Source organism: Oncorhynchus gorbuscha, unplaced genomic scaffold, assembly GCF_021184085.1.
Source record: "Oncorhynchus gorbuscha isolate QuinsamMale2020 ecotype Even-year unplaced genomic scaffold, OgorEven_v1.0 Un_scaffold_1578, whole genome shotgun sequence".
In the NCBI taxonomy this organism is placed as follows: domain Eukaryota; kingdom Metazoa; phylum Chordata; class Actinopteri; order Salmoniformes; family Salmonidae; genus Oncorhynchus; species Oncorhynchus gorbuscha.
In genome coordinates, this window is record NW_025746313.1 from 1 (window position 1) to 131351 (window position 131351).

The window sequence follows — 131351 nt, forward strand, 5'->3', positions numbered from 1 at the left end:
AATTACACACAGATGGAGCTTAGAAAATGTGATCATAGCCGATCATGCGTCCATGTTAGTAGTTTTCTATAACACTTGTATTGTTCTGTTTCCCAGGACGGCTGAATGCATTTACAATATAACTGTTGCGCATGCATATAAGGCTTTTATAGCAATGTGTAACAAGTCTCGAACATCTTATTAACCCTCATTATCCCAGGACGATGTCAGGGTTCAGAAAGTGACCAAACGCATCCACACTCTGGAAGAGGTGGGTATCAACGTCAAGCTGCTGAGTGAGATGCTGTCCCACTACGACAAGGACAGGTCCTCCCAGTCAGACAGAGAGATCATCAAGGTGTGTGTTCCATTCAGACTCCACACACATCACACTTAGCCATAGTTCAAACACCGCTCTATCGCCGCACCGAACTAAAGCATTTCACTTTCTCTTTGGGAGAGCAGGGATAGTGTGCCTCGTCTGTCTTTTGACAATAGTTGGTCAGCCTCTGCTGCTCTTTCGGCGCGGTGCGGGTGAGGCACGCCTCTGTTTCATGTAGTTCTGCCAGAGCAGTTCTTCCACTGTCAGGAAAAATGGGCATGCATATTAATATATGTTAATTGCGTGCAAATAAAGGTTGCTTGGCTACCACACCCACAACGGAAGCACAGTCATGGCTGATACGCAGGCGGAGGATGTCTGAGAGGTGACTGTTATACCTGAATTCAACCCAAAAGCAACGAGTATGTCTGCAGTGTTGAGAGAGCGGTTGTATGAAACCAATTGGTATGTCACCAGAGTTCTCAGCCATGCCTGCCCGTTCTTCAGGTCTATTCAGTTCTACTCGCCAAAAGTTTGGCGTCTGAACTGTGTGTTACTTAGATACTTGTCCTCTTTGCTTGCTGTGAGGCATTAAGGACCTTATGTATCACCTCAGGCTATAGCCATCCTTAAAACAATTTTACAGCTCGTCCCAATTTGTTCCTCTGGATAGGTATAAGCAGTTTAGTGGTGGAGCTTCTATCATATTGCTAACTCCTTACCTATCTGCAAACACCAAAGTGTTAGGACCAATGGGAAGGGGACGGAAAGGGTAGGAGCGAATTAGGAATGGCTGCTAGAATGATACGAGCGTGGTAGACTTTGATGTTATGTGAAATGAATTAGAATTGTAAATTGTCAGTGGCTGATTGAAGCATGTCGTCGTTCTGTAATACCAGGAACTATACGACCGCTGCGACAAGTTGAGACGCGCTGCTTTCAAAATGGCCACAGAGACTGAAGATAACGACACAAGTTTAGGTGAGGAAATACATTTGTTATTTGAATGTGTTTCAACCTCTTAGATTGTTATTTGTTGTTCCATCTCTTAACCTCTGACCTTTGCCCTCCAGGTGACATCCTGCAGGCCAGCGATGACCTCTCACGGGTCATCAACTCCTACAAGAAGATTGTCAAGGGACAGACCGTGAATGGAGACATCGAGGATGCTAGATCTGCAGCTGGTGAAGGTGAGTGATGGCACGTAATGTATACACACACACACACTTTCACATCTTTTCATATCACTTTCAGAGCAAACTGTTTCCTTTCTACCTCCTTCGATTTCAATTCCTCTCTCTGCTTCCTTCTACCTCTCTCTGCTTCCTTCTACCTCTATCTGCTTCCTTCTACCTCTCTCCACCTCTCCTTCTTTTCCTCTCTATTCTAGAGACCACAGGGAACAGTGACAACACAGAGACCTTGATTGACCTGGCTGGCATTGACGTTCCAGACTCCACCTCTGCTCCGCCTGCCCCTCTCCCATTGGTCTCCGATCCCACTTCAGCCAATCACCTGGGGTTCCCAATCCCTGTCTTGCCTCCTCCTCCAAAAAGGTTGGCCGGGTTGCATGCCAGTCAGAACAGCAGCCCCAGCCACCCAGCCACCGACAAGGCCCTCAACGCTCTCTCTCTCCTTGACGATGAGCTGCTATCCTTAGGTAGCTCACTGACCTTGCATTTTATGGATGTTATGTGTAAATGTATTCTTGTTAAATATAGGCCATATTTCCTATTTGATTTGTATTCTAAATGTATTCATCACCAATGTTCAGACAATGCCCCATGGTACTTAATTTCATTATGCCAGCAGCATCCCACTGCTGGCTTGCCTCTGAAGCTAAGCAGATCCTTGGATGGGAGACCAGATGCTGCTGGAAGGGGTGTTGGAGGGCCAATAGGGGGTACTCTTCCCTCTGGTATAAGGGGATCACAATGCCCCAGGGCAGTGAAGGGAACATTGCCCTGCATCTTGTGCAGTCTTTCGGGATGGGACGTTAAACTAAAGATCCCATAGCACTTATTGTAAGAGTAGAGGTGTTTACCCTAGTGTCCTGGCTAAATTCCCAATTTTAGGCCTCATACCATCATGGCCACCTAATGATCCCCAGCTTCCAATTGTCTCATTCATCCCGCTCCTCCCCCCTGTCACTATTCTCCAAGTCGTTGCTGTAAAAGATATGTTCTCAGTCAATTTACCTGGTAAAAGAAGGGTCACTACTCATGTCCCTTGTGTGTTTTTTCAGGCCTGAACGATCCAGTTCCTTCTCTGAACAGCCAATCAAAACCAACGCTGAATGAAATAGCGAATCCGTGGACCTCCTTACAGGTAGTTCTTCCTGATGAGGACCACAATGGTCAGAGCATTAAAAAGCATGACTTTTTTTCTACTGTCATTTCCTGTCTTTACCAGTGAGGAGTTTTGAACAACTCTTGTGATACATTGGGTAGATTTGTAAGTGTCTCCTCCCTTCTATCCATCTCCAGGCTCCTGACCCTGGCCTGGACTTGTTTGGCACTATAGCAGGGCCAGGCCCAGTATTTCCCCAGTCCAGCCAGCGCCAGCCCCGCCACGGCCCCTGCCACCCACAGCCTCCAGGACCTCCAAGACCTGGCCATGCTGGACTTTGGAGAGCCAAAGAGGTGCTCAACTAACCTTACTCTCTTCACTTCACTAGAAATATTGTAGATCACTTCAAGGTATTATATTACCCACATTGAATTAGATCAGGTGCTTCAGCGCATGGCTAAAGTGAAGCAACACTTCTGAGGTAATCCGAAGTCTCAGGGTTGTCATTAATAGTGTGTCACATCATTACATTACTAGATGCTACTCAACATTATCCTGAATATGGTACAAATCAACATGATCTTGATTGCACACTTGCTTGTTTGATTTAGTTATGTTTCCAGAGAGAGCTCATGTTGTTTTTCTGTCATTTTCAGTTTGCGTGTTGGCGGCGGATTCGGGATGGCAGCCTCTATGGGAGCCGTAGTACCACCCTCCTTGGGGGCCATGGTGCCCCCAGGTCCCCCTCTCCTCGACCTCCCTCCTCCCTGGCCCCATGCCTGGCTCCCCTGCGTTGTCCCACACCAAAGCCCAGACGCTGAGCTCTGCCCCAGGCAGCCCCCTGTTCAGCTCCCTCTCCCCCTTCCACCACTCCTCCTTCCAGGGGGGCAGCCCAGCCAGGGGGCTAGGACCGGAGACCTCCCTGGGCAACGTGCACGTCCCCCTGGAGGCCATCAGACCCAGTGAGTACTGGAGATAGGGGAGGGAGGTAGAGAGAGGGAAGTGTGTAAAGGGAAATGGGACATGCTATATATCCTCCTGTGAAATTGAACGTTGTTGGTCTTTTTGAACCATTTGATGTCCACAGTACAATGTCTGGATAACATTGATATAGCCTCTCACTGCCTCTGTCCCCTCCAGGTAAAGGGCTCCTGTAACTTGGCCTATGATAAGGATGGGGTGCGTGTGCTGTTGAACTTTGCCTCAGACTGTCCCCCTTGCAGACCAGACGTGCTGGTGTTAGTGGTGTCCATGCTGAACACTGCACCACTGCACGTTCAGAACGTGGTCCTTCAGGCCGCCGTGCCCAAGGTAACACACAGGTGCAATATACACATGGTACACACACACACACTTTGTTCACACTTGCTCTGTCTAGGTGCCATAGGAGCCTACAGCCATGTCTCAGGGCAATGTGTACACCTGCACTCGTATAATACTTACACATGTGTCCACTCCTGTATACTTACTCACTCAAACATATCATTTCATCCAAACAAAAGGTGATGGGGTCCTCACTCAAAAATATGTTGCATAAAGCTTCATTTTTGTATTTATTTGTATTTTCACTGCATCAGGGATCGAGTACGCCGGCTTTGCAGCCATCTTCAGTGTGTAACTTTCACACACTCCTTAACCCCTCCTCTCCTTGTCCTCCAGTCCATGAAGGTGAAGCTGCAGCCTCCGTCAGGAACAGAGCTGCCTCCCTTTAACCCCACCCTTCCCCGGCCTCCATCACACAGGTCATGCTGCTGGCCAATCCCCTGAAGGTAAGAGCAGGGCCACGAGTATTTCATGGTCACATGGTCAGGGAACAGTCATATGATCTTCCTAGGGCCCAGCGGTTTTCTGATTAAGGTCACATGGTTAGGGAGCAGCCCACTTCTCTAATACACAAGCCAGAGTCACTGTAGGACTAGGGCTCTATCTCCTTAACAGTATTGGAGGTTCAAGGTCCCTCCTCTCTGACTTTCTTATCCAATGCGGTTTGGGGACACGAAGAGGGAGGATTTGAGGAATTAAGGAAATATTCATTGAGAGAGGGGCTAGGTCTTTTTGGACCTGCTGGGCTTCCATCCTCTTTGTAGTCTTTGTGAAACCACTTGCTAACCCTCTTCCAACGTTTGCCTCTTGCAGGAGAAGGTGCGTCTGCGCTACAAGCTGGCGTTCACTCTCGGAAACAGGCAGTGCTCAGAGGTGGGCGAGGTGGACCAGTTCCCCCCGCCAGACAGATGGGGTCACCTATAGCCACCCCCATACACCACAGAGCTGAGCCAGGACGGGCCAAACCAACACTCCATGATGGGGTGTTAACCACACATACCCCAGAGAGAGATGAGCCAAGGAGAGGATAGGGTGGGAGAACTGCTGCAATGTTACAGTACCAACATAGTGCTACCTACCAGCCAACCATTCTGTTTCTTTTAGATTGTTTTGATATTTACCGTCTTTGTATTTGCCCAGTTGCTATTGAGACAATTGTAACTTTGTAAGCATAATATAGCATACATGGCACACACTGAAGTTCAAGCCAGTTTTACAATAGCTTCCAGAGCTTGTATTGAATATTATTGCAGGACAGCATCTCAACTGAAGGGATACAAGTGCTTTTTCCATGTTTCAGAAATTGATACAAAGATGTGAAGAAGTGTCACTCTTTATTTGTTATTAAGTGTGTTTATTAACTGAGAACATCTACAAGGTATTTTAGCAGGCCAGTCAGTCGTCCGTTATATACAGCACTGCAGGACATTTCCTAACAAACGTAGTCCCGCCCACAAGACATGCTGGCAAAGGAAATATAACTAACACTACATCCATTATTATGACGAGATGCATACATACAGTGTATATACTGTGTGTGTGTGTGTGTGTGTGTATATATATATATATATATATACATATATATATATATACACACAGTATATATATATATACACACAGTATATATGTCAATGTTTATACCCCAGCATTGTTGAATACTTGTTTCTAAGTGGCTAGAAGGGCATTCTAGAAATGACATTTATTGAGTTTATAACTAGGGGAAAATTATTGATTAATCCTATAACTGGAATATAATTTGGTGAAATGTGGTAATCTTATCCGGAGGACTTGCTAGTTAGTATGTTAGCTCAGAGTAGCTCATACTTAGCTTGAGTCAAGATACAGAAAGTTATGTTGATTAGATGTGGGTGCTAACTGGCTGTTGACAAAGGCCTTGAACATGATTCCATGAGGTGTTTCAATATTTCTTCAGTACATATCCAGTGATCATGCTTATTAGACATAATTGTGGCAATTATTATTATCACATTGTTTTAAAGTGATGTATATTGTATTTCTCAATTATATTAGTTAATGGGTTTTCTGGACCTTCTAGGTCTTACTACAGACTAATATACAGCTACTATTTTGATGACTGGGTTTCCTAGCAACACTGTAATCAATATTGTGGTTACTCCTGGCGTGCTTCTGTAAGTTATCATAAATGCATACCGTAGCTGGTTTTATTCTATGGTTTAACGTACGGGTTCTTCTTATGCTCCCTCTGATGCTCGCCATCTGGTTTAACTATGGTGTTTAAGCTTTCAAAGTGGTCTGTCAACCAGAGTTAAGATATCCATTAGTACTGAGTTTTAGGATGTGTATTATTTTCTCCATTGTCAGTATTGAAATTGTATTTTTTTTATTTATTTCAGTTGTATTTCAGTGCATCACTGAATTGACCAAGCTTAACACTGGCTGAAAGTGTCATCTGACACAAGTTGGAACTAACATGGAGGAAGGTGAAGAAACCATGAGGTCAAAATCATCCAGTAATATTGAGCCCACAATAGGACAGTGATTTCATACTTCATCGATGGTGAAAGGTTGATTCGCTAACCTTCATCCTAACATTCAAAGGAATGGACGGATATGAGAATATGGTGGAAACGTCTTACCCATGCTTGCACTAATACATTGCTTTTAAATCCACACTTCAGGGAGGTTAGAGAATTGGGAAAACAGTCAGTTTGCCCCTTTCCTCCCCATGTCCTCTCTCTGGTTGTCCCTGACTTGTAGCATTGTGAGGCACAATAGCTCTGTACATAGGTGTATTTATCGTCTGTAGTCAGGAGATGTGTAGAGGTCAATGTGATGTGTAAATGTCTTGAAAGATGTTTTACGATTGTACATAATGCTATTTGTTTGTTGCATGAGGAATTAAAGGATTTTTGATCTGGTGTAATTTAGCTTATTGTACTCTTTGGTCTTTGTTGTCAGTGCATTGCTTCTCTATACATAACTTAGGCTAGTAAATCAGGTTGACTTAAAGGTCATACTTATGCCGGCTTCCACAGCGTTGACTGTGAATTTGATTTGAGCGAATGTCAAGGAAATTGTTGCCAGTGCAGTTGTGCTTGTTGACAGTGCAGTGTGCTTGTCGACAGTGAGTGTGCTTGTCGACAGTGCAGTGTGCTTGTCGACAGTGCAGTGTGCTTGTCGACAGTGCAGTGTGCTTGTCGACAGTGCAGTGTGCTTGTCGACAGTGCAGTGTGCTTGTCGACAGTGCAGTGTGCTTGTGCGACAGTGCAGTGTGCTTGTTGACAGTGCACATTTGAATCCAGGCCAGTGTTCATGTCAAAACATTTCTTTATTATCAAATAGCACATTTTGATCAGACTTGATTTGTTTTATGTACAGTATAAAAAGACAAGTGCTCTTCTTTAAGTGTTGGTCAAACTTCCACTGTCCCCTCCTTAACTATGGCCATGGCCAGGTTACGAGCTAGCGCTAGCCGCAGGAGCTCAATCTTTGTCGTCTCGATGTCCTCATCCTGAAAACGCACAGGGAAACACATTTAATGGATCATCCTCATCAGAATGTTTTTAGTGATTCCATATTCAATATGATGTAATGGTGCAACTGGGCCTTCACGCTTCAGCAAACAGGAAAGGAGGGCTGCTAAACAACAATGACAAATCATGACAAGAGTTTACCAAGAAAAACTTCCAAAAGGACTAATTCGAAGTAGAAAGGAGCACTCAAGAGAAAAGTGAGCTAAAATAAATATCAGATTGTTTGTTGAGTGCTCCAACTATTACTTTCTACCTTGAATGAATCCTTTTGGAAAATGTTCTTGGTAAGCCCTTTTCATAATTATATAATACTTTATGTTAATGAAATCAACAGTCACTTTTCTGGAATACAATATTCAAATTAGGTGACAATGGAACTGTGCGATTGGCTAACTATGAAAAGTCTGTGCTAACCCCTCTCTGGAGCAGGGCCAGTTTAGCCCTGGGCTAAAGTTGATGTTAACCCATTTTAGAATGTGCAAGTGTGAATAGACTATTAGCCGTGGGCTAAGGAGGCTCTTAGTGCAGTGTGAACAGTTGCTTAACCCGGGCTAAGGAGGCTCTTAGTGCAGTGTGAACAGTTTCTTAACCCAGTTGCTTAACCCGGGCTAAGGAGGCTCTTAGTGCAGTGTGAACAGTTGCTTAACCCGGGCTAAGGAGGCTCTTAGTGCAGTGTGAACAGTTGCTTAACCCGGGCTAAGGAGGCTCTTAGTGCAGTGTGAACAGTTGCTTAACCCGGGCTAAGGAGGCTCTTAGTGCAGTGTGAACAGTTGCTTAACCCGGGCTAAGGAGGCTCTTAGTGCAGTGTGAACAGTTGCTTAACCCGGGCTAAGGAGGCTCTTAGTGCAGTGTGAACAGTTGCTTAACCCGGGCTAAGGAGGCTCTTAGTGCAGTGTGAACAGTTGCTTAACCCGGGCTAAGGAGGCTCTTAGTGCAGTGTGAACAGTTGCTAACCCCGGGCTAAGAAACTGTAGAGATTAGAGCATATTATTAAACAGTATTAGGAGATTGAAAGGGAAACAGACATTAGATAGAGGGTAAGGGGGTGTGTAACCCAGTACCTGCATGGGTCTGTCTGGGGTGGGAACACTCTTCCCTGAGGTCAGCTCCTCCAGACAGAACATCAGCTCATGAGTTTGATCAGCAGAGAAGATCACCTGCAAGAGGACAAGCCCAGAGATTAGCCAACTGACTGCAACAAAAGGCTATTAGCCTAAAGAGGCACCATCTACAAAACTACGAGCATATATTCAGACCTACAGATCTGATAGGAATCAATAAGGTAAGGAGATCTCTTAATTTAAATCATATTTATTATATAATATATTTTCTTTAAGATTACAAAGATGTTTCGCAGTTCATATTTAGTTAGTAAACCCCCCAAAAAAAGGTAAATTCAATCTATGGAATATGCTACACATTAGGTAAGTAGAAAGACGTTAATTTCAACGTTAAGTCAAGGATGGAAGTTAATGTTGTGGGCCAGTTGACCTCTTTCTGCTCCAGCAGGGGCAGGGCGTCGGTCAGCAGAGTCATCCAGAAGGAATGTGGGGCGATCTTGGCCGTCATCAGGGAGAGGAGGAGCTTGGCGGCATCCGAGAAACGCTTCTCGCCGTACAGCCGATGGAACTCACGGTACTTCCCTGCAGACAACAGGATCACATCCATCAAGGCAAAGCGTAGGAAAAACAGTTTCTCTACAGAAAGCGTTAACGCGCATTTCTTATTGGACATGTTCAGGTAGTCCATCCTGTTTCCTTCCGTAAATGGTGCCTAATGAATATGACCCAGGACAGGAGGGGAACAGAATGAACTAATGGATACAATCACATGATGCTCTCTCATTGGTATCATTGGTTACACTCATTCATATATCCTTATGTACATATTCCTTATCCCCTTACACTGTGTATAAGACAGTAGTTTTGGAATTGTTAGTTAGATTACTTGTTGGTTATCACTGCATTGTCGGAACTAGAAGCACAAGCATTTCGCTACACTCGCATTAACATCTGCTAACCATGTGTATGTGACAAATAAAATTTGATTTGATTTGATTTACACAGACACAGTATCAATGGCATAGTATGGTGTAAAATGTATTTGCCACAGTTTTAAGTATAGAACTGAGAATTGCACCGAATTCCCAGAAATGATGTGAGAACCATCTATCAGTCACACATGATGCCAGTTGGGACACCCAATATGGTCACTGTAGAATTGTTTAGAATTTGAATTCTCATTCTACTCGCTACAGCACTGGTAGAACTTGTATGGCCTAAATGTAAATACACCGTGGTTCCACTTGATTGGTTAAGAACAAGATAACATTATATACATCATAGTTCTGCCTTCATGAGTGACTAATTGTAAAGTGAGACATTACACTCACGTTACATTTCCCCAGCTGTAGGTTATCATCAGCTGTTACAACAGTATTAGGCCACAGACTGCAGCCTTATATGGACCACTTTTCTCCTACGTGAGAGAATCATTTAATAGAAAGGCCAAAATATAACATGGGTTTGATCCAGTGTGTGTGTGTGTGAGTGTGTGTGTGCGCATGTGAGTGATATGTGGCTGACTGAATGTCAAGTTAACATGCAAGACCAAGCAGGGCTCTACAATGCGACCATTTTACTGGCATATGCACCTAAATATGTTGCTGTGGGACCTGGATTTTTTATTGAAGAGCACCAGTGTGCCTAGAAAACATACAATTCTAACTTTATTACCTCAAATATATCTAGATTTGTGCTCCTGAATTTCTTTGTGTGCACCTATATTTTTCAACTTAACACACGGTGCTCCTTGTAAAACAGCTTAGAGCCCTGCCAAGGAGTGTTGGCTTGTTTGTGTGTTCACAGTCCTTCATGCCTGTGTATGTACATGTTTGCACTCCATACCTAGAAAAGTAAGCCTGTCACTGAGCAGCATGGCTGGACCCAGGTTGTCAATCAGGTCCAGATCAGAGAAGGTCCCTTTGGCACAGTAGTCCTGGAGAAACCTGAGATACAGACCATAGAGATACATCTATAGACCAGAGAGACGCCGTATATCTAGGATACAGACCATAGAGATAAATCTATAGACCAGAGAGACGCCGTATATCTAGGATACAGACCATAGAGATACATCTATAGACCACAGATACCGTATATCTAGGATACAGACCATAGAGATAAATCTATAGACCAGAGAGACACCGTATATCTAGGATACAGACGGGGTTAAACCCACGGAGGGTGGGGAGCGAGAGAGTGAGCGACTACAGGGTGGTCTGGTAGCTAGTGGTGTGGAAGCAGATGTCATGGGGGGACATCTTTGCTGCCCTTCTTGAAGTAATTCCAGATCTAACGTGGTGACTCCACTACGTAGCTTTCATCAACCCCTCATGTTAGATCAGTGGTTACATCAAGGAAAGGAGGAAGGAAGAAGGAATTTTCTAAGTATTGAAAACAGGCCGACGACTGTCCAGCAAATAAAAACAGCATTCCTGAACAGGTCACATGGTCAGGATCAGTAAAACCTCATGTAGACATACAGCACCTCTCTGATATGAGGGTGGCGAAGGCAGCATCTTTGGCTCTGATGCTCCAGGAGAGAGCAGAGCCCAGTCTGTTGTTCCTCAGGGCCTTCTTGGCCATGATCTTACAGATGCTCCTCACTGCAACACAGAGAGACACATTATACCAAAGAGTTAGGGGGTGATATACACAACAGGCATGACAGAAATCAGGGGGAGTTTGAATGTATTTTCCACGTGTGTTTTAGTAAGTGTCCATGTTGAAATTGAGGGAGTGAGACAGAATGTGGGTCTCAGTGAGAGCTTCATGCATGAGAGTAAGATGGACAACTGTTTTGGATAAGAGCGCGTGAGTATGCCTGCGTACGTACGTGTATACATCATATCTACCTTGTTCAGTCATCTGCCTCTGCTCACAGATCCTGATCACCTTCAGGGCCTTGCGCTCCGTGTCCAGAGGAACACGCTCTATCTGTAGCTCCAGGTACACACGGCCAAACTCTGGACAGTGGTCAAAGTAGTCCACAGCCAGCTGCCACAGGCTGAGGACCAGAGAGAAATAGCTGGTTAATCATGCACAGCTTAACCGATCATCCAATAGGAGCAGCACTGGAGCAGGTCAAACAGGGGAAGAGGCCTACACGCGTAGCCGACAACACTCTCTAGAAAAGATAACTACTGAACACAGTGGACCTCAGCATGTGTAGTTTTGCAGACGTGACTATATGTGTGACAGTTATCTATTAGAAAAACAGACATGTTGGCACTGGGAGTGATGCATATAGTCCAATCTATTACTAACCAGACTAGTGGGTCTGTCTCACCTGTGATGGGTGAAGAGTCCTGAGGCGTACTCCAGCAGTAGAAACTCTCTCAGGTTGGAGCCAAAACTACAACAACACAGAGAACACGTTATTATGGTCAACGGTGACGAAGGCTGCCACCGAAACACCTCAGTTTGTTCGGACCTCTGCTGCTAAAAAAACACTAAATATTTCATTGCGTGTGGGTTCTTTATTAAGTGTATGCCCTTTGAATCCGGCACCCAAATACTTCCTGTTATCACAAACATTTGAGCTGAGCACGCCAACTTCACTTTCTATGATTCTGATCAATGTTACCATGAGAACAATATTGGCAGTTAATGTCAACCCTTTCGTGGGACAGTAGTGTCCTTAACTTACTGTAGGTTGTGAGACTGGAGCAGTTTACAGTGGTCCAGTAGGTCAGTCAGATGCCCCACAAACCACCAGTTGTTGAGAGCAATGCTGGAAAGCACAAACAACATGTCATAAATATCACAACATAAGAAACTGAACAGTAGTTTACATGAGTGACAGAGGGGAAATCACATTGTGTGTCTAGCCCCCACATTTATTTCATCTTATCCACATTAACAGTTACTGTTACCTTAGCAACAACACAGCTACTCTCCCTGGGTTCTATACCATAGAAATATAATTCCTTTGGTTTCTGTATTTCTATGGTCGATAGACGCTCCTCCTCACCTGCAGTCTTTGATGACCTGGTGGATGTCAAACTCAAAGGCTGCCAGCAGGATGCTGTCCAGGGGCTCTGGGACACTCCTCGTGTCCAGGAACATGTGCATGCTAGACTGGAACACACACACATAGGACAGGACACTTAATCATAGTGTTGTGGTAAGTCCCAGGGCATACTAGTGCAACTCTGTATCATGTATAGTGTAGTAGTAAGTACCTGTGCGTAGTAGTGCAGCTCTGTGGGCTTGACAGTGGGGTGGGAGAACAGCAGTCTGGTGACCAGGAAGTGATACCAGGTACTCAGCAGCTCCTTGTACTCCAGGAGAACATCCTCATCACCAACCAGGATCTACATGGATAATTAGGAGGGTATAGATAAACCATGGATGGATACTTATTTAGGAGGGTATGGATAAACCATGGATGGATACTTATTTAGGAGGGTATGGATAATCCATGGATGGATACTTATTTAGGAGGGTATGGATAATCCATGGATGGATACTTATTTAGGAGGGTATGGATAATCCATGGATGGATACTTATTTAGGAGGGTATGGATAATCCATGGATGGATACTTATTTAGGAGGGTATGGATAATCCATGGATGGATACTTATTTAGGAGGGTATGGATAATCCATGGATGGATACTTATTTAGGAGGGTATGGATAATCCATGGATGGATACTTATATGGATGGTATTTGGAGGGTATGGATAAACCATGGATGGATGAATGTAACAACAGGTGGAACATATGGATAGTAGTTGGAAGAGACAGACAGCACCAACAAGAGATTATTTTAGCTCCTAAACAGTTCACGCTCACACAGATGCAGGTACAGAGCCAATGGACTCTACATGTACAGAGAGAGTTACTTTTGGCTAAGGTATACATCGTATACTACAGGTAGCTACACTGACGACAAAACATTTAGCTCTTTATATGACAGACTGACCAGGTGAAAGCTATGATCCCTTATTGAGGTCACCTGGTTTGCCAGCAGCATACCACCCTGCACACTACTGCTGGCTTGCTTCTGAAGCGAAGCAGGGTTGGTCCTGGTCAGTTCCTGGCTGGAAGACCAGATGCTACTGGAAGTGGTGTTGGAGGGCCAGTAGGAGGCACTCTTTCCTCTGGTATAAAAAAATATCCCAATGCCCCAGGGCAGCGATTGGGGACACTGCCCTGTGTAGGGTGCCATCTTTCGGATAGGACGTTAAACGGGTGTCCTTACTCTCTGAGGTCATTAAAGATCCCATGGCACTTATCGTAAGAGTAGGGGTGTTAACCCCGGTGTCCTGGCTAAATTCCCAACCTGGCCCTCAAAAAACCATCACGGTCACCTAATAGTCCCCAGTTTACAATTGGCTCATTCATCCCCATCCTCTCACCTGTAACTATTCCCCAGGTCGTTGCTGTAAATGAGAACGTGTTCTCAGTCAACTTACCTGGTAAAATAACGGATAAATAAAAAAAATAAAAAACCTTCAATCAGTGAAGATGAAGGGGAGGAGGTTAAAGAAGGATTTTTAAGCCTTGAAACAATTGAAACATGGATTGTGTATATGTGCCATTCAGAGGGTGAATGGGCAAGACAAAACATTTAAGTGACTTTGAACAGGGTATGGTAGTAGGTGCCAGGCGCACTGTGAGTGTGTCAAGAACAGCAACGCTGCTGAGTTTCACGCTCAACAGTTTCCTGTGTGTGTCAAGAATGGTCCACCACCCAAAGAACATCATGACAACTTGACAACTTGACAACTGTGGGACGCATTGGAGTCAACATGGGCCAGCATCGCTGTGGAATGTTTGACACCTTGTAGAGTCCATGCCCCGATTAATTTAGACTGTTCTGAGGGCAAAAGGGGTGCAACTCAATATTATGACAGTGTTCCTAATGTTTTGTACACTCTGTGGGTACCTGTCACCACACAGATGCAGGTAAAGTGTGCCAGGGCAGGTATTGGGCAGTTCCACTGACCTTACAGATGTCCTCCAGGTGGCGGTTGCTGGCAAAGGACTGGTCCTGGAGACAGTGGTCCACCTCCTCGCGCCAGTGTCTCCACTTTACATCAAACTCTGTCAGGGTCTGAGTCTCACCAGGCTACAGTAAGATGTCATAGAGGAGAGAGCGCTAGAGTTACAACCATAGAGATACATATAATATACGTCTTCTACTTGATTCTGTGGTTAAAACTGGTTGCTGTTCAGGAGGTTGAAACGTTCAGATAGAAATGCACTATGTACATTGAAGATGGGCATCTTCATGAGCAAGTTGTCCAGCAGCTTGAACATGACCCTGGCTGCAGGCTGCAAAGCTGCCTGTTTCACCAGAACCTGCCTGGCCTCGTCCATCCGGCCCTGCAGCACGTAGCTGATCACCTGGAGACACAGAGGGGGGTTCAATAGGGGACAAAGAATATCTGCATACAGACTAGTGCACAAATAAACATGAATAGCAGATTACACAGATATAAGTTAAAGGAGTTCAACTGGGCAAAGATAAAATACATAGTATATCAACGAGTTTATTTCAACCACATTGGAAGTAATCATGGAGAACCATTTAAAAAGGCAAATTCACTGGAGGTCTTGAGGATCCACTAAATTAGTTTTGATCAAACAGGGCTCTAAGCTGACAGTTTATTTTTTATAAGGAGCACATGTGCTCGTAAATTGAAAAATGTAGGAGCACACAAAGAAATTAAGGAGCACAATGAAAGTATTTGAGCAAGTGTTTTTATGATAAGAAATTAATAAAAGTTTAAGAATAAAAGTTTGTTGGAGTGTTCCATACTCAATCAATTACAATGTACGAGAGGTAGACCGATGAATCAGAATGGCCGATTAATTAGGGCTGATTTCAAGTTTTCATAACAATCGGAAATCGGTATTTTTGGACACCGATTTTGCCATTTCTTTTTTTTACACCTTTATTTAATCTTTATTTAACCAGGCAAGTCAGTTAAGAACACATTCTTATTTTCAATGATGGCCTAGGAACGGTGGGTTAACTGCCTTGTTCAGGGGCAGAACGACAGATTTTCACCTTGTCAGCTCAGGGATCCAATCTTGCAACCTTACAGTTAACTAGTCCAACGCTATAACCACCTGCCTCTCGTTGCACTCCACACGGAGACGGCATGTTACGCAAATGCCGTAAACCAAGGTAAGTTGCTAGCTAGCATTAAACTTAACTTATAAAAACAATCAATCATAATCACTAGTTAATTACACATAGTTGATGATATTACTAGATATTATCTAGCGTGTTCTGCATTGCATATAATCTGACTGAGCATACAAGCATCTGACTGAGCGGTGGTAGGCAGAAGCAGGCGCGTAAACATTCATTCAAACAGCACTTTCGTGCATTTTGCCAGCAGCTCTTCGTTGTGCGTAAAGCATTGCGCTGTTTATGAATTACTTCAAGCCTATCAACTCCCTAGATGAGGCTGGTGTAACCGAAGTGAAATGGCTAGCTAGTTAGTGCGCTCTAATAGCTTTTCAAACGTCACTCGCTCTGAGCCTGTGCTGGTTTCCCTTGCTCTGCATGGGTAACGCGGCTTCGAGGGTGGCTGTTGTCGTTGTGTTCCTGGTTCGAGCCCAGGGAGGAGCGAGTAGAGGGACGGAAGCTATACTGTTACACTGGCAATACTAAAGTTCCTAAGAACATCCAATAGTCAAAGGTTAATGTAATACAAGTGGTATAGAGGGAAATAGTCCTATAATAACTACAACCTAAAACTTCTTACCTTGGAATATTCAAGACTCATGTTAAAAGGAACCACCAGCTTTCATATGTTCTCATGTTCTGATCAAGGAACTTAAACATTAGCTTTCTCACTTAATTTCTTCTCCAACACTTAGTTTTGCATTATTTAAACCAAATTGAACATGTTTGATTATTTATTTGAGGCTAAATTGATTATCGATGTATTATATTAAGTTAATATAAGTGTTCATTCAGTATTGTTGTAATTGTCATTATTACAAAAAAATATATAAATATATATATATATATATATAAAAAAGTATTATTATTGGTCCTCCAATAATCAGTGCTGAAAAATCATAATCGGTCAACCTCTACAATGTACCCTCCAATATGAGTCATTTAGGCGAGACAATGTTCAGCTGCCCCTTTGAGTTCCACGACGTCTCTTTGCTAGCAGTTGAGCAAGCTCAAACTAACATTGAAAAACCACATAGCATGTGAACAAAACAATGTAAATAGCCAAGAAATATGAGAAGAAAGTCACACTTTAGTAGACTTTCAGGTGAAATCAACCAACTTCTACGCTGTGCGCTTCTAAAAATGTATTTTTCAGCACTTCACTCAGTGCTGCTCGAGGTGGGAAAGCTAAACTCAGCAAAAATAATACTCTGTCAACTGCGTTTATTTTCAGCAAACTTAACATGTGTAAATATTTGTATGAACACAACAAGATTCAAAAACAGACAAACTGAACAAGTTCCAAAGAAATGTGACTAACAGAAATGGAATAAATGTGTCCCTGAAAAAAGGGGAGGATCAAAAGTAACAGTCAGTATCTGGTGTGGCCACCAGCTGCATTAAGTACTGCAGTGCATCGCCTTCTCATGCTTCTCATGGACTGCACCAGATTTGCACGTTCTTGCTGTGAGATGATGTTACCCCACTCTTCCACCAAGACACCTGTAAGTTCCCGGACATTTCTGGGGGGGAATGGCCCTAGCCCTCACCCTCTGATCCAACAGGACTCAGGCGTGCTCAATGGGATTGAGATCCGGGCTCTTCGCTGGCCATGGCAGAACACTGACCGTCCTGTCTTGAAGGAAATCAGCCATACTGCTTGTTATGTGCGTGGTGGCATTGTCATGCTGGAGGGTCATGTCAGGAGGAGCCTGCAGGAAGGGTACCACATGAGGGAGCTGATGTCTTCCCTGTAACGCACAGCGATTCAACGATAAAGGCGAATCTGACCATTACTCCTGGTGAGACGAAACTGCGACTCGTCAGTGAAGAGCACTTTTTGCCAGTCCTGTCTGGGCCAACGACGGTGGGTTTGTGCCCATAGGTGACATTTATGCCGGTGATGTCTGGTGAGGACCTGCATTACAACAGGCCTACAAGCCCTCAGTCCAGCCTCTTTCAGCTTACTGTGAACAGTCTGAGCACTAATGGAGGGATTGTGCATTCCTGGTGTAACTCGGGCAGTTGTTGTTGCCATCCTGTACCGGTTCCGCAGGTGTGATGTTCGGATGTACCAATCCTGTGCAGGTGTTGTACACGTGGTCTGCCACTGCGAGGACGATCCACGGTTCGTCCTGTCTCCCTGTAGCGCTGTCTTAGGCATCTCACTGTATGGACATTGCAATTTATTGCCTTGACCACATCTGCAGTCCTCATGCCTCCTTGCAGCATGCCTAAGGCACGTTCACGCAGATGGGCAGGGACCCTGGGCATCTTTCTTTTGGTGTTTTTCAGAGTCAGTAGAAAGGCATCTTTAGTGTCCTAAGTTTTCATAACTGTGACCTTAATTGCCTACCGTCTGTAAGCTGTTAGTGTTTTAACGAACATCCCACAGGTGCATGTTCATTAATTGTTTATGGTTCATTGAACAAGCATGGGAAACAGAGATAAACCCCTTACAATTAAAATCTGTGAAGTTATTTGGATTTTTACGAATTATCTTTGAAAGACAGGGTCCTGGAAAAAGGGACGTTTCTTTTTTTGCTGAGTTTATATGGTATTTGTAGTGCTGTGTGTGATTAGCTACCAGCTATGAAACAAAAACAGAACGTTTACTTTGAAAATGGCTACGGCAGCATTTTTTGTGTTACTATGAATCACATGCTCGCTCATACATTACTTTTTCAGTTCGCACACATCTATTTTTAGGCACATTTGAGTAAAATGGTCACGCTGTAGAGCCAAAAATCAGCCTGACGTATCTACGCACTGGGCCAATAGCATTTAAAAAATGCAGAGAGAGACAGGAGAGGGGTGTATGTGTACGTACCACGTCCCAGTAGGCCTGGTGCTCTGCGGGGCTCTCACTCGCCAGCACCTCCCTGGCCTTCTCATCCACGTCAGCCTTGTGCAGCCTCACCCAGTCGAGCAGGTGGAGCACCAGGGAGCCAGCTAGAGGGTCACATACAACAAACAGGGTGCAGAAAATATTAAAGTTCTGTTCACACCATAGAGATAGATGACTCACCCCTTTTAGCATGGACAATGAGGGCTTCCACCATTTAATTTGTCAACTGGGTGGGGATTTATACGAGTTTGGACAGGGGTCGCGTTAGCTTTCAGAAATCAGCATTTTCAAAACTCAGACCATAATTTTTTTTGTTGCATTTTTAACCATTTAACCTGCGTTTCATATTGAAAGTCAACCGTGCTTTTTGGCTTCACTAGAGTGATCAGGGGCTTGCAACTATTGTTTCTTTACACAAAATACATTCGTGCAAAATCATTTTCATCAGCTGACAGAGGTGCAACGCTATTTGGCAAACAGCCAGACATAATTAATTAAATTAGCCTACAATAAAAAAGGTATTTTTGCAAAGACGATGCATGGCCATCATATTTCTAATGTTTCACTTGAAGTTAATACTGCATTTTAACTTGCTACTGGAGAAAAACTTAACTGGAAGAAAGTACCGGAGAAAAGTAGCCTACACATCAGCCAGGGCACTGATGATCCAATGACAAGAGCAAATATATTTCATCCAAGTGGAGAAGTGGAACTGAAGCACAAAATTAGTAATTTTACAAATCATGATTATTTGAGCAAACCTGAAGCCGAGCAGAATTTACAATAAGAAGCATTTTAAATCTGTGTGAAAAATGCAGAATCCTACGTTAACGCGACCCCTGTGGGAGCAATCGGCCAATGAAAAATAAGAAAATGGATTACGTTAAAATGGAGATAGCCTCAATGGTGCTGCCCATGCTATCACAGACACTGTAATGGCACAGATACAAATATTAGTCTTCTATCTAGCTCTATGGTTCATACCTAGATGATGCTTGTGTGTCCAATGCAACATCAAGGTTGACACACAAAATATAAACTCTACCTGGAGCTGCATCGATGAACAACACTTCACAAAGATTCCAGATCAGCTCTACTGCCAGCAGGATTGACACCTATCATGAAAAACAGGAGAGAAGAGTGTTGCCAAGGGAATCATTATGATACACTAAAACAGTCTGAGTTGTGTAACATTACAACGGTGTTCATCTTCATCATTGATGCAAGATCATTTTCTCACGTTTGCTGATTCAATGTTATATTACTTGGGTTATGTTTCCTTGACATAAGGGTAAGTGGTTAGTCAAACTGAATAGGCACAGACAGGTACTTTACCTGATTTCCATACTGTGTAGCCAATGCTGCATCTTGTGTAGAAACTGCAAAGTGAGAGGAAATAGCATGTTACTTAAGTCTTGTCTATGAACTGCATTGATAAACATACGATTGTTGAAATGTTGCCATACTATACCTGCGACTTGCTGGAGTTCCTCCATGCATGCTCGAATCACAGACCTGTAGTTCTTGCTAATACTGACAAACCTGAATAAATAAGTGAAATTGATAAACGAGCACACCCATTACAATGCAAAACATTTAGATTACTATGAGATTAAGTCACACACATCACCACTGTTTGGTTATATTTAGAACCAGGAGTTTTTCCTGACCTCATGACAAAGGAAAACTCAGAGCCCTAGTTTGAATTACAAGAGAAAGTAGTCTATCCCATCCTTACTGGGGTTTCTTGTTCTTGCTGGGCAGATCCTCTCTGATCCTCTGCAGACCAACAAAGATGTGATGGGACTCATTGAAGAGTTTACGCAAAATCGGGGGAATAGATGTCCTCATCTTTCCTGACCTCGTGGACAAAGGGACAACCCCCTGCAGATCCACCTGAAGAGACACACATGGAGAGTGGGTTAGAGAGGAGGATGCTTTGTACTTTGACATGATTTGAGTCATGACTTTACTACCAAGTTATACATTCAACTCTCCTATCTACCTGATGCTTTGTAAATGGTCTCATAAACCAGGATATCTCCAGGACCCCACACAAATCCCAAGTGTTTTTGGTTGCTGTCGAACCCAGGGATAGGCTGAAAGAGAGAAACGTCTCGTTAGTTTATTTATGTGGACATAGCTAGGTGATTAACCGTCTAGACATTATTCTGCCTTGCTGCCAGTATCTTTCAACCCACTGAAACGAGTCATCACAAATGACAAATAAACATTGTGCAGTGATGCCAGTATTATTGTGGACACTTGAGCTCAGAGACGTTTGAATGAAGTGTCAGCTAGTTAGCGAACTAACGTTAGCAAGTTGCATAGCCTGCCCTGGACACATTTTGATTCCACAACAACAGAGCACAAGCGGTACTTACAGTAGTTGTTGGCTCCACATCTACCTCCTCCATTACCACCCACTTTAATCAAATCAATAAGGTGAATCAATAAATATAACTTAATCCACGAGCGATACAAATACTGACATTTCAAATAATATAATACAGAAATTAGGCGCTTCAACCATTCAGCTGAAGGACCCCAAAGCGTGCGTGCGTATGTCTGATGTCATAGGAATTCTGTGTCGTGCCTGACTAGAAATGCAAGCTTGCACTAAAGGGAACACAATTACTCAGTTGTCAATTTGACAAGTAATGTCACCATGAGAATATATTATTCCAATTAATAAAATCGATTTATACCAATATCTACCAATTATAATGTTTTGGTACTAATTTGCTCAAAGTAGGAATAACTTATGGCCACCAGATGCAAACAGTTATTTATTTACCCTAATGTGCAGATTTTAGTCATAATTAATTGTCGAATGAAAGGCTCCTCATAACATTTAGGCTATTTTCAATGGCATACTAGGGAAATATGGCATTTTTACAATGTTGCACCATTCTGGACCTTATCAACATCCATCTAATACTGTGTGGGCAACATTAGTTTCTTGCTGGATCATGTCTATTTTGGTACAAGTACTGTACAACCAAATATTTCATTGTTCCATCTGTGGTACAACTGCATAATTTGTTGGCTGAATGTTATGGTCTATAAAAACAAGATGGCTACTGAGGATCAGTCCTCTCTTCCATGACAAAATTCCAGAATGGTTTAAATTCCCAAACATTGACCTTTTAGTACTCTTTCTTAAATAACCTGATTTTTATTGCGCAAATGTACAGCAATGGCACGGTTAACATCAAAGCATTAGGACGTTTTCGGTGAATATTTTCATAAAACAAAACAAAAGGGAACGTGTTATAAATGCGCGTGCACGTGTTACAGAAACGCGCATTACGACATTCCCGCCCTCTGCCAGCGCTCAACATCTTACCCTGTGACCAAGGTTGGCCAATGAATGTGAAGTACAGGGCACGAGCATGTGTTTGTGATCGCGCACGTAGGGCCGGTATTTTAATCGGGAGCGGGTACGTGCGCGTACACGTCTATTTCGTTGTGTGGCGGCGTAGAGAAGCGCAAATAGAGTAACCATGGCTGACGAGAAACCCAAGGTGAGTTGCTTGAAAATATGCTTACATCTCATCACATTTTTTTTACATACATAACTCAAATAGAACTAAGGAAAAATGTACATGTAATATTTCCTTACTTGAGATCTTAGTAGACTCAAGTTTTGAAAATGCAAGTACTCCATTGGAGACACCGGAAGACCTGTGCACGCGCCTGCATGGGCGCGTGGCTTGCTGCTTGAATCGCAGCCAACTAGCGTTTGCTAGCTGAACATGACAGTAAGCAATGCATGCACTCTCTTCAGTTCTTAATCTTTTGTATTTGCAAATGTAATCTGACAAACTCAGTTCAGATCCAAGTGGTTGTATCAGTCATCACTTTGTCAATTTCTTCAGTTGCAAACTTGTTACATTCATTCATGGCTACAGCAAGGGTCCCTCTCATCTGCTTATGGAGCCAGCTATCACAGCATGTTACAAATGAGTGAAATGGTGTGACTGAGACAGTGTTAAAAACCATGTTTATGTGTTTTCATGTGTAAAAGTATGATCAATATTTTGAAATGCATCGTGTGTGTGTGTGTGTGTGTGTGTGTGTGTGTGTGTGTGTGTGTGTGTGTGTGTGTGTGTGTGTGTGTGTGTGTGTGTGTGTGTGTGTGTGTGTGTGTGTGTGTGTGTGTGTTGACCAATGATCAGATGTTTGACACATACATGTTTAATATGTGTCCTCATATGGATGAATTCCAGAATGTGTAAAGCACCTATCCTGTAGTCAAGCATGATAAATTCCACTCTGTAGACTAAACATTGTCCAAAAACACTTCTTGTCTCATTACATTGCCACAGCGTCATAACTTTTAGAACAAGTAAATAATAGTCAAGACAGATTAACTTGCATGTCACTGCTGAACTATCCAATGCCCTTGTAAGTGTTCTATAAAACTTTAAATATTTGGTCTATTTTCACTGTTCAGAAACTGCTTATATTCAGACAGTACACTGCTGACAAATACTCTGTGTAAATGTTTCTGCTGGCCTAAAATCAATGATGGTCATATCATGGTTGCCATTAGCCTGGGACCTGACTAATAATTTGCTTTGCATCAACTGTATCAGCCAAGCAACAATTGTATCTGATCGTCCCAGGCAAGGTTAACATTAGCTGCTTTTATCAACGCTAGTATTCACACACTAGTATTCACACACTAGCGTTACTAGGAATTACCTTGCAAAAAATGGAATAGTCTGCAAGAATACAGAAGTTAAATAAAATTCAATTTCAACTTACTCTGTTGATTGTCTGTAGGGCTGGTATTTATGCAGAGGGGACATTGAGGAAAAAACATCTAATAGAACATTCAGAATTTCCAAACGTGGGTCTATTGTAGACCCAATTACTCTCCCCTTACCTCGTGTCAAAATAAAAGTCCTGCACGGCCCCATACCAGCACAAAAGATAGCAAGAACTTTTATTTTGACATGAGGTAAGCAGAGAGGAACTGACCTCGCTGAGGAACTGCATGGGTCGACAACAGATCCACGTTTGGAAAGTGTTTAATTATACGTTCCATTAGATGTTTGTTTTTTCTCAAATTCCCCCCAACATAAGGTCGAAGCCTACAGACAATCGGCAGAGTAAGATGAAGGTTCATTTTATTTAACTTCTGGCTTTTGGTGGACTATTCTGTTTTTTGCAAGCTAATTCCCATCAACCCTAGTGTGTAAATACTAGCGTTTCTAAAAGCAGCTAGGTTACCTTATATTGTATTCAGTGTTTGTCTATATGAGCTAGCCATGTTTAAAGCTGCAATATGTCACTTTTTGGGTGACCTGACAAAATTCACATAGAAATGTGAGTTATAGATATGTCATTTTCATTGAAAGCAAGTCTAAGAAGTGTTAAATATGTTATGTGTGCTATTTCTATGCTTCCCATTCTTCAGTTTACTTTTTAGTCTTTTACTTTTTTACTTTTGTACACCAGCTTCAAACAACTGAAAATACTATATTTTTGGTTATGGAAAAGATATTTCACAGCGGTTTAAATGGTACAATAATTCTCTACACTATTCTTGCTTTTGTTGTCACTTAAACTGAAATTAGGTGGACTATTTGACTTTTAACAGGCTTGATTATTTGTCACATGTAATAGTGGGTATCATGGTAATTCTAGACATTACATTTATACAGTATCTGCGTTTCATCTCACTGAATACACCCCCAATGTTTGTTGTGTCCATCAGGAGGGAGTGAAAACAGAAAACAATGACCACATAAACCTGAAGGTGGCGGGACAGGATGGGTCGGTGGTGCAGTTCAAGATCAAGAGACACACGCCGCTCAGCAAACTCATGAAGGCGTACTGTGAGAGACAGGTGAGTCTGACATGGCAACCATGATGATGCCACTGAGTGCACAACATCAGCAGCGGTATCAGAGGGCAAGGTTGAGCTACTACCATATTGGTTATACCTATCAAGGTTATACCTGATCAAGGATCAGGTCCCGCTCTGTCCTTGTCATTTATTCATTGTGATCTAAACGGGCCAAGTCAAAACTGGTCCTATGTCATCATTCTCCTCCAGAGAGGAAGAGGAATGACTAATATTCCTGCACAATGTCTATTTAGAATTTATTATCGCACACTGTATTGCACAATTCCCTGGCACATTTGTAAATATCCTACTTCAATTTGTTTGAGTGCCTCCTTGTATCTTAGTAACATTTTAATCCTCGTTTTTATTTATTGAGTTTTCTTTTTAGTAGTCTTTTATTTACTTAATTACTTTCCTATTGTCGAGAGGTGTACCTGTAATTAAGCATGTATTTGCACTGTGTACTCCACGTATGTCATGTGTACAGGTATATGACTAATAAACTTGAACTCTGAGATGCTTTATGACTATGGGCCCACAAACTTTTCCCTAATGACCTGACCTGAAAAAAGTCCTGACCCTAACTATGGGAATACAGGGGTTGATGAAAGATGACAGCTCATATTATCCATTGAGGACAAGGAAACTCATTGAAGAGAAAACACAATACATGCACCATTTTATACACTTGTATCTCTTTGATCTGTTCACTGTCAGATGTAGTCTACATTGTCTGTGACAGGAGACGAGCGCTATGGGCTGTGTTGTCTTCATCATATTATCATCTTCCTTTTCATCGTCCTCATTATTCCAGTGTCCAGCTCTATGTGTGGTTAAGACCGTTGGGCCACTAACTGGAAGGTCGCTGGTTCGAATCCCTGAGCTGAATAGGTGAAATATATTTTTGGTGTCTTTGAGCAAGGCTCTTAACCCTAATTGCTCCTGTAAGTCGCTCTGGATAAAGCGTCTGCTAAATGACTCAAACGTAATTTAGTAATGACTCTGTATTGTCCACTCTTCTGATTTTAGTTCTTGAAAGACTTTTTATTTGGTCAAATACCCTTTATTTTAATATGCACCAAATGTACTTGTCATATTCAATGCAATGTGCATTAGTAAGGCTTAAGCTTAACTTGCCTATCTCTCTGGCTGTAGGCTGATTAGTAAATACTAAGCCTTACTGCTGAATCATTATGGCCAATCTGATCTGTGCTATTTATGAGCTTACAGGCTAATTGAGGGGATTTACACTGCATTACCTAATAAGTACTTTTAAAATAGGGTTCTTGGCTTTGGATTCTCCCAACATATCAAATGTCTTTTTGTTCTCTTCCCTTGTGCTCTTGGAGCTGTTCTGTTTTACATGTCTTTTTGAATGATTGTGTTCATGCTGCTTGCACTGGCAAGTACAGAGATGTAGAGATGGAGGCAGAGATGTAGCAACTGAGCCTTTGCTCTCTAGTGCTAGGCCTGTCTTATCCAGGCTTGCCCAGGCCTAATCTCAATGCAGTGTGTGCGTGCCCACCCATAATGGATCTTGTGTGTCTCTTTAGACCAGTGAAGTCATGGAAGTAGGCCAGGCTCTACAGGCTTTGTTGAGTAGAAGCCACTTCCTCCCTATCCTGTTGTTTCTACCTTTATCTGATAAAAATGATGTCGGCCAACGTGGATATGGAGTGGCAATATAGTAACGCCCTTCCCTATCTCCTTATTCCTTCCTTTCTGCAGTGTTTTCATTCACAAAGTAGAGAAGCGACAGGAGTTGTTAAAGGAATGACTAACCTTGCTTCCTCAGTGCCGTACACTATTAATGGATTGCTTGGCAAGGGTTGGGGAAACGTTGTTTTCTTTGGACATTTTACTTGGAGAGATTGTTTTGTGTCAGACAGTTTAATGGAATTTAGTGTCTGTGTGTCTGTGTCTGTAGGGGTTGACAATTAGGCAAATCCGGTTCCGGTTCGATGGACAGCCTATAAACGAGACAGACACACCTGCACAGGTAATCCTGGAGTCTCATGGGAGGAACTGATTTGTTACATCAATTCACTCTACTTCGCTTGAACAACACCATTCCAGCAATAATACATTAGACGTTCCTCCCTGTTTTGAGAATACCAATGAACATTTGTGCATGTCAAAAGAATGTTAAATGCAAAATGTCTTCTAACGAAAGTTTTCCATTCACGGCTAATTTATGTACATTTTTGTCATGAATGACATGTCATCTAATGAAATTGGGTTTTTATATCAAATTGACTTAATTTCCTTCCTTTTTCGTGACAGTTGGAAATGGAGGATGAAGATACGATCGACGTTTTCCAGCAACAGACAGGAGGCCTCTACTAGCATGTCAAGTACTCCCCACATCTTCCTCCACCCCCAGACGGCTGCTTTGCAGCTTGTCCCATTTTCCACCACAGAACCAATACCATGTGGAAGACTTCCTGCTCACAGTTATACATAACTGTTGATGTATAGTGTTTTCATTCTTGCCTTTGTTTCCTTCCTGTTTTGTACATAAACAACCTCCTCTAAAACAACTCAGATTTGAGTAACATTCATACAAGGTGTGCTGCGAATAAACGCAACAAGATCCAGCTCTTAAAAAGTCCATTGTTTTGGTGACTTGTTGGTTCACTTATTCAGAGATCAAGAAAAGCTATTTTCCACCCATTCACTGTTTGAGAGTAAGACTGGTTTGTTATTCAACTTAATTTTCTGTTGTCGATTTCAGAAAATTGGTTTTATATCTTTTTTATAATAGTAGTGGTTGTGTAGAATGAAACACGTCTTGAACATAGTTTGACTAGGCCATGCTTGTAATAAGGAAACCCTGAAGAGATGTTTTAGTCCAGGTAAACATCTGTATTGTCTCATAAATGTCTTGTTAAAATAAAGTTATTCTCTCTTTTTAACCAAACTCAATTTATTTTGTCTCTGTTTCGTTGGTGACTGGGTCATTAAAACTGGTGAAAATATTTGTAATCATTCATTTTAAGAGTGTGTCCTTGTGCGTACAACAGCTCATGCTCACCAATCCCCTTTTCAGTATGAAAACATAATTATGGAGATTTTATCAGCGAAAAACCAACACAGTGATTGAACTGTAAAGCTTGATGATCTCCACTGACTGTGTATAAAATACAACGTAGCAATGTTGGCACTGTCAGTGTAAAGAGTCACTCAAAATGGGGAAAGAGGATGTTAGGACAGTGTTACTATTGTATGAAGACAAGCCAAACAAGTACAGTAACTTGAGTAACATTGTGTCCATACTCATCATCATTGGATAACATATTGATACTGTAAAGATACTGACAGCATTTTTATCTAAATCAAGTACTAATAGAAGATACAGAATGGGAATGAAAAGGGTAGTAAAATAGCACTTAATATGATTTAAGGTGACTTTTTGAGACAATTGCTTCGCACAGGGGGGAGAATGTTGCCTTTCAAAGAAAAACGATTGACGTCGACTGGTGGTATGTGCCACCAACCAGAAAGAGGGTCGGTAAGGGTCCGTCCAACCAGAGCGAGTGGAACTGAGGTGGGCTGGGACTTATGGGCTGGGATAACTTGTCGCTGCGCTCTTCCTTCTGGTCTCTCGGGCGCTCAGTCGGGTGGAGTCAGTATTTCAGTTTCTGTGTATCCTGCGGAGGATTTAGAAAATCACATTTTTGTAGTTTACCGTGTTACATATCGAAATACGAAAGTAGTGAATTAGACAGTCGACATGACGACGACAAAAACATTTCAAGGGATGGATCCCGGTGCGAAAAGCAGTTCCAGGTAAAAATGAAATCCGAAACATCTTCATGGACAAACAAAAGAAAATGGGATCCACTTACCAGCCAGTATTGGAAGCTAACCGTCCAGTTGTTGGGCGGGGATTTTTCCTGATTTAGCTAAATTGTATTAATGGCACAATTTGTCTTTGTAATTAGCTGATATGATGGAGTGAAGAGGGCATTTGGGCTAGTAGCGGCATCAGCGACCTGGTTACTACTGCTAGCGATTCCATCTACCACACCAGAGGCCCGTGGCGTTACTGGAAGTTGGGATTTAGCTTTGAAAATGAGCTGTTTAGTGTAAATGACTCGGCATCAGGACACATTTAAACAGAATGGACAATTTGAGGACAACTTCGCTAATCACATAGCTATCTATAGTAGTTGTCTGTCTGGACTGCAACTTGTTTTGTTAACTTCGCTAGCTAGTGACTGGTATGGATTGCTAGCTCACATTCTGGCTAGCAGCAAGCTCAGCTGTCGCTTAACACTTTTATTTGCAGAAACAAGCACTTGCTCTTCGTTTGCAAGCTCCAAACCCTATAGTCTGTAGGCCTCTGGTGCCCCCAAACTGGGTACTTGTTAGTTAGGTAGCTAGATTTGCCTACATGCCAAGTTTAGCTCCTTTTATGGATGTTTCTAAGAATACGGCTGACTCAAACAATTTATTAGGAGTTGATTAACTCCTTTAAAAATATGTATTGTCTACGTTTTGAGGACTTATTTGAGGCCAAGGGTCTGCACGCAATCAACTTTGTTTCACTGCCAGAAAAAACTGATGCACCGCGTGTATTCATGCTGTAGTATGGGACCTCCTGACTTTGCGGCGGCTGGATGTCATGGGGGAGGAAAATAGTCTGTTTTATCAACCCGTGTTGCGTTTCGGGCAGGCCGGACAATAGGCTATTTCGTTGTTAACCCAAAACGTGAGCTGTAACGCCGTTTTGGGCTGGATAGTTTTGCTACAAGTAGACCAACGGTGAAATCATAACCATTCTTTCCGGTATTTGTATTCCAGATAGCTACGTTGTCGACTAATTGGTGGCTAATGCGGGTTTTACTTGGGTGGGGGGCTTAGCTAAGCCTGCAAATCTTTGCTCGGTTCATCTTTGCTTTAGCCATCTTGGTCGGCCCTACTGCTGACCAGTCTAGAAATGCAGGCTTTCCCGACAGCAATCCAACTTTGGCAGCCTTTGGTAATAGCAGATAAGGTCATCAAAGGCTTTCAATATATGGGACAGCATCAGGCTCGCTATCTTTATAATCAATCTAACGTTACTGTTGAACAACTTGTCGAGTTGTCCCACTTTTCTAACCACAGTGCCTCTCACAGGAAATATTTGCCGTTTCATTGTTGGGTGGGGTCTCAAATAGCCTTTTCTCTTTTCAGCCTAGTGGAAAGCATGAGCTCATCTTAGCTATCACACAGGGTTAACAAGTCTGCTTTGGACATTACATGAACTAATCGTGGCATACATACAGCACCAGCAATAACCAAATCCAGTTCTTTCATCTCGCCACTGTCTTGTTTTTTTTTACCCCATGGTGGGAGGAAAGTTGAATTTTGTATCCCGTCTGCCTTTGGACAGCTGCCTGGTGTCAGCTGGTGCATTCAGCAGTCTGGAGCTGAATAGAGGGGAGGAGGGGTCGGGGAATGGCTCTGCAAACGCATCAATTCCTCCACCCGACTGTCCTTAGTCAAGGGGGAAAAAGGCTTTCCTTCTCATTCTTGTGACCCTTCTGTTTGCTAGGAGGAAAGAATGTCGGTTTGGAAGTGGGCTTTGTGGGCTGTGGTTATCCTCTCTTGCCCTTTTGCTATTCAGATCACATATTAAGTCTATCTGATGTTTTCTTTTACCTTGACAAATGGTCCATGTGCTTAAGGGCAGGCCATGTCCAGCCATGATCTAGCTTAGATTTCTCCAATCAAATGTTGGAACGGCTATGGAATGATAGCCATCCCATGTGTAACTGCTGCGGAATTTCTGCCGAGCTCAAATCAGCGACTGTCTAGCCTGGCAGATTGCAGGCGCGTGGAGTCAGCTGTAGTCAGGAGAGATTGTGAGTATCCCTCGGTCTGACAGCTGAGGCTTAGGGGAGTGGACCTTACTGTGAATGGAGAGAAAGAGGGGACTGGAGCAATTAGGTGTCTGTGTGGCCTCAGAGCAATATGTTTGTATTTGTCGTGTAATGATTTCAGCAGTGCTGCCGCTGATCACTAGTGTGTGACGTGGTCTTTGTGTATTTAGCATGTCCTGGGAGAGGGGGTGTCAGTTCAATAGTGTGTGTGTGGCAGTCAGTCAGATGACAGTCCTGACCCTCCTTTTGTTGTCCTGCAGGGTGCTGCGGCCGCCGGGCGGGGCCTCCAACATATCATTCGGCACAGACGAAACCCCCCCTGTACGCAAGAACAAAATGGGCTCCAACATTTTCCTAGAGCCCGACGATCCCCACGCCCATCGGAGGAGCAACCCACCCGGTACTTCCTAGCTACTCACATTGGTTCAGAACCAGTGTACACACACATCCAACAAACATCCACTGGGTCAGGGTACAAAAATGTGGCATGGCAAAAGAATACCCACACACATTGAGTGCTTGAACAATGGGCCCAAAATGGGAATCATGCTGACAAAGACCCTTTGGGATAAAACTATGTGGGCATTCATTCAATCAGTGTCCAGACTCCAGTCAATCACGTTGGATAATGTGCATAGTACTGTTTTTCCACCTGACCTACATAGACTGACTTGTAGTACAGCAGGGCCTTGATGGGGGAGCCACCTCTCTGTCAGGCTGGATCTGGCTGACCCTCCCTGGCTCTAGTAGTGTACACCTACACATGTAAAAGAAGGGTGTGGTAGGAACTGATCTCACATGTTTTAACAATCGCATCTCCTCTATGTAGAAATCTATTTACTGTTGTAGTGGTGTATCTGTGCCCACGTATGAAGGGTGGAGAATGTGGTGTGCATGTGTGTGTTAACTGTAACCTCTGACCTTCGGAGCCAACAGCTGCATGCAGTGTTCACACTCTGCCTTCCTGCTATTCCACATTGTCTCAGGCTAGGTTCAAGTTCAGTTCAGACAAACGACCGGTGTCATGGTATGCACATTTCAATGGATACACCTGGATTATTTGGTTTTGTTGGCTTCAGTGCCGTCTCGTCTGGAATTTGATTACTTGGTCTATGCTAGCCTATATTTAATTAAGATTGCATTAGTCGATATATTTCCATGAATATACATGGATTTTCTGGTGTGTTTAGGTCGGGATATTCTTGGATTGCATGCACTGTTTTCTCTGTTAGTAGGCTATAGGATGTCGTCTTAGGCTGCTGTTTGCCTAATGAAATCACAATCTGGAAATGTAGCCAAAGAGATTTCTCTAGGCTCTGTGAATGTAGAAGATAGCCAAAAATGTATCGTTGTTTCTTTGGTCTTCAACTTCAAGGATAGTCACGGGAGGTCACTAACCTTGAGGTTAGAATGCATGACCATGCATGAATATATACTTAAAGGAGTAGTTCACTATTTTACAACTTTGTTAGATGGTTCCTCACCCTGAATGTTGTCTGGGCCAAGACAAAAACATTAATCTGTTGTTCAGTTTTCTTTAAACAGCCACTACAAACTTCAGCTAACCTCAGCCACTGCAAAATGTCAAAATCACCTGAATTAAATTCAAATCAACTCCATATTTTCATATTTTGTTTGTTACCTAAAGGTGATTTGGCCTTTAAAAAAATAGAATTATAGAAACGTGCTCGCATGCCCCCATCACTTCCATTGCTTGTGTCTGTCTAAAGAACTGAACCATGAATTAGTTTCTCCTGGCTCATAGACTACTTTCAGTGAGGAACCATCTATTGTCAAGTTGTAAAATGGTGAACTAGTCCTCAACATGTATGATCATACTTACTTTACACAACCATAATGACATATTTGGTTGTGAAGTTCCACCCACTTGGTGTAGTAGAATATATGCTGCGATGTAGCATTGTGGTATTTAAATTCAGCCGTTGGCCTCTGCTTACATTGCTTTTGCCATAACCTTTTCTGGTGTTGCCCGGTTAAACTCACCACGGCCTTGAGATGATCCTTAGTGGGTTTTATTCAAGGGCCCACACAAGCCATTCTGCAGTCAGAGCAGTACCGTAGGCCATCATTGTAAATAAGAATTTGTTCTTAACTGACTTGCCTAGTTAAATAAATGTACTGAGCTTCATAACAAGCCACTGGACCAGTGTGACTTATCTCTGCCTGTTTATCTTTTAGCCTCAGAAATTGGAACTGTGACGCACATATTGGAATTACACTCCATAAAAAATAATCCAGGTGAAGATTTGGTCATGAAGTACCTCCTACATAATGGCCAACAATCCAGTTGTTTCAGCTTAACATTGTACAGCTTGATGTAGGTCTATATCAATCTCAATATTTAATTGAAATGTAATGGCACTATAGTCAATTAAGCATCACTTATTGGCCATGTCCACGGTTTATGTCCCATTACCAAGGCGAATGTAAAAGCAGTAAAGCAGTCATTCAGCAGGGCCTGATAAACAGATGCAGAGCCATAATAAAGGAAACCTTGTTGAGTCACTGTGCCATTACTTCACAATGCTTTCTCCTCTCACTTCATTAACAAGCAGTGATATATTGACCAAGAATCATCCCTTTGTCTGGCTTTGTTCCTTCTAGTCATAGATGTCAGGTAGACCAATCTGTTGACTTCCCATTGTTTCTGCTCTACAGTTGTTGCTCAGTGGGAGTTTGTATGGGACTGTAGCCTAGTTTAAATGTTGGCCAAAATGCCCTTTCGCTGAGTGGAGTATGTGGGTTAGCCTATGAGTTTTGGCTCAGCATTTGTCTGGATTAGCCTACATCCACTGGCTGCTTTGCTGCTTGGTCTGTTGGTATCTGTCTGAGACTGATAGGTAGGCCATCGGATTTGTTTGCATTAGTGGTTTTCTGCATTTTCTCATATCATCTTGGCAAATAGTTCCTAGCAGTATTATGCTCAGTAAAAACATTGCCATACTACATGTTAGTCACTCAGTTCCACTAAAACAGGAATGCACCACAAATCAAGAGGGTAAAGCAAACTGTTACCAGCCTTCCATACCAGTCTTTAATCCATTTAGACCCATTCAACCAAATTGTAAAATCCGGCCAGTGAATACGTTTGTTTTGATTAATGAAATATAAAGTGGAAACAAACCGTAAAGAAACTGTCATGTTTTTATTAGCACTTCTAGCATTGACACTCCATTAACTATCATTAGGCCTAACACTAGTCCCTATCACTGACCTAAACCCTTCTCTAAGAGAGCTACTGTGTATGCAGGCTATTACTCCAACCCTGTTGTTACTCACCCGAGTCAGTTCATCAAGGTCCTGGTCAGCAGCTAATTAGTAGAATCAGGTGTGCTGGAAAACCTACAGGAGGTAGTTCTCCCGGAGGAGGTCTGCTTTACAGAACTCTAGTAGTGAGGTCATCTGCTCTGACTCATTTGTGAAGTCTGAGTCATCACTTATTAACTAGGTGTTTCTCTCCGTAGGCGGGACGGCCAAGGGTACTCTGTGCGGAGAACCATCCGCCCCCCTTAGACGGTGCCAGCAGCCGCTCCTCTTCCCCAAAAACAATGAGACAGACGAGGTCATCACCTCCATCAACGTTCCTTTAGGGGTAAGGGTGAGGGGTCACTGTCATGTCGGCCATAGTTTTATTCATAGATGTAATGTGTGTGTTTTCCACTGGTAAGACACTTGACTTGGTTTCTACAAGTCTGCTGTCATGGATGGTTTTCAGTGATTCTCAGTCCTGTGTTTTTGAACTGACTTAAATGCCGTTGATGTAATAAAATGACTCAGCCAAAATAAAGTAAAATGCTGACTGTTATTATTCTCCATCTGACAGGTTGAGGAGTGCCAGCAGGCAAGCAATGGTAAGTATCTCTGGTTCCATTTCGAATGGCAGTATTTTAATATATGGTATTTATGTACAGTACCAGTCAAACGTTTGGACACCTACTCATTCAAGGGTTTTTCTTTATTTGTACTATTTTCTACATTGTAGAATAATAGGGAACACATCAAAACTGTGAAATAACACATATGGAATCATGTAGTAACCAAAAATGTGTTAAACAAATCAAAAAATATTTAATATTTGAGATTCTTCAAAGTAGCCACTCTTTGCCTTGACAGCTTTGCACACTCTTGGCATTCTCTCAACCAGCTTCATGAGGTAGTCACCTGGAATGCATTTCAATTAACAGGTGTATCTTTCTAAAAGTTATTTTGTGGAATTTCTTTCCTTAATGTGTTTGAGCCAATCAGTTGTGTTGTGACAATGTAGGGGTGGTATACAGAAGATGGCCCTATTTGTCCATATTATGACAAGAACAGCTCAAATAAGCAAAGAGAAATGACAGTTCATTACTTTGACTGACCTTCATGTGTTAATCTGGAAAATTACCCCCCCCTTCAAGATTTAGATGCACTATTGTAAAGTGACTGTTCCACTGGATGTCATAAGGTGAATGCACCAATTTGTAAGTCGCTCTGGATAAGAGCGTCTGCTAAATGACTTAAATGTTAAATGTTAATTAAGAGCTTTTAAAGTTTATTCAAGTGCAGTCGCAAAAACAATGAAGTGCTATGATGAAACTGTCTCATGAGAACCGCCACAGGAAAGGAAGGCCCAGAGTTACCTCTGCTGCAGAGGATAAGTTCATAAGAGTTACCAGCCTCAGAAAATGCAGCCGGAATAAATGCTTCGGAGTTCGAGTAACAGACACAGACTGCGTGAATAAGGCCCTCATGGTCGAATTGTTGACGGCAAGCTCAGTCCGAGGATGCTGTGACACACCATCCCAGACCATGACTGACTCTCCACCTCCAAATTGATCCCGCTCCAGAGTACAGGCTTCGGTGTTGTGCTCATTCCTTCGACGATAAATGCAAATCCGACCATCACCCCTGGTGAGACAAAACCGCAGCTCGTCAGTGAAGAGCGCTTTTTGCCAGTCCTGTCTGGTCCAGCAATGGTGGGTTTGTACCCATAGGTGACATTGTTGCCGGTGATGTCTGGTGAGGACCTGCCTTACTGCAGGCCTACAAGCGCTCAGTACAGCCTCTCTCAGCCTATTGCGGACAGTCTGAGCACTGATAGAGGGATTGTGCGTTCCTGGTTTAACTTGGGCAGTTGTTGTTGCCATCCTGTACCTGTCCTGCAAGTGTGATTTTCAGATTTACCGATCCTGTGCAGGTGTTGTCACACGTGGTCTGCCACTGTGTGGACGGTCAGCTGTCCGTCCGTCTCCCTGTAGCGCTGTCTTAGGCGTCACAGTACGAACATTGCAATTTATTGCCCTGGCCACATCTGCAGGCCACATGCCTCCTTGAAGCATGCCTACGGCACTATCACGCAGATGAGCAGTGACCCTGGCCATCTTTCTTTTGGTGTTTTTCCAGGATCAGTAGAAAGGCCTCTTTAGTGTCCTAAGCTTTCATAACTGTGACCTTAATTTTCTTCCGTCTGTAAGCTGTTAGTGTTTTAACAAACGTTCCACAGGTGCATGTTCATGAATTGTTAATGGTTAATTGAACAAGCATGTGTAACCCTTTACACTTAAGATCTGTGAAGTTATTTGGATTTTTGTGAATTATTTTTGAAAGACAGGGTCCTGAAAAATATACTTTTTAACTACATGATTTCATATGCCATTTAATAGTTTGTCTTTACCATTACTATTTACTATAGTGAAAATAAAGGAACCCCCTTGAATAAGTAGGTGTGTTCAAACCTTTGACTGCTACTAAAATAATTTAGTTTCCAATGATGAATCTCATTGAAGTCTTTTGAAGAGACACCACTTAAAAGAAGTCCCTACCAGACTGGAAGGGAAGATTCCACATTCCTCATTCTCTCAGCTGTCTGTAAACAGCAGTGCATGACTCCCATTAGTTACGAATGGCCACAATGAATAGCATCATGGTCGACCATGGCAGCTCTGATAATTCCAGCCTTTTTTAAACTGCGTAATTTCTCCTTTTGTTTTCAACAATGACATTTGTCATACCTGGGAAGTTTGTCCTGACCTTGTTGATCTAACCAGGAGAAACTCTGGTGTCCCAGTTATACAACACATGACTCAAAGAGTGCTTTTATTAAGGCTTTTTATTTGTAGGGAACACCTTGTAGTCAACTCATTCAGATTCTCTTTGATCCAGTTCGGCCCTTTCATAATGTCTGTGGTCAGTCATCTGTTCTGTAATGATAGAATGCTGTTCCTATGACGAGCAAGGCTATTTATTAACTTCCAGGTGCTGCAAACATTAGTGATAATGTGTTCTTGGATAATGGAGGGTTAAGGCATTCCACTGTTATGGTCTTGTCTAAGCACTGTAGACTGGGGCTTGAAGTGGTACTGGACTGGCAGTGGACCCTGGGAGGATCTTGTCTGGTCCCTCCAAGTGTTTGACTGACAGATGTTGCCTCATGGAGGATTGTTGAGTTCAATTTATTGCATCTGCTTTGATTTGAGGTATGCTAGTACATTTATGCACATTTTACCGAAACCAACACATTTTTCTGAATCTATCCCCTGCTATTGTTCATCTATCATTTGGAAAGTGGTAGCAGGACCCATCAGGTTGTCCTTGCTACTGTTATCAGATATCCTGTCAATTCAAGGTTTGGATGATATTTACACTGAACATAAATATAAATGCAACATGTCAACTGTTTGTTGAAATATAAAATCCCAGAAGTGTTCCATATGAAATATCTTACTTCTCTCATTGTGAACAAATTGGTTTACATCCCTTATTGTGAGCATTTCTCCTTTGATGAGAACCCATCCACCTGACAGGTGTAGCATATCAAGAAGCTGATTTAAACAGCATGCTCATTACACAGGTGCACCTTGTGCGGGGGACAGTAAAAGGCCAGTTTTGTCACTATGCCTCAGATGTCTCAAGTTGAGGCAGTTTGCAATTGGCATGCTGACTGCAGGAATTTCCACTAGAGCTGTAGCCAGATCATTTAATGGTAATTTCTATACCATAAGCCACCTCCAATGTTTTAGGGAATGTGGCAGTATGTCCAACCTCTGAGCATGTGTATGGTGTCTTGTGGGCAAGTGGTTTGCTATATGTCAAGGTTGTGAACAATGTGCCCCATTTGTGGCGTCGAGGTTGTTATAGGCAGATAAGCTAAGGACAACGAACACAATTGCATTTTACTGATGGTAATTGTAATGCTTCGATGGTACGATCCCAAGGCCCATTTCTTTTGAAGGTATCTGTGACCAACAGATGCATATCTGTATTCCCAGTTGTGAGATCCATAGATTAGGGCCTAAATAATAGATTTCAATTGACTGATTTTGGGTCATATGAAATTTAACTCAGTATATTCTTTACAATTATTTCATGCAGCATTTTATATTTTTGTTCAAGATATAGGTTTTTACATTTACATTACATTTAAGTCATTTAGCAGACGCTCTTATCCAGAGCGACTTACAAATTGGTGCATTCACCTTATGACATCCAGTGGGACAGTCACTTACAATAGTGCATCTAAAACTTAGGGGGGGGGGTGGGGTGAGAGGGATTACTTAACCTATCCTAGGTATTCCTTAAAGAGGTGGGGTTTCAGGTGTCTCCGGAAGGTGGTGATTGACTCCGCTGTCCTGGCGTCGTGAGGGAGTTTGTTCCACCATTGGGGGGGCCAGAGCAGCGAACAGTTTTGACTGGGCTGAGCGGGATCTGTACTTCCTCAGTGGTAGGGAGGCGAGCAGGCCAGAGGTGGATGAACGCAGTGCCCTTGTTTGGGTGTAGGGCCTGATCAGAGCCTGGAGGTACTGAGGTGCTGTTCCCCTCACAGCTCCGTAGGCAAGCACCATGGTCTTGTAGCGGATGCGAGCTTCAACTGGAAGCCAGTGGAGAGAACGGAGGAGCGGGGTGACGTGAGAGAACTTGGGAAGGTTGAACACCAGACGGGCTGCGGCGTTCTGGATGAGTTGAAGGGGTTTAATGGCACAGGCAGGGAGCCCAGCCAACAGCGAGTTGCAGTAATCCAGACGGGAGATGACAAGTGCCTGGATTAGGACCTGCGCCGCTTCCTGTGTGAGGCAGGGTCGTACTCTGCGGATGTTGTAGAGCATGAACCTACAGGAACGGGCCACCGCCTTGATGTTTGTTGAGAACGACAGGGTGTTGTCCAGGATCACGCCAAGGTTCTTGGCGCTCTGGGAGGAGGACACAATGGAGTTGTCAACCGTGATGGCGAGATCATGGAACGGGCAGTCCTTCCCCGGGAGGAAGAGCAGCTCCGTCTTGCCGAGGTTCAGCTTGAGGTGGTGATCCGTCATCCACACTGATATGTCTGCCAGACATGCAGAGATGCGATTCGCCACCTGGTCATCAGAAGGGGGAAAGGAGAAGATTAATTGTGTGTCGTCTGCATAGCAATGATAAGAGAGACCATGTGAGGTTATGACAGAGCCAAGTGACTTGGTGTATAGCGAGAATAGGAGAGGGCCAAGAACAGAGCCCTGGGGGACACCAGTGGTGAGAGCGCGTGGTGAGGAGACAGATTCTCGCCACGCCACCTGGTAGGAGCGACCTGTCAGGTAGGACGCAATCCAAGCGTGGGCCGCGCCGGAGATGCCCAACTCGGAGAGGGTGGAGAGGAGGATCTGATGGTTCACAGTATCGAAGGCAGCCGATAGATCTAGAAGGATGAGAGCAGAGGAGAGAGAGTTAGCTTTAGCAGTGCGGAGCGCCTCCGTGATACAGAGGAGAGCAGTCTCAGTTGAATGACTAGTCTTGAAACCTGACTGATTTGGATCAAGAAGGTCATTCAGAGAGAGATAGCGGGAGAGCTGGCCAAGGACGGCACGTTCAAGAGTTTTGGAGAGAAAAGAAAGAAGGGATACTGGTCTGTAATTGTTGACATCGGAGGGATCGAGTGTAGGTTTTTTCAGAAGGGGTGCAACTCTCGCTCTCTTGAAGACTGAAGGGACGTAGCCAACGGTCAGGGATGAGTTGATGAGCGAGGTGAGGTAAGGGAGAAGGTCTCCGGAAATGGTCTGGAGAAGAGAGGAGGGGATAGGGTCAAGCGGGCAGGTTGTTGGGCGGCCGGCCGTCACAAGACGAGAGATTTCATCTGGAGAGAGAGGGGAGAAAGAGGTCAGAGCACAGGGTAGGGCTGTGTGAGCAGAACCAGCGGTGTCGTTTGACTTAGCAAACGAGGATCGGATGTCGTCGACCTTCTTTTCAAAATGGTTGACGAAGTCATCTGCAGAGAGGGAGGAGGGGGGGAGGGGGCGGAGGATTCAGGAGGGAGGAGAAGGTGGCAAAGAGCTTCCTAGGGTTAGAGGCAGATGCTTGGAATTTAGCGTGGTAGAAAGTGGCTTTAGCAGCAGAGACAGAGGAGGAAAATGTAGAGAGGAGGGAGTGAAAGGATGCCAGGTCCGCAGGGAGGCGAGTTTTCCTCCATTTCCGCTCGGCTGCCCGGAGCCCTGTTCTGTGAGCTCGCAATGAGTCATCGAGCCACGGAGCGGGAGGGAGGACCGAGCCGGCCTGGAGGATAGGGGACATAGAGAGTCAAGGGATGCAGAGAGGGAGGAGAGGAGGGTTGAGGAGGCAGAATCAGGAGATAGGTGGGAGAAGGTTTGAGCGGAGGGAAGAGATGATAGGATGGAAGAGGAGAGAGTAGCGGGGGAGAGAGAGCGAAGGTTGGGACGGCGCGATACCATCCGAGTAGGGGCAGTGTGGGAGGTGTTGGATGAGAGCGAGAGGGAAAAGGATACAAGGCAGTGGTCGGAGACTTGGAGGGGATTTGCAATGAGGTTAGTGGAAGAACAGCATCTAGTAAAGATGAGGTCGAGCGTATTGCCTGCCTTGTGAGTAGGGGGAAGGTGAGAGGGTGAGGTCAAAAGAGGAGAGGAGTGGAAAGGAGGCAGAGAGGAAAGAGTCAAAGGTAGACGTGGGGAGGTTAAAGTCGCCCAGAACTGTGAGAGGTGAGCCGTCCTCAGGAAAGGAGCTTATCAAGGCATCAAGCTCATTGATGAACTCTCCGAGGGAACCTGGAGGGCGATAAATGATAAGGATGTTAAGCTTGAAAGGGCTAGTAACTGTGACAGCATGGAATTCAAAGGAGGCGATAGACAGATGGGTAAGGGGAGAAAGAGAGAATGACCACTTGGGAGAGATGAGGATCCCGGTGCCACCACCCCGCTGACCAGACGCTCTCGGGGTGTGCGAGAACACGTGGGCGGACGAAGAGAGAGCAGTAGGAGTAGCAGTGTTGTCTGTGGTGATCCATGTTTCCGTCAGTGCCAAGAAGTCGAGGGACTGGAGGGAGGCATAGGCTGAGATGAACTCTGCCTTGTTGACCGCAGATTGGCAGTTCCAGAGGCTACCGGAGACCTGGAACTCCACGTGGGTCGTGCGCGCTGGGACCACCAGAGTAGGGTGGCCGCGGCCACGCGGTGAGGAGCGTTTGTATGGTCTGTGCAGAGAGGAGAGAACAGGGATAAACAGACACATAGTTGACAGGCTACAGAAGAGGCTACGCTAATGCAAAGGAGATTGGAATGACAAGTGGACTACACGTCTCGAATGTTCAGAAAGTTAAGCTACGTAGCAAGAATCTTATTGACTAAAATGATTAAAATGATACAGTACTGCTGAAGTAGGCCAGCTGGCAGTGGGTGCGTTGTTGACACTACACTAATCAAGTCGTTCCGTTGAGTGTAATAGTTTCTGCAGTGTTGCTATTCGGGGGCTAGCTGGCTAGCTAGCAGTGTTGTTTACGTTACGTTGCGTTAAAAGAACGACAATAGATGGCTAGCGAACCTAGAAAATCGCTCTAGACTACACAATTATCTTTGATACAAAGACGGCTATGTAGCTAGCTAAGTAGCTAGCTACGATCAAACAAATCAAACCGTTGTACTGTAATGAAATGAAGTGAAAATGTGATACAACCTGTGAATGCGACCGGGTAGTTGAGTTCTATACAGAAGACGTTGGCTAGCGTTTGTAGTGAATAAGTGCTGTGCCTCCATTCTAGCATGGCTAGCATGGCAAGATCATAGGCTGTGTTTACACAGGCAGCCCAATACTGATTTTATTCATTTTTTTTATTACCACAATTGTCCTTCTTGAGCAATCAGAATCGCTCTCTTGCCAATAATTGGGCCAAAGATCAGTTCGGTTGCCTGTGTGAACGCAACCTAAGTCATATCAGATCTCTGATCAGTGGGCCAGGTAGTGATGACCCTGATAGTGTCGTCTCCTCTGTGTTGTGTGGTAAAGTAGACTGCCCCGAGGAACCTGAAGAGAAGGAGGAGGCACCACAGCCCTCTGCCCCCTCGGGAGCTGCCGCCAACGCAGCCGCCCCCTCCGGCCGAAGAAACCCCCCAGGGGGCATGTCCAGCCTCATCCTGGGTTGAGGTCTGGTTTTGTTGGAACGTTTTTATTTTTGAAAGAATTGCCCCCATTTCCCCCTTCCCCACCTCAGTCCCACTGTTCTTCCCCACTGTCTAATACAATCCACCACGTCCCCTCTGAGCCATGGAATTTGCCCCCCTACCTGCCAACCCCCTCATGTTTTTACTTTTTTTCTAATTAAAGAGAACCGTTGACAGAAGCACTTTATGTATCTCTTTTTCCCCTCCCCCCATGTCAGTCCATTCTGTAGTGTGCCTATATTGCGCCTGATGGAAAAGGCATGTTTTTGCTTGTCTCATTCTCACCCTGTTGTAAATGGTAAAGAAAAGTATTCAAAAAAGATTTGATGCGTGAATTTCTAAATACAATAAAGATTGATATGAATTTGTTCATTTTGCTCCTGGTTTAATTTTTATCGGAGGAAAGATGTATTTTGTGGCTCTCAAATGTTTTTAGTTATGCATGTTATACCACACGGATAATTTACTGTAAGCCAACTATTTGAAGCCATAAGTGAAAGATATGAGTAACGATTTGGTCAGCCTGTTTTTTACAGATAAATCCCATTTTACATGTTAAGACACTTCCGAAGCACTTTTAATAATGTCCACATAGTGGAGCTGATACCGTCTGGAACACATTGGGTGTGGGAATGACTTACCCCCCCTCCTTCCCACTGCTGGGAACAGTCAAACGAGGCTGAACCACAAAGTGAAAGGATTTTCTTAGCTTGTGAGATTTGCCACTTGGACTGGACTATAGGGAGACTGGAATCAAATTGTAAGTATTTGTTTATTGCTGTTGTCATTTTTGGTCGTAACTGAACAGTCTAGAAAAACGCATGACACACACACATGTTTGTAGAGGTGTTGACTAACAGTAAAATCACACCATATGCTCCCAACAATTGAATGGGTCAACCCAAGAACAATTGTTTCGGCAATGCAGTGATTTATTTCTTAAACTCTATTCCCAATCTTATCTTGATCTCTGTTGTTTTCGGCATTGTTGATTAGTGCCCGTAAGTAAGATTTTCACTGTTAGCTGACAAGTATTATGACAAATTATAATTTTGCCAAAATGTTGGTGGGTTAGGTTTACTCTTTAAATTGTTGGGAGTGTATATAGTGTGAGACTTTATTTTTTTGTACATTGACCTTGCTTGCTTAGTAAGCACAAATGGCATGTTGAGTCAATGCTTGTATTAGTCAATGCATATTATTCAGGCTATCCACGTTGGCTCTCAGATTTTAATTTGGCTCAACCACTGATTGTTGTCAGGTGTGAACCCTTTCCTGTGGAGAGACCACTGTTTGTTTTCTACAAAGGAGAAAGGCCCTAACATGGCATTGGTCTTCAGCTTGTCCACTCTCATGTTTCTCCTCATCACTGGGACGGAGACATCCAAAAGTAAGGCATTCTTGCAGGCACAATTTGTAGTACTTTTGCCAACACCATAACTTCCAAAATGCTCACAACGAATGGTCTAGGAGTTTTGTTTTATCCAAACTACACTTGTCAGATGTAAACATTTGTCAAATGTAACATTTTCTGTACTACAGTCCTGAAGCAGGTCATCCAGGTGGACTCTGGGAAGAATACAGTGCTCTGTGAACTTCAATGGGATATCTCCTGGTAATGTTAACATAGAGCTGGTCGTGTGGTGGAGGTTGGACTAGAATGGTCTTCGCAAAGGTGAACCTGTGTTCAAATACAACCTATCCAATCAACAATCCTCAAATCCCAGGATGCCACTGAGCCCAAAATATCAGCTTCCCATACCACCTGCCAATGAGAAAGACAAAGTTGTGTCCCTGTTGGTCAAAGAAACCCAGCCTGAAGACGAGGGTCCGTATGAGTGTGTGGTGAACACTTGACAGTGGAATCACAAATTGTAACTTCATGCTGAATGTCACAGGTAACCTCAACAGGTCAGCACAAAGCTTTTGGAGTCCAACGTTTATAGGTTGGGCCCTGAGTATTTCCCAGTCAGGAAAAACTAAGGGCTTTACACCTGCACTGCTCAAAAAAATCAATGGAACACTAAAATAACATCCTAGATCTGAATGAATGAAATATTCTTATTAAATACTTTTTTCTTTACATAGTTGAATGTGCTGACAAAATCACAAAATTATCAATGGAAATCAAATTTATCAACCCATGGAGGTCTGGATTTGGAGTCGCATTCAAAATTAAAGTCGAAAACCACACTACAGGCTGATCCAACTTTGATGTAATGTCCTTAAAACAAGTCAAAATGAGGCTCAGTAGTGTGTGGGGCCTCCATGTGCCTGTACGACCTCCCTACAACGCCTGGGCATGCTCCTGATGAGGTGGCGTATGGTCTCCTGAGGGATCTCCTCCCAGACCTGGACTAAAGCATCCGCCTACTCCTGGACTGTCTGTGGTGCAACGTGGTGTTGCTGGATGGAGCGAGTCATGATGTGCTCAATTGGATTCAGGTCTGGGGAACGGGCGGGCCAGTCCATAGCATCAATGTCTTCCTCTTGCAGGAACTGCTGACACACTCCAGCCACATGAGGTCTAGCATTGTCTTGCATTAGGAGGAACCCAGGGCCAACCGCACCAGCATATGGTCTCACAAGGGGTCTGAGGATCTCATCTCGGTACCTAATGGCAGTCAGGCTACCTCTGGCGAGCACATGGAGGGCTGTGCGGCCCCCCAAAGAAATGCCACCCCACACCATGACTGACCCACCGCCAAACCGGTCATGCTGGAGGATGTTGTAGGCAGCAGAACGTTCTCCACGGCGTCTCCAGACTGTCATGTCTGTCACGTGCTCAGTGTGAACCGGATTTCATCTGTGAAGAGCACAGGGCGCCAGTGGCGAATTTGCCAATCTTGGTGTTCTCTGGCAAATGCCAAACGTCCTGCACGGTGTTGGGCTGTAAGCACAACCCCCACCTGTGGACGTCGGGCCCTCATACCACCCTCATGGAGTCTGTTTCTGACCGTTTGAGCAGACACATGCACATTTGTGGCCTGCTGGAGGTCATTTTGTGGCCTGTGACTGGAACGAACTGCAAAAATCGCTGAAGTTGGAGACTTTTATCTCCCTCACCAACTTCAAACATCAGCTATCCGAGCAGCTAAACGATCGCTGCAGCTGTACATAGTCTATTGGTAAATAGCCCACCCATTTTCGCCTACCTCATCCCCATACTGTTTTTATACTGTTATTTATTTACTTTTCTGCTCTTTTGCACACCAATATCTCTACCTGTACATGACCATCTGATCATTTATCACTCCAGTGTTAATCTGCAAAATTGTATTATTCGCCTACCTCCTCATGCCTTTTGCACACATTGTATATAGACTGCCCATTTTTTTTTTTACTGTGTTTTTGACTTGTTAATTGTTTACTCCATGTGTAACTCTGTGTTGTCTGTTCACACTGCTATGCTTTATTTTGGCCAGGTCGCAGTTGCAAATGAGAACTTGTTCTCAACTAGCCTACCTGGTTAAATAAAGGTGAAATAAAATAAATTAAAGAAATTTTGCAGGGCACTGGCAGTGCTCCTCCTGCTGCTCCTTGCACAAAGGCGGAGGTAGCGGTCCTGCTGCTGGGTTGTTGCCCTCCTACGGCCTCCTCCACATCTCCTGATGTACTGGCCTGTCTCCTGGTTGCGCCTCCATGCTCTGGACACTACGCTGACAGACACAGCAAACCTTCTTGCCACAGCTCGCATTGATGTGCCATCCTGGATGAGCTGCACTACCTGAGCTCTTGTGTTGGTTGTAGACTCCGTCTCATGCTACCACTAGAGTGAAAGTACCGCCAGCATTCAAAAGTGACCAAAACATCAGCCAGGATGCATAGGAACTGAGAAGTGGTCTGTGGTCACCACCTGCAGAACCACTCCTTTATCGGGGGTGTCTTGCTAATTGCCTATAATTTCCTATAATTTCTATTCCATTTGCACAACAGCATGTGACATTTATTGTCAGTCAGTGTTGCTTCCTAAGTGGACAGTTTGATTTCACAGAAGTGTGATTGACTTGGAGTTACATTGCGTTGTTTAAGTGTTCCCTTAATTTTTTTGAGCAGTGTAGTTTTGAATTCAAAGTGCCTTCCTCACACCCTAACACTGACCATTTAGTATTCTCCTTTTTGCATCATGATTTCCACTGTGCAGAGGATCCATCAAGAATTTGTGCTTTTCTCACATTAACCTCTATTAGTATCCAATATAAATTGACTTACCCTACAAACATGACCTAGTTGATTGCATACCTGAATGCGACGTGATTTTCATTTATAATGATTGTGATTTATTGTTACAGTACAAGACCAGCACTGAAAAGGAGATTCCAAAGAACAGTTACATGAGTGTGGCTGCTGTATGTGTGGTAGTAGGCTCTCTTGCCATTGGACTGCTGCTTCTCAAGCTGTTTCAAGCCAGAAGACTCAGACAAGGTGAGCACCCAGGGTCATGTTGGATGTCATAAGGTGAATGCACCAATTTGTAAGTCGCTCTGGATAAGAGCGTCTGCTAAATTACTTAAATGTAAATGTTGCAAAATGCTTCAAGATGTTATTCAGTTCCTCCCCATTTCAGACTGCTTCTTTCCATTTCATGCCTAGTGAACATGACCCTGCTTTTCAGTCTCCGCAGAGAGGAATGCAGAGTACTGGGAAGATTAGTAGAGTACTTTCTGTTCTGGCTAAATGCCAGGATGTTGCTGTAGAATACAGTGCCTTGCGAAAGTATTCGGCACCCTTGAACTTTGCGACCTTTTGCCACATTTCAGGCTTCAAACAAAGATATAAAACTGTATTTTTTTGTGAAGAATCAACAACAAGTGGGACACAATCATGAAGTGGAACGACATTTATTGGATATTTCAAACTTTTTTAACAAATCAAAAACTGAAAGATTGGGCGTGCAAAATTATTCAGCCCCCTTAAGTTAATACTTTGTAGCGCCACCTTTTGCTGCGAATACAGCTGTAAGTCGCTTGGGGTATGTCTCTATCAGTTTTGCACATCGAGAGACTGAATTTTTTTCCCATTCCTCCTTGCAAAACAGCTCGAGCTCAGTGAGGTTTGATGGAGAGCATTTGTGAACAGCAGTTTTCAGTTCTTTCCACAGATTCTCGATTGGATTCAGGTCTGGACTTCGACTTGGCCATTCTAACACCTGGATATGTTAATTTTTGAACCATTCCATTGTAGATTTTGCTTTATGTTTTGGATCATTGTCTTGTTGGAAGACAAATCTCCGTCCCAGTCTCAGGTCTTTTGCAGACTCCATCAGGTTTTCTTCCAGAATAGTCCTGTATTTGGCTCCATCCATCTTCCCATCAATTTTAACCATCTTCCCTGTCCCTGCTGAAGAAAAGCAGGCCCAAACCATGATGCTGCCACCACCATGTTTGACAGTGGGGATGGTGTGTTCAGGGTGATGGGCTGTGTTGCTTTTACGCCAAACATAACGTTTTGCATTATTGCCAAAAAGTTCAATTTTGGTTTCATCTTTTTAGAAATGATCGCATTAAAATACATACCCAAATCGAACTGCCTGATGCAAGGATATGCATATGCTTGATACCATTTGAAAGGAAACACTTTGAAGTTTGTGGAAATCTGAAATGAATGTAGGAGAATAACACATTAGATCTGGTTAAAGATAATACAAAAAAAAGTGTTTTCTATTTTTTTCCCCCATCATCTTTGAAATGCAAGAGAAAGGCCATTATATTGCCTGAGTCAAGGCGCAATTTATATTTTGTCCACTAGATGGCAGCAGTGTATGTACAAAGTTTCAGGCTGATCCAATTAACCACTGCATTACTGTTAAATGTCTGCCCAAATGTGCCTAATTGGTCAATTGAAACATTTAAGTACATAACTGCGCCCTCCTCAAACAATAGCATGGTATTCTTTCACTGTAATTGCTACCAACTAGTGGGTCAGGCGCAGCCCCACTGTCTGATTCATATTGCGTGATTTTTTATGATAGTTGTTGATTATATTGACTGATTGGTTCTGTATGGGGGTGGTAAATCAGGAAAAACTGTCTGACAACTGACCTACTTTCGTATTTCATTATGTAACTCGGTAGCACACACACAAAAACTGAAATCTTTACACTGACAGTGCCAACATTGCTACGTGGTATTTTAAAGAGTCAGTGGAGATCAAGCTTTACAGTTAAAACACTGGTGGTTTTTCACTGATAAAATCTCCATAATTTATGTTTTCATACTGAAGAAGGGGATTGGTGAGCATGAGCTATTTCACGCACAATGAATGATTACAAATATTTGCACCAGTTTTAATGACCCAGTCACACACTAATATATGGATATTCAAATCTCAACCGTAAAATGTTAAACGTTCAGTTTTGACCGTGCAAGCCGACATTCCAAAGTAGCCTCCGAGTGTAGCCTAAGGCTTGTGTATTTCCTGTTATCGCTCACGGCATAGAAAAGATTATGTCCAATCTATAGGTAATCTGTCTTTCCCTCAACACCTCATGGCATGTTATCTTGCTATATACAGATCTAAATGTTGTTAACCAATCACAGACTGTGTTGTTACCAGTTCCCTGTAGCCTACATCAGACAACCAAAAACCAAGAGTTGTGTTCGTGGCTTTCAGTCAAATAGAGGAGTTCATAGGCTTTCCCAAATTGTTAAATTTAGTGTTAGTTAAGGGTTTAGGGTTCAGGGTAGGGACATCCTAAGGAATCCGGATAGCAGTGACCATTCATAGAGTAAGAGACGGGCACGGTATTTGAGAGCGTGTCACGTGACATGAATGTGCGGTGAACTCGACGGCAGTTTGACGCCTTCAAAAAAACTCTCCTCCATTAACATTCCGTTTATTCATGGCGGTATTTTATGGTGCTAGGAAAGGTTGGCTGACCTCGTAAGAGGTATCAGTAGCTTCACAAGGCTTAATTATGGCATGTTAAACCCCCCCATACAGCTTAAAAAATGTAAACGCAGCTACTGTTGTTATTCTGTCTGCACTGTTTGACGGGACTGTAAGTTAGCCGTAGATGGCTAGCTAGCAACCATGGGATAAGAACGTTGCCAGCCAGTATGGCAATGGTACATTTAGAAAGAAAAACTGGGTTGCGTCCATAGATACAGAACGACTGGGTCGCGTCTCTGGCAACCGAACGAACAACCAGTCAGCTTGGGTAGCAACCCTAGATGTGTCGGGACTATATTTTGTGGAAGGATGAAATAGTATGAATAAATACATTAAAATAATGTTTTTAATGCAAATATGTCAATCATTATTTGAATATGTTGGTAATCCGTATAAAAGAGATAATGCCCTCCTAAGCCAGTGTTTGGAGGAGATATTGGCACGGTTTGCCGACCCTCGGGTTCTTCTTGGCCCTAACAACACCCGTGCCATTATATCCTCCAAATATCAGCTCCTCTGGCATTATCACTTAAATGTATTATTGCTGGAATGGTGTTGTTCAAGTAAAATAGAGTGAATTGACATAATAAATCAGTTCCTCCCATAAGACTCCAGGCTTACCTGTGCAGGTGTGTGTCTCGTTTATAGGCTGTCCATCGAACTTGACTACTGTCACTTCTCTACTTTGTGACTGAAAACACTGCAGAAAGGAAGGGATGAGGAGATAGGGAAGGGCGTTACTATATTGCCACTCCATATCCACGTTGGCCGACATCATTTTTATCAGATAAAGGAAGAAACAACAGGATAGGGAGGGAAGTGGCTTCTACTCAACAAAGCCTGTAGAGCCTGGCCTACTTCCATGACTTCACTGGTCTAAAGAGACACACAAGATCCATTATGGATGGGCACACACACAAGCACACACAGCATTGAGATTAGGCCTACTCTTTCCTAAATAAAAATAGTTTCAAGCACTAGAAGAGTGGACAGTACAGAATCATAACATTTTACTCATTTAGCATGAGCTTTTATCCATAGCAATTAGGGTTAGGGCACCAACAGATTGTTCACCTAGTTGGCTCGGGGAGTCAAACCAGCAACCTTTCGGTTACTGGCCCAACGCTCTTAACCACTAGGCTATATGCCAGACAGTTGGGACACTGGAATAATGAGGACGATGAAAAGGAAGATGATAATATGATAAAGACAACACAGCCCATAGCGCTCGTCTCCTGTCACAGACAATGTAGACTACATCTGACAGTGAACAGATCAAAGAGATACAAGTGTATAAAATGGTGCATGTATTGTGTTTTCTCTTCAATGAGTTTCCTTGTCCTCAATGGATAATATGAGCTGTCATCTTTCATCAACCCCTGTATTCCCATAGTTAGGGTCAGGACTTTTTTCAGGTCAGGTCATTAGGGAAAAGTTTGTGGGCCCATAGTCATAAAGCATCTCAGAGTTCAAGTTTATTAGTCATATACCTGTACACATGACATACGTGGAGTACACAGTGCAAATACATGCTTAATTACAGGTACACCTCTCGACAATAGAAAAGTAAATAAGAGTACAAAAAAGAAAAGCTCGAATAAGAACGAGGATAAAAACGTTGCTAACATATATTACAAGGAGACACTCAAACAGATAGTTCTGGTCTTTTCAAAAACCTGGCACAAATTGGGATCTGGGGGAAGGGAATAGTTGGGGTGTATGTGATAGAGGAATTCTAAATTCCTTTATGTTTTATTGCCAAAACCAATTCAATTCGCACTCATTTCAAATTCATGATAAGTTGTAAGTTAATCATTTGCATGAATTAGCAAGAGACCAGTCTTAAAAACAAGTTAAGCATTTATTCTTGATGAGTACTGACCCAAAATACAAAGAACATTACATTTTAAAGAAAGGGAACATAAAATGACGTCATCAGTTTCACACCCTCTCCCATCCTTACAATAGGTAGTATTCAGTCCTAGAGAAGTTTTACTCCCCTCATAAACTACATTCCAACCTGTCTAAAAGATATACTTCTCTCCACTAATGGAATCCAACCAAAACATTCTTATCTGTTTGAAAAACTATCTTATCCCTCCTCCTTAAACTTCCCAGGAGGCACAGACAATTCATTCATTCTGCTTACATTTTCATTAACAGCTCAACCAAAAACTCATACTTTTCAAATCATAACATAATAGTATTAGAATAAAAGGTTCTAATCAATAATGTATACATAATTAGTCATCTAAACTATAATTTCCTCTAACAATATGCAAATTAAATACTGTAGTATTTACTAAAGTTAAAGTGGCGTGTTTGCGGACTGTAGTGTTTTTGAGGACTATTCTGTAGTATTTAAGTGTTTTTTTTGTGATGATAATACTTTAGAATTTACTATAGTATTCTACAGTATACTACAACATTATATAGTAAGTACTACACATGATTGAGGAATACTACAATGTGTAGTATAGTATATTACAGTTTACTACAGAATTCTATACTAAGTACTGTAGTATTCTATAATAAACTTCATTATTTTTCATGTGGGCACACACACTTTACTGTAGTACTTACCCTGGGGATGACCCAGATGAAGAGGATGAGCAGACTCAGGAGAAGCACAGAGCCAGCAGGGACAGCTGAGACCAGGACTAGATACCAGGACATTCCTAGCCCTGAGGATGCATCATTCTGGTCACACTCCTCATCTGTGGCACAGCAACACACCAGGGTAGCACACATTTTTCAATTCAGTTCAGTACATATCATAAAAATATCCCCAGGTGCAATTCGTTATAAAAGATGAAGAATCCAATACAACTCAACAAACTGACCAATTTAAACGTGTTTAGAAGATACAGCATCGTAGCTAAAGTTAGGATTAGTTCCTATGAGACTGCGCCACTCAGAGCTCACATTAAGACAATGGTCCTGAATCGTTCCCTAACCCTCTTGACCCTAACCAATGTTCCCTCTGAGCTCCCCTCGGACTGCCACACAGATTAAATATCAGCACACACAGAGAAGCACAAGATTGAACTTCATTCAACTTTCTAGAGTTTTCCCCTTAACACTAACAACGCTTCGCTCTACTGTGGTAATTGTGCTCGAATCAAAGCAATTTTAGCCACTTTCAATGCATTGAAACAAAATGAACTATGCAAGACTTTGAATGCAAAACTAACTGCAAAACTCACGCCGCTAAACTTACCCTAGTAAAACTGACTATCCTACCGATCCTCAACTTTGGCGATGTCACCTACAAAATAGCTTCCAATACTCTACTCAGCAAACTGGATGCAGTTTATCACAGTGCCAACTGGTTTGTTACTAAAGCACCTTAATCCACCCACCACTGCGACCTGTATGCTCTAGTCGGCTGGTCCTCGCTACATATTCGTCGCCAGACCCACTGGCTCCAGGTCATCTACAAGTCCATGCTAGGTAAAGCTCCGCCTTATCTCAGTTCACTGATCACGATGGCAACACCCACCCGTAGCACGCGCTCCAGCAGGTGTATCTCACTGATCATCCCTAAAGCCAACACCCCATTTGGCCGCCTTTCCTTCCAGTTCTCTGCTGCCTGTGACTGGAACGAATTGCAAAAATCGCTGAAGTTGGAGACTTATCTCCCTCGCCAACTTTAAACATCTGCTATCTGAGCAGCTAACCGATCGCTGCAGCTGTACATAGTCCATTGGTAAATAGCCCACCCAAGTTACCTACCTCATCCCCATACTGTTTTTATTTATTTATTTTTATGCTCTTTTGCACACCAGTATCTCTACCTGCACATGACCATTTGATCATTTATCACTCCAGAGTTAATCTGCTAAATTGTAATTATTCGCCTACCTCCTCATGCCTTTTGCACACAATGTATATAGACTCTTTCTTTTTTCTACTGTGTTATTGACTTGTTTATTGTTTACTCCATGTGTAACTCTGTGTTGTTCTCTTGTTCACACTGCTATGCTTTATCTTGGCCAGGTCGCAGTTGTAAATGAGAACTTGTTCTCAACTAGCCTACCTGGTTAAATAAAGGTTAAATAAAAAAATTATAAAGAGTTTCTTGTGGGCAGCGCACATCGAAGTAGGATTCTATTGAATTGACATGCACGACTCAGGCCTGTAGTCTACATAGAACGGTGCGCCATAACCAATCAGAGTTGCAGTAGGCCTATATGCAAATAGCCATTGCCATATATGGATCTGTGCCATTCACTTTGAACAGGACAGCATGAGCAGTCCTGAGTAGATGCACTTGTTTTGAGATCAAAGTAAGAGCTGCATGTAGCCAGCCTCCTGTGCACATTTGTTCATATTCTTTGCTAGTGAGTTATTAGCCTAGTCATGGCTAATTTCTCATCAACAATGGGGGAGTGGTTGCTTCCTACAAGAGCACAAAATGTGTGCATTTCTAGCCATCTTTGAAAAACAAGTCAGGTTAAGAGCTTTTTTTATGTCTTAAAGGGGCAGCACAGATAGAACAATGATACAGATATTTAAAGCATTCCCTTGGCGTTTCCACTCACTACCAAATATGGTAGTGAGAGGAAGCCAACTGGCCCGCAGTGGGTAAAGATGGATTTTGGCTGACATGCTGCACATTCTCTTATCAATGAAACATTTGATTTCAATACAGTTTTCAATTCCCAAAACTAGAATGTTTTAAACAGAGCGGACTAAGTTGTGTAGACCTTACCAGTTGCAAAAGTTTTATTTTTATTTTTAAATGGCATTGTTTAGAAGGAGTGCATAGGTGAATTGAGTTACTGCACACGCGCACTTCACAGAGTAGCCATTCCCTAACGGAAATATGCAGATTTATGCTAGAACGCACCAATAGGATCTCGCTAGCTTGTGCTTGGCTCTGCCCACCTCCGTGTCTGTTCTGCCCACTATGACTCATTTGTTCCCAATGGAAACAATAGGCTGTGGTCTATCTTGGTTAAATAAATATCTTTGGTGGCAGTGTTGTATTTTGAGACAGTGTTGAATAAGCTAAGTAGCTAATAGGCAGAGGGTAGCATTTGTCTGATTCTCTGTAGTAATGGTATAGGAATAATAATGAATTGTATTTTGTAAAATGGTTTCTTGCATCAAACACAACATACTTAAGTCACCTCCATGTCTGAAGGACAAGTGAATACAGGTTAATGTCAAGCCCTCCATGTTTTTTAATTCAAAAGTCTCATAGAATGTAGGCCTACATTGAACACCACACATTAAACACCACACAACAGCTATTTCCATATGAAATGTTATGGGATGCATTTTTCTCCATTGTTTTTGATGGTAGGCCTACATTATAATTAAATAGCCACAGTAGCCTACTTGGCCACTGTTAAAACTGTACCTTAAAGTGGGTACAGCCTCAGTGATCACAGTAAACGCGAGCCAGAATCTTTTTTTTTAAACCTTTATTTAACTAGGCAAGTCAATTAAGAATACATTCTTATTTACAATGACGGCCTACCCCGTCCAAACTCGGACAACGCTAGGCCAATTGTGCACCGCCCTATGGGACTCCCAATCACAGCCGGATGTGATGCAGCCTGGATTCGAGATACAGTGCCTTAGACCACCGCGCCACTCGGGTTACACATCATTTTTACAATGTTCAAATCTGCGCCAGGCATATCTGATCCCACTTCCATCCCACTTCCTGGATGGATTTTCCTCAGGTTTTCGCCTGCCATATCAGTTCAGTTATCCTCACAGACATTATTTGAACAGTTTTGGAAACTTTAGTGTTTTCTATCCAAATCGAATTATATGCATATCCTAGCTTCTGGGCCTGAGTAACAGGCAGTTTACTTTGGGCACGCTTCTCATCCAGATGTCGAAATACTGCCCCCAAGCCATAAGAAGTTTAAATCTAGTTTTTCAACCACTCCACAAATCTCTTCAAAACAAACTATAGTTTTGGCAAGTCGGTTAGGACATCTACTTTGTACATGACACAAGTAAGTTTTCCAACAATTGTTTACAGACAGATTATTTCAGTTATTATTCATAGTATGATAATTCCAGTGGGTCAGAAGTTTACATACACTAAGTTGGCTGTGCCTTTAAACAGCTTGGAAAATTCCATAAAATGATGTCATTGCTTTAGAAGCTTCTGATAGGATAATTGACATCATTTGAGTCAATTGGAGGTGTACCTGTGGATGTAGTTCAAGGCCTATCTTCAAACTCAGTGCTTCTTTGCTTGACATCATGGGAAAATCAAAAGAAATCAGCCAAAATCAGAAAAAAAATTGTAGACATCCACACGTCTGGTTTATCCTTGGGAGCAATTTCCAAACGCCTGAAAGTACCACGTTCATCTGTACAAATAATAGTACGCAAGTATAAACACTATGGGGCCACACAGCCGTCATACCAGCACAGACCAGCACAAAAACATCCTGTGGCGGACTGCAATAGCATCGAATAGCCCCCGTGATATGCAACTGTTCAGGGAAGTCAGGAACCAATACACGCAGTCAGTCAGGAAAGCTAAGGCCAGCTTCTTCAGGCAGAAGTTTGCATCCTGTAGCTCCAACTCCAAAAAGTTCTGGGACACTGTGAAGTCCATGGAGAACAAGAGCACCTCCTCCCAGCTGCCCACTGCACTGAAGCTAGGTAACACGGTCTCCACCGATAAATCCATGATTATCGAAAACTTCAATAAGCACTTCTCAACGGCTGGCCATGCCTTCCGCCTGGCTACTCCAACCTCGGCCAACAGCTCTGCCCCCCCCGCAGCTCCTCGCCCAAGCCTCTCCAGGTTCTCCTTTACCCAAATCCAGATAGCAGATGTTCTGAAAGAGTTGCAAAACCTGGACCCGTACAAATCAGCTGGGCTTGACAATCTGGACCCTCTATTTCTGAAACTATCTGCCGCCATTGTCGCAACCCCTATTACCAGCCTGTTCAACCTCTCTTTCATATCGTCTGAGATCCCCAAGGATTGGAAAGCTGCCGCAGTCATCCCCCTCTTCAAAGGGGGAGACACCCTGGACCCAAACTGTTATAGACATATATCCATCCTGCCCTGCCTATCTAAGGTCTTCGAAAGCCTAGTCAACAAACAGATCACTGACCATCTCGAATCCCACCGTACCTTCTCCGCTGTGCAATCTGGTTTCCGAGCCGGTCACGGGTGCACCTCAGCTACACTCAAGGTACTAAACGATATCATAACCGCCATCGATAAAAGACAGTACTGTGCAGCCGTCTTCATCGACCTCGCCAAGGCTTTCGACTCTGTCAATCACCATATTCTTATCGGCAGACTCAATAGCCTCGGTTTTTCGGATGACTGCCTTGCCTGGTTCACCAATTACTTTGCAGACAGAGTTCAGTGTGTCAAATCGGAGGGCATGCTGTCCGGTCCTCTGGCAGTTTCTATGGGGGTGCCACAGGGTCGACTCTTTTCTCTGTATATATCAATGATGTTGCTCTTGCTGCGGGCGATTCCCTGATCCACCTCTACGCAGACGACACCATTCTATATACTTTTGGCCCGTCATTGGACACTGTGCTATCTAACCTCCAAACGAGCTTCAATGCCATACAGCACTCCTTCCGTGGCCTCCAACTGCTCTTAAACGCGAGTAAAACCAAATGCATGCTTTTCAACCGATCGCTGCCTGCACCCGCATGCCCGACTAGCATCACCACCCTGGATGGTTCCGACCTTGAATATGTGGACACCTATAAGTACCTAGGTGTCTGGCTAGACTGCAAACTCTCCTTCCAGACTCACATCAAACATCTCCAATCGAAAATCAAATCAAGAGTCGGCTTTCTATTCCGCAACAAAGCCTCCTTCACTCACGCCGCCAAGCTTACCCTAGTAAAACTGACTATCCTACCGATCCTCGACTTCGGCGATGTCATCTACAAAATGGCTTCCAACACTCTACTCAGAAAACTGGATGCAGTCTATCACAGTGCCATCCGTTTTGTCACTAAAGCACATTATACCACCCACCACTGTGACTTGTATGCTCTAGTCGGCTGGCCCTCACTACATATTCGTCGCCAGACCCACTGGCTCCAGGTCATCTACAAGTCCATGCTAGGTAAAGCTCCGCCTTATCTCAGTTCACTGGTCACGATGGCAACACCCATCCGTAGCACGCGCTCCAGCAGGTGTATCTCACTGATCATCCCTAAAGCCAACACCTCATTTGGCCGCCTTTCGTTCCAGTACTCTGCTGCCTGTGACTGGAACGAGCTGCAAAAATTGCTGAAGTTGGAGACTTTTATCTCCCTCACCAACTTCAAACATCAGCTATCCGAGCAGCTAACCGATCGCTGCAGCTGTACATAGTCTATTGGTAAATAGCCCATCCATTTTCACCTACCTCATCCCCATACTGTTTTTTTACTGTTTTTTATTTATTTACTTTTCTGCTCATTTGCACACCAATATCTCTACCTGTACATGACCATCTGATCATTTATCACTCCAGTGTTAATCTGCAAAATTGTATTATTCGCCTACCTCCTCATGCCTTTTGCACACATTGTATATAAACTGCCCATTTTTTTCTATTGTGTTATTGACTTGTTAATTGTTTACTCCATGTGTAACTCTGTGTTGTCTGTTCACACTGCTATGCTTTATTTTGGCCAGGTCGCAGTTGCAAATGAGAACTTGTGGTCCTCTGTAGCTCAGTTGGTAGAGCATGGCGCTTGTAACGCCAGGGTAGTGGGTTCAATCCCCGGGACCACCCATACGTAGAATGTATGCACACATGACTGTAAGTCGCTTTGGATAAAAGCGTCTGCTAAATGGCATATATTATTATTATTTTATTATATTATTCAACTAGCCTACCTGATTAAATAAAGGTGAAATAAAAAATAAAAATAAATAAATACCGCTCAGGAAGGAGACGCGTTCTGTCTACTAGAGATAAACGTACTTTGGTGCGGAAAGTGCAAATCAATCCCAGAACAGCAAATGACCTTGTGAAGATGCTGGAGGAAACAGTTACATAAGTATCTATATCCACAGTAAAACAAGTCCTATATTGACATAACCTGAAAGGCCGCTCAGCAAGGAAGAAGCCACTGCTCCAAAACCGCCATTAAAAAGACACTATGGTATGCAGCTGCAAATGTGGACAACAATTATACTTTTTGGAGAAATGTCCTCTGGTCTGATGAAACAAAAATAGAACTGTTTTGCCATAATGACCATCGTTATGTTTGGAGGAAAAGGGGGAGGCTTGCAAGCCGAAGATCACCATCCGAAACGTGAAGCACGGGGGGTGGCAGCATTATGTTGTGGGGATGCTTTGATGCAGGAGGGACTGGTGAACTTCACAAAATAGATGGCATCATGAGGGAAAAAAATTATGTGGATATATTGAAGCCACATCTCAAGTCAGGAAGTTAAAGCTTGGTCTCAAATGGGTCTTCCAAATGGACAATGACCCCAAGCATACTTCCAAAGTTGTGGCAAAATGGCTTAAGGACAACAAAGTCAAGGTATTGGAGTGGCCATCACAAAGCCCTGACCCAAATCGTATAGAAAATGTGTGGGCAGTACTGCAAATGTGTGTGCGAGCAAAGAGGCCTTCAACCCTGACTCAGTTACACCAGCTCTGTCAGGAGGAATGGCCCAAAATTCACCCAATTTATTGTGGGAAGCTTGTGGATGTCTACCCGAAACGTTTGACCCAAGTCAAACAATTTAAAGGCAATGCTACCAAATACTAATTGAGTGTATGTAAACTTCTGACCAACTGGAAATTAGATGAAAGAAATCAAATCTGAAATAAATAATTCTCTCAACTATTATTCTGACATTTCACATTCTTAAAATAAAGTGGTGATCCTAACTGACCTAAAACAGGGAATTTTTACGAGGATTAAATGTCAGGAATTGTGAAAAACTGAGTTTAAATGTATTTGGCTGTGTATGTAAACTTCTGACTTCAACTGTATATAGGACTATCTGTGTAAGGACACACACATATTTAGTGGACATTGATTTGACAGTGAAGACACTAGTGTGATACAGTAGCAGTGTAGATGAAGAATTGCAAAATTTACCTAGAGCTAACACTGCAGATAGCAATACTGGGTGATTTAAAAAGTCATAGTCAACCAATTAATAATATATAATAATTATTTTAGCAAAAATGTTTCTTTAATTTACAATCCGTAGAAACTATGACAATAGTGTAATGATGTGGCCCTTTCTGGGTATAGATTGTGGCCTCTCTCACTCTCTATCTCTAGCTATATATACCCAGGTTCTGTTGTCTCAGGTCGTAAATTCCTGGCGGAGACTCTCTCCCCCTGGCCATGCAGAAAGAGACACACAGAGAGAACAAAGGATTTCACATGGCGAACTCCTATATCCCCAAAATGGGGATTTGATACAGAATGTCCACTTGTGGGAGTGATCCGTGGACACTTAAAGGACAGGTATGATAAGTGCGTTTCATTTGGTGACCTCAGAGAAGACATGAAACACACAACTATATCTCTGAATATATACATTTCTCAATTATGGGGTTTGCATCTAATTCTTCTATAAAATGAATGAGTAAAGATGAAACTATTTGTGAAATGATGCAAGGTGTTAAACCTTTAATGACTGATAATTGTATTCCCTTTAAAGTTTACCTAAGTAATTGGCCAACCCCCGTGAGCACAGACATGATCTGGGGTCATAGAACCGCCTTTTCTATTGTTACGAATTAAAACCCTCTCCTGAGGAAATCCTCTTCAGACCACGCGGACCTCAGTCAGCTGAGGGGGAAAGGTTTGAGTTTAGACTAAGCAAACCCACAGCGTGAGCTGTGATTGTGAATAGTTATTTAATTCCTAACCATACCATGTGGAGAATTGGCTACACGGCTGGAAATGGTTAAACTCTGAGACTATCGATCCCTACAGATAAGAGCAAATCGTAGATACTAATTACTAGTCTGCAGCTAGAAATTATGTAAACCATCAGGCGCTATGATTAAACTAGCTCTCATGAGGACCGCCACAGGAAAGGAAGACCCAGAGACCTCTGCTGCAGAGGATACGTTCATTAGAGTTATCAGCCTCAGAAATTGTATCCCAAATAAATGCTTCACATAGTTGTCAACAGACACATCTCAACATCAACTGTTCAGAGAAGACTGCGTGAATCAGGCCTTCATGGTTGATTTGCAGCAAAGAAACCCCTACTAAAGGACACCAATAATAAGAAGAGACTTGCTTGGGCCAAGAAACAGGAGCAATGGACATTAGACCAGTGGAAATCTATCCTCTGCATGTATGGTTCCCAACATGAAGCATGGAGGAGGAGGTGTGATGATGTGGGGGTATTTTTCTGGTGACACTGTCTGACTTATTTAGTATCCAGGGCACACTTAATCAGCATGGCTACCACAGCATTCTGCAGCAATACACCATCCCATCTGGTTTGCGCTTATTGGGACTATCATTTGTTTTTCAACAGGACAATGACCCAAAAAGCACCCCCAAGCTGTGTAAGGACTATTTGACCAAGAAGGAGAGTGATGGAATGCTGCATCAGATGACCTGGCCTCCACAATCACCCAACCTCAACCCAATTGCGACGGTTTGGTATGAGTTGGACCGCAGAGTGAAGGAAAAGCAAGTGCTCAGCATATGTGGGAAGTCCTTCAAGACTGTTGGAAAAGCATTCCAGGTGAAGCTGGTTGAGAAAATGCCAAGAGTGTGCAAAGCTGTCAAAGGAAAAGGGTGGCTACTTTGATTTGTTTAACACTTTTTGGTTACTACATGATTTCATATGTGCTATTTCATAGTTTTGATGTCTTCACTATTATTCTACAATGTAGAAAATAAAGAAACCCTTGAATGAGTAGGTGTGTTCAAACCTGACTGCTACTAAAATAATTTCGTTTCCAATGATGAATCTCATTGAAGTCTTTTGAAGAGACACCACTTAAAAGAAGTCCCTACCAGACTGGAAGGAAAGATTCCACATTCCTCGTTCTCTCAGCTGTCTGTAAACAGCAGTACATGACTCCCATTAGTTATGAATGGCCACAATGAATGGCATCATGGTCAAACGTGGCAGCTCTGATAATACCACCCTTCCAGCCTTTTTTAAATGGGGTAATTGATCTCCTTTTGTTTTCTATCATGACATCTGTCATATCTGCCATATTTGCCAATATTTGGCCCAAAGATCAGTTAGGCTGCCTGTGTAAACGCACCACAGCAGCCCCCCCCTAGGGAGCATGTCCAGCCTCATCCTGGCTTGAAGTCAGCTTTTGTTGGAACTTTTTATTTTTGAAAGAATTGCCCCCATTTCCCCCTTCCCCACCTCAGTCCCACTGTTCTTCCCCACTGTCTGATACAATCAACCACATCCCCTCTGAGTCATGGAATTTGCCCCCGTTCCTGCCCCCCCTCTTTTTTTTTGTCTCATTCTCCACCTGTTGTAAATGGTTAAAAAAAATATATATATATATAAAGATTTATATGAATTTGTTTTCATTTTGCTGCTGATTTTATTTTTATCGGAGGAAAGATGTATTTTGTGTGGATCTCACTAATGCTAAGACCATCCGCAACAGCACCATCACACAGAGCGACGTCTCTGACCTTGACATAGACTAGAGAACTGTCCTGCACATATACAGAAACATAGACTAAAGCCCTACGTACACACAGTCGACAGACTAGAACCCCTATGTGTACGCACACACTTGACATAGGGGGTTCTAGTCTATGTACACACACACACACACACACACACACACACACACACACACACACACACACACACACACACACACACACACACACACACACACACACACACACACACACACACACACACACACACACACACACACACACACACACACACACACACACAGTCGACAGACTAGAGCCCCTATGCACACACACACACACACACACACACACACACACACACACACACACACACACACACACACACACACACACACACACACACACACACACACACACACACACACACACACACACACACACACACAGTCGACAGACTAGAGCCCCTATGTACACACACACACACACACACACAGTCGACAGACTAGAGCCCCTATGTACACACACACACACACACACACAGTCGACAGACTAGAACAGCAGTAGGCTAGTGGTTAGAGCGTTGGGCCAGTAACCGAAAGGTTGCTAGATTGTATCCCTGAGCTGTCAAGGTAAAAGTCTTGTTCTGCCCCTGAACAATGCAGTTAACCCACTGTTCCTAGGCTGTCATTGTAAATAATAATTTGTTCTTAACGGACTTGCCCAGTTAAATATAGGTTTAAAAACATCAATGTTTTTAGATAGGCATGGCATACCACAGGATAATTTACTATAAGCCAACTATTTGAAACCAAAAGTGAAACATCTGAGGAAAGATTTGGTCAGCCTGTTTTTTACAGTTAGCAAATCCCATTTTACATGTTAAGACACTTCCAAAGCACGTTTAAAAGAATGTCCACATGATGGGGCTGATACAGTCAGGAAACACATTGAGCATTGGAATGAGTTGCCCCCTCCTTCCCACTGCAGGGAATAGTCAAATGAGGGTGAACCACAAAGTGAAAGTATTTCCCCCAAGTGATAGTATTTTCTTGGCTCAACAGACTTGCTATGAGGACTGGGGCTATAGGGAGTTTGGAATATAATGGTAAGTATTATTTTGTTGATTCATGCAGCCTTAACTTTTGTTAGTGACTTTGAACATGGTATAGTAAAACTCATGACACACCCAAACATTTTTGTAGAGGTGCTGACAAACAGAGTAAAACTGTGAAAAGTGAAAAGTAAAGTTGCACAATATATGCTCCCAACAAATGAATGGGTTAACCTAATAACAATCGTTTCGGCAACGCAGGAATTTGTTTTTATTGTTTTTATTCTTGTATAACTTTTATTGCGCGTTTTATTTTAATATGTCTTTCTCTCTGCATTGTTGAGAGTGCCCATAAGCAAGCATTTAACTGTTAGTCGACACTACATTTTTGACAGAACGTTGGTTGTTTAGTTTTTTAGTTTATTTTATTTTTACAGGGACAGTGCACATTAATCAACGTTTCAGTAAAAGTGCCGGTTTTAGCCAGCCGGCTAATTTTCAACCGCAGTCCCTGGGCAGGTTATTAAAAACAATTACAATATAGACAATAGCTCCATAGAACAAGCAAGACATAGCAACATAGGACAAGCAAGACATAGCATACAGACAGAGCAACATAGAACAAAAAGCAGCAAAACAAAATTCATAAAAGCAACAAAGTGTTTCCACACCTCACAAGCTACAGACAACAGACAACATGGAAAGCGGCAACACACAGCTAGGGACCACGTTCACAAATCTGATTGACCTTTAGCCAGGTCTTCAAGCATTTTGTGAAAGTGTGATATGTGGTGCAGTTATGTGTGTCTGATGGCAATGTATTCCAGACATGGGAAGCTCTCACAGAGAATGCAGATTTACTAAAGGTGCTTTTCCTTAGGGGAACTATACAGTCACCTCTCATGGCAGACCTTGTGGATCTGCTGCCATATGTCTGGGTTTTCTGTTTAACAAAAATATTGAGTGGAGGGGGAGCCAGGCCATTTAGGATCTTGAATATAAGACATGCGTCGGTGTATTGCACAAGATTTTCCCAACTCAAGAGCTCATGCTTTCTAAGGATGTGACAATGATGATGGCTATTGGGCTTTCCTATCAAGCACTTTGAGAGCCTGTTTGTAGACAGACTGAATAGGTTTTAATGTTGTACAGCAAGCTTGGGCCCAACTAGTCAAGCAGTATGTTAAGTGGGGGAGTATCATAGAATTGAAGTACAGTTTTGCTACCTCTGTAGTCAAACAATTTCGTATAAATCGGAAATTAGCTAGGTTGAATTTGGTTATTTGAATTACCTTTTTCACATGCTTTTTAAAAGAGAGGTTGGAATCAAGTATGATGCCAAGGTACTTAAAATCGGATACCACCTGGAGCTTCTCCCCTGACACATAGACATCTGGCTCAGTAGCATCCGTTGCCCTCTTTGTGAAGAACATGCAAACAGTTTTTTTCACATTGAGATGCAAACACGAGTCACTGAGCCACTTTGTAACCTGGACCATTACAGTAGTGAGTTCTTGTGCAGCTTGTTGTTTGCTCTTTGCATGCACATATATCACTGTATCATCTGCATACATTTGAACTTCAGACCCAGTACAGACAGAAGGCAGATCATTAATGTACAGGCTGAACAGGAGGGGCCCCAGTAACTTCACATTTTCCAGAAGAAAGCAGTTGGCCGTTTCTGTGGAGTGTTTCGCTCTGAAGCCAAACTGCATGGAGTGTAATGTGAAGGGGCTGTTGTTGAGGTCGGCAATCAGTTGTTCTGCTACACACTTTTCAACAACCTTTGACACCACAGGAAGTATACTAATGGGCCTGTAGTTACTCACGTCAGCAGGGTCGCCTGATTTAAAGATGGCCGTTATTATGGCCGACTTCCATACCCTTGGAAACACACCGAGACCAATGGATGTGTTGGTGACCTTAGTAATGGGGCCAATGAGTGACTCTTTGTAGTTTTTAAGAAAGGTAGAGTCCATCCCAAACACATCTTTGGCTTTAGAGTTCTTTAGTGAGCTAATCACCTTGTTCACCTTTGACTCAGAAACCTCCCTTATGATGAAGACAGGTTGAGTGTCATTCACTAGCACTGAGCCCAAGAAATCAGTGGAGGGGTTCTGTGTCAGTAACCTGACAGAGTCAATAAAGTAGGAATTGAAGGCTGTTGCTATTTCAACTGCATCCTGTGTTAGATTGTTATTCACCATGATTTCTAGTCTTTTTGCAGTGTTACTATGGTCTTTCCCTGTTAACTTTTTTAGATTCTCCCATATCAATTTAGAATTTCCCTTTGCTTCACCAATTATGTTAATAAAAAAGTTTGCCTTGGCCTGTCTGATTTCTTTTATCACCTTATTTCTCAACATGGTAAACCTACGTCTGTCATGGTCTAATTTAGATTTTAGGGCTATTTTTAGAGCATAATCTCGTTCTTTCATCAATTTCCAGATTTCTCCATTTAGCCAAGGAAGAGTGCTCTTTTGGCCAGGTTTGGATTTGATTTTCTTTAGGAAGCCATTTATTGTAGTCTGGATTGTGGATAGAAAAACCTGACTATCAGCTTCCACGTCTGTATAGGACAAGAGATCATTCCAGTTTATTCCCTTAATTGCTTTTTCAAAATAGTTTAATTCACTCTTAGGTATTCTGAGTTGATCCGGCTTTCTCATACGTAGAATGTATGCACACATGACTGTAAGTCGCTTTGGATAAAAGCGTCTGCTAAATGGCATATATTATTATTATTATATTAACAGTAGAGAGGTTAAACCTGCTCTTAGACAGCTTTCTGGCTATAAGTGTCAGATTATGATCAGACAGCCCAGTAACCATATTGAATGATTTAGTCACTCTCTCTGGTTTATTACTGAACACCAAATCAATCTGTGTTTTAGAGCAACAAGTCACCCTGGTTGGCCCTTTAACTAGCTGTGTAAGGTCAAAGGTATTAGTGATCCGTTTGAGCGTTTTCCTACAACACTTGTCTTCATAATTAATGTTAAAATCTCCCATTAAGATGACCTCTTTCCCAAAAATCACATTCTCTAAGCATGGTATTAAACTGATCAAAAAACACACTTTTGGTGGAAGGTGGCCTATACATTCCAATGAGGGTAAAAGACATTTGGGGAGACAGTGTAACGTTCAGGCCGATACATTCTAGTTCATTATCACATGACCACTCAATTTGTTTACATCGGGTTTACTCTTTACAATTTTGGGTGTGTATATATAGTGTGACTTAATTTTATATATTGACCTTGCTCGCTTACAGGGTTGGGCAGTAATGGATTACATGTAAACTAAACGCTAACTGTAATCCGTTACGATACAAGGAAAAATATTGTGATCAGATTACCGATACTTTCGAAAAACTAGATGATTACTTTTCAATTCAGAAAGGATGTTTGCGAAAAAAAGTCGTTGACACTTCTGTTTTCGCAATGACATTCAAATCAGCGTTGAAAAAAGGCTCAAATATAAAAATGTTCCACCTGAGCGAGTCTGACCACAAATCAGAGATCACTATGATGACACACTAAATGTGTTTGATGGATCGCGGGAAAACAGGAATAGGTTTGTGTAGGCTACAGTTCAAGATATCTCTTCCAATGCTTTGACCTCTGTCGGCATGCAAAGATGATCAAATGTGAATAAACGCTTGGAGGTGAAGATGATCGTAGTGGTGTAGTCTACGGTGATAGGGATATCACTTATTATTTAGATCTACATAACGTTAGCGCATTGATGTGAAACACACTGCAGCTCTCTCATTTAGCTATTTGTGCCTTACGGATTATGGTTGTTGTGGATGGCTGTTCACAAATCTAAATGTGTATTTCAACCCAATAATAGTTTAATTCAAGAAGTTTAAGCTGCCAATCAAAAAAAAAAATTCAACCAGTGGACGGCCAGTGAACACACCTAATCATTCAAGGGTTTTTATTTTTACTATTTTCTACATCCTTCAAAATAGCCACCCTTTTCCTTGATGAAAGCTTTGCACACTCTTGGCAAAGCATGCCGTTCCATGAGCGCAGCATTTATTTTTCAACTCGAATCAATGAGCCCAATCAGTCCTTCATGACAACAAAATCATAAACAACAGAGTAGGGCCGCCTAATAAATCCTTAGTTTTGGGGTCATGCTCAGGTAAAACAATTTGGCTAATCTATACTTCCCAGAGGTGGGACCAAGTCATTGTTTTTCAAGTCTCAAGTGAAGTCGCAAGTCAAGACAAACAAGTCCAAGTCAAGTTTAAAGTCAAGACCAACAAGTCTCAAATCAAGTCTCAAGTCCTAAACTTTGAGTTTCGAGTCCGAAACAAGTCATAATGTGCTCTTCAACAAATGTAATACAATTTCATATTTTTAACAAGAGTAATAGTTAGTATATTACATTTAGGCAAATCATGAATGCTTTTACAAATATATATATGTTTATTTTTCAAATAAACTTTATATGGGTAGCCATGAGAAAGACACGCCCCCCCTTAGCGATCGACTATCTAGGATCGCTATAGGGCACAGTCGTATGTCAATGGTTTAAGGAACAGCAGTAACATCAGGCAGGATTTAGGCTACCACCTGCCTAGCCAGTTGTAGCTCAATCTTGGGTGTGTTGATAAAAGGATATGTAGAAGGGTGAGCCGGTTAAGGATCGATTCAGACAAGGTGGTAGATTGTACGACAGGTTTATTCAGAGTAAAGATATCTGGTACAGCGTATATACGGGCCCCTCTGTTAGCTCATCAGAGACTAGCAGAAAGGAACCTTGCTAACAGTGAGTACAAGCTTCATATACACAACAGAAAGTAGGTTGATTTCTAGGAGATCGGATCTTCGGATTGGATCAGGCTGGGGTGTAGTCATCCGGCATTGGCTCTGTTGTCTGTCCGTCATGCCTGTTCTTGGTCGTCACACCATGTTCAGCTGAAAAGGAGATCTGGTGTGTGCGCTATCTTCAGTCACACAATGTTCGGCTGGGAGGGAGATTATGTGTGTGTGCTAGTTTGTCTCTAAGTCTAGGCTTTCTGCCAGTCTGTGGGTGTCTTATCTGGGTGTCCTCGGCAGCTATGTGTGTATTGTATGTGCGTCGTCCCTGTCTTCTGGGGTCAGTGTGTAAGAGCGTATGCGTCCCTGTCCTGTCCTCAAGAGTCCGTGTGTAATGTGTGTGCCGTCCCTATCTTCAGGGGAGTTGTGGCCGAACTGCCGGCTAGCACCTGTGGCTAGGAGTATCCTGTTGTGACAGTGTTCTGGATGATCTAAGTGAGTTTGTGTGTGAGAAATATCCTGTATGGGGCCCAACCTGTTTTACTATGAAAATACGTTGTCCCAGCTATAGTAGTGTAATGTCACCTACATAAGAATTAGCAGTCCTCTACAAATGCAATGATCACGTTCCCGCACTGACTGACTGTGTGGAGGTTCATTGATTTAACGTTACGTTAGCCTACATGCTACACTAATAAAGTTATATATAGCTGTCGGCTATATTAGCCACGATTTACCGTTCTTTGTGCAGCTTCAAATGTCGAACAAAGTTGGAAATTGTTGCGCCTCTGTCTTTAATTCTCTTCCCGCGTGTTTTGCAAGTTGCAATCCATTTTTTGTTGACTACAGCGTAGTCTTTATATTCGAAAATAATAATTTTGGTTATCTTTCCAAGGGCTCCATCTGATTTCAGCCACCGACGTTCCTCTGCACTGCAACGCGCAACTTTTTTCTCAGCTTGCACAATTTGATTGGCTGCTGTCCGATTCAAACTGTAATCAGTTAAATGAAGAGTTGATGCGCTGCACACTTTTTAAAATAGCATAATCTTTAATATTTGGGCTTGGGGAGGGTATCAAGTCAGTTCGAGTCAAAAGGCTCAAGTCAAAGTTGAGTTGCAAGTAATCATATTTGTGACTGGAGTCTGACTCAAGTCCAAGTCATGTGACTCGAGTCCACACCACTTGATACTTCCATATTTCCAAGTCCTATTCTTGAAGATCAAGGGGTATAACATTTATTGGAATGACTGGAATTCTGATAGATTTAGCTTTTTAATGTAAAGATATAATTTCATCGTATCATTATATGTAGCACAAAGCGATGGGTTAGAAGAATCTGCCCCTCATACCATTGCGATCACCTAATCATCCCCAGTTTACAATAGGCTCATTCATTCCCCCTCCTCTCCCCTGTAACTATTCCCCAGGTCGTTGCTGTAAATGAGGATGTGTTCTCTGTCAACTTACCTTAAAAAATAAAAAGAAGCCTACATAGCCAACCCATAAAGTAAAATTTAACATCCATATATGGCCACATATGTAAACTTTAACATTGATGTATCCGGCAATAGATGTCGTTCAATTGGTAACATACATTTGTCTAACGGAATGTAATCAGATTACATTACTGAGTTTGGGTAATCCGAAAGTTACGTCACTGATTACAATTTTGGACAGGTAACTAATAATTGTAACGGATTACATTTAGAAAGTAACCTACCCAACCCTGGTCGCTTAGTAAGCAAGAAGAGCATGTTCATTGAGTGAATGCTTGCATTAGTCAATGCATATTATTCAGGCTATACACGTTTGCTCTCAGATTTTAATTTGGCTCAACCACTGATTGTTGTCAGGTGTGAACCCTTTCCTGTGGAGAGACCACTGTTTCTCAGAACCCCCTGTTTGTTTTTCTACGAAGGAGAAAGGCCCTAACATGGCATTGGTCTTCAGCTTGTCCACTCTCATGTTTCTCATCACTGGGACTGAGACATGCAAAAGTAAGGCATTCTTGCAGGCACAATTTGTAATACTTCTACCAACACCATAACTTCCAAAATGCTCACAACGAATGGTCTAGGAGTTTTGTTTTATCCAAACTACACTTGTCAGGTCTAACATTTTCTGTACTTACAGTCCTGTGTAATTTGGTTTTCTATCTATTGCTTAAACAGGTCTAAGTCAGGGCCCAGAGTTGAAGCAGGTCATCCAGGTGGACTCTGGGAAGGATGCAGTCCTAGAGTGCTCTGTGAACTTCAATGGGATATCTCCTGGTAATGTAAACATAGAGAAGGTCGTGTGGTGGAGGCTGGACCAGAATGGTCTTCACAGAGGTGGACCTGTGTTCATATACAACCTATCCAATCAACAATCATCCAATCCCAGGATGCCACTGAGCCCAAAATATCAGCTTCCCATACCACCTGCCAATGAGAAAGACAAAGTTGTGTCCCTGTTGGTCAAAGAAACCCAGCCTGAAGACGAGGGTCTGTATAGGTGTGTGGTGAACACTAACAGTGGAAACACAAATTGTAACTTCATGCTGAATGTCACAGGTGAGCTCAAAGCTTTTGGAGTCCAACGTTTATAGGTAGGGCCCTGAGTATTTCCCAGTCAGGAAAAACGAAGGGCTTTACACAGTTTTGAATTCAAAGTGCCTTCCTCACACCCTAACACTGACCATTTAGTATTCTCCTTTTTGCATCATGATTTCCACTGTGCAGAGGATCCATCAAGAATTCTTGCTTTTCTCACATTAACCTCTATTAGTATCCAATATAAATTGACTTACCCTACAAACATGACCTAATTGATTGCATACCTGAATGCAATGTGATTTTCATTTATAATGATTCTGATTTTGTGCGTTAGTGTTACAGTACGACACCAGCACTGAAAATGCTGCGAATCAACAGGAGATTCCAAAGAACAGTTACATGAATGTGGCTGCTGTATGTGTGGTAGTAGGCTCTCTTGCCATTGGACTGCTGCTTCTCAAGCTGTTTCAAGCCAGAAGACTCAGACAAGGTGAGCACCCAGGGTCATGTCCATTAGGGCACACTGTTGCAAAATGCTTCAAGATGTTATTCAGTTCCTCCCCATTTCAGACTGCTTCTTTCCATTTCATGCCTAGTGAACATGACCCTGCTTTTCAGTCTCCGCAGAGAGGAATGCAGAGTACTGGGTAGATTAGTAGAGTACTTTCTGTTCTGGCTAAATGCCAGGATGTTGCTGTAGAATAAGTGTAATGGAGAACTAACTCCTCAGACAAGATGGGTCCTGCTGAAACAAGGTTTATATTGCTCTGTTGTTGAATGGACCAAAAGAGAAATCTTTCCTACTGATGAGTCAACAGGGTCAATAGAAGGTAGGCTCTGAGGGTCAGGTCTTGACACGTTCCAGAATAACAGAGAAACACCTGAGGGAATGGCATCTAAAACAATTGCATAATCTTTAGGTGTTACAGGGACCGTGTAAAGTGATAAGAATTTCTTATAACTGAGTAAAATACACTCTGCATTTGCCAGTTGGCTCACCAATAGGATATTACTTCGGAACCAATATTCTAAAAACAAAGAAGTATTTTTATACAATATATCCCGATTATTCCATATATAATATCTGTGTGGAGAACAATTGTGTTTATAAATTAAGGACCGTGACAAGAACCTGCTGTTGAAAAGCAGAAAGTTTAACTTTTTTTTGTTGTCAATATTATAATTGCAAAACAACATGAAGTTAAGGCCACCAAAAGTAGAGAAGACATGAGGAATAAAATTCCAGATAGAAGTGGGTCTTCTTAGGAATTGTTTTATCCAATTGATCTTAAAAGTATTATTTAAAGTAGTAAAGTCCAGAACATTTAGTCCACCATTTTCACAAGTGTTAATTACAACAGTTTTCCTAATGTAATGGGTACGGTTTCTCCACAAGTTGAAAAGCATCTGGTCTATCTCCTTGCTTATTTTACTGTCAAGATATAAAGATAGTGTCATATGTTAGTCTAGAGATACCTTCAGCCTGGGTTATTAGGACTCTACCTTTTAAAGATAAGTCCCTCTGTAGCCATTGATTTAGCTTCTTCTGGGGTTTTTTAATAAGAGGGTTAAAGTTTAGTAAGCCTCTAGACTTCTGATCCTTTGTAATGGTTATGCCTAAATATGTAAGTTCTTCTTTTACTGCAATACCATAATATGAAGGTGTCACACAATCTTTGACAATAATAATAATAATAATAATAATATATGCCATTTAGCAGACGCTTTTATCCAAAGCGACTTACAGTCATGTGTGCATACATTCTACGTATGGATGGTCCCGGGGATCGAACCCACTACCCTGGCGTTACAAGCGCCATGCTCTACCAACTGAGCTACAGAAGGACCAGCCATGACAGCCATGAGTTCACATTTATTAATGTTAAGATATAGACCAGATGCTTTGGAAAAGGATTGTATCACATTGATCGATATGGGAATTTGGTTAGCGTCTGTCAGAAAAAGTAGTATCATCAGCCAGCTGGCTTGTAATCATTTCTTTACCAGCTATGGAAATACCTTGTACAGGACTATTATTTAAATAATTTGCAAGAAGTTGGGTGATTAATAAAAACAGGTACGGAGAGATGAACGAGTGACTCATTACCCGGCAAGGGTGGTCATGATACGTCATCAGAAGTGTCCACTTAATTTGATGGCTGAGGGGAAGGGTGTCTTGGACTGTAACCATGGTCTCTTTAAAAAATAAAAAATAAAATGTCTTTCTTAAGGCAGCTCTAAAAATGCAGCTGTTTCAGCTTAGCTCAGTGCTTTCAGTGGTGGTGGTGGGGCTAGCCACCGGAAAATACAGAGCGTTGCACTTGATTGGCTCAGTTTTCTGTCACTCATTGGACAGTACGTCATCCCCAATTCCAAGGTTAGAGCTCAAATTTAGCCATAGAGTTATGTTAGAAGTGCCCATTACATCAAATCACATTACATCTACAGTAGCTTTGATTGGACTGATCATGTCAACATCTTACTTTCCAAGTCTTAGCAAGCAGTAATTAGTTGTCGACAATCTACTGGCAAATCCTTTTTAATCCTTGTCATACGAAGAGAAATAATGAAGAGAAATTATAGATAAATTGTATTGGTGCTCATCGGCCATTGTACATAAAGATTGCACAATGTTAAATTCAACAATGAGTCATTTTTAAGGAATAAGTGGCAAACTGCAAGCGTTGCAAAGAAACCACTAATGTTAGCCTGCTATTCAATGGAGCGGCAGTGCCCCCCCCCCCCTCCCCAGTTCCCACCATAAATCCAGAGAATGCCCGACTTTGACAAATTTTGTCCAAAAGACTGCTGTGCCACCCTAACAAGGTGAGTCCAAAAATGTATTGTATGCTGCTGCATAAATGATGTAATATGCCAGGGAGAAGTGTATACTGTAGCTAAGAAAGTAATACTAAGTGTATGTTGTGTCGTAAGCTGTTAGTAGCCCATGTGCCTCACCCTAATAATTTGGTCTATTTTCACCAACACAGTATTGTAAAAACATCATAGTTGTGGTGCTTGGCTTGGACGTGCAAATTCAGCACACACAACATTCTAAAATAGACTTGTGTTATTTGACGGGTCACATTAAAAGCTTATTTAACGCGTCAAATAGTGTTATATGACTTGTCTTTTTTGACACGCAAAGACTCAAACGGCGTTCAAGGTGCCTCACAGGGAGTACACTAAGAACGGCCCATGTTCGGAATTCTGTCGCTGTACATTTCAAAAGTGCTGAACAAATAGTTATATTGACTACGTCTGTTGTCGCTTGCTCATTAATGTCTTAATCGAAATTACGGATCACTTTTTATCCGCTTGTTGTCCCTTTATGCCATAGTTTGTACATCTAAATGCCATAGTTTGTACATCTAAATGCCATAGTTTGTACATCTCAATGCCATAGTTTGTACATCTCAATGCCATAGTTTGTACATCTCAATGCCATAGTTTGTACATCTCAATGCCATAGTTTGTACATCTCAATGCCATAGTTTGTACATCTCAATGCCATAGTTTGTACATCTCAATTGTCAGTAGAAACCACATTTGTTTAAGCAAGTCTGCCATATCAGCAGTAAATGAGGCTGGTAGTAAACTTAATCTTGGCAGTAAGTATTCCTCTTATCCAGAGGCGCCCAAAAATACAGATTTCCGATTGTTATGAATGCTTGAAATTGGCCATTCCGATTAATCGGTTGACCTCTAGTCCAGATGGGATAGGGCAGTGTGATGGAGATTGCATCGTCTGTGGACCTGTTGGGGCGGTATGCGAACTGAAGTGGGTCTAGGGTGGCAGGTAAGTCGGAGGTGATATGAACCTTGAAGAGTCTCTCAAAGCACTTCATGATGACAGAAGTGAGTGCTACGTGGCAGTAGTCATTTAGTTCAGTTATCTTTGTCTTCTTGGGTAATGCTCTGAGGATGCGGCTAGGGATGCCATCTGGGCCAGCAGCCTTGCGAAGGGTAACACGTTACTCACGTCAGCCACGGAGAGGGGGAGGGTCCGCAGTCCTTGTTAGCAGGCCGCGACAGTGGCACCGTATTATCCTCAATGCGGGCAAAGAAGGTCTTTAGTTTGAAAGCGAGACGTCGGTGTCCGTGGCGTGGCTGGTTTTCTTTTTGTAGTCACCCCTTTATGTAGTAATCCATTTACTGGTGTAGTGGTGTATCCGTGCCCACGCATGAAGTGTGGAGAATGTGGTGTGCATGTGTGTGTTAACTGTAACCTCTCACTGCCAGAGCCGACAGCTGCATGCAGTGTTAACACTCTGTCCACATTGTCTAAAGCTAGGTTCAAATTAGAGGTCAACCGATTATGATTTTTCAACGCCAATACTGATTATTGGAGGACCAAAAAAAGACGATAACATTATTCGGATGATTTTTATTTATATATATATACTGAATGAACAATGAACCCTTTTATTTTAACATAATATAGTACATTAAATGTATTTACTCTCAAATAAATAATGAAACCGGTTCAATTTTGTTTAAATAATGCAAAAAAAGTGTTGGAGAAGAAAGGTAAAGTGCAATATGTGTCATGTAAAAAAGCTCACGTTTAAGTTCCTGGCTCAGAACATATGAAAGCTGGTGGTTCAATATTCCCAGTTCTTCAATATTCCCAGTGAAGAAGTTTTAGGTTGAAGTTATTATGGGAATTATTTCGCGTCGACTATTTCTCTCTATGCCATTTGTATTTCATATACCTTTGACAATTGGATGTTCTAATTGGCACTTCAGTATTGCCAGCCTAATCTCAGGAGTTGATAGGCTTGAAGTCATAAACAGCGCTGTGCCTCAAGCATTACTAAGAGCTGCTGGCAAACGCAGTAAAGTTTGAATGAATGCTTACGAGCCTGCTGCTGCCTACCACCGCTCAGTCAGACTGCTCTATCAAATAGTAGACGTAATTATAATATAATAACACACAGAAATATGAGCCTTAGGTCATTAATATGGTCAAATCCGGAAACGATCATTTCGAAAACAAAACGTTTATTCTTTAAGTGAAATACAGAACCGTTCCGTATTTTATCGAACGGGTGGCAACCCTAAGTCTAAATATTGCTGTTACATTGCACAACCTTCAATGTTATGTCATAATTATGTAAAACTCTGGCAAATTAGTTCGCAACGAGCCAGGCGGCCCAAACTGTTGCATATACTGTACCCTGACCACGCGTGCTATGAATGCAAGAGAAGTGACACAATTTCCCTAGTAAATATTGCCTGCTAACATGAATTTCTTTTAACTAAATATGCATGTTTAAAAATATATAATTCTGTGTATTGACTTTAAGAAAGGCATTGATGTTTATGGTTAGGTACATTTGTCCTTTTTTCGCAAATGCAATTTTGTTAAATCATCCACTATTTGACGAAGTAGGCTGTGATTCAATGATAAATTAACAGGCACTGCATTGATTACGTGCAACGCAGGACAAGCTAGTTAACCTAGTAATATCATCAACCATGTGTAGTTAACTAGTGATTATGTGAAGATTTGATTGCTTTTATAATGATAAGTTTAATGGCTCAGCATTAGTCTGGATTAGCCTACATCCACTGGCTGCTTTGCTGCTTGGTCTGTTGGTATCTGTCTGAGACTGATAGGTAGGCCATCGGATTTGTTTGCATTAGTGGTTTTCTGCATTTTCTCATGTCATCTTGGCAAATAGTTCCTAGCAAATAGTTCCTTTTGATTAATGAAATATAAAGTGGAAACAAACCGTATAGAAACTGTCATGTTTTTATTAGCACTTCTAGCATTGACACTCCATTAACTATCATTAGGCCTAACACTAGTCACTATCACTGACCTAAACCCTTCTCTCAGAGAGCTACTGTGTATGCAGGCTATTACTCCAACCCTGTTGTGTTACTCACCCGAGTCAGTTCATCAAGGTCCTGGTCAGCAGCTAATTAGTAGAATCAGGTGTGCTGGAAAACCTACAGGAGGTAGTTCTCCCGGAGGAGGTCTGCTTTACAGAACTCTAGTAGTGAGGTCATCTGCTCTGACTCATTTGTGAAGTCTGAGTCATCACTTATTAACTAGGTGTTTCTCTCCGTAGGCGGGACGGCCAAGGGTACTCTGTACGGAGAACCATCCGCCCCCCTTAGACGGTGCCAGCAGCCGCTCCTCTTCCCCAAAAACAATGAGACAGACGAGGTCATCACCTCCATCAACGTTCCTTTAGGGGTAAGGGTGAGGGGTCACTGTCATGTCGGCCATTGTTTTATTCATAGATGTAATGTGTGTGTTTTCCACTGATAAGACGCTTGACTTGGTTTCTACAAGTCTGCTGTCATGGATGGTTTTCAGTGATTCTCAGTCCTGTGTTTTTGAACTGACTTAAATGCCGTTGATGTAATAAAATGACTCAGCCAAAATAAAGTAAAATGCTGACTGTTATTATTCTCCATCTGACAGGTTGAGGAGTGCCAGCAGGCAAGCAATGGTAAGTATCTCTGGTTCCATTTCGAATGGCAGTATTTTAATATATGGTATTTATGTACAGTACCAGTCAAACGTTTGGACACCTACTCATTCAAGGGTTTTTCTTTATTTGTACTATTTTCTACATTGTAGAATAATAGGGAACACATCAAAACTGTGAAATAACACATATGGAATCATGTAGTAACCAAAAATGTGTTAAACAAATCAAAATATATTTAATATTTGAGATTCTTCAAAGTAGCCACTCTTTGCCTTGACAGCTTTGCACACTCTTGGCATTCTCTCAACCAGCTTCATGAGGTAGTCACCTGGAATACATTTCAATTAACAGGTGTATCTTTCTAAAAGTTATTTTGTGGAATTTCTTTCCTTTATGTGTTGGAGCCAATCAGTTGTGTTGTGACAAGGTAGGGGTGGTACACAGAAGATGGCCCTATTTGGTAAAATACCAAGTCCATATTATGACAAGAACAGCTCAAATAAATAAAGAGAAATTACAGTCCATTACTTTGACTGACCTTCATGTGTTAATCTGGAAAATTAAGAGCTTTTAAAGTTTATTCAAGTGCAGTCGCAAAAACAATGAAGTGCTATGATGAAACTGTCTCATGAGAACCGCCACAGGAAAGGAAGACCCAGAGTTACCTCTGCTGCAGAGGATAAGTTCATAAGAGTTACCAGCCTCAGAAATTGCAGCCGGAATAAATGCTTCAGAGTTCGAGTAACAGACACATCTCAACATAAACTGTTCAGAGGAGACTGCGTGAATAAGGCCTTCATGGTCGAATCACTGCATAGAAACCACTACTAAATGACACCAATAAGAGACTTGCTTGGGCCAAGAATCAGGAGCAATGGACATTGGACCAGTGGAAGTCTGTCCTTTGGTCTGATGAGTCTAGATTTGAGATTTTTGGTTCCAACCACCGTGCCTTTGTGAGATGCAGAGTAGGTGAACAGAGTATCTCCGCATGTGTGGTTCACAGTGTGAAGCGTGGAGGCGCTTTGCTGCTGACACTGTCTGATTTATTTAAAATTCAAGGCACACTTAATCAGCATGGCTACCACAGAATTCTGCAGCAATACGCCATCCCATCTAGTTTGTGCTTAGTGGGACTATCATTTGTTTTTCAACAGGACAATAACCCAACACACCTCCAGGCTGTGTAAGGGCTATTTGACCAAGAAGGAGAGTGATGGAGTGTTGCATCAGATGACCTGGCCTCCACAATCACTTGACCTCAACCAAATTGAGATGGTTTGGGATGAGTTGGACTGCGGAGTGAAGGAAAAGCAGCCTACAAGTGCTGAGCAGATGTGGGAACTCCTTCAAGACTGTTGGGAAAAGCATACCGGGTGAAGCTGGTTGAGAGAATGTCAAGTGTGCAAAGCTGTCATCAAGGTGAAGGGTTGCTACTTTGCTACTTCTAAAATTCAGCAAAAAAAGAATTGTCCTCTCACTGTCACCGCGTTTTATTTTCAGCAAACTTAACATGTAAATATTTGTATGAACATAAGATTCAACAACTGAGACACAAACTGAACAAGTTCCACAGACGTGACTAACCTAAATTCAATAATGTGTCCCTGAAATAAAGGGGGCGTCAAAAGTAACTGTCAGTATCTGGTGTGGCCACCAGCTGCATAAAGTACTGCAGTGCATCTCCTCATGGACTGCATCAGATTTGCCAGTTCTTGCTGTGAGATGTTACCCCACTCTTCCACCAAGGCACCTGCAAGTTCCTGGACATTTCTGGGGGGAATGGCCCTAGCCCTCACCCTCCGATCCAATAGATCCCAGACGTGCTCAATGGGATTGAGATCCGGGCTCTTCGCTGGCCATGGCAGGACACTAACATTCCGGTCTTGCAGGAAATAACGCACAGAATGAGCAGCATGGCTGATGGCCTTGTCATGCTGGAGGGTTATGTCAGGATGAGCCTGCAGGAAAGGTACCACATGAGGGAGGACGATGTCTTCCCTGTAATGCACAGCGTTGAGATTGCCTGCAATGACGACAAGCTCAGTCCGATGATAATGTGACACACCGTCCCAGACTATGACGGACTCTCCACCTCCAAATCCATCCCACTCCAGAGTACAGGCCTCTAATGCTCAGTGTAGTGCTCAGTCCTTCGACGATAAACGCAAATCCGACCATCACCCCTGGTGAGACAAAACCGCAGCTCGTCAATGAAGAGCACTTTTTGCCAGTCCTGTCTGGTCCAGCGACGGTGGGTTTGTGCCCATAGGTGACATTGTTGCCGGTGATGTCTGGTGAGGACCTGCCTTACAACAGGCCTTACAAGCCCTCAGCCCAGCCTCTCTCAGCCTATTGCGGACAGTCTGAGCACTGATGGAGGGATTGTGCGTTCCTGGTGTAACTCGGGCAGTTGTTGTTGCCATCCTGTACCTGTCCCGCAGGTGTGATGTTCGGATTTACTGATCCTGTGCAGGTGTTGTTATACGTGGTCTGCCACTGCGAGGACGTTCAGCTGTCCGTCCTGTCTCCCTGTCGCGCTGTCTTAGGCGTCACAGTACGAACATTGCAATTTATTGCCCTGGCCACATCTGCAGGCCACATGCCTCCTTGCAGCATGCCTACGGCAATATCATGCAGATGAGCAGTGACCCTGGCCATCTTTCTTTTGGTGTTTTTCCAGAATCCGTAGAAAGGCCTCTTTAGTGTCCTAAGCTTTCATAACTGTGACCTTAATTTTCTACCGTCTGTAAGCTGTTAGTGTTTTAACAGACGTTCCACAGGTGCATGTTCCTGAATTGTTAATGGTTAATTGAACAAGCATGGGAAATTGTTGTAACCCTTTACACTTAAGATCTGTGAAGTTATTTGGATTTTTACCAATTATTTTTGAAAGCCAGGTTCCTGAAAAATATACTTTTTAACTACATGATTTCATATGCCATTTAATAGTTTGTCTTTACCATTACTATTTACTATAGTGAAAATAAAGGAACCCTTGAATGAGTAGGTGTTCAAACCTTTGACTGCTACTAAAATAATTTAGTTTCAGGGAACACCTTGTAGTCAACTCAATCAGATTCTCTTTGATCCAGTTGTGCCCTTTCATAATGCCTGTGGTCAGTCATCTGTTCTGTAATGTTAGAATGCTGTTCCTATGACGAGCAAGGCTATTTATTAACTTCCAGGTGCTGCTAACATTAGTGAGAGTGTGTTCTTGGATAATGCAGGGTTAAGGCTTCACACATCTTGGTGCATTAAAAAAATAGATACTACATCCGTTCCGCTGTTATGGTCTTGTCTAAGCACTGTATACGGGGGCTTGAAATGGTACTGGACTGGCAGCGGACCCTGGGAGGATCTTGTCTGGTCCCTCCAAGTGTTTGACTGACACTGATGTTGTACAATTCTCAGGTGTAAAATGTAATCCAAGCAGTGTTCTGAAGGAAGAAACACAGCTTTATGTTCCTTGATAAAATAGGCTTAGAAACACTGGTTTAACACACTTTGCCTACGTGCTGCTGTAAGCCCCTACCGACTCCATACTGTAATGGCCCTCAGGAAATTTGACTTTGAGATTCTACATCACTAATGGGCAATTGACAGCCTCTAGCAGTGTGATTTCATTACAGATGACATTTGCCTCATGGAGGACTGTTGAGTTCAATTTATTGCATCTGCTTTGATTTGAGTTATGCTCGTACATTTATGCATATTTTACTGAAAGCAACACATTTTCTGAATCTATCCCTTGTTATTTGTTGAGCTGTCATTTGGAAAGTGGTAGCAGGACCCATCAGGTTGTCCTTGCTTCAACCAAAGTGCTACTGTTATCAGATATCCTATCAATTCAAGGTTTGGATGATATTTACACTGAACATAAATATAAACGCAACATGTCAAGTGTTTGATTCATGACCTGAAATATAAAATCCCAGAAGTGTTCCATATGAAGAAACATCTTACTTCTCTCATTGTGAACAAATTTGTTAACAATCCCTTATTGTGAGCATTTCTCCTTTGACGAGAACCCATCCACCTGACTGGTGTGACATATCAAGAAGCTGATTTAAACAGCCTGCTCATTACATAGGTGCACCTTGTGCTGGGGACAGTAAAAGGCCAGTTTTGTCACTATGCCACAGATGTCTCAAGTTGAGGCAGCTTGCAATTGGTATGCTGACTGCAGGAATTTCCACTAGAGCTGTAGCCAGATAATTTAATTGTAATTTCTCTACCATAAGCCACCTCCAATGTTTTAGGGAATGTGGCAGTATGTCCAACCGCTGAGCATGTGTATGGTGGGCAAGTGGTTTGCTAACTGTCAATGTTGTGAACAGTGTGCCCCATTTGTGCCGGCGAGGTTATGTTATAGGCAGATAAGCTAAGGACAACGAACACAATTGTAATGCTTAGATGGCAAGATCCCAAGGCCCATTTCTTTTGAAGGTATATGTGACCAACAGATGCATATCTGTATTCCCAGTTGTGAGATCCATAGATTAGGGCCTAAATAATAGATTTCAATTGACTGATTTTGGGTCATATGAAATTTAACTCAGTATATTCTTTACAATTGTTTCATGCAGCATTTTATATTTTTGTTGAAGATAGAAGTGTTTAAGTGCTGTGCCTCTCTCCATTCTAGCATGGCTAGATCATAGGCTGTGTTTACACAGGCAGCCCAATACTGATTTTCTTCTTCTTTTTTATTACGAGAATTGTCCTTTTGGGCAATCAGATCCACTCTCTTGCCAATAATTGGGCCAAAGATCAGTTCGGTTGCCAGTGTGAACGCAACCTGAGTCATATCAGATCTCTGATCAGTGGGCCAGGTAGTGATGACCCTGATAGTGTTGTCTCCTCTGTGTTGTGTGGTAAAGGAGACTGCCCCGAGGAACCTGAAGAGAAGGAGCAGAAGGAGGAGGCACCACAGCCCTCTGCCCCCTCGGGAGCTGCCGCCAACGCAGCCGCCCCCTCCGGCCGAAGAAACCCCCCAGGGGGCATGTCCAGCCTCATCCTGGGTTGAGGTCTGGTTTTGTTGGAACGTTTTTATTTTTGAAAGAATTGCCCCCATTTCCCCCTTCCCCACCTCAGTCCCACTGTTCTTCCCCACTGTCTAATACAATCCACCACGTCCCCTCTGAGCCATGGAATTTTCCCCCCTACCTGCCAACCCCCTCATGTTTTTACTTTTTTTTCTAATTAAAGAGAACCGTTGACAGAAGCACTTTATGTATCTCTTTTTCCCCTCCCCCCATGTCAGTCCATTCTGTAGTGTGCCTATATTGCGCCTGATGAAAAAGGCATGTTTTTGCTTGTCTCATTCTCGCCCTGTTGCAAATGTTAAAGAAAAGTATTAAAAAAAGATTTGTTGCGTGAATTTCTAAATACAATAAAGATTGATATGAATTTGTTCATTTTGCTCCTGGTTTAATTTTTATCGGAGGAAAGATGTATTTTATGTGGCTCTCAAATGGTTTTAGTTATGCATGTTATACCACACTGATAATTTACTGTAAACCAACTATTTGAAGCCATAAGTGAAAGATCTGAGTAACGATTTGGTCAGCCTGTTTTTTACAGATAAATCCCATTTTACATGTTAAGACACTTCCAAAGCACTTTTATAATAATGTCCACATGGTGGAGCTGATACCGTCTGGAACACATTGGGCGTGGGAATGACTTTACCCCCCCCTCCTTCCCACTGCTGGGAACAGTCAAACGAGGCTGAACCACAAAGTGAAAGTATTTTCTTAAGCTTGTGAGATTTGCCATGTGGACTGGACTATAGGGAGACTGGAATCAATTTGCAAGTATTTTGTTTATTGCTGCTGTAATTTTTGGTCGTAACTGAACAGTCTAGAAAAACGCATGACACACCCACATGTTTGTAGAGGTGTTGACTAACAGTAAAATCACACCATATGCTCCCAACAATTGAATGGGTCAACCCAAGAACAATTGTTTCGGCAATGCAGTGAGTTTTTTAAAACTCACTGTATTGCCTGTCTTAATTTGTTCTCTAATTTCGTTTTCGGCATTGTTGATTAGTGCCCGTAAGTAACCGTTTCACTGTTAGTCGACAAGTATTATTTGACAAATGAAATTAGATTTTTCCCAAAACGTTGGTTGTTAGGTTTACTCTTTAAATTGTTGGGAGTGTATATAGTGTGAGACTGTATTTTTTTTGTACATTGACCTTGCTCGCTTAGTAAGCACAAATAGCATGTTGAGTCAATGCTTGTATTAGTCAATGCATATTATTCAGGCTATCTACGTTGGCTCTCAGATTTTAATTAGTCTCAACCACTGATTGTTGTCAGGTGTGAACCCTTTCCTGTGAAGAGACCACTGTTTCTCAGAACCCCTGTTTGTTTTCTACAAAGGAGAAAGGCCCTAACATGGCGTTGGTCTTCAGCTTGTCCACTCTCCTGTTTCTCCTCATCACTGGGAAGGAGACATGCAAAAGTAAGGCATTATGCAGGCACAATTTGTAATACTTCTACCAACGTAACTTCCAAAATGCTCACACTGAATGGTCTAGGAGTTTTGTTTTATCCAAACTACACTTGTCAGATCTAACATTTTCTGTACTTACAGTCCTGTTTAATTTAGTTTTCTATCTATTGCTTAAACAGGTCTAAGTCAGGGTCCAGAGTTGAAGCAGGTCATCCAGGTGGACTCTGGGAAGGATGCAGTCCTAGAGTGCTCTGTGAACTTCAATGGGATATCTCCTGGTAATGTAAACATAGAGAAGGTCGTGTGGTGGAGGCTGGACCAGAATGGTCTTCACAGAGGTGAACCTGTGTTCAAATGCAACATGTTCAATCAACAATCCTTCAATCCCAGGTTGCAGCTGAACCCAAAATATCAGCTTCCCATTCCACCTGCCAATGAGAAAGACTAAGTTGTGTCCCTGTTGGTAAAAGAAACCCAGCCTGAAGACGAGGGTCCGTATGAGTGTGTGGTGAACACTGACAGTGGAATCACAAATTGTAACTTCATGCTGAATGTCACAGGTCAGCTCACAGTTAACCTCACAGGTCAGCTCACAGGTGAGCTCAAAGCTTTTGGAGTCCAACGTTTATAGGTAGGGCCCTGAGTATTTCCCAGTCAGGAAAAACGAAGGGCTTTACACATAGTTTTGAATTCAAAGTGCCTTCCTCACACCCTAACACTGACCATTTAGTATTCTCCTTTTTGCATCATGATTTCCACTGTGCAGAGGATCCATCAAGAATTCTTGCTTTTCTCACATTAACCTCTATTAGTATCCAATATAAATTGACTTACCCTACAAACATGACCTAGTTGATTGCACACCTGAATGCGATGTGATTTTCAATTATATTGAGTCTGATTTTGTGTGTTACAGTACGAGACCAGCACCAGGTTCCTGGAAATGTTGCGGATAAACAGGAAATTCCAAAGAACAGTTACATGAGTGTGGCTGCTGTATGTGTGGTAGTAGGCTCTCTTGCCATTGGACTGCTGCTTCTCAAGCTGTTTCAAGCCAGAAGACTCAGACAAGGTGAGCACCCAGGGTCATGTCCATTAGGGCACACTGTTGCAAAACGCTTCAAGATGTTATTCAGATAGTTCTTCCCCATTTCAGACTGCTTCTTTCCATTTCATGCCTAGTGAACATGACCCTGCTTTTCACAGTCTCCGCAGAAAGACTGTCTGGGAAGATTAGTTAAGTACTTCCTGTCCTAGCTAAATGCCATGATATTTTTTATTTATTTGACCTTTATTTAACTAGGCAAGTCAGTTAAGAACAAATTCTAATTTTCAATGATGGCGGTTTAACTGCCTTGTTCAGGGGCAGAATGACAGATTTGTACCTTGTTAGCTTGGGGATTCGATCTTGCAACCTTAAAGTTATTAGTCCAACACTCTAACCACTAGGCTACCGCCCCCAATAGAATAAGTGGAATGGAGAACTAACTGCTCAGACAAGAGGACTGAACTTAGTTTTTGAATTGTTTTAGTGTCTCTATTGCTGTCCTCCTTCCCAGATAGGAATTCAGGATTTGTTATTGTATTGTCAGTGAGTGATAAATCACAAACCATGGTAGAGCACACGGTATCAACCCTTGTAAAAGGTTGCTTCTGGTTTCTCTTTCCATATGAACCCTTGATACAAGAGGACTCTGTTGTGCCAGAAGGTATGTTTGAGTATGTTATTTGTCTACCTAATGGAAGAGGATTCCTGTCCAAACTATCAGAGTGTATCAAATGTCTGTAAAATGCACTTTATAAAATGTCTCACCAACCACCAGGAGGCCCAGCACAAGAACACTAGGCTACCCTGGGGCGGCAGGGTAGCCTAGTGGTTAGAGCGTTGGACTAGTAACTGGAAGGTTGCAAGTTCAAAACCTCCGAGCTGACAAGGTACAAATCTGTCGTTCTGCCCCTGAACAGGCAGTTAACCCACTGTTCTTAGGCCGTCATTGAAAATAAGAATTTGTTGACTTTCCTAGTTAAATAAAGGTAAAAAATTACATGTATTTTTTAAATTCCGGGCATTCCCGTGGTTGGCAGGCTGCATCACATCCCGCTGTGATTGGTAGTCCCATAGGGCGGCGCACAATTGGCCCAGCGTCGTCCGGGGTAGGCAGTCATTGTAAATACGAATTTGTTCTTAACTGACTTGCCTAGTTAAATTGAAAAAATAAGTGTTCCTATTGTCCCCTATGGAACCAGAGCCTCAGGATACAGCAGTCCCAGCAGAGCACAACCCCAGCACCAGGACAGGACCGTTTCCGTAGCGACGGATGTATTATCAGGGGTGCCATGGGCTCTCTTCTCTGTCGTTGCCATGTCTGCTCTGTCTCTCACGTCACATCGCTAACTGAATGTGAATGCTTTGCCTGGAGGAGGGAGCAATCTGGCTCAACACTATTCTGTTCCCCCTCTGCAGGAGAAATGGAGTGCACGCATTGTCTTGCTACCAAGCTAATTGTTAGCAGCATTGTCTGTAGTTGTTAATCACACCAGCCTATTCTTTCATAATTGTTTTATATATTGTAACTAAAACCTGATATGAAACAAATGCACATATTTAGTGGACATTGATTTGACAGTGAAGACACTAGTGTGATACAGTAGCAGTGTGTGAATTTGATCTCGACAGAACACATTTACTTTGTGCATCACAATTTGAATAATTTATTCAGAAGCCAATATTGTGTTTTAGTTAATTTGAGAGTTGCTTTAGTTGACAAATGCATGTTTTTTATTGTTACAAAGTGGGATTCAAATGTATTTAATTGTCATTTTTTTGTAAACAATCTACATAAAATACTCTGCCAAAGTGGAAGAAAAAATAACACAAAAAAAGTGTAGCGACCCAAACAGCTGTGTTATGTATTATGCTGTTGGTTGTGTTGTACTTACCAGTACGCAGTGTTCGCAGGGTCCCACATGCCAGTCAATCTGCTATTGTGTCCTTTACCATTTGTACATTGTTAAAACACTGTATATATATAATATGACTTTTGTAATGTCTTTATTGTTTTGAAACTTCTGTATGTGTGATGTTTACTGTTAATTTTTATTGTTTATTTCACTTTATATATTCACTTTATATATGATCTACCTCACTTGCTTTGGCAATGTTAACACATGTTTCCCATGCCAATAAAGCCCTTGAATTGAATTGGTCACAGTTGTTTGTATGGATATCCTTCATTTATTTGGCGTGGGCTATGGCCGAACAGTAGCCTGTGTGGAGTTGGGTTAATAAACCGTGAATTCGTCAACTCAAACCTCTGTCTGGACAATTGTATCTTTATGATCTTGCCAGGTCATGACAATACCTTTAAGTATTCAACCCCCTGAGTCGATACATAGTAGAAACACCAGCTGTGGGTCTTCCTGGGTAAGTAAGAGCTTTAGAAACACCAGCTGTGGGTCTTCCTGGGTAAGTAAGAGCTTTACAAACACCAGCTGTGGGTCTTCCTGGGTAAGTAAGAGCTTTAGAAACACCAGCTGTGGGTCTTCCTGGGTAAGTAAGAGCTTTAGAAACACCAGCTGTGGGTCTTCCTGGGTAAGTAAGAGCTTTAGAAACACCAGCTGTGGGTCTTCCTGGGTAAGTAAGAGCTTTAGAAACACCAGCGGTGGGTCTTCCTGGGTAAGTAAGAGCTTTAGAAACACCGGCGGTGGGTCTTCCTGGGTAAGTAAGAGCTTTGCACACCTGTATTGTGCAATATTTGTCCATTATTATTTTCATAATTCTTCAGGTTTTTCGGATCTTGGCTAAACTGCAATTTTCAAGTCTTGCCATAGATTTTCAAGCAGATCTAAGTACAAAACTGTAACTTGGCCAGTCAGGAACGTTCACTGTCTTCTAGGTAAACTACTCCAGTGTAGATTTGGCCTTGTGTTTTAGGTTATTGTCCTGCTGAAAGGTGAATTCCTTGACCAGTGTCTGGTGTAAAGCAGACAGGTTTTCCTCCAGGATTGTACATGTGCCGAGCTCCATCCCGTTTCTTTTTATCCAGTATTTGCTGACGTCAAGCATACCCATGAATCAGCCTCCTACATGCTTGAAAATAAGTGTTTTTGCAGTAAGTGTTTTTTTTTGCAGCTGCTCTTCCTGGGGTCCAGGAACATTAAGGCAGTTATATCATTTTAAAATATTACATGACATTACACTTCATAACACTATTCACAACACATTAAGTGTGTTCCCTCAGGCCACTACTCTATCACATATCTACAATACAAAATGTATGTGTACGTGTGTGCAGAGTGCGTGTCTTATCATGTGTACAGTATGTGTGTCTTCACACTCCACTGTTCCATCAGGTGTATTTTATCTGATTTCTACTGCTTGCATCAGTTACCGGATGTGGAATAGTTCCATGTAGTCATGGCTCCATGAAGTACTGTGCGGCTCCCATAGTCTGTTCTGGATTGTAAAAAGACCCTTGGTGGCATGTCTTGTGGGCTATGCATGGGCATGCTTTTCAACTGTTCGCTGCCTGCACCCGCATGCCTGACCAGCATCACCACCCTGGATGGTTCCAACCTTGAATATGTGGACATCTATAAGTACCTAGGTGTCTGGCTAGACTGTAAACTCTCCTTCCAGACTCATATCAAACATCTCCAATCGAAAATCAAATCAAGAGTCTGCTTTCTATTCCGCAACAAAGCCTCCTTCACTCACGCCGCCAAACTTACCCTAGTAAAACTGACTATCCTACCGATCCTCGACTTCGGCGATGTCATCTACAAAATTGCTTCCAACACTACTCAGAAAACTGGATGCAGTTTATCACAGTGCCATCCGTTTTGTCACTAAAGCACCTTATACCACCCACCACTGCGACTTGTATGCTCTAGTCGGCTGGCCCTCGCTACATATTCGTCACCAGACCCACTGGCTCCAGGTCATCTACAAGTCCATGCTAGGTAAAGCTCCGCCTTATCTCAGTTCACTGGTCACGATGGCAACACCCATCCGTAGCACGCGCTCCAGCAGGTGTATCTCACTGATCATCCCTAAAGCCAACATCTCATTTGGCCGCCTTTCGTTCCAGTTCTCTGCTGCCTGTGACTGGAACAAATTGCAAAAATCGCTGAAGTTGGAAACTTTGATCTCCCTCACCAACTTCAAACATCTGCTATCTGAGCAGCAAACCGACCGCTGCAGCTGTACATAGTCTATCGGTAAATAGCCCACCCATTTTTACCTACCTCATCCCCATACTGTTTTTATTTATTTACTTTTCTGCTCTTTTGCACACCAATATCTCTACCTGTACATGACCATCTGATCATTTATCACTCCAGTGTTAATCTGCAAAATTGTAATTATTCGCCTACCTCCTCATGCCTTTTGCACACATTGTATATAGACTCCCTTTTTTTTTTTCCTACCGTGTTATTGACTTGTTAATTGTTTACTCCATGTGTAACTCTGTGTTGTCTGTTCACACTGCTATGCTTTATCTTGGCCAGGTCGCAGTTGCAAATGAGAACTTGTTCTCAACTAGCCTACCTTGGTTAAATAAAGGTGAAATAAAATAAAATAAAAAATTCAGTCTCATCTGAACGTCGTAAAATTCTTGGTTATCGTCACGAACCCTGGCTAACAAGTTGAATCAGCAATACAACAGTTGGTTTAATTATTTATTTACTAAATACCTAAATAAATCACACAGAATTACATATGCACAGGATGAATCATACATTGATTACTAATTATTTCATTAAAGAAAACGTCCCTAGAGGACGAAACTGATATGACTGCTGGTTACACAAAGAAAGGGGGTTGGGTTTGAATGAAAGAGCGGGAAGACTGAGGAACAAAAGGATTGGTTCTCTATCGGACCTTATGAAGCTATGCTATCGTAAATACGGAATCTTATGCATTCTAAATAACCACCCATTCGGAAAAGGAAAATGCAAGAAACATTTTTACTCTGAGCTGCGCTTCGATAGATTGGTCGAAGATGGAAGGCTGGGTTGACCAGCAGAGATCTCCCTTGTCCTTTGAATAATATTTCTGGGCGGATACGTTGTAGTCTGTCGTCGTGTGGTAGAATGGATATGTTGTAGTACCCTGTCGTTCTGAAGAGTTTGTCCGTCCTTTCCTAGGCTACGCTCGTTTACAGTTGCTGCTGATAATTCGACGTCTAGGATGTATCACTTCTTTAGTGAATAAGAGTTCAAAGTTCATACCAAGTTGCCATACTCAGCTTGTGCTATTTTCTGGCTGGTGTAGTCAATTCATCTTTCCAGCGTGGTGATCGTCACCTTCACATTGAAATGAGCCCTTTTGAACGTATGGACACCAGTCCTACGTCGTCGGGAACTAAAGTTAATTTTAATAGGTTGTAGTTGATATTAGCCCTTTTAAACGTATGGACATAAGTCCTCATGTCATCGGGAACCCAAGGTTGACTTTCGTCAACAGGCTTTTGTAGCGGGGGATTGAAGGGTGTTTCATATTTCTCAACCAATGTCTGTTCACTTGGGCGTGGCCACTGAGAGATCATAGTTTACTTTTAAGAAAACAATTATTTCATTTAGAAACTAAAATTACATTTCAAATTTTCTCAAATAGTTTCACATTTAAAAATGTAAATTGCACAAGAATTCCATGTGAATCTGATAACTAGAATGTGTAGACTTTGCAAGATACAATTTATGTCGTCCTATCATCAGATATAATATCCTAGACAACAACTGATCTGACATCATATTCTTTAAGTACCAATGGACACTTTCAGCTGGTTGGATTACAAAAAGAGTTTTTTTCTCCCCAACCTTTTGATTTTACATTACTCTCTCTATGTTAAAAAAAGGGCTTTCTAAGAGTCCATTCTGTCGAGTGGAGAGAAAAAGGGGGAAAGGTATTTATGGGGGGTCATAAACCTCCCCCAACAGGGCAACGTCATGACAAAATGATTAATGTGAGCTCCCCATGTACATTTAAGGGCTAGTCGTGCTACTCTGTTCTGAGCCTATTGTAATATTCCAATGTCCCTCTTTGTGGCACCTGACCACACGAATGAACACTAGTCCAGGTGCGACAAAACTAGTGCCTGTAGGACCTGCCTTGTTGATAGTGTTGTTAAAAAGGCAGAGTGCAATTTATTATGGACAGACTTCTCCCCATTTTATCTACTCTTGTATCAACATATTTTGACCAGTTCACAATCCAAGGTTACTGCAAGCAGTTTAGTCACCTCAACTTGTTCAATTTCCACATTTAATTTAGGTTTAGGGTTTAGTGAATGATTTGTCCCAAATACAATGCTTTTAGTTTTTGAAATATTTAGGACTAACTTATTCCTTGCCAACCGTTCTGAAACTAACTGCAGCTCTTTGTTAAGTGTTGCAGTAATTTCACTCGCTGTAGTAGCTGATGTGTTTGTGGTGAGTCATCCGCTTACATAAACACTGGCTTTGAAAAAAATGGATTGCCTTATCTTACCTGGATTATGTTGGAGAGGCTTCCATTAAATAACACTCTCTGTGTACTGTTAGACAGGTAACTCTTTATCCACAATATGGCAAGCCAGCAATTGACTATGATCGATAATGTCAAAAGCCGTACTGAAGTCTAGCAAAACAGCTCCCACAATCTTTTTATCATCAATTTCAGTCAGCCAATCGTCAGTCATTTGTGTAAGTGCCGTGCATGTTGAATGCTCTTCCCTATAAGCATGCTGAAAGTCTTTTGTCAATTTGTTTACTGTAAAACAGCATTGTATCTGGTCAAATACATTTTTTTTCTAAAAGTTTATTAAGGGATGTGTTAGCAGTTGATGTTATTCTTTATTAACACAGACCCCAAAGCAAATCAGTGGGAGGAAAATAGGTTTATTGGAAGAGAACAAATCATACGGGGAGGTAGATGGTCATTCTCCCCTGTCCTCAGTGATGCTCTCCCAGTGATTCTCCCCTGTCCTCAGTGATGCTCTCCCAGTGATTCTCCCCTGTCCTCAGTGATGCTCTCCCAGTGATTCTCCCCTGTCCTCAGTGATGCTCTCCCAGTGATTCTCCCCTGTCCTCAGTGATGCTCTCCCAGTGATTCTCCCCTGTCCTCAGTGATGCTCTCCCAGTGATTCTCCCCTGTCCTCAGTGATGCTCTCCCAGTGATTCTCCCCTGTCCTCAGTGATGCTCTCCCAGTGATTCTCCCCTGTCCTCAGTGATGCTCTCCCAGTGATTCTCCCCTGTCCTCAGTGATGCTCTCCCAGTGATTCTCTCCTGTCCTCAGTGATGCTCTCCCAGTGATTCTCCCCTGTCCTCAGTGATGCTCTCCCAGTGATTCTCCCCTGTCCTCAGTGATGCTCTCCCAGTGATTCTCCCCTGTCCACAGTGATGCTCTCCCAGTGATTCTCCCCTGTCCACAGTGATGCTCTCCCAGTGATTCTCCCCTGTCCTCAGTGATGCTCTCCCAGTGATTCTCCCCTGTCCTCAGTGATGCTCTCCCAGTGATTCTCCCCTGTCCTCAGTGATGCTCTCCCAGTGATTCTCTCCTGTGGTTCTCCACAGAACAAAGGGACAGGGTGTAGTTTATAACCCAGCCCTATCCTGTGGTTGACCAATTAGAATTCCTTGCAATAAAACTGTATCCTATTTCAGGTTGGACCAATGGGAACGTGCCACACCGTAAGTTCAGGACGGACATTCCTAACAGATGTTGAACTGAAAACCAACTATTTCCATAGATAATTCCCTATTACAGAAAAACCACTATTTCCATTGATCGTTGTTACTCTATTGACTTCTCGTCCTCTGTCTCTGCATTGTGTATTTATCTTCGAAATATTCTTATTGTTGGTAACAGGCTGATTGGTCAGCTGTTTGAGCGGTAAAAGGGGCTTTACTATTCTTAAGTAGTGGAATGACTTTTGCTTCCCTCCAGGCCTGAGGGTGAACACTTTCTAGTAAGCTTAGATTGAAGATATGGCAAATAGGAGTGGCAATATGGTCCGCTATTATTTTCAGTAATTTTCCATCCAAGTTGTCAGACTCCCGTGGCTTGTCACTGTTGATGGTGACATCCCTAAGCAGTTCCCTCCCTATCCTCCAGTTCAGAAGGACGACTGTATCTTTGGTGTGTCTGGGCCAGTAAAGACTGCTGAGGGGAGGATGGCTCATAATAATGGCTGAAATTTAGTCAATGGAGAGGTATCAACCATATGGAAACCACGTCTTTGATGTGTTTGATACCATTCCATTTACTCCATTCCAGACATTACTATGAGTCATCCTCCCCTCAGCAGCCTCCACTGGTTTGGGTGGTTTAATGCATCATCCACAGCATTTATTAACTTGACCATGCTTAACGAGATATTACATGTCTGATTTGTTATTGTTAGCCATCTACCAATCACTTCCCTTTATGAGGCTTTAGAAAACCTCCGTGGTCTTTGTAGTTGAATCTCTGCTTGAAACTCCCTACTTGACTGAGGGATCTTACAGATATGGACAGAAGAAAGGGTAGTCATTTAAACATGATGTCAACCAGTGGAGACCCGTCATTCAGGGCAGGTGGGGCAGGGACCACACTTTTTAGGGGGAGGCGGCGGTCTTGCCTGTTTTGTATGTTCTTTTGGCATTAATACGTGACACATATCAGTTTGCAAACAATGTAAAAAAATAATTGAGTTAATAAATCCGCATAAAAACATGATCTCTTTTTTGCTTTCTTGAGTAAGGCAGCTCCAAAATGCAGGTATTTCAGCCTAGCTCAGTGCTTTCTGTGGTGGTGGGGCAGCCAGTGGAAAATACAGAGCGCTGCGCCTGATTGGCTCAGTTTTCTGTCACTCATAGGACAGTACGTCATCCCCAATTCTAAGGCTGGAGCTCCTTGTTACCTCGTATCCCAGTGATTATGCCTTGCATTACGTCTGGGAAGAAACATTTGCTCAACTTGCCATTGGTTCAACCATTGGCTCAACTTACTCAAGGCAAACATGTTGACTAAATCAGCCCACACAGCTACAAGGATGCACTTTCATGCTAGGTTTACGACCTCATATTGAAGCTTATTCAACAGATGTGTAGAACAATCTTAAAATGATCTACTTTGGTTTAGATACCAGCATCATGAAACCTCTAGTGTGTTAGATGTTATATACGTGTTATCAGAACTATTGCATTTCTGGTTTCTATCTAAAACAAGGGACTTTGATTTAACTTGAGATGAATGAAATTATAACTTTTACATTCTGACCTGGACACATGGTGGCCTCGCGCTATTAGACTTTCGTGTGCACCAATGACAGTGGGCATTCATGCTGAGATTGTAGGCCACTTTGGAACTCTAGAATGACTTACATTACCAGTCATGCTATATTAATTATTGTTAGATGAATTTAGTTCTTATGTGTTAATTAACCAATTCAATTTAAAAAACTCTGTCAGTTTCTGAGAATTTGTAAGATCCTTATTTGCATAAAATAGACAGAGACCAGTCAACCAAAATTAGCCAATAGCGTTTATTCCCGAGAGCTCTGGTCATAATACCATGTACATTGGTTTATGTACCTCACATTTTGTCCAATAGCATTTTAGATGTCTCTCCTCTTCTCCGACAAAGAAAAAGCAGCTTCAAAAGTCCATTCAACCCCTTAACGCACATACATTACTCACTAAATCTGGATTATCTCCTGAAGTCTCACCACAGTTTATTACCATTTAGCTGACAGTTCCAGTCCACCCCAGATACGGAAAACCTGGAGGGGCTCTCGCTCTCTGATTCTATATCCACAAAGTTATAGCTGAGTCGGTTCAAACATAGGTTAAGGACCCTCTTTGTTTTTGTTAGGCACACACATGCATTCCTCTCTTCCCCCCTCCAACCCAGTTGGAGCTGTTATTTTTAATTACTCCTTGTTCATGCTACATAACCTCTAATCCTAATGGTTAAGTTTCTGGGTAGAATTATTTAATCATTTATCTTAAACCTTGATAAAATATCTTAACAATTATCCAATCTGCTGGCATGGAATTTTGTGATACTGTATCATATTGCATCGCATAAAGCAAAGAGTTCCAGAGGAGAAGTGCTGATATGAATAAGATTATATGGACAGAATGGCTACTCTTAGACTCTTTGATTGCAAAATTCTGGTAACTTTCCTGTAAAAGCTGGAACATTTGGTAATCACAATATGGGCAATGGAAAATGATGGGGACCCCTGTAAATAATTAGCAATGGAGCAAGGTTTGACTTTAGTACATTTCAATAGTCATGGGGTGCTGAATGTTTCATTGCTGAATCATAGAGCTCTAATCTGGCTCACTTTCCTCTATCATAGATCACAGGAGCAGGGACACATCCCATCAGAGCTCGCAGGGACACATCCCATCAGAGCTCCTGTCAGGGACCCATCCTGTCAGAGCATCGTCAGGGACCCATCCTGTCAGAGCTCACAGGAGGACCCATCCTGTCAGGGAGCTCAGAGCACACAGGAGGGACCCATCCTGTCAGAGCTCACAGAAGCAGGAAGGGACCCATCCTGTCAGAGCTCGCAGGGACCCATCCTGTCAGAGCTCGCAGGGACCCATCCTGTCAGAGCTCGCAGGGACCCATCCTGTCAGAGCTCGCAGGGACCCATCCTGTCAGAGCTCGCAGGGACCCATCCTGTCAGAGCTCGTAGGGACCCATCCTGTCAGAGCTCGTAGGGACCCATCCCATCAGAGCTCATAGGAGCAGGGACCCGTCCCGTAGGAGCTCACAGGAGCAGGGACACGTCCCATCAGAGCTCACAGGAGCAGGAACACGTTCCATCAGAGCTCACAGGAGAAGGAACACGTTCCATCAGAGCTCACAGGAGAAGGAAACACAGAGCTCACAGGAGAAGGAACACGTCAGAGCTCACAGGAGAAGGAACACGTACCGTCAGAGCTCACAGGAGAAGGAACACGTACCGTCAGAGCTCACAGGAGCAGGAAAACATCCCGTCAGATCTCACAGGAGCAGGAAAACATCCCTTCTGAGCTCGCAGGAGCAGGAACACATCCCATCAGAGCTCACAGGAGCAGGAACACAGGAGAAGGAACCGTCAGAGCTCACAGGAGCAGGGACACATCCCGTCACTCATTAAGCATCTCACAAGAGCAGGAACAGGTTTGTCCTCATGAAAATGGAGTTGTGTGAGAAAGAATCCTAAAGATGGTACAATGGGCATGGTGTGAAGCCTCTCTCTTTGTGTCAGTCTGCTAAATCTCCTGATGTCCTCTAGGGTGAGATTCAGGTCCTGCTGAACAACTTTCAGCAGGAGATGAAGTACATGCAGGGGCAGCTCAATACCAGGATATCATCCCTGCGCAGAGGGTGGGCATCCCTACAACCCTCCCAACAGTCAGCGTCCCTGCGGCCAGTGCAATGCTCCAACACCATCTCCAATCACCCCCATGGTGGGACCAATGTGGAATGGTGGAGTGAATACCACGTGGAGATTTCTACTGCAAGAGAAAGGGGTCATTTAAACTTTATTTTATGAGTAATGAAATTGCTACTCCCGAGTGGTGAAGCGGTCTAAGGCACTGCATCTCAGTGCTAGAGCCGTCACTACAGACACCCTGGTTCGAATCCAGGCTGTATCACAACCGGCCGTGATTGGGAGTCCCATAGGGCGGTGCACAATTGGCCCAGTGTCGTCCGGGTTTGGCTGGCGTAGGCCGTCATCGTAAATAAGAATTTGTTCTTAACTGACTTGCCTAGTTAAATAAAGGTTCAATAAAAATACATCAAAAATGTCATTAGTGGTTGTTCTGTATGGTGACATGAGTGGAGTGGACTGACTTCTCCCACTTGTCACAGATATCCGGAGTAGATGTGGTGCATTGTTCCATAATGAACATCACCGAGGCCAACCCTCAGAGCCAGACTGGCAGCCGGCCGGGGGCTGAGCCTGAGACACCTGCTGTAGAGCTTCAGAACAGTGGATGATGGATCTTCAGGAGAGGAAAGTAGATTAATTTATCTGATGAGAAAGACAACTCCGTTCTCCTGTTTAAATATTCTTTGTAAACACAAAACTGACCCCAAGGCTGAGGTATTCACTTTATATCATGTCAGTTAAAAATAGCGGCTGATCATTATATTTTAACTGTGAGAATGGTACTAATCATTTGGAGAATTTGTTGATGTGGTTTACAGAACAAGCCTGTATCACCTCCCCTGATGGGAATGTATCTGGGGAACTCTGGTCTTCCCAAAGGGGGAATCCTTACTTCAGGAAAGCAGGTGAAAATGGTTAAATTGAAATACTGTGCCAGCCAATTATCGCTTTCTCTGGTGATCTCCTGCCTGCTAACATCTTTCCTCTAGTCTAACAGCAGGTCAATGGGAAAAATATCCCAGGATGCTCTACTCTGATGGGACCACCTCAACACCACCAAGCCAGCTCCGTTGACAGTTCCCTGCCCAACACTCCACCCTCGTGGCACAGATGACAGAAACTTGCCCCTGGAACTCTACCCTACTTTGGTATGAATCCTTCCAAAGTTAATTGATTTCATAAACTGAGCTTTTTACAGTTGCATAGCAAGTGGTTGAAGTAGCAGCACTATTTTTCATTTTGTCTCACAGGCCATTTGCCCAGAGGGACCATATCCACACATGAATATTTCAGACTTCAGCATAGAAAAACTATTGAAAAAAGTATCCCTCTCTACTTCATGTCTTGATGTTCACATTAATTTAATATACTGTATGCCGTATTCATTGATCTGGCCAAGGCTTTCGATTCTGTCAACCACCACATCCTCATCGGCAGACTCGACAGCCTTGGTTTCTCAAATGATTGCCTCGCCTGGTTCACCAAACTTCTCTGATAGAGTTCAGTGTGTCAAATCGGAGGGTCTCTGTCCGGACCTCTGGCAGTCTCTATGGGGTGCCACAGGGTTCAATTCTTGGACCGACTCTTTTCTCTGTATACATCAATGAGGTCGCTTTGCTGCTGGTGAGTTTGATCCACCTCACGAAATGACACCATTCTGTATACTTCCGGCCCTTCTTTGGACACTGTGTTAACAACCCTCCAGGCAAGCTTCAATGCCATACAACTCTCCTTCCGTGGCCTCCAATTGCTCTTAAATACAAGTAAAACTAAATCCATGCTCTTCAACCGATCGCTACCTGCACCTACCCGCCTGTCCAACATCACTACTCTGGACGGCTCTGACTTAGAATACGTGGACAACTACAAATACTTAGGTGTCTGGTTAGACTGTAAACTCTCCTTCCAGATCCATATCAAACATCTCAATCCAAAGTTAAATCTAGAATTGGCTTCCTATTTCGCAACAAAGCATCCTTCACTCATGCTGCCAAACATACCCTTGTCAAAACTGACCATCCTACCAATCCTCGACTTTGGCAATGTCATTTACAAAATAGCCTCCAATACCCTACTCAACAAATTAGATGCAGTCTATCACAGTGCAACCGTTTTGTCACCAAAGCCCCATATACCACCCACCATTGCACCTCTACGCTCTCGATTCTGGCCCAAGCAACTGACCAAACCCACTGGCTCCATGTCATCTACAAGACCCTGCAAGGTAAAGTCCCCCCTTATCTCAGCTCGCTGGTCACCATAGCATCTCCCACCAGCACTCGCTCCAGCAGGTATATCTCTCTGGTCACCCCCAAAACCAATTCTTTCTTTGGCCCCTCTCCTTCCAGTTCTCTGCTGCCAGACCCACTCTAACCTGATTCAACAAGAAATTGACCAGACCCTAACTCAATAAGCAATCGACTGGAACGAACTGCAAAAATCTCTGAAACTGGAAACACTTATCTCCCTCACTAGCTTTAAGCACCAACTGTCAGAGCATCTTACAGATTACTGCACCTGCACATAGCCCACCTATAATTTAGCCCAAACAACTACCTCTTTCCCAACTGTATTTTATTTATTTATTTATTTTGCTCCTTTGCACCCATTATTTTTATGTCACTTTGCACATTCTTCCATTGCAAAACTACCATTCCAGTGTTTTACTTGCTATATTGTATTTACTTTGCCACCATGGCCTTTTTTGCCTTTACCTCCCTTCTCACCTCATTTGCTCACATTGTATATAGACTTGTTTATACTGTATTATTGAAGCATGTTTGTTTTACTCCATGTGTAACTCTGATTTGTATCTGTCAGAACTGCTTTGCTTTATCTTGGCCAGGTCGCAATTGTAAATGAGAACTTGTTCTCAACTTGCCTACCTGGTTAAATAAAGGTGAAATAAAAAAATAAAATAAAATGTTCTATCATCATTTATAGTTTCTATATGTTACATACTGTACAGATGTACAATATGTAAATCAATATTTTATTAATATATGAACATGCATTACAAAAAATATAGAAAAGCATTTTTAATGTACCACCATATACAGTATCTCAATATACAACTTTTATGTATGGGTACCTCACTTGAGATCAGTGATGAACTGTTTTCTAATAGGATATTTTCTGTATCAGGTTTAGCTCCAGTGTTTGGCCCAGAAATGTTTCCAGCTCTCTGAGGCCTGGCCATCAAAAAGTACCCAAATTGTTGGCTTTATGCAGACACCTCTCCCCCCCACTAGAGAGCATTGTTCTCACACCCTGACTTGAGGTTTACCAACAGTAGGTGCTGTGTGCACTGGCTTTAGTTCCAGACCCATTCTAACCTGATTCAATAAGCAATTGACCAGACCCACTCTAACCTGATTCAATAAGCAATTGAACCAGACCCACTCTAACCTGATTTAATAAGCCATTGACCAGACACACTCTAACCTGATTCAACAAGCAACTGACCAGACACACTCTAACCTGATTCAATAAGAAATTGACCAGACCCACTCCAACCTGATTCAACAAGAAATCGACCAGACCCACTCTAACCTGATTCAATAAGCAATTTACCATGGTCTTAAATTTAGACCATATTTATTGAATCAGGTGTGTATACACACTTCCTCCACAGTGTAGCTTTCTAAGGGAGATGTCATGTTATATAATTTGCTGTTAAATATGTTGTGGTGAGGTTATGTTATGTGGTGAACCATTCACCTCTATGTCTGGGAGTAGAGGATATGTTATGTAGTGAACAGTGGTGGAACAAATACCCAACTGTCATACTTGAGTAAAAGTAAAGAAACCCTAATAGAAAACGACTCAAGTCAAGGTAAAAGCCAATCAGTAAAATACTATTTGAGTAAAAGTCTAAAAGTATTTTATTTTAAGTATACTTATTTATCAAAGGTAAATGTAATTGCTAAAATATAAGTAATTTCACATTCCTTATATTAAGCAAACCAGACGGTACGATTTAAGTACTTCTGGGTGTCAGGGAAAATGTATGGAGTAAAAAGTACATTATTTTCTTTAGGAATGTAGTGAAGTAAAAGTAATCAAAAATATAAATAGTAAAGTACAAATAACTAAAAATAACTACTTAAGTAGTACTTTAAAGTATGTTTACTTAAGCACTTTACACCACTGGTAGAGAACCATTCACCCCTTTCATGTATGGGACTAGAGGATATGTTATGTAGAGAACCATTCACCCCTTTCATGTATCAAATCAAATCAAATCAAATTTATTTATATAGCCCTTCGTACATCAGCTGATATCTCAACGTGCTGTACAGAAACCCAGCCTAAAACCCCAAACAGCAAGCAATGCAGGTGTAGGAGCACGGTGGCTAGGAAAAACTCCATAGAAAGGCCAAAACCTAGGAAGAAACCTAGAGAGGAACCAGGCTATGTGGGGTGGCCAGTCCTCTTCTGGCTGTGCCGGGTGGAGATTATAACAGAACATGGCCAAGATGTTCAAATGTTCATAAATGTCCAGCATGGTCGAATAATAATAAGGCAGAACAGTTGAAACTGGAGCAGCAGCACAGTCAGGTGGACTGGGGACATCAAGGAGTCATCATGTCAGGTCGTCCTGGGGCACGGTCCTTGGGCTCAGGTCCTCCGAGAGAGAGAAAGAAAGAGAGAATTAGAGAGAGCATATGTGGGGTGGTCAGTCCTCTTCTGGCTGTGCCGGGTGGAGATTATAACAGAACATGGCCAAGATGTTCAAATGTTCATAAATGACCAGCATGGTCAAATAATAGTAAGGCAGAACAGTTGAAACTGGAGCAGCAGCATGGCCAGGTGGACTGGGGACAGCAAGGAGTCATCATGTCAGGTAGTCCTGGGGCATGGTCCTAGGGCTCAGGTCAGTTAAAACTGGAGCAGCAGCATGGCCAGGTGGACTGGGGACAGCAAGGAGTCATCATGTCAGGTAGTCCTGGGGCATGGTCCTAGGGCTCAGGTCCTCCGAGAGAGAAAGAAATAAGGAGAGAATTAGAGAACGCACACTTAGATTCACACAGGACACCGAATAGGACAGGAGAAGTACTCCAGATATAACAAACTGACCCGAGCCCCCCGACACAAACTACTGCAGCATAAATACTGGAGGCTGAGGGGTCAGGAGACACTGTGGCCCCATCCGAGGACACCCCCGGACAGGGCCAAACAGGAAGGATATAACCCCACCCACTTTGCCAAAGCACAGCCCCCACACCACTAGAGGGATATCTTCAACCACCAATTTACCATCCTGAGACAAGGCTGAGTATAGCCCACAAAGATCTCCGCCACGGCACAACCCAAGGGGGGGGCGCCAACCCAGACAGGATGACCACAACAGTGAATCAACCCACTCAGGTGACGCACCCCCTGCAGGGACGGCATGAGAGAGCCCCAGTAAGCCAGTGACTCAGCCCCTGTAATAGGGTTAGAGGCAGAGAATCCCAGTGGAAAGAGGGGAACCGGCCAGGCAGAGACAGCAAGGGCGGTTTGTTGCTCCAGAGCCTTTCCGTTCACCTTCCCACTCCTGGGCCAGACTACACTCAATCATATGACCCACTGAAGAGATGAGTCTTCAGTAAAGACTTAAAGGTTGAGACCAAGTTTGCGTCTCTGACATGGGTAGGCAGACCGTTCCATAAAAATGGAGCTCTATAGGAGAAAGCCCTGCCTCCAGCTGTTTGCTTAGAAATTCTAGGGACAATTAGGAGGCCTGCGTCTTGTGACCGTAGCGTACGCGTAGGTATGTATGGCAGGACCAAATCAGAGAGATAGGTAGGAGCAAGCCCATGTAATGCTTTGTAGGTTAGCAGTAAAACCTTGAAATCAGCCCTTGCTTTGACAGGAAGCCAGTGTAGAGAGGCTAGCACTGGAGTAATATGATCAAATTTTTTGGTTCTAGTCAGGATTCTAGCAGCCGTATTTAGCATTAACTGAAGTTTATTTAGTGCTTTATCCGGGTAGACGGAAAGTAGAGCATTGCAGTAGTCTAACCTAGAAGTGACAAATGCATTGATTAATTTTTCTGCATCATTTTTGGACAGAAAGTTTCTGATTTTTGCAATATTACGTAGATGGAAAAAAAGCTGTCCTCGAAATGGTCTTGATATGTTCTTCAAAAGAGAGATCAGGGTCCAGAGTAACGCCGAGGTCCTTCACAGTTTTATTTGAGACGACTGTACAACCATTTAGATTAATTGTCAGATTCAACAGAAGATCTCTTTGTTTCTTGGGACCTAGAACAAGCATCTCTGTTTTGTCCGAGTTTAATAGTAGAAAGTTTGCAGCCATCCACTTCCTTATGTCTGAAACACATGCTTCTAGCGAGGGCAATTTTGGGGCTTCACCATCTTTCATTGAAATGTACAGCTGTGTGTCATCCGCATAGCAGTGAAAGTTAACATTATGTTTTCGAATAACATCCCCAAGAGGTAAAATGTATAGTGAAAACAATAGTGGTCCTAAAACGGAACCTTGAGGAACACCGAAATTTACAGTTGATTTGTCAGAGGACAAACCATTCACAGAGACAAACTGATATCTTTCCGACAGATAAGATCTAAACCAGGCCAGAACATGTCTGTGTAGACCAATTTGGGTTTCCAATCTCTCCAAAAGAATGTGGTGATCGATGGTATCAAAAGCAGCACTAAGGTCTAGGAGCACAAGGACAGATGCAGAGCCTCGGTCCGATGCCATTAAAATGTCATTTACCACCTTCACAAGTGCCGTCTCAGTGCTATGATGGGGTCTAAAACCATTTCCTATACATTGTTTGTCTTCAGGAAGGCAGTGAGTTGCTGCGCAACAGCCTTCTCTAAAATTTTGGAGAGGAATGGAAGATTCGATATAGGCCGATAGTTTTTTATATTTTCTTGGTCAAGGTTTGGCTTTTTCAAGAGAGGCTTTATTACTGCCACTTTTAGTGAGTTTGGTACACATCCAGTGGATAGAGAGCTGTTTATTATGTTCAACATAGGAGGGCCAAGCACAGGAAGCAGCTCTTTCAGTAGTTTAGTTGGAATAGGGTCCAGTATGCAGCTTGAAGGTTTAGAGACCATGATTATTTTCATCATTGTGTCAAGAGATATAGTACTAAAACACTTGAGCGTCTCTCTTGATCCTAGGTCCTGGCAGAGTTGTGCAGACTCAGGACAACTGAGGTTTGGAGGAATACGCAGGTTTAAAGAGGAGTCCGTAATTTGCTTTCTAATAATCATAATCTTTTCCTCAAAGAAGTTCATGAATTTATCACTGCTAAAGTGAAAGTCATCCTCTCTTGGGGAATGCTGCTTTTTAGTTAGCTTTGCGACAGTATCAAAAAGGAATTTCGGATGGGACTAGAGTATATGTTATGTAGAGAACCATTCACCCCTTTCATGTATGGGACTAGAGGATATGTTATGTAGTCAGTGGTGTAAAGTACTTAGGTAAAAATACTTTAAAGTGCAACTTTTTGGGGGTATCTGTACTTTACTTTACTATTTATATTTTTGACTACTTTTATTTCACTACATTCTTTAATAAAATATTGTACTTTTTACTCCATACAATTTCCTTGACACCCAAAAGTACTACATTTTGAATGCTTAGCAGGACAGGAAAATTGTCAAATTCACACACTTATCAACCGAACATCCCTGGTCATCCCTACTGCCTCTGATCTGGCGGACTCACTAAACACAACTGCTTCATTTGTAAATTATGTCTGAGTGTTGGATTGTACCCCTGGCTTTGCTTATGTCTGAGTGTTGGAGTGTACCCCTAGCTTTGCTGATGTCTGAGTGTTGGAGTGTACCCCTGGCTTTGCTGATGTCTGAGTGTTGGAGTGTACCCCTGGCTTTGCTGATGTCTGAGTGTTGGAGTGTACCCCTGGCTTTGCTGATGTCTGAGTGTTGGAGTGTACCCCTGGCTTTGCTGATGTCTAAAAGTGTTGAAAATGTGCCATCTGGCTTTGCTTATGTCTGAAGTGTAAATGATTTCTACTTTTATTTTTCATTTAAGTAAATTTAAAAAAACTTTTAGACTTTTAAAATGGTGCCATCTGGTTTGCTTAATATAAGGAATTTTAAATGATTTCTACTTTTATTTTTCATACATTTAAGTATATTTTAAACCAAATACTTTTAGACTTTTATTAAAGTAGAACTTTACTGGTTTGTGACTATTTTTAGAGGATATGTTATGTAGTGAACCATTCACCTCTATAGTCATGTCTGAGAGTAGAAGATATGTTATTTAGTGAACCATTCACCTGCCCTATCATGTCTGAGAGTAGAAGATATGTTATGTAGTGAACCATTCACCTCTATCATGTCTGAGAGTAGAAGATATGTTATTTAGTGAACCATTCTGGGAGTAGGGAGTCCAGTGTTACGCACATCACCTGAACCCAGGTTGCACATAGAAAGCATCGGTAGAGTTAGAAATCTGCCTTAGTATATTTTGTATATTTACCTGCCTATAGTATATTTACCTATAGTATATTTACCCTATAGTATATTTACCTGCCTATAGTATATTTACCTGCCCATAGTATATTTACCTGCCCATAGTATATTTACCTGCCTATAGTATATTTACCTGCCCATAGTATATTTACCTGCCCATAGTATATTTACCTGCCTATAGTATATTTACCTGCCTATAGTATATTTACCTGCCTATAGTATATTTACCTGCCTATAGTATATTTACCTGCCCATAGTATATTTACCTGCCTATAGTATATTTACCTGCCTATAGTATATTTACCTGCCTATAGTATATTTACCTGCCTATAGTATATTTACCTGCCTATAGTATATTTACCTGCCTATAGTATATTTACCTGCCTATAGTATATTTACCTGCCTATAGTCTCCCTAATAACAGGTCACAACAGTGTGAACTAACTTTGAAAAGTTGATGGCTTGTGTCCATTTGAAGTGGTTGTTGTAGCGTTCCATTCCAGTTGTACTTGAAGTGACTGTCTTTGAATGACAAACACACAAATTAATGCTCTGAAAATAATTGTGTTTTGTTGTTTAACCTCATTTATCCCTAACCTATGACTGTATCACACACACGTAGGCCTACTTAGTGTTCCTATTGGTGGAGAGGTTCTAGAGCAGACACCACTGTGGTATAGACATTCTGTATATTTCCTGTTATTTGAAGGCTCAGTTTAGTTGTGATGTGAAGATCTTGTATTGGCAGGATGTCTGCACTCTGTCTGTGTTGTGCAGTCTTCCTCTGTCTCCTTTGCAGCAACCTGGCTGAGAAAGGTGAGTGGTGTTTATTTGAGTTTTCTATTGGGAGGTGGACATCTTTTGAGTTCATGGAAAGGGGTGGTTTTTTATTTAACATTTCATCTAGTCAATTTTACATTTAAAATATATTATGTTCAGTCGACTCCTGATAAGCGCACTTTGAATAAGTACAATACAATTTTCCAGTCTCATTTCAATGACATGATTTTCAATAGCTTGCTCCTGATAACTGCATATCTGGCACAACAGTCCCAAGACATTGCCTTTTTCAGGAGCCCTAATCTAGAGTCCACTGTAATCTAGAGTCCACTGTAATCTAGAGTCCACTGTAATCTAGAGTCCACTGTAATCTAGAGTCCACTGTAATCTAGAGTCCACTGTAATCTAGAGTCCACTGTTATCTAGAGTTGCAATATCATAGATATACAGATGCTGTTTTCAAGTCATTTACTTTTCAAGCATAATATTCAAATGAGAGTAGTAGATGGTTCCTTGTATTCATAATCCATTTCCAAAAATAGACCCAGACTTGTGTGAAACTAGTTTTGGGTCGTAAAGATCTCCTTAATTGGTTGGTATTGGCTTATCCTTAAAACAAAAGATCTGACACATATGTTGTGTGTGTTTTTCTTCCATTCTCCCATCTGCTCATGAAAGGGAGCAAGGGACTGCTGGTCCGAAAGCAGGAGGGAGACACTATGACCATCCACTGCAGAACCTCTCTGCCAGACCAAGAAAACCTGAGTGTGTACATGCGCCTAACAAAAGAGATTCTAGTCCTCTACTTTCACCAGGCAACAGAAAAATTAACCCTCCACGAGAGGTTCAAACTCAGATTGACGACTAACGGAAGACTCAACAAAATGGACATCACCATCACAAACCTGACCATAGAAGACTCTGGGGCCTACTGGTGTGTGTACAGTGTTTATAAGAAAAGCAAGATTGAGACGACTGAGGGGGAAGGAGCTGTTTTGCTGGTGGTGAATGGTGAGTGTCTCAGCCAGTCCTGATTCGTTCCCTAACCATCCATTTGGCACTTACTGCACCCTTCAATGTTCAAGTTCTTTGTGGTCTTATGCTCAAGCACAGTGACATGCTTCACTTGCCAGCCTTACCCTACAATGCAGCATTCAATATCAAAATAGTATAACTAATAAGCAATTAAATAGAAAACAAGATGAGAAATAAGATAAGGAGCTGGATAAATGGATATGAATGGTAATCAGTAATCCATGAACAGCAGTGTAGTGGTAGTAATACATCTAATACAAAAGGGGAGCAGTAGTTATGAACCATTTAACAGTCTTATGGTCAGGGGACAGAAGCTCTTTAGGAGCCTGTTGGTCTGAGCCTTTATGGACCGGTACCGTCTGCCGGACGGCAATTTTTCTGTCCTTTCACAGCCTGGCATGTATGTCCTGGATACAGATCTGTACGTTGGAAGCATCTCCACTGGTTATACCTATCACGATCCTACAGATCTGTACGTTGGAAGCTGCTCCACTGGCTGCTCCACTGCTCCACTGGTTATACCTATCACGATCCTACAGATCTGATCCTACAGTTGGAAGCTGCTCCACTGGTTATACCTATCACGATCCTACAGATCTGCAAATATTGAATGGTAATGGGGTCAAGAGGAGGGTTAGGGAACGATTCAGGACCATTGTCTTAATGTGATCTCTGAGCAGCGCAGTCTCATAGGAACTAATCCTAATTTGAGCTACCAGGCTGTAACTTCTAAACAAGTTCAGACTGGTCAGCTTGTTGAGTTGTATTGGACTGAACTGAATTAAAACGTGTGCTACCCTGGTGTGTTGCTGTGCCACAGATGAGGAGTGTGACCAGAATGACGCGTCCTCAGGGCTAGGAATGTCCTGGTATCTAGTCCTGGTCTCAGCTGTCACTGCTGGCTCTGTGCTTCTCCTGAGTCTGCTCATCCTCTTCATCTGGGTCATCCCCAGGGTAAGTATTACAGTAAAGTGTGTGTGTGCCCACATAAAAAATACTGCAGTTTACTATAGAATACTACAGTAGTGATTATAGAATTCTGTAGTAAACTGTAGTATATAGTACAATACTATACACTGTAGTATCCCTCAATCATGTGTAGTACTTAATGTTGTAGTATACTGCAGTATTATCTGAAAAAAAACCTGAGTAAATTCTACAGTATTGTCCCCAAAAACACTACAGTCTACAAAAACACTAGACTTTAACGATAGTAAATACTACAGTATTTAATTTGCACAACCCCTAACCATTCCCCTCCCCATATCCACATTTGTACTAGGTTAGTTCAGAGCTTCTGGTTTTTTCTATATCTTCTCAGACCCCTGTCCTACCTACCTACCTACAGGTTATGGAAAATGTTCTCTTTTAGTATTTCTCCAGTAGTAGTATTTGAAAGATAATAAAACTAAAATACTATAGTAAATACTACAGTAATGTCCGCAATGGCACAACAGTAAATACTATAGTATATTACAGTCTGCAAAAACACGACAGTAAGTACTACAGTATACAATCCGCAAGCACACTGCAGTAAATACTACAGTATACTACAGTAAATACTACACACTGCAAAAACACTTAATTAAATACGTATATAATACAGTTAATTTTTCATCATACAATACATCATTAATTTACATCATTATTTTTACTATAGTTAACTGTAAATACTAGAGTATAATACAGTAAATACTACTTTAGTACTCAAAAACACTACTGTAAATACTACAGTATATTACAGTCCGCAAAAACAGTAAATACTATAGTATAAAATACAGTTTTATTTTACTACAGTATTCATACTATAGTTAATGGTAAATACTACAGTAAATACTACTTTAGTCCACAAAAACACTATAGTGAATACCACAGTATTTATATCATAGTATACTGTAGTATTTGTGTGTATGTGTGTGTGTGTGTGTGTAGGTGTTTAAGCTTGTGAATCTGTGTGTAGGTGTTTAAGCTTGTGAATCTGTGTGTAGGTGTTTAAACTTGTGAATCTGTGTGTAGGTGTTTGAGTGTGTGTGTCGGGTGGCAAGATTGCCACCTCAGCACTGTCTCCACTGACCTGTCTTTGGTAGGGAAATGCACAGTTTTTAACTTCAGCCTTTTGCATTGACTCATATATGTAGACCTGATGGAATCTGTTGGGGAAGTTATGTTATCAGTACTGTCACAACATATTTGACAGGATATAGCTCCTTATACTAGACATGTTCAGTGGTATTGTTTGATTTCATCTACATTGATCGTATTTCATGAGTTATGAACTGCTTCTGGGGCCTTGCGCAAATTCTGCCCCTGCATATTCCGTCTCATATTCCGTGTGTGTGCGTGTGTGTGTGTGTGTGTGTGTGTGTGTGTGTGTGTGTGTGTGTGTGTGTGTGTGTGTGTGTGTGTGTTTGTGTGTACAGTATACATGTACATTTTTGACATTTGCAATGTGTTGATGATAATGTTAGTTCAATTAATTTCAATTCCATACAAAAGGTATTTACTGAAACACAAGACCACTTCCCCCCCCCTTCTAAAGACACGGCGACAGGAAGCCTAGAGGTTAAGAGCATTGAGCCAGTAACAGAAAAGGTGCTGGTTAGAATCCCCGAGCAGACTTGGTGAAAAATGTGTTGCTGTGCTCTTGAGCAAGGCGCTTAACCCTAATTGCTCCTGTAAGTCGCTCTGGATAAGAGTGTCAGTTAAATGTTAATAACATAGCGTACTAATAGTACCTTTTCTGACCAAGATCTCTTGTCTTCCCAGTTAAAGGCATGGCGTGCAACGATTAGACCAACACAGGGCAAGAGTAGCGATGTCTATGAAGACATGCGCACCACCATCAGACGTGCACACCCCCCTCAGATGGGTTATTAGTGATGTTGCACGGCAGCCATCTTTACTTTTGGCACCAACCTAAGACAGGTTGCTACGGGTGTTGCACAGCAGCCATCTTTACTTTGGGCACGACCTTCGGACAGCTTGTTACTGATAATGCACGGCAGCCATCTTTAATTTGGGTCCAAATGGAAGCTCATGTCAGCTGACTAGGAGACAATTATGTAAACATACTGTAATGATGTCAACGAAGGACTTTGAAAGATATATTCTCAGGTTGTGTTAAGTAGCAAGGGCTTGCATCAAGGATGTACTCTTATGTCAGTCATTCAACCTCAAGGTAAGATACCTATATACTGTAGCTACTTAAGTACACAGCATTGTATGTGACTGACATCACACATTGTAAATGGTTGTTCATACAGAGGTTTGTTATAGTCCTTGACCCTGACATAGCAGGTAGAATTTGAGTCTTGTAATTACAACCACAATTTAACTTGAAAATAGCACTGATTACTGTGCATGGAATTTCATTGTCTTTAGCTGTACATTCTATTTTTCTTTATAGATTGACAATATATTTTTTAACAACTTTTAAATGTTGAATTGATTCTCTATTGTATATATTTTTTAACATATTTGATGGCATTGGGCCTATGCCTATTTTTCAGACGCCAGGCAACTTTTACTGCTACTTTATTGTAATATTTAGCATTCTTCAGTTCCTGTACTGATCATGTTGTTCCTGTAATGACAGTCTATTTTTTTATAATAAATGAGTCATAAGATTAACAGTTCCGTTTCTGTGGTCATTGTGGCATCTCATGTTTTTCACAACAGTTTTGTGATGTTTGCATTTTAAGAACCCACATCAGCAGGGCTCGTCTCTCTAAAGGAAAACGAGTGTATTTTTTATATTTGCTGGACAGGCTGGGGTTGGTCGGTCCTGCTGTCACCTTACAGCACTTACTGTATGGCCCACTAACTAGCTGGGATCCAATCACAGGTCTACCGCTTTACAGAATACTGTGTTCCCCTTCCATTTACTCCTGTCTCTCTCATTAAATCACCTGCTGTCACCTTACAGCCTTTACTGTATGGCCCACTAACTAGCTGGGATACAATCACAGGTCTACCGCTTTACTGAATACTGTGTTCCCCTTCCATTTACTCCTGTCTCTCTCATTAAATCACCTGCTGTCACCTTACAGCCCTTACTGTATGGCCCACTAACTAGCTGGGATACAATCACAGGTCTACCGCTTTACTGAATACTGTGTTCCCCTTCCATTTACTCCTGTCTCTCTCATTAAATCACACAAATATGAAAAGGAGTGGAAACACACTCTCCTTAAAAAAACAGTATTCTGAATGCCTGAATGACTATCAGTTAATAAGTCCACCTACTGACTCATTAACACAAGAGTTATACTGCATTCCGATTACACTAATGTGTGTTAATGCAGAATCATTTTCCAGTGGAGTGTCATTCTACAACAACTTAATAGCTATGTTCAGGGTTTCCAATAGAGCAGTGGTTCTCAACCCCTGGTCTGTGGACCACCACTGTTCCCTGAGATGTTAGTGATTGGTCCCTTAGATGGTTGGCTGACACAAATTAAGTTTAACCTAGTTTGTGTTAATCAAAGCATTTTTGGATGGGGAGAGGAGTCTCTGCTCAGTCTCTGAGGCAAAAAGGTTCAGAATCGTTACATCTAGAGATTCGTTATATCTAAAGCCTTGCAAGGCAGTCTTTCCATGAGTCAAAAGGCAAGGGCCTAAATGTCACACTAAAGCATGCACAACACCAGACCACAGTGGAGGTGCATGTTGTTTTCAGTGTACACATCACTTACGTGTGGTCAAAGTTTGGTTAAAGCTGTGACTTTCTTCTCCCGCTGTGGACCCGGGTATTTTTATATGGTGCAGCAAGTGTACAGTGTATGTACAGAGGTGTGTCCTTGTGTGGTGTTTGTGTTGTGTTTGTGTGTGTGTTTGTGTGTGTGTGCTTTTGTGTGATGGTAGTGGTATGGTTGTGTTTGTGTGTGTGTGTGTGTGTGTGTCTGTGTGTGTGTGATGGTATTAGTGTGTGTGTGTGTGTGTGTGTGTGTGTGTGTCTTTGTGTGTCTTTGTGTGTCTTTATGTGATGGTAGTGGTATGTGTGTCTTTGTGTGATGGTAGTGGTATGTGTGTGTTTGTGTGTGTGTGCCTGTGTGTGTTTGTGTGTTGTGTGCCTTTGTGTGATGGTAGTGTGTGTGTGTGTGTGTGTGTGTGTGTGTGTGTGTGTGTGTGTGTGTGTGTGTGTGTGTGTGTGTGTGTGTGTGTGTGTGTGTGTGTGTGTGTGTGTGTGTGTGTGTGTGTGTGTGTGTGTGTGTGTGTGTGTGTGATGGTAGTGATGTGTGCATGGAGATGGCATAGAGACGAGACTAAGACTTCCTGCCTTGTGCACGTGTGTTGGTGCAGCGTGTGGTCGAAACTGCAAGCAGAGAGGAAGTCAAGACCCCCGTTTACAGGAATACAACATGGGTTACGCTTACTTACCCACACAACCATGATGTTGACTAGCTTGATTAAAGGTCAATAGTCATAACCTTCACCACAAACTGGCCAAGTACATTTTCACTCAGTCCCTGCTGATGTTTACAGTGATTTCAATCCATCATACAGTATTTCTCAGGACATTTTCACATACTTCAATTTCTGAAAAAACAAACATACTTTATGTTATGTGTTACACTCACAGCCAGTCATTTCCTGTTTAGCTGTAACATTGCTGATTCTGAAGTATGGGCCTGTACGTCAATTCAAAATAAGTTCCATATGACTTCAATCACTTTCTGACTGCACTCCTTTCATTTGAACGAAACTTTCCATGTTTGCCCATAGAGTAAGGGCTCAGAAAGTGACTTTTTGGACCTGAATGCCAAAACATTCAAAGTTGACCCATTTTGCATTCTCACACCATACCATGAGACATCCATGTCTTCATCACCGAACGGTTGAGTTTGACATCATTTGAAAGCTTACGAACAGGCTTGTCAAACTGTAAAAAAATGGGTCTACTTTGAGCACCTCTATCATGAGTGTTTTGGCATTCAGGTCCAAACTGTCCCATTCTGACCACTTCCACCATGGCCAAACATGTATGAAACGTTGTGTTCAAAGGGGTGCAGACAGAAAGTGATTGAAATCATATGGAACGACCCAGAAGACATCCTCAGGAGGACAAAACACAGGTGTGCGAGATACTGTGAAATAAGAATGTGTGAACTGTGAGTACTTTGTCGAGAGATTATGTGACAGCACTCACAACATTACACCTACTTTCTTAAAGTGTTGGTCCTGTTTTTCATGACCTGAAATAAAAAAGGAGTATATCTGTCTGTAGCAAAGCCCTTTTGTGGGGAAAAACTCATTCTGATTGGCTGTGCCTGGCTCCCCAGTGGGTGGGCCTATGCCCTCCCATGCCCACTCATGGCTGCACCCCTGCCCAGTCATGTGAAATCCATAGATTAGGGCATTATTTATTTATTTAAATTGACTGATTTACTTATATGAAGTGTAACTCAGTAGCATCTTTGAAATGAGTGCATGTTGCGTTCATATTTTGGATCAGTATACATGGTGCTGCATCTGACTGAGAGGATGTGGTTATAACAGCCTACATTTCATAATAGATGCAGTAACCTACATACAGTAATTTCAAAACATAGATAAGAAAGAATTGATAGGATCATCAGTTAAGTTTGCAACTGATTGTTTTGTATTGAAAGTACTGATCATGGGTGAGCAGGCAGGTCTCCCGTGATACAAGTCAGTATTCAACGTCCATCCATGTCTGAGGACTTCGGGAGCAGAGTATGTGAGCGGAGCAGAGCTGGAGAGAGGAGTTGAGCTGGAGAGAGGAGTTGAGCTGGAGAGAGGAGTTGAGCTGGAGAGAGGAGTTGAGCTGGAGAGAGGAGCTGAGCTGGAGCGACGAGCTGAGCTGGAGAGAGGAGCTGAGCTGGAGCGACGAGCTGAGCTGGAGAGAGGAGCTGAGCTGGAGCGACGAGCTGAGCTGGAGAGAGGAGCTGAGCTGGAGAGAGGAGCTGAGCTGGAGAGAGGAGCTGAGCTGGAGAGAGGAGTTGAGCTGGAGAGAGGAGCTGAGCTGGAGAGAGGAGCTGAGCTGGAGAGAGGAGCTGAGCTGGAGAGAGGAGCTGAGCTGGAGAGAGGAGCTGAGCTGGAGAGAGGGCTGAGCTGGAGAGAGGAGCTGAGGAGAGAGGAGCTGAGCTGGAGAGAGGAGCTGAGCTGGAGAGAGGAGCTGAGCTGGAGCGTGGAGCTGAGCGTGCCCAATTTGACCGGAGCGTGGAGCTGAGCATGCCCAATTTGACTGGAGCGTGGAGCTGAGCGTGCCCAATTTGACTGGAGCGAGGAGCTGAGCGTGCCCAATTTGACTGGAGCGAGGAGCTGAGCGTGCCCAATTTGACTGGAGCGAGGAGCTGAGCGTGCCCAATTTGACTGGAGCGAGGAGCTGAGCGTGCCCAATTTGACTGGAGCGTGGAGCTGAGCGTGCCCAATTTGACTGGAGCGAGGAGCTGAGCGTGCCCAATTTGACTGGAGCGAGGAGCTGAGCGTGCCCAATTTGACTGGAGCGTGGAGCTGAGCGTGCCCAATTAGACTGGAGCGAGGAGCAACTTTCCCAAAGGCTGGAGCATCGGCTGCTTCTCGCTGCTCCAATTTCACTCCAGTAGCGCTCACTTCACCAGCTCAGGGCCCGGACCAGCATGCATCTGTAGTCTACTTGTGTGCTGCTATAGCTCCTTGCTTTAGCAACTCATCTACTATGCTACATTTTTCACAAACAAACTGATGAAACACACAGGTGAAAAATAAAGGTGACTTACAAAGATGAGGACCAATAGCCAGATAGGGAGTGCAGTGATGTAGTGTCCACAACTAAAGTATAATTGTGCAATCTGAAAAGACAGGTATCCCTAAAGCATGATGGTGTACTTAATACGTGCACATGCTAACAGAAAGGAACGAGGTGGGTAGCGAGCTAAGTGTGTCATTGTAGCAAAGCATTTACAAACATAAAAAAAAATAATCTGATCTCTTAAATGTTCCGTCCATTTTTGTTCTATGTTCTATAAAATTCAGAAGGCATGGCACATCTGAGCTATCTTTTTTGCAGATGCATGGTAACGGTTGAATAAAATGAGAAAAAATAAGAAACCCGCACGCCAAAACATTTCTGCAGCTTTGAAGGTCCCCAAGAACACAGTGGCTCCATCATTCTTAAATGGAAGAAGTTTGGAAGCACCAAGACTCTTCCTAGAGCTGCCCGCCCAGACAAACTGAGCAATCGAGGGAGAAAGGCATTCGTCAGGAAGGTGACCAAGAACCTGATGGTCACTCTGACAGAACTCCATAGTTCCTCTGTGGAGATGGGAGAACCTTCTCTGCAGCACTCCACCAATCATGCCTTTATGGTAGAGTGGCCAGAAGGAAGCCACTCTTCAGTATACATGACAGCCTGCTTGGAGTTTGCCAAAAGCACCTAAAGGACTCTCAGACCATTAGAAACAACATTCTCTGGCTGATGAAACCAAGATTGAACTCTTTGGCCTGCCAAGCATCACATCTGGAGGAAACCTGGCACCGTCCCTACAGTGAAGCATGTTGGTGGAAGCATCTTGCTGTGCGGATGTTTTTCAGCGGCGGGGACTGTGAGACTAGTCAGGATCGAGGCAAAAATGTCTAAAAACCTGTTTTTGCTTTGTCATTATGGGGTATTGTGTGTGGGGGAAAAAACAATTTAATACATTTTAGAATAAGGTTGTAACATAACAAAATGTGTGAAAAGTCAAGGGGTCTGAATACTTTCTGAATGCACGTGTTGTGTTTTACTCTGTACTGTAGAGTTTTATAGATTGCCAGTTGGTGTGAATGTTATAATGTTATAGACATCCTCAAGAATCTGGGACACGTGTCTGTCTATAGGAAATGTTTAGAACAGTAACAAACGTCAAGCCATACTAGGTTTCTATTCTCTCTCTCTCTCTCTCTCTCTCTCTCTCTCTCTCTCTCTCTCTCTCTCTCTCTCTCTCTCTCTCTCTCTCTCTCTCTCTCTCTCTCTCTCTCTCTCTCTCTCTCTCTCTCGGCCTCTCTCTCTCGGCTCTCTCTCTCTCTCGGCCTCTCTCTCTCTCTCGGCCTCTCTCTCTCTCTCGGCCTCTCTCTCTCTCTCTCTCTCTCTCTCTCGGCTCTCTCTCTCTCTCTCGGCTCTCTCTCTCTCTCTCTCTCTCGGCTCTCTCTCTCTCTCTCTCTCGGCCTCTCTCTCTCTCTCTCTCTCTCTCTCTCTCTCTCTCGGCCTCTCTCTCTCTCTCTCGGCCTCTCTCTCTCTCTCTCGGCCTCTCTCTCTCTCTCTCTCTCTCTCTCTCTCGGCATGGTGAACGTATGTTTACATTGCCAAAGCAAGTGAAATAGATAAACAATAAGTTAAATAAACAATAACAAATGTACAGTAAACATTACACTTACAAAAGAATAAAGACATTTCAAATGTCATATTATGTATATATACAGTGTATATATACAGTGCCTTGCAAAAGTATTCGGCCCCCTTGAACTTTGCGACCTTTTGCCACATTTCAGGCTTCAAACATAAAGATATAAAACTGTATTTTTTTGTGAAGAATCAACAACAAGTGGGACACAATCATGAAGTGGAACGACATTTCAAACCTTTTTAACAAATCAAAAACTGAAAAATTGGGCGTGCAAAATTATTCAGCCCCTTTACTTTCAGTGCAGCAAACTCTCTCCAGAAGTTCAGTGAGGATCTCTGAATGATCCAATGTTGACCTAAATGACTAATGATGATAAATACAATCCACCTGTGTGTAATCAAGTCTCCGTATAAATGCACCTGCACTGTGATAGTCTCAGAGGTGTGTTAAAAGCGCAGAGAGCATCATGAAGAACAAGGAACACACCAGGCAGGTCCGAGATACTATTATGAAGAAGTTTAAAGCCGGATTTGGATACAAAAAAAGATTTCCCAAGCTTTAAACATCCCAAGGAGCACTGTGCAAGCGATAATATTGAAATGGAAGGAGTATCAGACCACTGCAAATCTACCAAGACCTGGCCGTCCCTCTAAACTTTCAGCTCATACAAGGAGAAGACTGATCAGAGATGCAGCCAAGAGGCCCATGATCACTCTGGATGAACTGCAGAGATCTACAGCTGAGGTGGGAGACTCTGTCCATAGGACAACAATCAGTCGTATATTGCACAAATCTGGCCTTTATGGAAGAGTGGCAAGAAGAAAGCAATTTCTTAAAGATATCCATAAAAAGTGTCGTTTAAAGTTTGCCACAAGCCACCTGGGAGACACACCAAACATGTGGAAGAAGGTGCTCTGGTCAGATGACAATGATCCAAAACATAAAGCAAAATCTACAATGGAATGGTTAAAAAATTAACATATCCAGGTGTTAGAATGGCCAAGTCAAAGTCCAGACCTGAATCCAATTGAGAATCTGTGGAAAGAACTGAAAACTGCTGTTCACAAATGCTCTCCATCCAACCTCACTGAGCTCGAGCTGTTTTGCAAGGAGGAATGGGAAAAAAATTCAGTCTCTCGATGTGCAAAACTGATAGAGACATACCCCAAGCGACTTACAGCTGTAATCGCAGCAAAAGGTGGCGCTACAAAGTATTAACTTAAGGGGGCTGAATAATTTTGCACGCCCAATTTTTCAGTTTTTGATTTGTTAAAAAAGTTTGAAATATCCAATAAATGTCTTGATAAATGTCATGATTGTGTCCCACTTGTTGTTGATTCTTCACAAAAAAATACAGTTTTATATCTTTATGTTTGAAGCCTGAAATGTGGCAAAAGGTCGCAAAGTTCAAGGGGGCCGAATACTTTCACAAGGCACTGTATATAGGAGAAAAACAAACCACATTCAGAATAACCTCCCAAGACCAGAAGAACAGGCACTTAACGAACTAATGAAAGACTAATCTTTGATTATCAAACCTGTAGACAAGGGCTGTGGTGCTGTGGTCATTTTAGACTATGGAAAAATACAAAGAGATTCAGAGACAACTCAATAATGAACGTTTCTATAGAAAATGGATTGTTGATCCCACACAGGTGATCCAAACGGAGATACACTCTAATCTGGATCCTATTAAATAACCTGATCTCAAAACCGGAATATGAATACCTTTGCTGCACATGTGCCATATGTCCATGCCTGTACATTTTGCCAAAATTACACAAACCTAAAACAAGGCAATTATCCAGGCAGACCAGTGGTTGCAAGAATAGGCTAATTGCTAGAGCCATTTTCGACCTTCGTAGACTCTTATTAAATCTCACGCGCAAGCATTGCCATCATAAGTGAAAGATACAAAACTTCATAAACAAGATCTCACCAATAACAGGATTAACATAAAACTGCTTTTTGGTCACATTAGATGTTGAGAATCTATATACCAGCATTTCCCCATATGGGGGCTGACAGCCCGAGCTCACTATTTGAGAGACAGAGATACTAACGAATATGCACCGACAAACTTTATTCTAGAGCTGACTGAATATGTTTTGACATATATTTCAGGTTTGATGATGAATACTACCTCCAAGCGAATGGAACATCGATTGGCTCCACTTTGTCTCCGAACTATGTTAACCTTTATCTTGGTCTTTTTGAAGAACGTTTTGTTAACAATGAAAACAAAATATAAATATATATAAAATCCTGAAGGGGTATCGATATATTGACAACGTTTTGCATATGGGGAGGAATGGGAGAAGATCTGTCAGACTTTGTTACCCGGAATGGAACAGGGGAACCCAAGAGCAGACTCAGATGAGGAGACTGGGATGATGTAACCAAGGTATTTATTGAAACACAGGGGGAAGATGGAGTGCAGGTCAGGGGAGGCTTGGGCGGGTTGCAGGAAACCTGTTGCTGAGGCTGGAGCAACAGGGGTTGGGACTGGGTAAGCAGGCCCGGAGAGGAATCCAAGGGAGTAGTTGAGTGGGAACTCCAGAACAGAGTAGCAGGATGATGAGATGTGTTACTAGAGTCAGAGCGGGCAGAACTGTAGCGGAGAGGAAAACAGAGTCAGGCAAGGAAAACAGACATAACAGGATCTAAACAGCAACAAACGGCTAGAACCGTAGACTGACTGAGCAGAGATTACGATCTGGCAGCGTGGGAGTGGCAGGGCTGAGTATTTGTAGAGGTCTTGATTATGGAGCAGGTTGCAACTGGTGGGGATCTGCTCTGACTCCAGCACACCTGTCTCCGCCCACACCATCGCACACACACACACACACACACAGAGAGAGAGTGGGAAAGAGCACTGGGGGAATGGCGACAGGTCAAGGAGACACAGGATGAGCAGTAGAGGACGTGGCAGGAGCAGATGTGACATTTATGGCATTACTCAATTACATTGGCCCTATTCTCAAATTCACTGTTGAATGTGACATTAAACATGTTCATTACCTCAATATGTGGATTGAGAAATCAAATGGAACCCTGTTTACAACTCTGTACAGAAAATACACTGACATAAGTACTCTGTTACAGGGGGACAGCTTCCACCCTGAGCCATTAAAAAGAGGACTTCCAAGAAGCCAGTTTTTCAGACTGCACAGTATATGCCACTCCACAGAGGACTATCTAGAAAAAGCAGCAAAGATACGCAATAGGTTTCTAACAGGCTACTCTCCACAATGTGTGGATGAAGCTCTTAATATGGCATTGGGGGAAACACAAAATGAACTGCTACAAAAAGACCCACTAGAGTTAAAGAACACTCTGTAATGTTCACCACCACATATACTTTGAACTTGCGAAAATTGGAAGATGCTGTCAAGAAACACTATAATGTTTTATCATCGGAACCAGCTCTGCCAGCTGAATTTAAGAATCCACCACTTATTGTATGTAGGAGAGGGTCGCAATTTACGCGATAAATTGGCCCTTTCCAACTGCCAGCCACAAAAGAAAACAAGGCTCTTTTCCGCCCCCTCTCGAACGGTAGCTATAAATGCAGAGGTTGGGCACAGTGCAATAATATGATGTAGTGTGAATATTTCTGCCACCCACATCAAGGAAAACGGTTATTACGTGCTCAACCACCAATGTTATCTACATGATTAAATGCCCATGTGGGCTGTGTTATGTAGGTTAAGCCTCTCGTTCTCTCAAACAGAATGTGTGCACATAAAAGTTCAATCAGGAGAAAGGACGAGGATTATCCAGTCGCAGTACATTATAATGACCTAAAACATGACATCTCTACATTTAGATTTTGTGGCATGGAGAAAGTGAAGATATCAGACAGGAGAGGTTATATAAATAATACTCTGAGCATAAGAGAATGTTTCGGGATTTTCACATTCCAGACATTATTCCCAAGAGGTTTTAATGATGAAATGCTCATGTATGTTATGTTGTAAATGTCAACATGAATTATGCCCCCTTTTCAGATTACTCTGACGTTTTTCTTGTGCTGTACCCAAGGATTTATGAAAACTTGCCTTGTAGGTCGATGTGGTTTTACAGACGTGTTTTAATACGTTTTATGTACGCACTTTATTCTAATATTTAGGAAATGCACATTGTTATATTTGGTAGAATTTATTTGTTTTCTCTTGACTCCAACCCCATTCGATGCGTGGAACGGCTCTGGGTGGGGCTAAATCTACACAAGGGCGCTATTTTAAAAAAGTGGCCCGAAGGGTGATTAGCCTCCCCATTGACTCTACAAGCGCTGAGAAGGTGTTCTCCGCCGCTGGCCTGCTCTCAAGGCACCATCACATGAACCTGAAGCCACAGACTGGCAAACTCATGTTTCTAAAAACGAATTCAAAGGCACTGTAGATGGAGCGTAATAAGGCATATTTCGTTAATTTTGTTATTTGGTTCTTAGTAAGTCATGTGTGCAATTTGTAGACTATAATGATTTAATACAAAGAAATGTTGTTTAAATCCGGAGTGCTTAATGTCACTGTCTGGCACTCGCGAGTGCTTCACATTTGTTTATTTATAGGCTATAGCCTTGACATATTTGAAATAATATAGCCCAAATAATTCATTTTCGTTCCCTGTCTGGATTTGGACCTATTTAGTGTTTACTGTAAATCCTGTTGATATGACATGCAGCCTAATTGAAATGATGAGCTTCTTATAGTGACGTTTTACAGTTGTTTATTAAAATACTTTTCATTCAAATCATATGGTTTAGTTTCAATACTAAAAAAACAAATGGTAGGCCCAGGTAGTCACAAAAAATAGATGGTGGTTGTGATTTTAATGAATGGAGCGAATTAAACCTTACCTTAACCATTTTGAATTAAAGCCTAAACTTAACCCTTACCTTAACCATTTTGAATTAAAGCCTAAACTTAACCCTTACCTTAACCATTTTGAATTAAAGCCTAAACTTAACCCTTACCTTAACCATTTTGAGTTAATGCCTAACCTTAAGAATTCAGAATTAATGCCTAAACTTAACCCTAACTTTAAAAATTCGGAGTTCATGTCTAAACTTTTATTGTGTTCTTTTAAATGTATTTTAGGGGGTAGATCAGCGTTAATATTGTGAATAGGTTGTATATATAAAGTACCAGTCAAAAGTTTGGACACACCTACTCATTCAAGTGTTTTTCTTTATTTGTATTTTCTACATTGTAGAATAGTGAAGACATCAAAACTATGAAATAACACACATGGAATAATGTAGTAACCAAAAAAGTGTTATAAAAATAAAAATATATTTGATATTTGAGATTCTTCAAAGTAAACACCCTTTGCCTTGATGACAGCTTTCCACACGCTTGGCATTCTCTCAACCAGCTTCACCTGGAATTATTTTCCAAAAGTCTTGAAGGAGTTCCCAAATGCTGAGCACTTGTTGGGTGCTTTTCCTTCACTCTGTGGTCCAACTCATCCCAAACTATCTCAATTGGGTTGAGGTCGGGTGATTGTGGAGGCCAGGTCATCTGATGCAGCACTACATCACTCTCCTTGGTCAAATAGCCCTTACACAGCCTGGAGGTGTGTTGGGTTATTGACCAATGAAAACAAATTATAGTCCCCCTAAGCGCAAACCATATTGGATGATGTATCGCTTCAGAATGATGTGGTAGCCATGCTGGTTAAGTGTGCCTCGAATTCTAAATAAATCACTGACCGAAATCACACCTCCTCCTCCATGCTTCACCGTGGGAACCACACATGCAGAGATCATCTGTTCACCTACATCCGTTCATCCATTCACCTCTCACAGACACGGAGGTTGGAACCAAAAATCTCAAATTTGGACTCATCAGACCAAAGGACAGATTTCCACCGGTCTAATGTCCATTGTTTCTTGGCCCAAGCAAGTCTCTTATTCTCTTATTCTTATTTATGTCCTTTAGTAGTGGTTTCTTTGCAGCAATTCGACCATGAAGGCCTGATTCACACTGTCTCCTTTCCTGTGGTGATCCTTATGAGAGACAGTTTCATCATAGTGCTTGATGGTTTTTGCGACTGCACTTGAAGAAAATGTGAAAGTTCTTGAAATGTTCCGTATTGACTGACCTTCATGTCTTAAAGGTAATGATGGACTGTCGTTTCTCTTTGCTTATTTGAGCAGTTCTTGCCATAATATGGACTTGGTCTTTTACCAAATAGGGCTATAATCTGCATACCACCCCTACCTTGTTACAACACAACTGATTGGCTCAAATGCATTAAGGAGGAAATTAATTCCACAAATGAACTTTTAATAAGGCACACCTGTTAGTTGAAATGCATTTCAGGTGACTACCTCATGAAGCTGTTTGAGAGAATGCCAAGTGTGTGTAAAGCTGTCATCAAGGCAAAGAGCGGCTACTTTGAAGAACCTCAAATATAAAATATATTTTGATATTTGTATTTATATTTATATTTGTTTAAGACTGTTTTGGTTACTACATGATTCCATATGTGTTATTTCATAGTTTGATGTCTTCCCTATTATTATTATTATGTAGAAAATAGTAAAAATAAAGAAAAACCCTTGAATGAGTAGGTGTGTCCAAACTTTTGACTGTTACTGTAGATTTTTTAAATGATCAATTAGTATATTTGGGGCGGCAGGGTAGCCTAGTGGTTAGAGCGTTGGACTAGTAACTGGAAGGTTGCAAGTTCAAACCCCTGAGCTGACAAGGTACAAATCTGTTGTTCTGCCCCTGAACAGGCAGTTAACCCACTGTTCCTAGGCCGTCATTGAAAGTAAGAATTTGTTCTTAACTGACTTGCCTGGTAAAATAAAGGTAAAATATTTTTTTTTTTGAGTTTAACCATAATATTTGTTCTGTTTTTTCCTGATGGATTAAAGTGAAATTGCAACCAACCTTGTATGGCTTGTTTTAAAAATAGACATATTTTGGAGTTTATTTCATTTTCAAATAACCAAAATTGAGAGGTTGTAATCTGAATAAAGATAAAAAGGCCATTCTTGAACATGAGGTGAGACATTCTTACTAATCTGCTAGAGAACCAGTTTGGATTTAAGTATAACTTTTATCACTGAAGCCTTTAGTGAGATGTCTAAACTTAATCTTAAACACTAAATATGGTGTTTTGAACAACTTCAAAAGTTGACGTTTGAGAAACATGGATGAACGTCTAATTCTGACATGAGACTGTGAGAGCTTGTAGGGGTGATACAGCTGCCCAGAGGGAAACACCTCAGGTCAGCAGGCACCTTGACACAACACTGGTGCACTGGTCTCAATGTTAGCTACCGCCGGTGACATCGTGATACAGCTGCCCAGAGGGAGACACCACAGCCAGGTCAGCAGGCACCTTGACACAACACTGGTGCACTGGTCTCAATGTTAGCTACCGCCGGTGACATCGTGATACAGCTGCCCAGAGGGAAACACCTCAGGTCAGCAGGCACCTTGACACAACACTGGTCACTGGTGCACTGGTCTCAATGTTAGCTACCGCCGGCGACATCGTGATACAGCTGCCCAGAGGGAAACATCTCAGGTCAGCAGGCACCTTGACACAACACTTGTGCACTGGTCTCAATGTTAGCTACCGCCGGTGACATCGTGATACAGCTGCCCAGAGGGAGACACCACAGCCAGGTCAGCAGGCACCTTGACACAACACTGGTGCACTGGTTGCAATGTTAGCTCCCGCCGGCGACATCGTGATACAGCTGCCCAGAGGGAAACACCTCAGGTCAGCAGGCACCTTGACACAACACTGGTGCACTGGTCTCAATGTTAGCTACCGCCGGTGACATCAGTGATACAGCTGCCCAGAGGGAAACACCTCAGGTCAGCAGGCACCTTGACACAACACTGGTGCACTGGTCTCAATGTTAGCTACCGCCGGCGACATCGTGATACAGCTGCCCAGAGGGAAACACCTCAGGTCAGCAGGCACCTTGACACAACACTGGTGCACTGGTCTCAATGTTAGCTACCGCCGGTGACATCTGGTGCACTGATACAGCTGCCCAGAGGGAAACACCTCAGGTCAGCAGGCACCTTGACACAACACTGGTGCACTGGTCTCAATGTTAGCTACCGCCGGTGACATCATGTTAGCTAAACATCGTTACAGCTGCCCAGAGGGAAACACCTCAGGTCAGCAGGCACCTTGACACAACACTGGTGCACTGGTCTCAATGTTAGCTACCGCCGGTGACATCGTGATACAGCTGCCCAGAGGGAGACACCACAGGCCAGCAGGCACCTTGACACAACACTGGTGCACTGGTCTCAATGTTAGCTACCGCCGGTGACATCGTGATACAGCTGCCCAGAGGGAAACACCTCAGGTCAGCAGGCACCTTGACACAACACTGGTGCACTGGTCTCAATGTTAGCTACCGCCGGTGACATCGTGATACAGCTGCCCAGAGGGAAACACCTCAGGTCAGCAGGCACCTTGACACAACACTGGTGCACTGGTCTCAATGTTAGCTACCGCCGGTGACATCGTGATACAGCTGCCCAGAGGGAAAAACCTCAGCCAGGTCAGCAGGCACCTTGACACAACACTGGTGCACTGGTCTCAATGTTAGCTACCGCCGGTGACATCGTGATACAGCTGCCCAGAGGGAGACACCACAGGCCAGCAGGCACCTTGACACAACACTGGTGCACTGGTCTCAATGTTAGCTACCGCCGGTGACATCGTGATACAGCTGCCCAGAGGGAAACACCTCAGGTCAGCAGGCACCTTGACACAACACTGGTGCACTGGTCTCAATGTTAGCTACCAGGCACCTTGACACAACACTGGTGCACTGGTCTCAGCTCGTGACATCGTGATACAGCTGCCCAGAGGGAAACACCTCAGGTCAGCAGGCACCTTGACACAACACTGGTGCACTGACACAACACTGGTGCACTGGTCTCAATGTTAGCTACCGCCGGTGACATCGTGATACAGCTGCCCAGAGGGAAACACCTCAGCCAGGTCAGCAGGCACATACACCCACTCCTTTCAACACACCCAGTAACCTATGCACTGGTCTCAATGGTCGACATATTGGACAGCAGCTACACATACTTGCTTCTTATTTTTACATTCAATATATATATATTTTTTACATACTTGCTTCTTATTTTTACATTTAATATATATATATTTTTTACATACTTGCTTCTATTCACCTAGGTTTTAGAATAAGTAAACAGCATGTTTGTCCTTCAAGAAACGTCCACAAGAGGTCTCCTCAGATCAGAACATCAGCACGTTGTATGAGGTCGAGGATAATCATTTTCATCAAGTCTTATTTGCATGTTTGAAGGACACTGACAGTTGTACACTTTGATATGATTGACATAACAGGATTCCCGCAGTTGAATGAGCTACTGGCTGCATCCTTCATTAATCACTTGTTAATTGGGTCTTTTCACACATCTGTTGTAGCATAAGCACTAAAAGTTTGACTTTAGCAAAACGTCTTTGCCGAAGTCTTTTCATACTAAAGTGATACTGTACATGAAAAGGATATTACAACTGCCTATTTACAATCAAACACGGATGTGGATTCTCATTTTAAAGTAAGCAATGATCCACACTACTGCCATAAGCAATTGTTTGTTGACATGCTGTGATTTCTAAATGTATATGTTCTCAATGGGTTAAGCCCACAGTGTCATCACCGTGAACTTTGACATAACTTCCTCTGATTACTGTGTACAGTATATTGCTCCAAGTCCCGCCTTCAGATTGGGCGTGCGTTGGTAGCGCAGGTGTGATTGTATCCATTCTACGTATCTAGAGATAGCCTGGCCCTGAGGTTAACTCCCTCAGCGTTCGCGTTCGATCCTGATAAATTAAATAATTCACTCATTTACTTCAAGTCCACGAAGTAGCGGTTCCCCTGATTTTCCCCGCAGCCAGGTGTGTTCGGAAAGCTTAACGTTCCAGGATTGGGAGGAATAGGGAGAAGAGCGCGCACCGACATACCTGTGAAACTACGGTTGTAAATGAAGATCTGATTGCCACGGACATCGACACGTCTGAGACATTGCCTGGCTAAAATAACAACTCATATCGAGGCTTAAAGCAAGTCGTTTCTTTACGAAGGATCATCATGAAGAAATCAGGATATTCAGGTAGGTGTGCCATTTGATGGAATATTTATTTCTGGGTACTCCTGTTGTTGTTATTACTTTGCTGTAATGTTATTATAACACTTTACATTGTTATTTTACAGTTGTCCATCTATATGTGCACAGTATCAGCTTCAATTATGTAACTTTAGGTTACTTGTAAATATGTAACTCTAGGTTACGTGTACGCGCCCGGGCGCGTAGGTTATCTGTGTTGAGTGAAAGTGAACGTGCCCCAGAGAGATACATGCACATGGACACGGGATAATGATTTATTTTCCTGTACTCTAAAGGTCAGTTATGATTGGCCACCATGATCCCTGACCGAGTCACTAAGCTCCAACCACTTCACAGTATCCCACCATCCCACCTTCATCGTCTAACTATTGAGTGATATACTGTTTCAACACATCTTGCTGTTCTGTTGATTGTGATGAGTTATTAGATATTATAAACTGGGTGATTCGAGCCCTGAAATTCGATCGGTATGACAAAAATGTATTTGTACTGCTGTAATTATGTTGGTAACCCGTTTATAACAGCAATCAGGCACCTCGGGGTTTGTGGTATATTATGGCCAATATACCACAGCTAAGGGCTGTTCTTTTCACGACACAACGTGGAGTGCCTGGATACAGCCCTTAGCCGTGGTATATTGGCCAAATACCACAAACCCTGAGGTGCTTATTACTTAAAGGTAGTTGATCATCTAGTTACCCTTGTTGTGAATTTCCCCTTTCAAAGAGCCTCACATGAAGCCAGGCGTGGCAATTTCTGTTAGTCTTTGACTAAACAATGTCTGACTATTGACAATAGTTAAGTCTGACTGTATTCTTGCTGTCAAATAATTCACAAGATGTTTGAAAACATTGTCTGGAATGGCAAAGTACTAACAAGAGCCATTAGTGAACTCACCTGACCTCTAATCTGTTGGTATAATGAGAGCTGCTTTTCAAGGTCTGGAGGTCACACAATGGCCAAAGATACCTAATGAAAACCTCAAGAAGAATATGATGTTTACTTGCAGTATGGTCTCAATGTATCATTGTATGTAGATTAGAGATGAATAATACATTGATGTGGTAGAGTGTGTTTCCATTTGAGATAATGTTGTCTCTTGACAGTTTGGTTGCAAATACAGTTGATTGACAGGTTGATGGACCTCTCACCACTGCTTCCTCTCCACTGCCCTGTAGCAAGACAAGGGTTATGTCCTACAACACTGCTTCCTCTCCACTGCCCTGCAGCAAGACAAGGGTTATGTCCTACAACACTGCTTCCTCTCCACTGCCCTGTAGCAAGACAAGGGTTATGTCCTACAACACTGCTTCCTCTCCACTGCCCTGCAGCAAGACAAGGGTTATGTCCTACAACACTGCTTCCTCTCCACTGCCCTGCAGCAAGACAAGGGTTATGTCCTACAACACTGCTTCCTCTCCACTGCCCTGCAGCAAGACAAGGGTTATGTCCTACAACACTGCTTCCTCTCCACTGCCCTGCAGCAAGACAAGGGTTATGTCCTACAACACTGCTTCCTCTCCACTGCCCTGCAGCAAGACAAGGGTTATGTCCTACAACACTGCTTCCTCTCCACTGCCCTGCAGCAAGACAAGGGTTATGTCCTACAACACTGCTTCCTCTCCACTGCCCTGCAGCAAGACAAGGGTTATGTCCTACAACACTGCTTCCTCTCCACTGCCCTGCAGCAAGACAAGGGTTATGTCCTACAACACTGCTTCCTCTCCACTGCCCTGCAGCAAGACAAGGGTTATGTCCTACAACACTGCTTCCTCTCCACTGCCCTGCCCTGCAACACTGCTTCCTCTCCACTGCCCTGCAGCAAGACAAGGGTTATGTCCTACAACACTGCTTCCTCTCCACTGCCCTGCAGCAAGACAAGGGTTATGTCCTGCTTCCTCTCCACTGCCCTGCAGCAAGACACGGGTTATGTCCTACAACACTGCTTCCTCTTCACTGCCCTGCACTGCTTCCTCTCCACTGCCCTGCAGCAAGAAGGGTTATGTCCTACAACACTGCTTCCTCTCCACTGCCCTGCAGCAAGACAAGGGTTATGTCCTACAACACTGCTTCCTCTCCACTGCCCTGCAGCAAGACAAGGGTTATGTCCTACAACACTGCTTCCTCTCCACTGCCCTGCAGCAAGACACGGGTTATGTCCTACAACACTGCTTCCTCTCCACTGCCCTGCAGCAAGACAAGGGTTATGTCCTACAACACTGCTTCCTCTCCACTGCCCTGCAGCAAGACAAGGGTTATGTCCTACAACACTGCTTCCTCTCCACTGCCCTGCAGCAAGACAAGGGTTATGTCCTACAACACTGCTTCCTCTCCACTGCCCTGCAGCAAGACAAGGGTTATGTCCTACAACACTGCGTCCTCTCCACTGCCCTGCAGCAAGACAAGGGTTATGTCCTACATCACTGCTTCCTCTCCACTGCCCTGCAGCAAGACAAGGGTTATGTCCTACAACACTGCTTCCTCTCCACTGCCCTGCAGCAAGACAAGGGTTATGTCCTACATCACTGCTTCCTCTCCACTGCCCTACAGCAAGACAAGGGTTATGTCCTACAACACTGCTTCCTCTTCACTGCCCTGCAGCAAGACAAGGGTTATGTCCTACAACACTTATGTCCTACAACACTGCTTCCTCTTCACTGCCCTGCAGCAAGACAAGGGTTATGTCCTACAACACTGCTTCCTCTTCACTGCCCTGCAGACAAGTTACAAGGGTTATGTCCTACATCACTGCTTCCTCTCCACTGCCCTGCAGCAAGACAAGGGTTATGTCCTACAACACTGCTTCCTCTCCACTGCCCTGCAGCAAGACAAGGGTTATGTCCTACAACACTGCTTCCTCTTCACTGCCCTGCAGCAAGACAAGGGTTATGTCCTACATCACTGCTTCCTCTCCACTGCCCTGCAGCAAGACAAGGGTTATGTCCTACAACACTGCTTCCTCTCCACTGCCCTGCAGCAAGACAAGGGTTATGTCCTACAACACTGCTTCCTCTCCACTGCCCTACAGCAAGACAAGGGTTATGTCCTACAACACTGCTTCCTCTCCACTGCCCTGCAGCAAGACAAGGGTTATGTCCTACAACACTGCTTCCTCTCCACTGCCCTGCAGCAAGACAAGGGTTATGTCCTACATCACTGCTTCCTCTCCACTGCCCTACAGCAAGACAAGGGTTATGTCCTACAACACTGCTTCCTCTCCACTGCCCTGCAGCAAGACAAGGGTTATGTCCTACAACACTGCTTCCTCTCCACTGCCCTGCAGCAAGACAAGGGTTATGTCCTACAACACTGCTTCCTCTCCACTGCCCTGTAGCAAGACAAGGGGTTATGTCCTACAACACTGGTTATGTCCTACAACACTGCTTCCTCTCCACTGCCCTGCAGCAAGACAAGGGTTATGTCCTACAACACTGCTTCCTCTCCACTGCCCTCAGCAAGACAAGGGTTATGTCCTACAACACTGCTTCCTCTCCACTGCCCTGCAGCAAGACAAGGGTTATGTCCTACAACACTGCTTCCTCTCCACTGCCCTGCAGCAAGACAAGGGTTATGTCCTACAACATTATTTATTTGTTTCGCCAATGGATGGATGTGTACATGTCATCTTCTCCATGTATTTACTGTGATTGTGATATATGGTCGGCCCACCAGCTATTTAACATGAACGTACTAACTGTAAGTCACTCTGAGACAAGAGTGTCTGCTAAATGAATAACATGACACATGTAAATGTATTGTGGTATACAATATACAGGCCTCATCAGATTACTTAATATCTGGTCTACAGGTGATGATGATTGGCTATCAGATTGTCTGCTCCTAAATGTCTGCCGTCTGAATGTGTGACAGTGAGATGCCATACATGGGTGGTGCATTAGGAAAGTTACTCGAAGAGCCTTGGAGACAAGGTGTTATATCCATCCATCCATCCATCCATCCATCCATCCATCCATCCATCCATCCATCCATCCATCCATCCATCCATCCATCCATCCATCCATCCATCCATCCATCCATCCATCCATCCATCCATCCATGATACTCAGCATGGAGACAAGGTGTTATATCCATCCATCCATCCATCCATCCATCCATCCATCCATCCATCCATCCATCCATCCATCCATCCATCCATCCATCCATCCATCCATGATACTCAGCATGGAGACAAGGGGCTATATTCATTCATCCATCCATCCATGATACTCAGCATGGAGACAAGGGGCTATATTCATTCATCCATCCATCCATGATACTCAGCATAGAGACAAGGTGCTATATTCATTCATCCATCCATCTATGATACTCAGCATGGAGACGAGGTGCTATATTCATTCATCCATGGTACTCAGCATGGAGACGAGGTGCTATATTCATTCATCCATCCATCCATGATACTCAGCATAAACGAGATGCTATATTCATTCATCCATCCATCCATGATACTCAGCATATAGACAAGGTGCTATATTCCATCCATCAATGATACTCAGCATGGAGACGAGGTGTTATATTCCATCCATCCATCCACAGGGTTCAATTCTCTGGCCGACTCTTTTCTCTGTATATATCAATGATGTTGCTCTTGCTGCGGGCGATTCCCTGATCCACCTGTACGCAGACGACACCATTCTGTATACTTCTGGCCCTTCCTTGGACACTGTGCTAACGAACCTCAAACAAGCTTCAATGCCATACCACACTCCTTCCGTGGCCTCCAACTGCTCTTAAACGCAAACGCTAGTAAAACCAAACTCATGCTTTTCAACCATTCGCTGACCGCACCCGCCCGCCCGACTAGCATCACCACCCTGGACGGTTCCGACCTAGAATATGTGGACAACCATAAATACCTAGGTGTCTGGCTAGACTGTAAACTCTCCTTCCAGACTCATATTAAACATCTCCAAAATAAAATCTAGAATCGTCTTTCTATTTCGCAACAAAGCCTCCTTCACTCACACCGCCAAACTTACCCTAGTAAAACTGACTATCCTACCGATCCTCGACTTCGGCGATGTCACCTACAAAATAGCTTCCAACACTCTACCAGCAAACTGATGCAGTCTATCACAGTGCCATCCATTTTGTTACAAAATCACCTTATACCATCCACCACTGCGACCTGTATGCTCTAGTCTGGCTGGCTACATATTCGTCGCCAGACCCACTGGCTCCAGGTCATCTATAAGTCTCTGCTAGGTAAAGCTCCGCCTTATCTCCAGTTCACTGGTCACGATAACAACACCCACCCGTAGCACACGTTCCAGCAGGTGTATCTCACTGATCATCCCCAAAGCCAACACCTCATTTGCCGCCTTTCCTTCCAGTTATCTGCTGCCAGTGACTGAAACTAATTGGTAAAACTGAAAACTCACCAACTTCCAAACATCAACTATCTGAGCAGCTAACCGATCACTGCGCTGTACATAGTCCATCTGTAAAATAGCCCACCCAATCTACCTACCTCATCCCCATACTGTTTTTATTTTATTTACTTTTCTGCTCTTTTGCACACCAGTATCTCTACTTGCACATCATCATCTGCTCATTTATCACTCCAGTGTGTTAATTTGCTAAATTGTAATTATTCGCTCCTGTGGCCTATTTATTGCCTACCTCCTCTGTGCTTTTGAACACACTGTATATAGACTTTCTTTTCTCTACTGTGTAATTGACTTGCTTGTGTTATTGGCTTGTTTATTGTTTACTCCATGTGTAACTCTGTGTTGTTGTCTGTGTCACACTGCTTTGCTTTATCTTGGCCAGGTCGCAGTTGCAAATGATAACTTGTTCTCAACTAGCCTACCAGGTTAAATAAAAATACAAATATTTTTAAAATCCATCTATGATACTCAGCATGGAGACAAGGTGCTATATCCATCCATCTATGATACTCAGCATGGAGACAAGGTGCTATATCCATCCATCTATGATACTCAGCATGGAGACAAGGTGCTATATCCATCCATCTATGATACTCAGCATGGAGACAAGGTGCTATATCCATCCATCTATGATACTCAGCATGGAGACAAGGTGCTATATCCATCCATCTATGATACTCAGCATGGAGACAAGGTGCTATATCCATCCATCTATGATACTCAGCATGGAGACAAGGTGCTATATCCATCCATCTATGATACTCAGCATGGAGACAAGGTGCTATATCCATCCATCATTCTCCCTGTGTTGTCTCTCTCCCCTCCTGACTATGTTTAACCTCCATGTGTGAACACCTGCCTCTAGCCTGTATCTGAACGTAGCCTGTATCCAGCGTCACGTTTCACCCCGAATGGTGGTTCACCCACTCACCCATTCTTTCACCCTTAATGGGTGGTTCACTCACTCACCCATTCTTTCACCCTTAATGGTGGCTCACTCACTCACCCATTCCTTCACCCTTAATGGGTGGTTCACTCACTCACCCATTCCTTCACCCTTAATGGGTGGTTCACTCACTCACCCATTCTTTCACCCTTAATGGTGGCTCACTCACTCACCCATTCTTTCACCCTTAATGGTGGCTCACTCACTCACCCATTCCTTCACCCTTAATGGGTGGTTCACTCACTCACCCATTCCTTCACCCTTAATGGGTGGTTCACTCACTCACCCATTCTTTCACCCTTAATGGTGGCTCACTCACTCACCCATTCCTTCACCCTTAATGGTGGCTCACTCACTCACTCAGCCACTCTTTCACCCTTAACGGTTTCTCAGTCACTCACCCACTCTTTCACCCTTAACGGTTTCTCACTCACTCAGCCACTCTTTCACCCTTAATGGTGTCTCACTCACTCCCTCAGCCACTCTTTCACCCTTAA

At 42.8% G+C, this 131351-nt stretch overlaps 5 protein-coding genes and 2 long non-coding RNA genes across 15 annotated transcripts; 6 read left to right on the forward strand and 1 right to left on the reverse strand.

Moving 5' to 3' along the window:
• Positions 1–3756: 3756 nt before the first annotated feature.
• On the forward strand, positions 3757–4891 carry LOC124023300. Its single transcript, XR_006836686.1, has 3 exons — positions 3757–3901; positions 4250–4359; positions 4727–4891. It is a non-coding gene; the product is annotated as an uncharacterized LOC124023300 (long non-coding RNA).
• Positions 4892–7204: 2313 nt separating this feature from the next.
• On the reverse strand, positions 7205–21061 carry LOC124023295 (nuclear pore complex protein Nup85-like). The gene is given in 20 exon segments (XM_046337800.1): positions 7205–7406; positions 8490–8585; positions 8920–9071; positions 10335–10435; positions 10978–11095; positions 11345–11496; positions 11779–11844; positions 12139–12222; positions 12463–12569; positions 12674–12805; positions 14443–14565; positions 14709–14843; positions 18467–18588; positions 19530–19599; positions 19820–19863; positions 19956–20026; positions 20223–20317; positions 20319–20380; positions 20490–20583; positions 20869–21061. Coding segments are annotated over 20 exon segments (1956 nt in total). The 5' UTR covers positions 20902–21061; the 3' UTR covers positions 7205–7307.
• Positions 21062–21856: 795 nt separating this feature from the next.
• LOC124023296 (small ubiquitin-related modifier 2) lies at positions 21857–27269 on the forward strand. Its single transcript, XM_046337801.1, has 4 exons — positions 21857–22011; positions 24213–24344; positions 26272–26343; positions 26628–27269. The coding sequence occupies exons 1-4, from the start codon at positions 21991–21993 to the stop codon at positions 26688–26690; spliced, it is 288 nt and encodes a 95-aa protein (XP_046193757.1). The 5' UTR covers positions 21857–21990; the 3' UTR covers positions 26691–27269.
• A 654-nt stretch (positions 27270–27923) lies between these two features.
• LOC124023298 (jupiter microtubule associated homolog 1-like) lies at positions 27924–41998 on the forward strand. 2 transcript variants are annotated; one of them, XM_046337802.1, is made up of 5 exons: positions 27924–28133; positions 30472–30611; positions 33697–33824; positions 34056–34083; positions 41474–41998. In XM_046337802.1, exons 1-5 carry the CDS (start codon positions 28078–28080, stop codon positions 41608–41610), a joined length of 489 nt encoding a protein of 162 aa, XP_046193758.1. In that variant the 5' UTR covers positions 27924–28077; the 3' UTR covers positions 41611–41998. The 2 variants fall into 2 exon arrangements, with proteins under 2 accessions (XP_046193758.1, XP_046193759.1); XM_046337803.1 differs by having other exon boundaries at positions 41477–41998.
• Positions 41999–42302: 304 nt separating this feature from the next.
• LOC124023302 lies at positions 42303–60053 on the forward strand. Of its 2 annotated transcripts, none has more exons than XR_006836688.1 (5): positions 42303–42388; positions 42890–43018; positions 43171–43539; positions 45921–46053; positions 59996–60053. It is a non-coding gene; the product is annotated as an uncharacterized LOC124023302 (long non-coding RNA). The 2 variants fall into 2 exon arrangements; XR_006836687.1 differs by having other exon boundaries at positions 43171–43526.
• A 2033-nt stretch (positions 60054–62086) lies between these two features.
• Positions 62087–81333, forward strand: LOC124023299. Of its 7 annotated transcripts, none has more exons than XM_046337808.1 (8): positions 66670–66940; positions 67350–67425; positions 68786–68929; positions 69104–69484; positions 69801–69956; positions 75547–75674; positions 75906–75933; positions 80799–81333. In XM_046337808.1, the coding sequence occupies exons 3-8, from the start codon at positions 68866–68868 to the stop codon at positions 80942–80944; spliced, it is 903 nt and encodes a 300-aa protein (XP_046193764.1). In that variant the 5' UTR covers positions 66670–66940; positions 67350–67425; positions 68786–68865; the 3' UTR covers positions 80945–81333. The 7 variants fall into 7 exon arrangements, with proteins under 7 accessions (XP_046193767.1, XP_046193760.1, XP_046193761.1 ...); XM_046337810.1 differs by having other exon boundaries at positions 68851–68929; XM_046337804.1 differs by lacking the exons at positions 66670–66940; positions 67350–67425 and adding an exon at positions 62089–62212.
• A 22571-nt stretch (positions 81334–103904) lies between these two features.
• Positions 103905–108649, forward strand: LOC124023301. The gene is made up of 4 exons (XM_046337812.1): positions 103905–104018; positions 104661–104993; positions 105838–105971; positions 107784–108649. The coding sequence occupies exons 1-4, from the start codon at positions 103952–103954 to the stop codon at positions 107892–107894; spliced, it is 645 nt and encodes a 214-aa protein (XP_046193768.1). The 5' UTR covers positions 103905–103951; the 3' UTR covers positions 107895–108649.
• The last annotated feature ends 22702 nt before the right edge of the window (positions 108650–131351 follow it).

What these genes read in the sequence shown, in the direction of transcription:
- LOC124023296 (XM_046337801.1), top strand. Translation starts at nt 21,991, where the DNA reads ATGGCTGACGAGAAACCCAAG. An exon ending in TGGCTGACGAGAAACCCAAG is followed by an intron (nt 22,012 to 24,212) that starts GTGAGTTGCTTG and finishes TGTGTCCATCAG; the next exon opens with GAGGGAGTGAAAACAGAAAA. An exon ending in AGGCGTACTGTGAGAGACAG is followed by an intron (nt 24,345 to 26,271) that starts GTGAGTCTGACA and finishes CTGTGTCTGTAG; the next exon opens with GGGTTGACAATTAGGCAAAT.
- LOC124023298 (XM_046337802.1), top strand. Translation starts at nt 28,078, where the DNA reads ATGACGACGACAAAAACATTTCAAGGGATGGATCCCGGTGCGAAAAGC. An exon ending in GGTGCGAAAAGCAGTTCCAG is followed by an intron (nt 28,134 to 30,471) that starts GTAAAAATGAAA and finishes GTTGTCCTGCAG; the next exon opens with GGTGCTGCGGCCGCCGGGCG. An exon ending in CCATCAACGTTCCTTTAGGG is followed by an intron (nt 33,825 to 34,055) that starts GTAAGGGTGAGG and finishes TCCATCTGACAG; the next exon opens with GTTGAGGAGTGCCAGCAGGC.
- LOC124023299 (XM_046337804.1), top strand. Translation starts at nt 62,176, where the DNA reads ATGAGGACTGGGGCTATAGGGAGTTTGGAATATAATG. An exon ending in AGCCAGAAGACTCAGACAAG is followed by an intron (nt 69,957 to 75,546) that starts GTGAGCACCCAG and finishes TTCTCTCCGTAG; the next exon opens with GCGGGACGGCCAAGGGTACT. An exon ending in GTGCCAGCAGGCAAGCAATG is followed by an intron (nt 75,934 to 80,798) that starts GTAAGTATCTCT and finishes TGTGTGGTAAAG; the next exon opens with GAGACTGCCCCGAGGAACCT.
- LOC124023301 (XM_046337812.1), top strand. Translation starts at nt 103,952, where the DNA reads ATGTCTGCACTCTGTCTGTGTTGTGCAGTCTTCCTCTGTCTCCTTTGC. An exon ending in CAGCAACCTGGCTGAGAAAG is followed by an intron (nt 104,019 to 104,660) that starts GTGAGTGGTGTT and finishes TGCTCATGAAAG; the next exon opens with GGAGCAAGGGACTGCTGGTC. An exon ending in TCATCTGGGTCATCCCCAGG is followed by an intron (nt 105,972 to 107,783) that starts GTAAGTATTACA and finishes TTGTCTTCCCAG; the next exon opens with TTAAAGGCATGGCGTGCAAC.